This window comes from Musa acuminata, chromosome BXJ3-6 (assembly GCF_036884655.1).
Source record: "Musa acuminata AAA Group cultivar baxijiao chromosome BXJ3-6, Cavendish_Baxijiao_AAA, whole genome shotgun sequence".
Taxonomy (NCBI): Eukaryota; Viridiplantae; Streptophyta; class Magnoliopsida; order Zingiberales; family Musaceae; genus Musa; species Musa acuminata.
The window spans coordinates 30560994-30699524 of NC_088354.1; the positions used below are offsets into that span (position 1 = coordinate 30560994).

The 138531-nt window shown below is 38.2% G+C and overlaps 12 protein-coding genes and 1 pseudogene across 14 annotated transcripts; 10 read left to right on the forward strand and 3 right to left on the reverse strand.

Moving 5' to 3' along the window:
• Positions 1–231: 231 nt before the first annotated feature.
• Positions 232–3180, reverse strand: LOC135585213 (ACT domain-containing protein ACR6-like). 3 transcript variants are annotated; one of them, XM_018827238.2, is made up of 8 exons: positions 2852–3180; positions 2695–2762; positions 2244–2289; positions 1997–2111; positions 1819–1886; positions 1088–1672; positions 890–994; positions 232–819 (listed from the first exon to the last, which is right to left on the reverse strand). In XM_018827238.2, the coding sequence occupies exons 4-8, from the start codon at positions 2001–2003 to the stop codon at positions 475–477; spliced, it is 1110 nt and encodes a 369-aa protein (XP_018682783.1). In that variant the 5' UTR covers positions 2004–2111; positions 2244–2289; positions 2695–2762; positions 2852–3180; the 3' UTR covers positions 232–474. The 3 variants fall into 3 exon arrangements, with proteins under 3 accessions (XP_018682783.1, XP_065010856.1, XP_065010855.1); XM_065154784.1 differs by having other exon boundaries at positions 2695–2770; XM_065154783.1 differs by lacking the exon at positions 2695–2762.
• A 3378-nt stretch (positions 3181–6558) lies between these two features.
• On the forward strand, positions 6559–9201 carry LOC135639675 (nuclear transport factor 2B-like). The gene is made up of 2 exons (XM_065153533.1): positions 6559–6914; positions 8827–9201. The coding sequence occupies exons 1-2, from the start codon at positions 6618–6620 to the stop codon at positions 8899–8901; spliced, it is 372 nt and encodes a 123-aa protein (XP_065009605.1). The 5' UTR covers positions 6559–6617; the 3' UTR covers positions 8902–9201.
• A 2389-nt stretch (positions 9202–11590) lies between these two features.
• Positions 11591–13231, forward strand: LOC103988977 (UDP-glucose 6-dehydrogenase 4-like). The gene has a single exon (XM_009407682.3). The coding sequence runs from the start codon at positions 11591–11593 to the stop codon at positions 13031–13033; it is 1443 nt and encodes a 480-aa protein (XP_009405957.2). The 3' UTR covers positions 13034–13231.
• A 1018-nt stretch (positions 13232–14249) lies between these two features.
• On the forward strand, positions 14250–21197 carry LOC135641616 (uncharacterized). The gene is made up of 4 exons (XM_065157129.1): positions 14250–14415; positions 18701–18861; positions 18944–19219; positions 19317–21197. Exons 2-4 carry the CDS (start codon positions 18708–18710, stop codon positions 20531–20533), a joined length of 1647 nt encoding a protein of 548 aa, XP_065013201.1. The 5' UTR covers positions 14250–14415; positions 18701–18707; the 3' UTR covers positions 20534–21197.
• Positions 21198–21763: 566 nt separating this feature from the next.
• On the forward strand, positions 21764–26902 carry LOC135641615 (probable LRR receptor-like serine/threonine-protein kinase At1g74360). The gene is made up of 2 exons (XM_065157128.1): positions 21764–23110; positions 23347–26902. Exons 1-2 carry the CDS (start codon positions 23044–23046, stop codon positions 26634–26636), a joined length of 3357 nt encoding a protein of 1118 aa, XP_065013200.1. The 5' UTR covers positions 21764–23043; the 3' UTR covers positions 26637–26902.
• Positions 26903–30970: 4068 nt separating this feature from the next.
• LOC103988923 (probable mitochondrial saccharopine dehydrogenase-like oxidoreductase At5g39410) lies at positions 30971–37303 on the forward strand. The gene is made up of 2 exons (XM_009407612.3): positions 30971–31706; positions 36374–37303. The coding sequence occupies exons 1-2, from the start codon at positions 31056–31058 to the stop codon at positions 37064–37066; spliced, it is 1344 nt and encodes a 447-aa protein (XP_009405887.2). The 5' UTR covers positions 30971–31055; the 3' UTR covers positions 37067–37303.
• An 840-nt stretch (positions 37304–38143) lies between these two features.
• On the forward strand, positions 38144–42326 carry LOC135640929 (eukaryotic translation initiation factor 5A-4-like; annotated as a pseudogene).
• Positions 42327–47752: 5426 nt separating this feature from the next.
• LOC103988924 (uncharacterized) lies at positions 47753–48925 on the reverse strand. Its single transcript, XM_009407613.3, has one exon. The coding sequence runs from the start codon at positions 48758–48760 to the stop codon at positions 47819–47821; it is 942 nt and encodes a 313-aa protein (XP_009405888.2). The 5' UTR covers positions 48761–48925; the 3' UTR covers positions 47753–47818.
• Positions 48926–61206: 12281 nt separating this feature from the next.
• Positions 61207–66294, forward strand: LOC103988925 (zinc finger protein 2-like). Its single transcript, XM_009407614.3, has 2 exons — positions 61207–61293; positions 65770–66294. The coding sequence occupies exons 1-2, from the start codon at positions 61207–61209 to the stop codon at positions 66292–66294; spliced, it is 612 nt and encodes a 203-aa protein (XP_009405889.2).
• A 23350-nt stretch (positions 66295–89644) lies between these two features.
• LOC135640397 (uncharacterized) lies at positions 89645–91846 on the forward strand. Its single transcript, XM_065154788.1, has 3 exons — positions 89645–90333; positions 90635–90985; positions 91064–91846. The coding sequence occupies exons 1-3, from the start codon at positions 89851–89853 to the stop codon at positions 91655–91657; spliced, it is 1428 nt and encodes a 475-aa protein (XP_065010860.1). The 5' UTR covers positions 89645–89850; the 3' UTR covers positions 91658–91846.
• Positions 91847–96522: 4676 nt separating this feature from the next.
• On the forward strand, positions 96523–97731 carry LOC103988981 (lysine-rich arabinogalactan protein 18-like). The gene is made up of 2 exons (XM_018828341.2): positions 96523–97147; positions 97467–97731. The coding sequence occupies exons 1-2, from the start codon at positions 96581–96583 to the stop codon at positions 97542–97544; spliced, it is 645 nt and encodes a 214-aa protein (XP_018683886.2). The 5' UTR covers positions 96523–96580; the 3' UTR covers positions 97545–97731.
• Positions 97732–102900: 5169 nt separating this feature from the next.
• Positions 102901–105682, forward strand: LOC103988928 (40S ribosomal protein S29). Its single transcript, NM_001378616.1, is given in 3 exon segments — positions 102901–103016; positions 103620–103719; positions 105376–105682. Coding segments are annotated over 3 exon segments (171 nt in total). The 5' UTR covers positions 102901–102954; the 3' UTR covers positions 105385–105682.
• A 925-nt stretch (positions 105683–106607) lies between these two features.
• On the reverse strand, positions 106608–112829 carry LOC135640594 (uncharacterized). The gene is made up of 7 exons (XM_065155210.1): positions 112603–112829; positions 110867–111010; positions 109239–109337; positions 109000–109076; positions 108632–108740; positions 107057–107385; positions 106608–106921 (listed from the first exon to the last, which is right to left on the reverse strand). Exons 1-7 carry the CDS (start codon positions 112670–112672, stop codon positions 106829–106831), a joined length of 921 nt encoding a protein of 306 aa, XP_065011282.1. The 5' UTR covers positions 112673–112829; the 3' UTR covers positions 106608–106828.
• Between the last annotated feature and the right edge of the window lie 25702 nt (positions 112830–138531).

The following is a 138531-nucleotide window of genomic DNA, read 5'->3' on the forward strand; positions in this document are numbered from 1 at the left end:
ACAGAAATCTCATCTAGTTTGAGGTCCTGCAATTTCTTGAGACTCAGTTTTCCTGTCCACAGTATATCATGATGCATCACAAGATTCACAGACATGACCTGCAGATATGCTTTCTAGTTTCTTCACTTTGTTATTAGGATTGTATTTATTACATATGACTGAGCCCTTTGAATGCTTAGTGACAGTGTAAATTACCTAAATGAAGCCACAGGCACAGTAAGAGCAGCATCGGACATCATAAATTTCTGTACATCTTTATCTGTACATGTTCTTTACAGCCTAAATAGTGTCTATTTACAGAGGCAAATTAAACACATCCTTTCATCAACTTCAGCATACAGTTTGGTTCCTGGATCCATATCCAAGTTTCGAGGGCGAACTGGAACTCTCGACAGGAGGGTGGTGCTGTGCCAAAGTTTCTTGTATCAGCTAACCATTTAGAATTTTGTTTGGTGTCATATCTATCATGAATCATCATGAGTAGGAGGATCCAACCAGCCAAAAGCTCTGAAAGGAAGCCTTGAAGAGATTCCCAAAGAGGAAACCGGCAGCACCGGCAACTTCAGGAGACTTTGAAGCAAGAAGAGGATTCTGCTTCAACCTCACAATCATGTGCCCGAGCTGCCTACTTATTGAATCTATTGTCTTGGCTTCCACAGGATTGCCTGACATCTCTGAAAGAAAGAAAGTGTCAAATGCTTTTCCATCCTCAGTCGAAATTTCTGCCCTTGTAATTGTCAAGCCATTTTCTCGGAATATCCTTGTAATATCCGAAAGCAATCCGATTCTGTCTTCTGTCCTCAGCACCAACTCCAATCCCTGAACTTGACCAAACAATGATACTGGTGAGAAAAATGCCGAGGACGAAGCGATTGGAAGTAGGTGATACCTCTGTAGCTCTTCTCTCGATGGCTGCCTCGAGGCAATCGATCACACGTTGTCGTTCGGCCTCTGAACTTATGGGGTGCCCGTCAACATGTCTGATGTAGTATTCCTGAGATTGGATTGGCACCAAAAAGCTCAGAATGCATCAAATGGCACGGATTGCATCGAGGTGAATGACTCGGAGAGAACTAAGTATCATTACCTGATAAGCTTCTTCCTCTCCTGAGTCAACCGTGCCATGATGCACAACATATTGCATATCTGTGAGCGTGCAAAGAGTATCAAAGAGAAGCTTCGGTCGGTCTTTCGACCTCATGATGACTACAGAATAATCCTTCTCGGAGCAGTCCATCACAGCAACCTGAGGCCATGATTTATCGTCTCCTTGTGTCGCACCAATTCTCTCGTAGTCTCGATTGCTGAACATCATCTGATGCAACCTCCTCTCGGTGTGAGTGTGTCCCATTGAGACCGTCATACTCGCGGTCCTCGAGCCCTTGAGAACATTGCAGAGGAGCTCTTTGATCATGGAGAGTTTCTCGGGGTCCTCAACTGCTCTCCTGGTCGACTCATCGGTGACACGAACCACCGCTGCAACCCTGGCGTTGTGAGTCCATAACTCAGCTCTCACCACATTACACTTGCTGTTTGCAAGCACAGCACATATTTCAGATAGCAAGCCGGGCCTGTCTGTGCCAGTCAGCTCGACGAAGGTGTGCTCATTCGATGGCATCACACCAGCTGAACTCCTGAGTTTGGGGAAGAAGCAAGCATCCGATCCTAAGGACTGCAGAAATACCCAGACAGACAAAAACATCAGATTGCGATGAAGAATTAAAAGTTCTTGAGTTCATAGGTGGGAACAAAAGCTAAGGCAAACCAGAATGATGAACCGGCCAATTAAAAGCTAGAACAAGTAAAGATTATGGTTACCTTTTGTATGTAAGAGACGATCTCTTCGTCCCATATTTTATTCCCATCTCTATCGGTCACATTAAATACTGAAACCATGAAAGAAAGTGAAGAATTCAGCACAGGAATTACCACCGAGGATTGCAGTCTTGCAATCTGTTTCTGTTTATTTCGATTCATAGGCACTGCGAGATCTTACCATCCATAAACCAACTTCCATCCGAAGAAATATAAGCCTTCGTGATTACAAGGTTCAGATCAGTGAGGACTTGAACCACCTCTAGCAGAATCCCATGCTTGTTAACACTATCCACCTAAAAGAAGGGGAGACAGCAGATATCAGAAATGAGCCCAGAGACTACTCGTGCAGTCACAGAAGAAGAACAAATGTTCTTGAAGCATGGCTGAATTCAGCATAAATCTCTCGAGAAAAAGCTCATGCTTACCCGAATAACAGTAGCGTGATCACAGGCATCATTATCTATCACGACCCTGCACCCAAAAAATTAGTTGTAATTTTGAGAGAGAAAGCGATTAATGAATTATTTAGTGTTCGAAAGAAATGAAACTGGTGATGGAAAGGGAGAGATGTAAAGCACCAAACCAAGGATATTTCTAATCACAAGTCAATAAAATTGAGCACAAGATCCAGAGAAAGATACAAAGCAAACAAAGATGTAAAATGATTACTAATTAAAAGTGCTCGTACTCGATTCAATACTAAAAAAGGGAAAAGGAAGCATCTAATCCCATTCAGAACATTCAAAATGAATCCAAGTAAACTGTACATGAATGGACAAATTATAAGAGGAAAAAAGCAACAAGTCAGACAATGGAAGATTTCAGCCGCATATCTTAATCCACAGGTGCCAGCCCATGTAACACGATAGAACCAACCTTTGAATCTCAGATGAGCATCAAACTACAAATGATAAACCCTACTCGGAAGCTCAGAAGACAGCAACCTACACCTCTGACCAACACAGAGAGACCCAGCTCAAGCACCACTAAAAGAGAAGAAGAAGGAGAAATAGTTGGCACAGCACGCTGCTACCTTGGTGGGTTCATCCTCCTGACGAGCTTGGCATACTCATCATCATCCACATCCACCACCTGACAGCTCCCCGTCATCCTTCAACAGCTCTCTGTATCGCAAGCCCAAATAGACCGCGTCCAAAAGTGGGAGAGACTCCCTGCTCCGCTCCTACTTCGATTTTAGATTTATAGATTGGCAGAGGAAGGGAGGGTGGAGGTGGATAAAGTTGAGTGACGTTTCACTTGTTGATTGGATACAGAAACTGTTTGGTGTAACTGAGGAGGGAGTCATTGGGTTCCGGTAATATTTACACCCATTTGGTGTACGTTGGTGCCGCAACCGCAGCCGCCGCCGCAATGGGAAAAGACCACGGCATCAACAATGCTACGTGGGAAAGGGAAAAGATCTCTTCTTTTGTATAAGAGATCATGTGCTGGAACAAAAAGTGTTGGTCGATGAAGGTCCATCAGATGTTGCTTCTTCTCCATCGTAAGTCGTCACCGTTGCTTTCCCCGACTGCGGATGGAACCTTTGTGGCCACTCTAAGGACCACTCGAGCAATACCACCACCACTCTAAGGTTGCCTTCGAGGAGGATAAAGTTAGGAATCAGAAGATATTTCCACCGGCATTTAGGGATCAGAGGTATTATTGCCCCAACCACTAGAATCTTATGATCATAAAACTCTCCACATCACCACTTTTCTTGTGGGGGAAAGGTGACCATCAACCACACCATCAAGAAATTGGAGTTTGCACGTCACACAAACCATTAATCCCATGATGCAATGATTAGGACAAACAAAAACAACTTTTAACAATTTTCGAGTAATGTAATCATAAAAAAGGTATTAACAATTGAAAGAGGGGATGTAAGTGTGACCGTTTATTGAGTGCTTTGGTGTAGTAGTCCGTCACTAATCATATCCAATGCGTACATAAAGAGGATTAATGTCATAAATTAAATTTATTATATGTATGTGATATAATTATCGATAACATGTCACAAAGTTATTTTAAATCATAATTAGCGAAATTTTTGATAAATTAGCTCTTCAAACTTCTTAGCCTATCCTCTTATCCCATATCACCAGCATCATCACCATTATTGTCACTATCGCATCAGTACCACCTCATCCTCGGCACACCGAAATGGATGGACTCACCATGGGCCCCAGTGATATCTGCACGCTTTTTAAGGTGGTTCAAATGAAGATGAGAAGCTTCTCTCTCTCTCCGCCAACCACAAGTGACTCGATACGGACCACAGGTTCTAATTAAAGAGATTTTTATCAGTGTTATTTTATTTTTGATGTATTGGTGGAGATCACAAGAGGAAGGAATAGCAAGTAATGGACAAACATTGTGAATTTAGTGAAACATTCATGTATTGGATAGGAATCCAAGTAGCTTAAACAGCTCAATTCTTGCCTCTTAGAATAATTGGGTAAGGAATAGACAAAAACAAAATGGGGAAGAAGAATGGGGCTTTCAAGAAGAATATTTTAGGGTTAGCTTGGTGATATTATATATATATATATATATATATATATATATATATATATATATATATATATATATATATATATATATATCAAGTAGTGATGGTATTCTTGGATCATTCAAAATATCATTAAATATTCATCAAATGATTCTTATGAATTATTATTCATAGAGATGGTGTTCAATGGATCCAAGGATCTTTAGAATCGATAAGATAAGAAGACAAAGAAATCAAGATCTCTTTAAGAGTTATAATTATATTAATCATAATAAGAGTAATATTAATGTTTGATGGAATAGAAAGACTAATTTGAATAATCATTTATTTGCCTCAATTAAGTCATACTTCAAATTGACAAATAATTACCTTATGAATAATTAATTTATTTATTATATTGGTATATTATTTTTTAGAATGAACTGCTGATGTAGACACAATAACTTGTATTTGGAATTTGAGAGTTGGGTCTCTCAGTTGTATTCCACCACTTCACTACTGCATGATGCACTTACTTGCTTGCCTAACATTGGACCCATATCAAAGTGAAAGAGATTCCCAATTGAAAAGCATGTCAAAGGTAATATGGATTTCTTCTCTCAGCTTAACCATCAAAAGACATGCTGTTTAGATCATGAAAGTTGTATTCCCCTTAATCCCAATTAGTTGACCATTCAAGATATGCTGTTTAATTAGTACTCTGATATTATTGTATTGAATGTATGTGTGTTCTTTTGCTCTTTTGTTGGGAAATCTTAAAATAGAAAAAGGCTTCTTTTTTTTTTTGATTCTAATGAATGCTTGATCCATTAAACAACTTGAATAATATTGAACTTCTTGTATAAAAAATTCTCCATCGATTTTTTAGGTTAGTCGATCAGAGAAAATCCATATTTTGAGAAAGCTAAATCACTATCAGTAGTTCAAGATGATATATTATCAATTGTTTGGAGGTGATACAAAATCCATAATTTTTAGTGCTAAGACCTAACTATTTGTGTCAAGATCATGCTTTTAATTAATATTGATCCCACAATCTTGATCATCAATCAACATAAAAAAGGATGGTTTGACTTGGGAACACCTTTTAATTAGGCAACACTATATAAACCCAAAGTATAAAATGCTCGAGTCATGTGATACAATTGGAGTGGATGTGAATGGAACTATATTACTAGAAGGGATACTATCAATGTGTATTGGGCAACAAAGTGGTCCATGAAAACCCTATGTGAACAACTAAAAAAATTGACTCAATCCACATGTACTAAACCTGACCATGGTGACCTTATGTGGATCATGAACAACCCTACCCTACATGGTGTCAAATACCCATCATCTTTTGAATTAATGGGGACCATGATGATCTTTGTATGTAATTTGATGATGATTTAAGGATAATTTTATCATATGAATTTTTGTGCTTGAGTTCGAATCAATAAACATGTCATATTATCCTTGGGTTTTAATTTCTAATGAGATGTCTTGTTTATTGATAATATATATGCATGTCAATGTGAATGAGAGACGTCTTTATTCTATTAACTCAATTCACACACACATACTAAATGCATACGATGCATATGTCTAGTTATTAATAGTGTCCACAATTGAGATCATATGTCAATATAGCATCAAAAGAAATAATCCCCTCTTATATCATTTAATATTTCATAATTTTGGTTGTAAATCAAAATTAAACTTTTGTGAGTCATTTTCAACCATAACAAATTGAATCTGACATAATCATTTGATGAATATTGTTAGATTCACCCATAAGAAGAATACGAGACAATATAGGCAAAAGTAGGATATAAGATACAGGCATTCTCTACCCTCAACTTGTAGCAAAGTGTTTGACATATGCCATCTCCTCTCCTTGATGATACACTCTCCGTCATCTGCTCATTAGATCTCCCGCACACAATGTTGTCGTGTAATAAATGAACTCGACTGCGTGCAATGAATCGTATCTAACACGACTGAGATGGCCGACGAAAAGAAGGCACCAAAATCTATTTTAAATTCATTCTAATTATTATTATACGTTAAATATTTAATTAATAAAATGTCTTAATCCAACGGATTTGATGGGCTTGGATCGTCGTCAATATTTCATCCATCACCATCATCCCTAATATTGACGGGCCGCGCGGGCCTTGGCGTGATTCATACGCATTCTCTTCCTCCCGCTTCATCTCTATATATGATCACCTCGCGCTCTCTCTCTCTCTGTCTCTCTTGTTCATAGAATCAAGGAAGGGTTTGATCTTTGGCGGCAACGATGGATCAGGACGGGGTAGCGAAGGCGTTTGTGGACCACTACTACCAGACGTTCGACAGCAACCGGGCGGCGCTCGGCAGGCTTTACCAGGACGGCTCCATGCTCACCTTCGAGGGCGCCAAGATCCAGGGGGCGGCCGCCATTGCCGCCAAGCTCACCTCCCTCCCCCTCCAGCAGTGCGCCCACTCCATCTCCACCATCGACTGCCAGCCCTCCGGCCCTACCGGCGGCATTCTCGTCTTCGTCAGCGGCTCCCTCCAGCTCGGCGGCGAGCAGCATTCCCTCAAATTCAGCCAGGTATTCTCTCTCTTCTCTGCCCCTCTTTTCGTTTCTTCTTTTAGTTATCTTGACCTAGATAAATGAATGCATCTAATGTTGGTAAAAAGTGTTCATGAGTAAGAGGTTGATCGATGAAGATGATCTGATCTAGGATTCGTCTTTATCTCTTCAACCTGATCCGCGTAAGGTTGCCAAATCAACTTTTTTTCCCTTCTTCTTCCTTCCTTTTTCCTGTCGTGAGTTTGTGGTCTTCCACAAGTAGAAGTGCATTGACTGATCTTGACAAGTAATGACCAAGTTGGGTCAAAGAAAGGATCTATATGCAAATATCCTTTCTTTGACTTACTAATGCTGATAAAAATCTCATACAGCAACAAATAGTTCGTATTAGGATCAGATATGATTTAGTTGGTTGAATAGTTTGGCAATGAATACTAAGATGTTTGGTTACGAGATCACATTTGCTCATGATCCTATAAACATGTTCTGGATACACCCTGTTTCTTTTATGTACACTTGATTGGAGTGGTTGTACATGAAGATTTTCTCCACTATGAAGTAGCTAACTACGCATGAGATATGGTTGCATAACTATTTATTCAACGAATTGCCTGACGTTAAATTATGTGTTTTTCCAACATTTACAAACTAGGTTCTGCTCTTAACCTATTTGAATTATCTTCCATCGGTCATCGCAAAATCTTGGTTGGATTTTCTTATTGAGGTTACATTTGATTGGCAAGTAGTGAACACTTAAAACACAGAGATTGTGTAATGGAAGCACATGGAACAAAAGTTTGATAATTCTCTCTTAAATAGATAATTTCTTCAACTTTGTAGTTGGACAATCTGGACAACATGGTACTACTTGCAAAGCTAAATTTACTCTTTTTGCAGGTAGTTTTTTACTTTTTAAAAAAGTTTAAGTGTTTAGAGTTACCAGACTGCGAGATTTGATCGTCCGTTTCTCGGAAGCTTTATGTACAAAACGTACGTCCAATGGCTGCTTACACCTTTTATCCACAATCAATGATGATAGATTGACTGTTTAGCACCTGTTTTCCCATTCCTGGCATTATGTCCATAAGGTCTCAGCAGCACATTAAAGTTGATTTTTTTTAATTTTATATGAAGGCAAAATCTGTCTTGTGAGCTTTGCCTTCAACAAACATATTATTAACATTCATTTCTTTTTTGGCCTAACATATTTTCTGTCAGAGTTCCTTTGAAAGTCGTATATCCATAGAAAATGCACACATTTGTGAGACATTATCTGTTTAGAACACACTTCACATTGATTTATAGTAGTTGTTAAATGCTCAAATAATGTTTGCATAATATTCATAATCAGTCCTTAGATGCTTGCATCTGTGTGTTTGGGATCTATGTTTATCGACCTTGATGTTTTGCTGGATTGCCTAAGCCAACACATGTTGGGATGTTGATAAAAAAGATTGGCGATTTCTTTTTTATAATTCAGAGTTAACTGTTGATGGGGATAATTTATAATTTAATGTCTCATGAGGCCAATGGAAAATGTACATAGCAACATCAATTTCTTTAGCTACTTAATGTGAATTTTGTAAATTGCACGTATCTGTTCTCTTCTGTTGGGTGTGCTGCTGTCTTAAACTGTTGTGTGTGTGTTTGCTTGGGTACCTAGTAGGAGCAGACATGGTTACTTTCCGTTGGACTGCATACAGTTATAAAATAATATTTCTGTATTATTATAAGCATTGCTAGATGAAGTATATCTCTTCAACTGATGGATACATCATTGTTATTTTTGTCTTTTTCTCTTCATGTTTTATTATAAATAGAACAAGAATCGTTTATTAAGGTCACAATTATTCTTCTTCTCTTTTTGCCCTTTTTCATGTTTCTTAATCAGTGAGTTGTTACTGATTTTGGCCTTAACTCATTTTTGTAGATGTTCCATCTGATGCCAACACCTCAAGGGAGCTTCTACGTGCTGAATGACATATTCCGTCTAAACTATGCCTGATGAGATATTATCCAAACCATCCAAGGTGTGGTGAAACGGATGATAGGAGAGAAACCTGTTCTATGTAAACCACCATTGTTGTCATAGGAAAGAAGATTGTTATCATCCATATTGTTTGGTTTTGTGGGGTTTCTCATCAAGGGTTGAACCTTTTCTTCTAGATCATTAGAAATGAATTTTTGACTGCTTTCTACATATCCTTCACTCCCTTTGGAGGAGGCAGATTGTGTGGCTTTTGTTGTGGATCAGTTATTGTACTCTTGGATTGTGTGACTAGAAAATGCTTTCAAGTTCATAGTATGGCATTTTTTGTGTTGGTGATGCTATTGTGTTTCTCTCATCTTGCTATCATGATGCCCTTTTTTTGTCACTTGAAATTGGAAACCTTTGTATGGACGAATAAGAAGGATATGATTTATTCTCTATGGTTGTAACCCTAATCCCATAAGAACTCCAGATGTAGACTTCTCAACCCAAGACTGGCACCTGAATTCAAGTTGTGTTAGACTGAATGCGACCAGCTTAAATCTATATCAATATCATTTGTTGTATTTTACGATTTATTATATTATTTCATAATTATGTTATTCATGTCGTATTTTAACTTAAAACTGTATCTCTTAAGGATCATAGATCATAAACTGATATCACGTTGACAGACCTGCAGCATCAACTAACCCTTAAGGTGTTGACCAGTCCAGCATCAACCATGCTTGAGCAACTAAAAATACAAGCACAATCGAGATGGTCTAAAAAGGTCAACCATCTAGTTAATTTGCACATTTGATGGTAGGACTCTGACATTTCACCATCTTTGCATGCACACATAACCTGTGAGTAATATACCATGTCAATGGTATCAACTTTTCTGACGCACTTAAGAAACATGTGGTGCATAATTGATAGAATTAGGGCAAGTGTTCTAATTCCACTCTTAGTCAGTGTGAGGGTTCATTTGTTGCTTATGAAACACACAATTTTCTTTCTATGTGGCTGCATAATTCTATGATATTTCCCTTACTGTACCTTAGTCAAGTATCCCACCAGATCAGCTCGTATATATACTGGTCTACAGCAAGATGTCACAAAATTCTATCCTTCCATTATATATATATATATATATATATATATATATAGACACACACACACACATCCAACTCTACTTGCATCAAAGATTCAAATTTAAACAAGCGAACAAACACAAAACAAATCCTTTATAGAATTACAGAGCAATGAAGAATGCTTACCTCTTCCATCTCGAAAAGAAAGGCATTCTTCTTCCGGCTGAACTGCCCCTCGTCAAGCTGAAATTTTCGATGATATCGGCAAGGATCTTGAGAGCCTTGGGCGCATCCTTATCCAGCACCTTGGCGCGTAGTACGCGGTCTACTCCCTGGAGATGTAAGCGTCGAGGTAGCCACTCATGTTCTCGATCTCCTCCTCCAACTGCCGCATCGTGCGGTCTCACGGTGCCCTTGAAGATCATGTGCTCTAGGAAATGCGTGGTCCCGGCGTCGGTCCTGACGCCGACGGTGGCGGTGCGTGTAGCGAGGGAGGACTCCGTGGCGACACGAAGGCCATTGGGGAGGGTTATGATTATGGGGCGGGGGGCGGGGAGAATGGGCTTGTGGCCCGCGGTGGCGGGGTGTGGGGAGGCGTAGCGGAGGAATCGGGGATTGGGGTCGTCCAGGAGCTTTATCTTGGACCGGACGACCTCCGTGGAGGCGGATCGCGCGAACAAGGGGATGAAGGGAGCGGGCGGCGCCACTGGCCGGCGAGCCCGACGAAGCTTCTGTTCGCCATCACGATCCGGGAGGGCAGAGAAGCGCCCGAACCTTCAATTCGTTTGTTGCCTTCATCCCAAATAACGACCGTTATAATGTATCATATCGGTTCGTTACAATCCAACGGTATCTTATTGGCGCGCTACTTCATAACGCGACTCAAGTCCATCATAATCACAAACACCATGGTTGCATTAGCACGTGCTTGTAGATGGATGATACAACATCTTTTTGCTTGACCGTGTTCTTGCTTTTCCTTAGGTGCCTTCTTCTACAGCTTATTACAAATAAGATCACAAGAAGTAAATCTAAACATGAGATCACAAGAACTGGCGTTTCAAGGATCTGATTCAATTTACTCCGTTGATTACTCCTAGTTATACATTCTGCAGATCTTTGATGTGGTGGATGTGTATAACTTCGGCAATGGAATGGGTCTTCCTCAATTGTAGGTTCCATGGACCGCGTCCTCAGCGTTCAGCATCACTACCTATAACTCCAGCTTAACATTTTACTGGTTGCTACTTAGACATTTCCTCCAATTTAAAAGGTGTTCGATTCTTGCACTCCTCCCTTCACAAAAAAGGTAGTTCTATGATTTTGATGAAAATTTCACCTCTTTTATCCAGCCAACTTTAGATGGAGGGAATCTAAGGAAGACAAAGAGATCTCGTACTAATAAGATGCCCACACAAATATTGATCTTTTCCCTGTTGCTCTTCTCATCTTTTTAGCTGTTGTTTCTGCAAGGATTTGGTTCTTCTCAGATTTGGATTCTTTTATTGTCATGTACTGAATCTATAATTGTTGAGAGGTGTGGTGTGTTTGATCTTATACTGTCTTCTAATGTTTCCTTTGTTTTATGCTCGATCGTATGATGATTTCAGACTGCGCAAAAGCTAAAGATGGTGAAGATCTGTTGCCTCGGAGCGGGTTACGTCGGCGGGCCAACCATGGCCGTCATCGCGCTGAAGTGCCCCTCGGTTGAGGTGGTGGTTGTCGATATCTCGGTAGCTCGTATCGCGGCATGGAACAGCGACCAGCTCCCCATCTACGAACCAGGCCTTGACGACGTGGTGAAGAAATGCAGGGGGCGCAACCTCTTCTTCAGCACAGAGATCGAGAAGCACATCGGCCAGGCCGACATCGTCTTCGTGTCGGTCAACACGCCTACGAAGACCCGCGGCCTCGGCGCCGGCATGGCCGCCGACCTCACCTACTGGGAGAGCGCAGCTCGCATGATAGCTGACGTCGCCAAGTCCGACAAGATCGTAGTCGAGAAGTCCACCGTCCCCGTCAAGACCGCCGAGGCGATAGAGAAGATCTTGATCCACAACAGCAAAGGGATCAACTTCCAGATCCTGTCCAACCCGGAGTTCCTCGCGGAGGGAACGGCTATCCAGGACCTGTTCAACCCCGACCGGGTTCTCATCGGCGGTCGCGAGACGCCGGAGGGGAAGAAGGCGGTGCAAGCGCTGAAGCAGGTGTACGCCAACTGGGTCCCGGAGGACAGGATCATCACGACCAATCTGTGGTCCGCCGAGCTCTCCAAGCTGGCCGCCAACGCGTTCCTGGCGCAGCGGATCTCGTCGGTGAACGCGATATCAGCGCTCTGCGAAGCCACCGGGGCGGACGTGGCCGAGGTGGCATACTCCGTGGGGAAGGACACCAGGATCGGACCTAAGTTCTTGAGCGCCAGCGTCGGCTTCGGTGGCTCCTGCTTCCAGAAGGACATTCTCAGCCTGGTGTACATCTGCGAGTGCAATGGCCTCCCCGAGGTGGCCAGCTACTGGAAGGACGTGATCAAAGTGAACGACTACCAGAAGAGCCGCTTCGTGAACCGGGTCGTCTCCTCCATGTTCAACACCGTGTCGGAGAAGAAGATTGCGGTGCTGGGATTCGCGTTCAAGAAGGACACTGGCGACACGAGGGAGACGCCGGCCATCGACGTCTGCAAGGGGCTGCTGGGCGACAAGGCCAAGATCAGCATCTACGACCCGCAGGTGAGCGAGGAGCAGATCCAGCGCGACCTGGCGCTGAAGAAGTTCGACTGGGACCACCCGGTGCACCTGCAGCCTACGAGCCCGACGGCGGTGAAGCAGGTGACCGTCACCTGGGACTCGTACGAGGCTACCAAGGGGGCGCACGGCGTCTGCATCTTGACCGAGTGGGACGAGTTCAGGAAGCTGGACTACGTGAAGATCTACGAGAACATGCAGAAGCCGGCGTTCATCTTCGACGGGCGCAACGTGATCGACCCGCAGAAACTAAGGAAGATTGGCTTCATCGTCTTCTCTATCGGCAAGCCACTGGATCCATGGCTTAAAGACATGCCTGCTGTGGTCTAAGTGTGACGAGCTTGTGAGAGAGAGAGAGAGAGAGAGAGAGAGAAATGCCTAGGAGAGAGTGAGATACCTTGTTGATTTATTTTGTAGTCTTTTTCTTCAGATTATAATTAGGCAGGGGTAGGTCAATGTGGTTTCACTGCCTCCTCCAGTCCTGCATTGTTGGAGTATTTTGTTTTCATGAAGCAATGTGCTACTGTTGCTGAATTGTTCTCTTTCTCATCTATTTGCTCCATTCATTCATTCATTCTATTCCAGCCACAATAAAGCCTACTATATCCTAAGATTTGATGTAGATCAGTAGCAACAAAATTTTATTTTTCTAAGAGATAGAAAATAATAATTAAAAGATAATATGAAAAAGAAGAGCTAAAGGCTTGTGTCATCTACAACATAATCATATTAGCATAAACATAATCATATCATCAAAAGAATAAAATAATTTTTTGACTTGATTTAAAACTATTTTTTTATAATGATATTTTTTATTGAAAAAACTTTCTTTAAAATTTTTAGTCAAAAATTATATATATTTTAATTTTTCAGTATTTATTTTTATTTTTGTATAAATATTGTCACATGATAAGTTATTACATATATAAAATATCTCTAAATTAATAAAAAAATATTCAATGATAAATAAATTAAATTACTCTTCCTATTATTACGCGTAAAACATCAAAGAAACGCTATACGATTTGGCACCCTTTGTTATATTGTGCGCCATATTATTGCGTTCTCTGCTAAATCTCTAATGCCAGAAATTAGAGATTCCGAGAGCAACAATAATAAATTTAATTACCGTTTGATTGTTCGAACACTTCAAATAGCTTCTTAGATATTAAGTTTCACATGCTATTTGCGGACCCAACCGCTTAGATAACTGTCGTACCTACAACATCGTCCATGTGGCACCATCTGCATCATAGATCAGAGCCGTCCAAGCAGTTATTCTTTATCGTGATACGATGATATCTTTGGCCGTTCGATCAATAAACCATTCATCGGACGGTCCACCGCATCGAGCCAAACCATGGAATCAAAGATCATACCCATACGGCAGTCGCGCCCGCCATTTGATGACCAAATTTCCTCTTTTATCCAAAACATTTACTTTAAATACAAAGGTTATGCGAACATAATTCTGACTTTAAGAAACTAATTAGGGGTATATAAGTACATTTGTATGAGGCATCCGCGGCATCCAATCATCGAAATATAAAATTAAATAAAAATAAAAAAGGGGTCGAACGCGAGCTTTTGCCCCTTTCCTGGTTCTTTGCCCGCCAAATTACCCGATTTCGATCCAGATCCTGCTTCGATTCTTCCTTTGGATCTGTGAATCGAGGCTGCCTCGGTGCACACTCGTCTTCCTCTCTGGATCGGTACAAATTTCGTCCCGTTTTTCTGCTTGTGATCGGTTGTAGGGTTATGGTTTGCGCGTCTTCTGCTAACCTCAAATTGGTTCTGGATCTGTGGGCCTTTTGCTGCGATGGTTGTTCTGATGTGTCTCCCCTCTTCTGATTTATCTCGATTCGTTCTCTTGTGCAGTGTCAAGATCGTTTCTTGGGTTAGGATTTCTATGGGTTCTTGATTCGATCGCTTGCGAACACATATCTCTTATCTTACGTTGTATTAGCTTTGATTTGTGTGCAGTGTTTCCCGTCTTGCAATGTTCCTTATCGCTGAATCCCAGGGTCACGATGCATAGATGTTCCACTATTCCTCTGGATTCTTAGGCAAATTGTTGTTATTCTTTGTGTTTCGTCCTATTTTGTTTGAGCTGGGTTTAGTCAATCTTTGAACTGGGGATCAGGCTACTCTTATGTTCGATGAGTGAATGTTTCCTTGGAAGTATTGTTTGATCGGCTCTCCTGCAAATGTGGAACCTTTGAGATACCAGAATCTATTTTGCTTTGTCCATTGGTCCAGGGCCCACATGTTCTTTTTCCTTGGCATACTCTAATAACAGTAGCTTATAAAGCTAAATTCTCCCTTGGTTGCTTTCATTTACGCTTTAAACTTATTGATTCTTATTCATGCAAGTTGTCTAATATTATTTCACTGTGACTTGCTTTGGTTGATTTTACCTGTCTTTCGTACTTAATATATTACATCGCTTATATGATAGAGCATTTCAACTTGCATCAGTCTGATGCTGGAATTAGTAGTTCTTAGTCTCATTCAGTTTACAATCTTTAATCTGAGAAAGAAGGAAGATTTAGCAGAAAAGAGCATGTTAATTATGCATGGCTGGGGTTTCATAACGTAACCCATGTCAATATCAACACTGAAGTAACAAGAAACTACAAAAGCCTTATAAAATACCAAAGAATAAGATCGAAAAATATTCAAAAGTTGAAATAATCTAGAACATACCATGAGCCAATTCAAATTCTTGATGTAAAAATAGCCTACAGGGCATCAAGATCCTGTGGCAGATGACTCTTTATCCAACAAGCTGGTCTTGTTTTTCTTGACTGTCATTTTTTAGTTTAATGCTTCAATATGCTCAAAACTAGTAACTACCATCACTAACTGAAAAATGCAAGACCAATACATGAATGAGGAGTACTGAGTTTATTTCTGAGCTTAATTAGAGTGCCGCAATTTTGACTCATTTGCTGCTTTGAGGAGCCAAATTATTGGAAATTTTACAGTTTGATTCATAGGAATAAAATTATTAACGGTTCAAGGTGCATTAGGCAACAGGGCTCTTGGACCTAGGTGCAAGGCATGAATTGAGGTACAAAGTTGTTTTGAAGCAAGACTCAGAACATGAGTATTCATGATAAGTGATTCTTAGGATTAAATAATATAGAAGTAGATTTGATCATCATTTAGTAATATCTAATAATTAAAAATTTTTAATGGCACATTAGCTGAAAGACCAGAATGTTACATAAACATAGAGATACTAATGTAGCTGTTGAAAAGAAGAAGAAAGCAGCAGAAGTAGAAAACATAGGAATTGGAGGAAAGCTAAGCATCAATTAAGAATGAAAGAAAGAAAAGAGATGATGTGAAAAACTAATATGCCAAACCACTTGCTTTGTTTATTTTATTTTTCAATTAAAGAAAACCTCCTTTATGACCATTATATTTTGTTAAAGAACTTTATAACCATTATATTTTGGGTGATTTCCCTAGAAAATACCCACATTTTGAGTATTTACCAAACAGTACCTCATCTTTTAGTTTTTCTCAAATAGACCACTCATTCAAAAAAAGCCCAAATTGTTCCTCAAAAGTTTTTCAGCCTATTATAGTGTTTTGACATGTTACAATGTTTTGCCCACCACAATAAAAACACTGTAAAGTCTACTTAAAATACTGTAAATGAGCCAAATGGAATCAAAACACACTAGAAGCCATTTGATATATCATATTATGATTCAAATAGGTATTCCTTATTGTTTAGAAACAACGTCATCCAAATAGAAATCAAAAGTTGGCTTACAGTGTTTTGGCCACCAGAGTAAAAACACTGTAAAACCTATTTAAAAACATTATAAATGATCAAAATAGACTCCTAACCTCGACCAAATCAATTACAAGCCTGAAAATATGATATCGTAATGGTCTATGAGCAATAACAACCAAAGAGATACAGTATGCTGTCACTTACAGTATTTTTCATCAGCATTTTCAGTACCTCAATAAAAACACTGTAAATGCTATTGAAAAATATTGTAAACGAGCTAAATGAAATGCAGTAGCAATTAAAAATTGGTAAAACAATGGGTGGAAAATTTTGAGGGGTATTTTAGGTACTTTCAAATTCAGAGTGCTATTTGAAAAAAAAAACAAAATGGGGTGTCAATTGGGAAATATCCAAAATGTGGGAATTTTCTTGGGAAATCATAGTTATATTTTCTCAGAGAAGTGATCTGTCATAATCTTTATAAAGAAAATTAATTCCATCACTTGCATTTCATGGATACCATAGGGAGTAATAAAATCAAAATAACATTAGGTCTTGCCTTTTAGGCACAGGTGTTCCGAAAAAAAGGTCATAACTATGAGCTTTAGTTACTGTGGGACTCAATATTTATCTCACTGAATTTCATGCAGGGTTGGTGATGGGTTAAGCCCATGCTTGTCCATATGAAAGCCTTTCCTACCCATTTGCTTTAGCAGGCTTGGCCTGATTTGAGACCAAGTCAAAAAGCAGTAGTCCTAGCTGGCATGTGTCATACAATAAAAGGCCCATGCCCAATCTGGCCAAGTGACTCAAAAATTAAAACAAGACATACATTTCATCAGCCCAATGAATAAACACTACTACAGGAACAATGCTATTGCTCTCCTATGTTGTTCCGCCCCATGCAACCACAGATGATGGCAAGTGTGGCATGTGCCACCATGACTCACCATTTTCCATGTTTTCCCTCTCCTTTATGTTCCATCATTGTTTGCTCCAACAAAAATAGTGATAAACAATCTCCCAGCACCATTCAGGGAGGAAGCAGAGCTGATGGCACTCTCCTTCCTTGTGGTGTGGTAGGTTGTGGACAAAAGCACCATGGTGGGATAATCAGCAAGGTTGGCAACTTTGTAATGTGATCAACAGGAAGGCAGTTGAGGAACTCAAAGGAGAAGTTGAGGACACCCTTTTGCACTTGTCAGGACAAGGCCTGTGGACTTGAATTGATAGCTGATGAACTAGGTTGCAAAGGAGGAGGGGGAATGGTTTTGCTGTTGTCTTCAGCATTGAGTTCATTGAAGATGATGTGGACCTTGCCAACACAGCAGTTGTCAAGGGCATGCTTGTAGCAATGGACACGAAGAATAAGGAAGGTGGTGGTGGTGAGTTACAGCAGGGTTGGAGAACCAGAGGACGACACTCGAAGCAGACCGCTAGTGCTTTGGGAGCAAGGCTCATTATAGATGATGGAGGTGATGGCATAAACTTCCATCCTGGACGTTTATGCCAACTCAGTCGGACTGGTATCTATGGGTAGATACCAATTTACATATTGGTAGATAACAGGGTCAGGATAATGAAATTTGCTATTTGTCTGATTTGCATGTTAGGCTAGGGCTCTTAACTTGGTATGTTGCCCAAATTTAACAATTATCATACAGGTTATGAGTTGCAGTATCAATTACTACAAACATGATTTTTTTCAAGTGTCTTTGGTGAACCAGGATATGCTGCCAACTTTAATCTAAGCAATGAATTGATTCATCATCTCCATCATTTTCTGTGCCTACATTATATCTATGGACATGCGGGAAGCATGTGCATCAGTGATTTTTGGTCTCTCTTTCCATCCACCTTCCCTGCCTTCTCTTTCTCATTTTCACTAGCTAGCTCTTGCTTACATGCCTTGTATGCCTGGTGTTTGACTTTTAAAGTTTTGTGGGTTATCTACTTGTCTTGTTATATAAAATAATTACCTTCTGTTTAAAAAAAAAAGAGTGTACTCAGTGCATGAGGCTACTGCCAACACGGGTTTGAGGAGGGTCAATGTATACAGATTTACCTTTAAATATTTAAAGAGGTTGTTTCCGTGATTCGGACCCTGGTCTCTTAAGTCACAAAGGAACAACCTTACCATTGTACCAAGGCCCATCCTTTATCAGTCGTGGAAAAATTATCCTTCTGGATATCTTTCATTTATTATTGTTTCTCCAATATAACTTTTTGTCTTGTTAGAATTGCAGGTCAAACATGTTTTTTAAGCATAATGAACAGAATTTGGTTGATGATAAGGCCAGCCAACTTGCTAATGAGCAACTCCAAGAATTGGATTGTGATGGCCACCTTGCGTCAGCTGATGGGATTTCTTCATCAAGGGCTATCTCTGAGGAATCTCCATCTTCTGGTCATAAAATTTTCACTTTTACTTGCATGTCATAGAGAGTAATTTTCTTGGTATAGCTCTCTCAACTTAATCTGATTTACAGATCGACTGCTGGATATCTTGGACAGCAAAGCGGATATGAAAGATGTGGCTCATCTTGCGTCCAAGACAAGTTTCCCTAGCATTCATGGTAATAGTTGCTTGTTACCAGTGATGAGCATCATCACTGATAGGGTTTTGTCAGAGCAAAGCAAACGGCCTTTCTCTGATGATGAAGTATACCTACTTGCATGCAAGCGCCTAAAGCAAGTGGACAAGAATGTTTATTTGGATTCATATGCAGAAGTCCAGTTTAGAGAATCTCTGACACCATCTTCAGGTAGTTTTAGTACATTTATGACTTCCATCTTTTAATCTAGTAACACTCTTAAGATTTGGGGGAGGGGAAAGGTTTATAACTTATTCCGTAACTGTAGGCTTAGTTGTTCCCAATGACCATCTGAAGAACAGTGATGCATCTCGTCATGTAGATCATTTTAATAAGGGAACTGGTAGAAACCAGTTTATATCCAATCCTGATGATGAAGAGGCAGTTTTGGGATCACCAGTTGGCTTAGATTCCCTTTCTAGTTATTATGAAAATTACCACCACACAATTGGGCTATGTCAAGCAGACGAGTTCTTGTCACCTGCTTTTGATTACTTTCCTCGAAAATCTGTTGCTATTGGAGCAAATCATCAAGCTGATGTTCCAGAGTGGAGTTCACATAGTTGTAAGAAAATTGGTGACTGTGGTCATTGTGCTTCTCCATTGGTCTATTCAACTGTTTGTCATTTAGTAAACGAAGATGACAGTGAAAAATGGATTCATTCTTGTATCATTCCAATGCCAGAGTCCTCTTTGTTGGCATCAGAAATTAGAGATGTGCTTCATAAAACTGACTGTAGCTGTCTGGATGAGGGTTCAGTCAGATGCATAAGCCAGCATGTAAAGGAAGCAAGAGAAAAGCTTAAGAAATTTTTGGGACAGGACATGTTTGAACGATTGGGTTTATGTGACATGGGAGAGGATGTAGCTTGTAAATGGACCATAGAGGAGGAGCATTTGTTTCAAGAAGTTGTCCTATCAAATCCTGAATCACTCGGTAAGAACTTCTGGGATGTGTTGCCTTATTTCTTTCCTGCTCGGAGTAGCAAAGAGCTAGTCAGTTACTATTTCAATGTATTCATGCTTCGGAAGAGGGCCGAACAGAACAGGTTAGATCCATCGAACGTTGATAGTGATGATGATGAATGGCAAGGAAGTGATGATGATGAGTTTGCAGCTGAAGAGGAAAACGAAGAGGATTCTATTGTAGAGTCTGTTGCAGATGCAGATGCTGCTACCTGTAACCGAGCTGATCACGAGGATATCAAGATGAATGAAGATCATGAGGGTGGAGATGAGCTTGATGAACATGCCATTGTTGGGGAGAATGAAGGAGCTTCTTGTGTTGTTTCTGAAGGCTACAATATTGATAAGCCAAACTTTGTGCCTCCAAAAGAACCTATGGACAAGAATTTGCAGAATTCTGTGGTGGAGCAAGATGTTCAAGATGAATCATGTACGTCCTATGAGGATCAGCACGGTGCAGATTCCTGTGGTCTTACGGAGACTGTGGATGTGCAGCATTGTCTGATTGATGGACTATGAGAACTTGCAGGAGTAATAAAAAATGATGACTCTAGTGATATATGTTGAATCAAGGGTTCTTCAATGGCCATTGCCACAAAGTCATGGGGCGCCAATTTTAGTTGAGGTGCAGGAAAAGATGATATTTTGTCATGTAAACCATTGATTAGGATGTTGGCAAGGAGGTTTGGCAGAATGATGAAAATGGTAGTCAGGATCTTAACCAGTCACGATAATTGCAATAAACATTGTTCTCCCTTGCCATTCATATCAAACACATGATTAGGTATTTTAATTTTCTGAAGTTGTTGTCCTCTGTTTAGGCATGCGGGTGGATCTAAAGGCACGCGGAACTTCCTTTGTACATTATGGAAGATCAGCAATCACAACTTCTGTAAAGTAAGTTTTCTCAGATGAGTTTGGTCGAGGTTCCATGGAGTACTAAAAGGTTTCTCTCATGGACTACTACGTCCACTATGAGTTGGACAATCCTTTTTGGTAGGCCCTCCTCCTCTTCTTTTTCTTATGATGATGAAATGTTCCAGAGGGAAACAAGTTGTGTAGAACCTCCCAGAATTAAGCATATGAGGTTTGTCACCGGGAACCCATTTCTTCTTATGTATTAGTCTTAATCTGGCTTCTTGTTTTGTGCATGTTGGTTACCAATAGTACAAGATTTTAGCGACGGTCCAATGTTGGGTTTCCGGTTCAGGGCGCAAATATCATTTGCCATTGAGCAATGGGCAGTTCATTGCTCTCCTGTAAGTAAGTTTTGACTTCAATGACTGGTTTGGACTTCAGATAGATTTCTTGTCAAAATTTGTGTCAGTACAAAGGCAAAGATGGATGGGATTTTGATATGTATGGTCTAACCTTGGTGCCTTGTCAGGCTCAGGGGAAGGCCATGAGTTCAGTTATTGCTACATGGTAGAAGAATTACATGCACCACCTTCTTCTTAGTGGAGCAGCTACCTCCAAAACACGAATGATAATTTAACATGTTCATATGATGCTATCATTCCAAGATGATTCTTGTAGCATCATGGGCTGTTCCTCCATGTTTTACTTCATGATGTCATTAGCATTAAACTCGGTGCAAACTCTAAGCATCCAGAGGGGCATTAAACCATGCTCCAAGAGGAATAAACTCATAGAAAGAGAGAGAAATGTGTAGATGTGATTTGATGCCATGCCCAATCATATCTCTAATATGTTATTGGAATTAGGTCACAAAGTTTCCCAACATTGGCACCTTCACGCCTTATACCTTGTTCCAATTTGCTTGCTTGCTTGCTTGCTGTTGTTCTTCGAAGCCACCAACCAAGTTAGACTCAAGTAAACCTTGCAAGCTTCATAACAGAAAGAAAGAAAGATAGATGATGTTGCCGTGACTTTCAGCAAAGCAAACTGCACTCTTTGGAACGTAGCTGCTGCAGGCAATAATTAAATTCCTCCTCCTTTTTGGATCAATGGAGTTGCTCGATCCACAGAAAACTAAACACACCATCTATCTCTGCAGTACTACCTCATCAGACAGATTCCCATCCATATTCTTTCTTTACTGTTCTATCTTTGAATGATCTGGTGATCAGCAAGCACTTGCGATCTTTTTATTCAGTAGAATGGAGTGGGAAATGAATTCACTTTCCCCAGTCAAAAACCATGCATTTGACTTTTCAGCAGAACCTCACGACACCCAAGTCGTTGCAGTGACTAGGGTCAAAGTATATAAGCCTGGAGGCGCAATGTCATAAAGGAAAACCTTTTTCTTATTCAAGCCATAAGGTGGGGGCTTTGATTCATAACTATGTTCAAACAGCTCCCTCTATTATTTTTTTATCCAGTTTAAAAATAACAATCCGTGAAAATAGATGCTTAGACAGCAGTAACCGTGCTTGCCTTTCCACACCAACATACTTTTCTTCTCTTAGAAAGTTTGGACTTTGCTGTCTCATCAACCAAATCCCAACTTGGCATATAGTCAACAATGGCGGCGGCCCGTCTTGGAGGTGTAATTGTTTTTGGATAGTCAAACTGGAATACTAGTCCGGTGCAAAAGTACAGACCAAATCAATGTAAGCACGCAACATGTGAAGCGACCATTGGCACACCTTGCTGGTTTTGTCAGCTTTTTAAGTTGGACTGAAACTTCACAAAAGAATATATGAATAATACAGCAGCAAGATGGGAAGAAGGAGCACAAGTTAGCTGAAATTTCTGTGAATAAAGGTATAATAAATGTAGCAGTAAGGGAGGAAGATGTTGCCCGTAATAAGCTGGGCTTGAGCTTCTGAAAACGAAGAGAGGAGGAAGGACCAGCATTCCTCCCTGCTTCGGGGTGAGAAGAAGCTTATATTTTATGCACACTTCTTCTTACTCGATTCTGATACCCAAGGTTTAGATTATCACATCATCGAGAAGAGGGAGAATAAGAACCTTGCAAGAACAGCCTCGTGCAGCAACATCTCATTTGTTTATTGTTAGCGTCAATCAAGCCATCCTTCTCTTCTTTTGATGATAGTAGCAGGGACATGTCCGAAGACGAAGTGAGCTTCTCTGGCTGTCTCCTCCTCCTGCTCTCCTTAATTCTCATCACAGGTACACTTCTCTGGCTTCTCTCCTCCTCCTCCCTCCCACTGTTCTCTCTCGTCTTCTTTTTAGATGTTTGATGCAAAAGCTCAAAGACCTTTTCGTGGCTTCTCAGTGTTCCATCCATGACAGAATTGCCTGCTCATAGTCTGATTCCATCCATTTTTCGAAGCTTCTTTCTGCTGTACTGTCTCTTATCTTCCCAAAGAGAAGCATTCATCTCACAGAGTGGTTTTACCGAGCAGGTCGAGCAATCGCCGGTGCGACCGACAGGGAGGTGCTGCTCGCTCTGAAAGACTACCTCGAAGCCAACAACCCCATCTACCGAGGCGCATATGCTCGGTGGAATGCGTCCGACTCTTCCCCTTGTAATTGGCCCGGCATCACCTGCACCGGCGCCGGCCGCGTCAATGGCGTTTATCTTGCAGAGTCCAACATATCTAGTGAAATCTTCTCCAACTTCTCGCTGCTCACGGAGCTCACCCACCTTGACCTCTCTGCCAACGCCATCGGCGGCTTCGTTCCCGCCGACCTCAACAGGTGCAGCGGACTCGAGTACCTAAACCTCTCCAGCAACATCATCGGTGGGGAGCTCAACTTGACCGGCCTCACCAATCTGGTGACGCTCGACCTCACGTGCAACCGCTTCAATGGCAGCATCCGTGCCAACTTCCCCGCTATGTGCGCCAATCTGGTTAGCTTGAACATTTCGACAAATAGCTTCGGGGGCGACATCACCGAGTGCTTCGACCAGTGCCCCAAACTCAAGTACCTCGACCTGAGCTCCAACCACTTCGTCGGAGGCATATGGCCAGGCTTCCCGAGCCTCCGGCAACTCTTGATCTCCGAGAACAGCTTCACCGGAGAGTTTCTGCCGAGCACATTTGCCTCCGGCTGCGACCTCGAAAGCTTGGACCTTGCCAGGAACAGCTTCTCCGGCACGTTCCCCAGCTCGATCGCCAATTGCTCGAAGCTAACATCTCTCAACCTGTGGGGCAACGCGTTCACCGGAGCGGTTCCCTCCGGTATTGGTTCGCTTTCGGAACTCAGCGCGCTCAACCTGGGGAATAACTCGTTCGACCGGAATATACCTGAGGAGCTGCTGAACTGCTCCAAGTTGGTGTTTCTTGACTTCAGCAACAATACCTTCGGCGGCGACATCCAAGAAATCTTCGGCCGGTTCGTGACGCTCAACTATCTAATCCTTCGTGGGAATCAGTACACCGGAGGCATTCTATCATCGGGAATTCTCAAGCTTCGAAGTCTCATGAGATTGGACTTGAGCAGGAACAGGTTTTCCGGCAATCTCCCGGTCGAGATCACGACGATGCCGAAGCTAAAGATGTTGATTCTTGCCTATGATGGGTTCTCCGGCTGCATTCCGCCGGAGTTCGGCAGAATGGCGGGGCTTCAGTTGCTGGATCTTTCGTACAACAAGCTCACTGGCTCGATCCCTCCAGCGATCGGAAACTTGACATCGCTCCTGTGGTTGATGCTCGCCAGCAATGATCTTACCGGCGAGATCCCGCCGGAGATCGGCAACTGCAGCAGCTTGCTGTGGTTGAACCTTGCCAATAACCAGCTTTCCGGCGGGATCCCGCCGGAGATATCGGCGATCGGGAGGAATCCGGCCCCGACGTTCGAGGCCAATCGCCGTGAGATCCGCGGTGTCGCCCCCGGATCCGGCGATTGCCTCACCATGAAGCGATGGATACCCGCGAGCTACCCGCCGTTCAACTTCATCTACACGCAGATGACGAGGCAGAGCTGCCGAACTACTTGGGACCGCCTCCTGAAGGGCTACGGGATCTTCCCGATCTGCTCCAACTCCTCGTCGCAAGTCCGATCCCTAGCGATCTCCGGCTACCTCCAGCTCTCCGGCAACCGGCTCTCGGGCGGGATACCACCGGAGATCGGCCGGATGAGGAACCTCAGCCTGATCCATCTCGACGCCAACCACCTTTCCGGTCGCCTCCCGCCGGAGATCGGCGGGCTCCCGCTTGTCATCCTCAACGTCTCCGACAACCGTCTGTCCGGCAAGATCCCGATGGAGATCGGCGGCCTGCGATGCCTCACGAGCCTCGACCTCTCCAGGAACAACTTTTCCGGCGAGCTTCCACCGAGCCTGAGTGGCCTCTCCGAGCTCAACAAATTCAACGTGTCCTACAACCCCCTCGTCTCCGGCACGGTGCCGGTCACCGGTCAGATCGCCACCTTCGACCGCGACAGCTTCTTGGGAGACCCCCTCATCGGCTTCCCCTCCTTGTCGGGCCGCGGTGCTCCGCCGCCATCCGGGGACGGCGGTGCATCCGGCGGGCACGGGCGGTGGACGACGGTGGCGTTCTGGGTGCTCATCGCGCTCACCTCGATCTTCGTCGCGTGCGGTGCTCTCTCCTTTGCGGTCTTCCGTCTCCGGGGGCCCCACTCCGCGGTGGACCCCGACCCGGAGGAGCTGCTATCGGACGGCGTTAAGCGTCGGAGCGACGCGGCGATGTCGGTCTACTCCTCGTCGTCGGATGGAGTGGGGGTGAGGGTGTTCCGGCTGGACAACGGGGAGGCAGAGTTGGCGTTCACGTACGGCGACATCTTGGCAGCGACGGGAAACTTCGACGAGAGGAGTGTGGTGGGGCGGGGCGGGTGCGGGGTAGTGTACCGGGGGGTGCTGCAGGACGGCCGGTGCGTGGCGGTGAAGAAGATGCAGCGGCGGAGGGGGAAGGGCGAGATGAGGGAGGGGGAGGACGCGGGGGAGCGGGAGTTCCAGGCGGAGATGGAGGTGATGGCAGGCGCGCGGGGCCGGGGCCACCCCAACCTGGTGAGGCTGCATGGTTGGTGCCTGGCGGGGGAGGCGGCGGTGCTGGTCTACGAGTACATGGAGGGGGGCAGCCTGGAGGAGGTTATCGAGGACTGGGGGCGGTTCGGGTGGCAGCGGCGGCTCGGGGCAGCGACGGGGGTGGCGCGGGCGCTGGCGTTCCTCCACCACGAGTGCGTCCCCGCGGTGGTGCACCGGGACGTGAAGGCCAGCAACGTGATGCTGGACGCGTGGGGACGGGCGCGGGTGACGGACTTCGGCCTGGCCCGCTCCGTGGGGGCCGGGGAGAGCCACGTCAGCACAGTTGTGGCCGGTACGGTAGGGTACGTGGCGCCGGAGTACGGGCAGACGTGGAGGGCGACGACGCGAGGCGACGTGTACAGCTACGGGGTGCTGGCCATGGAGATGGCCACGGGGCGCCGGGCGATAGACGGCGGGGAGGAGTGCCTGGTGGAGCGGGTGAGGCGGGCGGCGGAGGCCGAGGGGGGGCTGCGGGCGGGGGAGGAAGAGGGCGCGGCGGAGATGCTGGCCCTGCTGACGGTGGGGCTGAGGTGCACGGCGGATGCGCCGCACGCGAGGCCGGGCATGATGGAGGTGCTGGCCGAGCTGCTGAGCATAGCCGACAGGAACGGCGGCGCAAGCGAGACCAACACTCCTTGTTGGTCTCAGCAGAGCCGCAGCACATCTCCTTCCTCCGTGCAGAGCTACTGGGAAGGATATTTTTGACAATTACCAAGCAGTTGTGGTTATGAAAAAGTCCTTTCTCCTCTTCGGAATGATCGGTGTACAGACAATACACGCACTGCACCACATCAAAATTGAAATGATTAGCGTCCTTATACAACATATGGTTATGAAATCATTCTTCTGTTTGAACGAAGCCAAGAAGAACGGCCTGCTGCTCCACGTCGCCGTTTGCACACGAAGAGTTCCTCAACGTCAAGTGCGGTCACGTGAGCACAGGGCCATCTCGCCGACACGTGACTGGTAATTATGGCCCATGATGAGGTTTATTTGTGGAATAAGGTCATAATCGGTGAATCCGGAATCTTTTTATTATTTATAATTTTTATATTATGTGTATTTTATAATATTTTAAATAATTTTTTATAACAAGTCAACTTTAATATCTTTTCTCTTTTTCTTTTTTTATAATATTTTATCTTGATACCATTTTCTTTCTCCTCTTTAGAAGATGGTATCAAGAAAATAACGAGAGAGATCGATGACAATAACGTAAGTAGGGAGCACGCTACGGTGATTGGCAATTGCCTTGGTAGTTAACAATAATAATATTGAAACTATAAATAATAAAATAATATTTTGTTTTTTTTATGAATTATCAATTAGAAGTGACTGTCAATAATAAAAGAAGAAAAATGTATGAATAGTAAATTTCATCCGGAAATGATGGACGCGTGTCATCTTGGGCTAGGAATCTGTCTTGGACAACGAATTCGACACGAACCTTTGGACTCAATTATGTTTATACTATTTATCAAAAGTAAATTATTATTTTTTAATATAAACAATCGAAATCCTCGCCTCTCCTACTTGTCGTGGGGTATACTATATCGACACCGTATCTTCCCATGAGTTGAAAAGTGACAACGGCAAATCTCAAACCCTAGCCCTATTCTCCCATATAAAAAAATTATTATAAAAATATTTTATATTTGGATTAAAATAAAATATCATAATAATGAAACTTGAAATTGAAACTTGAAGATGATACATGTTTGACAAATGCAAGATACTATAGAAATTTGGTTAGAGGTTTAATTTATCTAACTCATACTCAACTAGATATTTCCTTCTCTGTTGGTATAGTATCTAGGTTTATGTATAGTCTAAGCAAATCTCATCTCGAAGCTGTTAAAAGAATTCTACGTTATATTGTTGAAACTATAGATTATGATATTTGGTATTCTCATAATTTTAAATATAAATTATTTGGTTTCAAGTGATTGGGCTAGAGCTTTAGATGATAGAAAGAGTACTTCAGGTAATATTTTTAGTCTCGGGTCAAGAGCTATATCTTAGAGTTCAAAAAGCAAACAATAACTATGTTATCAACATTAGAAGCAGAATATGTAGTCATAACATCAGCAGCTTGTCAAGCAATATGGCTTAGAAGACTTCTAGAAGATCTTTATCAAGAACAAAAAGAAGCAACGAAAATATTTTGTGACAATAAAACCACAATTGCAATGATGAAGAATCCAACATTTCATAGAAGAACGAAGCATATAGAGATATGCTATCATTTCATTCGGGATCCTGTAGCAAATAGAGCCATAGCAATGAAGTATTGTGAAATAGACGAATAAGTTACAAATATCCTCACCAAGTTACTTCCAATTTGAAAGCATATCGCAAATTAGTGTATATAACTATGAATTAAGGAGGAGTGTTAAGAATTGATTCATAGTAGTTATCTAGGTACTTACCATATTCTAGGTAGTTATAAGCATATTCTAAGTAGTGACCTATGATTTAGAAGTTATAAGGTAGTTCCTACACCTAACTCAATCATGAATGACATGACGGAGTTACCACTAGGTCTTATAAATAGGACCATAGTTCATAGAGCAAGATAAAGTATGTGCACTTGCGAATATCTTATAAGTGTTCTATCTTTCCTCTTGTTTAAATACTACATTAGTTTTCTTGATCAAAAGAATTCTTTTTAATTACATTTGTTTTTATCATTTCCTTACTCTCTATGCTCAACGATGACAACCCGCCAAACAAATATTAGTAGCATGTCAATGGTTCCACAAAGTGTTGCTATTGAAGATAGTAGCATGTCATGGTTCTACTATGTTACAATGTTTGCAAGCAGACGAGGAGCATAGAAGAATAAATTTAAAGATCAAAACTAGATAAATAAGATGGGAAAATAGATCAACAATAGATTGTTCAAGCATCATTTAGTCAAAATCAGATAATACAGTTTTACAAGCAAAGTGTGTTAACAAACAATTCTAGATACAAAAGACATACTTTTATGATATAAGGTATTTTATTTCAAAACATAAATATGATACTAATTGTGAACATAAAAGTTATAATCATACTTTTGTTATGTGAAAAAATTAATGTCATAATTAAAATTAAATAATGATGAATTAAGATTAAGATTAGATACCTTTTGATGTAATTCAGAAAACCTTTACAACTGCATCATTGTTGGATTTAAAAACTACAACAATATCGACATCCTTCTTTCATTCTAAGTGATATAATATGGACTATAATAAAAAAAGAGAAGATATATAATCTCTTAACATATACAGGAAAGTTCTCATAAATTCCTATCCCTATAAGGTATTCAATCAGATTTACCATATATTTTATTAAATTAAATAAAATCATATAATCTAAAAATAAAATGATAGAGGATCTCTGCTCTCGGAGGGATAAGAGCATATAAGCACCGACAAACCATTTCCTCTGGGACGAGCATGAGCCTAAATATGTCTAGATCACAATAGGAGGATGCAACTATCCTTGCTTGGCACGACGCAGTTCTTCACATTTTTCTTCTCTAGCAGAAACGGGTGAATGAATCGATTGCTTTCATCTTTTTCTGGTTTTCACCTTTTTCTTCTCTAGCAGACACAATGCAGTTCTTACCAAAGAATGAATCGATTGCTTGGCAATGCATTTTGATATCCTTGTTTCCGATGTATCATGTCAGTTGGCATATTTATATCACAGGACTCATCAGTATCATCAGCACTAGTGTTGGATTACCTATTGACAATGTTGTCGACAAGATCTAAGCCAAGCAGCACAATCTGTTGATTAAAATTCATGCCTCTGTTGGCCTGAGGTTTCAACCCTGGCTTCTCTCAATTTTTGTTAAAACAGCTTTTTCCTAACACTCTTAAGTTTCTGGATTTTGCAAGCATCTAATTAATCTGTGTAAGATGGTATCGAAGTAGATCATGAGTTTAGATGCAGTGAATATTACCAATATTATATCTTATTTTCACAGGTTATATTGTTTAGTGCAATGGAGATCCCTCTTTTGCATGAAACAAAACCTGTTCTTGATTGAGTCCTAAGTGTATATATAAAATTGGAACTCAATGCATCGATTTCCAGCTCTTTAACAACTCAGCTACCTATTTGCCACACAAGCAACAACACTTACTAAATATTACTTAATTAATATATTAGTAATATCTTTAGTAATTGACTCACACGAATCTGAGTTGAACAAGTGAATCAGCATTATGTATTATGGAATATTCATTTTATTTATAAATAAATAATTAATTAAATAAATTTATTAGTTTTTTGTACGAAAGATTTGTTATTATATATTATTTACTGATAATATTATTTTAGTTGATGAAGACTTAAGTGAAATTAATTATAGACTTGAGATATGAAAACAATCTTTAGAAATTAGAAATTTTAAATTAGATAGAATCAAAACTATTATATTGACTATATTTAAAATTAAAAGAAAAATTTTATTGAATAATTATGAGGCCAATAATACTTTATAAATTTAAGTGATGATTAAAAAATAAATAACATGTATAAAAAATTTATATTGTCCGAATAAAAATATTAAAATAAATATATGAAGTTATACGAAAAAAAATATTTTTATTGCTGAACAATTAGTTATTACTTTAATAGAGGATAAGAGTAAAAACAAAATCTTAGTATAAGTACGTGTTTTGAAAATCTTCAGATGCTTTAATTAGAAAAGAAAAAAATAATTAATATTAGTAATATAAAAAAATAAAAAAAAGAATAAAAAAATTAAAATAGAAATTATAAAATTATAATTTTTATCGATCTTAACGATGATAAAAGATCTATACATTTTAAATAGTTAAAATTTGATATTTATAATAATAATAATAATAATTTTTTAAAAGAATAAATATATATTTTTTAGTTATTGTCGTCGTCGTCGTCGTCGTTGTCGTCATAATTGGCCAATAAATTATAATAGATTTACCGACTTACTTTAACAAAAATAATATGGTGATGATTTGATATAAATATATAATTAGTGATTAGCTATGGCTCTCTGACTTGGTATCAAATCGCTTTCCGCTTCCCGACGACCACCGCCTGTCACTCCCCCCCTCACCCCGCGTCGAATCTACGGCGGCGATGGCGGTTCGCGAGTTCGACCTCATCATCTTCGGCGCTTCCGGATTCACCGGCAAGTACGTCGTCCGCGAGGCCCTCAAGTTCCTCTCCGCCCCCGGCCCACTCAGGTCCCTCGCCCTCGCCGGCCGCTCCCCCTCGAAGCTCGCCGCCGCCCTCCAATGGGCCGCCGCCCCCTCCCCCCCTCCGCCCCTTCCCCTCATCCCCGCCGATGTCTCCGACCCGGACTCCCTCCTCGCCCTCTGCCGCCGCACCAGGCTTGTTCTTGACTGCGTCGGTCCCTTCCGCCTTTACGGAGAACCCGTCGTCGCCGCCTGTGTTGAGGCTGGCACCGACTACCTCGATATCTCCGGCGAGCCCGAGTTCATGGAGAGGATGGAGGCCAAGTACCACGAGCAGGCGGAAAAGGCGGGGTCTTTGGTGGTCTCGGCGTGCGGATTCGACTCGGTGCCGGCTGAGATGGGGCTCATGTTCCATTCTCGGCAGTGGGTGCCGCCTGCGGTGCCGAACCGGGTAGAGGCGTACTTGAGCTTGGAGTCGGAGAGGAGGATCGTGGGAAATTTGGGCACGTACGAGTCTGCGGTTCTCGGCGTGGCCAATGTTCGCCAGTTGCAGGACTTAAGGAAGTCAAGGCCAAAGCGAGCTCGGCCCATGGTGAGTCGCTTTTCTTGTATTTTCTTCTTCTTTTTGCTTGCTTGTAGTTGTGATGTATGATCTTAGAGTTCCTTCCCTCTTATGATGTTCTTTTAGTGGAATCATTGAGAAGACCGCTAAAATGTTTGCTAAATTTGCTGCTAATATCTATTTTGATTATCTGATTATGATCATGTTTTTGTGAACTATACCGAGTCGTAAATCTCAATTTTTATCTGCATACAGTGATTGACCATAGACTCTTGTGAAGACATTTTCTGTAAACATGACATTTTTTCCTTAAAGTCCTTGGAGTGCTCCTTTTCCCATAACCTGGATAGCAAAAAGAGGTAGAGGGGTGGTTCAACAATTTAACAACGAATGCAGACTTTCTTCTGTCAGATCTGTGGCTGTGCTATTGTGTCTGCTCAGTGTTCCAAAGAAATTTATAACTGTCCTTTTATAGTTTCGTGTAACTCTATGCCACTTCTTGTTGCTTAGTTCTGCTTGCAGAGATCACCACTCCATTGTCATCCATTATCTTATATACAATTTACCTTGTCTGGCACTTATTTGCTCTCCCCCTTTTTCTATTATGTTTCATCAAATGGCCTTAAATTAATTCTATATTAAAATTAATTCTATATAGTCTATCATGCATAGCTAGACTCTAGGTGTATTCTATAGATACTAAGTTTGTTATCTTCCTTTTTCCTTGTTTTTCTTTCTACGTTCTCGTGGCATATATCCATCCTCCTGTGGTTTGGTTTGATTTCAGTTCATATTTCTGGTTTTGAATGTGAAACTATATTTTGCTCCATAGATGCTTAACCGTTGTTGTTATGTCGTTACTTTGCATTCCAAAATACACATTTATGTTGAGAGAGCCCTTAACTTGAATATCATGTTATGATATAGAGGGCAATATCAGTGTTTAATTATGCCATTAAAATACTAAGCATATGAATAAATAAACAAAAGTTGTTGATGGATTAGTTCTATGACACAAGGACACTTTTGTAGTGTCAATGACACATAGAATTACTTGAATAGGACACACGGGTTCTCACGATCCAACTAAGTGTCATGTGCTATCATGATCCAACTTTGTGTGATATCTAACCTATTCACTCATCTTGCTCAAATGCAGAAGCTTATGTTAGTACCAATATATTTGTCAACCCCTTAGATTAACTTAAGTATTCCCCCACTTTTGATGTAGGACCAGGTGATACAATCTTTCTCACCTAAGGACTTGACGCCCTCATCAATGATCAATAAAGCCCAGAAATAAACTTAATATGGTCCATGTGAAGTCCAGCCTAGTGATCACTTCACACCATGATGTTTAACCCCTTGCCATGTCCAATATTAGGTTGGCCTTGGTGCTATCTTTGTTACAACTTGGACCCAGAAACTTGACGATCATTGAATGACCATGAGTTAGGTTAGTTCGAGTTTGAATGCAATGGTTAAGTTCTCCAACTAAAAGAATAGGTTAGGTTCTCCAATTAAAAGAAGTTCACGGATCATAGTAAACATCACAATAGAATCTCAAAGATCAATGAATAGGATGTAAGACAAACAAGATTTTATGCATAGATGAATGAAGATGAAACAAGAAGGATTGCTGCTTATATCTCTCTTCACAGTGTTCTTACTGACTTACTGTTTCTCCTTCATCCCTTCCTTCGATCTTGTTTCCCTACCATGATTTCGGAGGAGTGATGAGTTATTTATAGAGGATGCAAGCAATCCTAATTTTAGATCCTCTTGAAATAGAGATCAATTCAAATTACTAAGATATTGTCAATTAAAATCTATGTATGAAAATTCCTTTCCCTTAAAAAAGCTGGTCCCTTAAAAAATTTGGTCCTTCAAATTTTACAAATAATGCTTCCACTATGCACTCTAATATTGCATCTTCTATTTCATCAAAAAGATATTTGAGACTCTGATAGAAGCAAGAAGTCGTACACTACTTCATGTTCAAAATTAATGCTTTGATATCAATTATCATGATCTAACTTAACCAGATAACTAGCACTAACTTAATAAGCCTAGAACCATGTTGCCTAAGACACTTAAGTTCAAGTAAATAGTGGTACAGCCATCAACCCATTAGAGATAAACTCAACTCTTCTCCCAATTCTGATGTGGGACTAAAGTGAGGGTGTTACAATATGAATTGTTATACCTAGATATTAAATGGAGGTATTTTAGTTATTTGAATTGATCTCTAATTCAAGAGGATTTATGGTTAGGGTTGGCTGCTTCTATAAATAACTCATCACTCTCATACAAAATCATGGTGAGGAAGCAAGATTGAAGACCGTGAAAGAGGAGAAGACGACAAGAACATCACCAATAGGGAAACATATGGGGATCCTCCTTGTTTTTTCTTCATTGGTTTAAGCAAGAAAAATTTGTCCTTTTCATTAATCTCTCACATCCTATGCATCGACTTATGGGATTTGATTGATATGTTTTCAATGATTAGTGAGTTTGTATTTGGTTGGAGATTTATACAATGTTTGTAATTTATCTTGTTGATTTTACGTTCAGTTTTAATGATTTGTATATGGTTGGATTTCTTATAAAACTTATGCAATCTTTTTAGAACATTAAATGTTATTTAATTTTATGATTTGTATCTTTTGTTGATGATTTGTATTTTGAATTTCACAATGAAAATTGTTGAGTTTTGTTTACATAATAAGTACATATATTATAGATATGAATTCAGTTTTATGTATTGAATTTAAAGTTTTTGAGCTATATAAGTTTTATGCTTTAATTTTTTTTGACAATAGATTGTTGAATTTATTTGATTTGATAAATTGAAATTTTATGAAATTTATTGTAACTTCGTCCTTTGTGGCTCAAGTCCAAACTAGATTAGATCAAGTATGGATCTGAACCAGTCATGTAAGTAGCATTGGGTCAATATTCAAAGGGTTTGGGTTTGATACAGGATAGACTTTATAGGCTCAATGCATGTCACACCCAGTACGATCATCGATCTGATAGGGATCCAATCAGGCGGACCAAGTTCAGCAGGTACCAGATGATTAATTTATGATCCCCATTTGTCATGCTAGCTGTATAATTAGGTATGCAGGAGGATGATAAACCATACAATACTTTAAAAGCATCATAGACATTGCATTCCAGAAACAAAAAAGGAAATAAAGCACCTTTATTGATAGATTAAATAGTTATATGATAGCTTGGACTTGAGGGAAGTAGGTGTCTTAAAATATTTTTTTCTGTAATATAATATAAAGTTCTAATTATTAATTTGAATATCAAAATTTGGGATAAGCATATGTTATTTTAATATGATATGTTATATGCTTAACATATTAGTCTTGTTATAATTATCTGTTAATGTTATTTATGTTTATTTGCTTGTATCATGAGATGCTCATATAATGTGATTAGTTATTCAAATTTTGCTTCGTAACTGTTTTAGTTAGGAATTAGTGTTCATGAAAATACATAATTGCATAGCAATTGATGTGGGAGTACATCAGTCAATATAATATGCTTGTATGTATTTTCAAGTTGATAGTTCAAGTGACTTAGATGTAAGATTTCATACGGATGACTATAGGTTAGGCTGGTTTGAAGAAATGTGGTTAGACTTGACCTAGCCTACGTCATGGCCATTCGGTAGATCCTCACATTCCTGGCTTCAGGTCATGACATATGTGCTCCGCATTGTAAGCCATGTCAGTGCCACAAGGGAGTTATGTTGGGGTCAGGTCACCAACATGCCAGCACAATAGATACAAGAACTTTGGTGAAACTGTGTTTGGCCATTTATCACTAAGTCATCTCACAGTGACTGCCATGTCATTGCCATGTCAAGATACATGGATTATAATGTGAGATGGGCAACAACAGAAGTTGTGTCTGACAGAGCAAAACGCAGATAGGTCAAGTGATACAGTAAAACCACAAATTAAAGAAATTTCCTGATACATAAACACAAAATAAACAAATAGATGCATGAATGTGTTGGCATCAATATAGCACCGTGTGGCACCTACATGGCTTTGATGTGTGTTGTAAAATGAATTTTGGGATTTACATCAATCCAACATATTGCCAACTGAACTCCATGCATTCATTATGCCATTGGGTGTTCATCAAATGAAATAGTTCAAATATGATATACATATATAAGCATCAGTGATCAGCATGTTTTCTTTTTAAGAGGCCAGAACTAATCACTTTTTATGTTTATTTTTATGCTTTTTTAACGACTAAGCAAATACTAGAGAAAATGCTTGATTGGCAAGATAGATGAGTTATTACTTTTGCTTGGATACCCTAAAACATAATATTCTTTTGTGCATTTTTTAAAATCAAAGGTAGACTTATCAAATGAAGTGTGCATTTTAACTTGGGAATAAGATATGTAGTATGAGAAGGGTTCCCCTATGGTATCTATTTAATCTTTGTGGTTGAGTTGCTATATGACACTCGTTTTCATTTGCCAAGAACATGCGCTTTACTTTGCCCTCTTTACTGCATTTGTATGCAAGTTTCCTAATTAGTCAGTCATATTTCAGTGGATTCGTGACCAATCTTGCTGCCAAAATGCTCTGTGCTATGGTTTATTCAATTCTTAAAAGATCAAACAGAATAAGTTTTTGTTGCTAATGTTCTAAGCAATGCAGATTCCAGGCCCTGCACCTCCCAAAGGGCCATTGGTAGAGCATAATAAGGCACTTGGACTTTGGGCATTAAAACTACCTTCTGCAGATGCTGTTGTTGTCCGGAGAACACTTGCAATGCTGGCAGAGAATCCTCATGGTCTTCCAGGTGCCAATGAAAGTGATGAGCATGCAGAGAAGAGAAAGGCTTACTGGTCTACAGTGAAGCCTGCTCATTTTGGTGTAAAGATTGGCACAAAATCTATACTAGGAATTTTCCGGTTCATGGTAACTGGATTATTCATCGGACTCTTTGGAGCATTTGCAGTTGGGAGGTCACTTCTCTTAAAATTTCCAGAAATATTTTCTCTTGGCTGGTTTAGAAAGACTGGACCAACAGAAGAAGAGGTCAGAAGTGCTTTGTTCAACATGTGGTTTGTCGGGCATGGCTATAATGACATTAGCCTGGCTTCACAGAGTGGTAAGAAACCCGACACTGAGGTAATCACCAGAGTGTCTGGCCCTGAGATCGGATACCTGACCACTCCAATTACCCTCCTCCAGTGCGCTCTTATTGTATTGAGCGAACGTGAGAACTTACCGAAGGGTGGTGTTCTTACTCCAGGAATTGTCTTTGGCCCCACTGATCTGCAGAGACGCCTCCAAGACAATGGGATATCTTTTGATGTCATCTCGACGAGAGCTTCTCTGCATTAGTTTCTTGCTCTTATTTCGCTCCTATGCAAAGATAAGGCTATGTCTGAATAGTGATCTCTTCTGAGCCTGAGAGCTATAGTTGGTCATATGAATGTAATAAAGTCCTTGTTCATTTTGTGCTTTCTAGGTCTGTAATGTGCATCTATGTTGTTCTGTGAACTTGTAGTATTCTAGTAGAAATAACAGACGAGACTATATTATTTTGGATTCGTAATTTGATATTCCCATCTTATTCCACAGTTTGCAAAACTGCTACAGGATTAGTGTGATCTTTAGAAAATTTTCTGGCTAAGTTATCAAGTGTACCAATATAGAGGATAAGTGGGCTAGCTGTTCATAGCTTTCTGCAAACTACCTGTTAAAATCATTCCTTCAGTTCCATGAGGTATTTCCAAATGGAAGCAACAGGATATGGTGGGTGACTTAGATGATATTTTGTTTGTGTGCGTGTGTATATATATATATATATATATATATATATATATATATATATATATATATATATATATATATATAATACGTCTTTCGGAAAAGGTTTACGGATTCAATAATAGATATATGAAAGCTTTAATACCCAATACTTAATGGAAGAAAATTGTAATTGGTCAAAAGCCTGCCGGCTGGTTAGGGAGACACATAGAGCATGTAAGTCCACGATGGGCGCATATATTCGGCACGTTGATTTTGCAGCCTACGCCGCATTCTTCGCACGCGACGAGATGTCACGTCTCCATCCGGCCGCCCAATCTCTCCCTCCATCCGAATCGGACGGTTTGAATAGTCCCGGACCCGGCGCGGGTATTATGGGGCGTTTAATCGAAACTCTAGTCCTCGTCTTAAGCCCGAGACTCTTTAATGGTCTTCCCGCTTTGCCCTCCCCGTCTCCTTCGCCACCGCTTCCTTCCCCATTTCCCTCCCCTCTTTGCCTCCCACGGTCTTGTCAGGTAATTGAATTTAATTCCCCCATTGGTCTCTTTGTTATCTGAGTTGTTTTGTTAGGATTGATCGATCAATGGAGCTTAATTTTACGTTCGATTCGGATGTTTGATCTTGTGGCGGCCAACTACAGACACCGCAATCAGGAAGCATGTCGGATGAGGATTGAGGAACACCATTTTGGGTCGAAGGCCGACGCGGGGGCTTCCAAGACGTATCGGCATCCGCAAGAACGGTTACATTTTCATTAAAGGGCGGCCGTGCAAGGTTGGATTCGACTTGATCTGATCTAGCTTTTTAGTTTGTCTTAGTTTGGTGAAAACGGTGATGGTCTTGACGGGTTTCATTCTGCGTTAATTGGCCGTAAATGAGTTTCTTTTGTATCTCTTGTGATGTTCGATCAATTTTTAGAATTTTTTTGGATTAAATTAATTTATGTTTCTTAGTTGGAATTAGTCCGATTGCTTCAATTCCTGATTTTTTTTTCTTGTTTTTCTATTCTTCACCTTGTTCTTCTTTTAATAGATAGATGATTTGTAGGTTCCATTTCTTTTGGGAGATGTTAATAAGAAAATATTGTATCTTTCTATTTGATCACGAAAAGACTTTTCAGGAGTGTTTTTGCTTTCTAAGTGGGATTAGATCGTTTACTTGGTCTAATGATGATCCATTCTGTACGCGATAGATCTGGTTGTTTAATGCAAATTCGATACGAGGGACTTGTAAGTTTTCACACTCATTTAAATTTGGTCTTGTGTGATGGTCACTGAGTTAGTTATAGACTCTAATATTTTCAACTACGTTGATGTCAGCAATAGAATGCTACATTCTTCCGTATCCTTTCTTATGAATGTTTCTTCAGCACATATAGATATAGTCAATTTTCTTTCTTTTAATTATAAATGGTTAAATATATCTGTACTGGATTCTAGAATAAGTAGGAAAAAATAAGTTATGATCCCTGTCTTTAGACAGGGATATAGTTTGAGTAGATATGAAATAATAAAAAATCAATGTCTTGGATATGTTGTTTGGGGAGAGAGTGGAATAAGTTGCTCATAGAGTCAGAGCTGGTTGGTTAGGACAGTTGTTGGCCCCTTTGACATAAGCCATGCAATAGTTATACTCCTACACTAATTAGCTGAATCAAGGTGTGGCCAGCCGGTTCACCAGTACGTTCATTTATCTGGAAACTCTGAGGTAGGAACATTCTGTTATTGAATTGCTTTCAATATAAGATTAATATCAGTTGCTGTGCTTCATAGATTAGAAAGAGCTTAATGTTGGAAAAGGTTCATGCACACCGACCCAAATAATTGGTACATTATAGTTTGTAGCTGTTGCAGGGGGGAATGAGTTGAGAGAAATGGTGACACTTGTGTCATCCAAGAGCATTGCCCTGTGAGCATTGTTCTGAAAACCAGCTGTGCAATAGCAGTAAATTACAGAAAAAAGTATTCATAAAATAAATAGATAAACATATGCTAGGTCATACTAAGAACTTAAGCAATGGTGGTTTTACTCTGGAAGAAGTTATTTATGTGATATTCTACAAAAAAGACATAAAATAGATTTGAATAAAATAAATTGTCATCAATCATGTTTTATAGCTTTAGGGAGGATATATAAACTACCTGTGCAATCACATTTTTATGCTTGTGTCTCCATATAGGTGTGTATATGCAGTTAGAGGAAAGGGTGGAATTGGGGGCTGAGACAGGATTGTGCTTCAGTGTTGAAAATATGTTCATCTCTCCTTTATTTTGTTCAAAAGAACATAAACAAAGCCCTACCTTTTGTTCATGTCCTCCTTTCTTTTGTGTCTTTGAATTAAGAGCCTCTCAAGACCTCATCGTAATAGGTCCTACTTAAGAACCAAATTTTATAGTGCAGTCATTTCTGGGTAGAATGAAGATTTTCCAACAGTATTATTCTTGCTAGCACAATTTTGCAAATGAGCTCTATAAGAATGATATCTTTGATTAAAAGGATAGGGTGCCATGGGAGGGTTTAATGCGGCACATACTTTTTTTTTATTAAAAAATGTTGATTATATTATTTGAAATATTGTTGTTAGGATAAGTTCTATAATTTTATCTTGACTTGAATCTACTAAGAGTTTTTTTTATCTTGACTTGAATCTCTAATTTATGTTTATATGGTCCTTGTAAGCAACCACATATAAGAAAATACTTACATAGGTGGTTACACCAGATATTTAGCTATGTAACCCTCATGTAATGGTATTAGTTTGTATGCGTATGTGACTGCATATGCCACACTTCTAAAAAATTGCCTATAAGAGTTAAATTGATAGGAAAAGATCTGTTTAGCAAAGCAAAAGTTATTGTTGGTGTTGTTCTTGATTGAAGGTTATGTTGGATTAAGTGATTGTGAGATGTGAAACTCTCGCATTCATCTATTTTTAGTCATGCTCATGACTCGTGTCCTCTTGTTGTGCTATGGTTTAATATTGTAAGCTCAGATGGCTTGTAATTGCTGCACTAGGTTGTAGAGGTTTCCACCTCCAAGACTGGAAAACATGGGCATGATAAATGTCAGTTTGTTGCCATTGATATTTTCAATGCTGAGTAACTTGAAGATATTGTCCCGTCATCTCATTACTGTGATGTAAGTGAATTTTCAGTTTTTGTGACTGGATAATTATTTTCTAAGACTGTCAGGTTGCTTTCTCATGTAATTAATTGCAGGTTCCCCATGTCACTCGTACTGACTATCAACTTATTGACATATCCGAAGATGGATTTGTATGACCTGTTAATATTATTTCTTTGTCATTTTTATTTGGTTTATTAATCTTATATATTTGACTGTGTTAGGTAAATCTGTTGACTGAGAATGGTAACACTAAGGATGACTTAAGACTCCCAACTGATGAAACTCTGCTTGCTCAGGTTGGTGCACCAGAAACATTTTCATCTGTCAGCCTGGAATTATGATGGACCAATCCATTGGCATCTCAAGTTACTTTAGTTTTAATGTTATTTATGTTTATCCTAACTTATTTTCATGTTTGTAGCTGTACCATATATATTCTTCAAGTTTACAATTGTGTTCTAAGTTATAATTGTGCCTTGGGAGCTATTAACTTTGATTGGACCAAATCCTCCGATTCTATAAACATTTCAGAGTGCAGTTTTTCTATGTTGATTTTGTATTTTGGATCAATTTCTTTGCCAATCCTGTTGCTAGCTAAAATTGGTTGACCCTTAATACCACCTTGATTGGAAACAGTGGACTTATAATTTATTTAAAGAAAAGATACTAGCAGGTGCAGATTGAGTTTGAGAACTACTGGGAAAATTTGGTTTACATGAGCTCGCTCAATGATATTTGAGTTGCTTAATCCAAGTTGTGTTACATTTTTTCACAAGTCAAACGAAAAGGTTAAGATCGTTCTCGGCATATTAGATCTATCTATATGGTATGAATGCTATTTGTGTGCAAATGTAGGACAGTCCTTTTGTCTGCTTTTAGAATGTTTGGGTCCTTTTTAACATTTGTCCAAGTGCTTCATCTATTTAAATTGGTATCATCACAATATAAATAGATGCATAGTGTAATGTAAAATAAAGAATGAGGATCTGTTGAGGACATCGTTATCCTTATAATTGGCTTAGGATACGGTTCAATGCAGAAACACGTGAAAGGAACACAACTGTTACTTGTGCATGTTTATGAAGATAGTTCTTTTTTTTTTATCTTTGTGGATATTAAAGTTAGGACTATTCTACTATAGTCTAAAGTTTTGGACATGTGCCAAAAATCTCCTCCTCAGGAGCACAACAGTAGGAATATTACTCTCCTTTTGTAATCTGGATTGATAATGTGCCAAACATTTGTTGATGCTCATATCCTATTTACTTGTTTTTATAACTAATATATTTCCATAATATCGCTCGTGTAGTTTATATGTTTGTGCACCCATCTTTCTCCATTGTTTGCTCATGCTTGTAATCTATATCTTCTAAATCATTCCTTTTAATAATTCAGATTAAAGATGGTTTGCCGAAGGGAAGGATCTGGTGGTGACTGTCGTGTCATCAATGGGTGCAGAGCAGAAATGTGCCCTGAAGGACATTGGCCCCAAGTAGCTTAGTCTGCTTCCACTTGCCACTTGGTTTAGTTAGCAGTGGATTCTGTAAGCATAAGAAAGCCAGACTTGAAGAAGAAATATGTCATGCCTTGCTATTAAAGGACTTCAGTTTGGTTTCCACCCCTATAAACGAGCACGAAGTTGTTGGTGAAGAATTGAGAGAATAAAGAAAACATATTTCAATTAGTATCATACGAAGTCTATTTATACATGATGAAAGATAAGATTTCTTTAACTGAGCAGCTCATCTGCTTTGTAGTCAAGGAAATCTCATCTGCTATATAGTTGAGGAAATCTCTCTGTTATCAGAGGAAATCTCTCTGTTATCATGCTCCCGCAAGATCGAGCTCTTGTCAAGAATATCGATCTTGGACCGATGTAACAAAAATAGTTTGCGGGCTAGAGAATTTGTGAGTGAGTCTGCTAGTTGATTAGTTGTATGGATATGAGAGACACGAAAGTTGATGTCTGACAACTTGATCTCACACGAAGTGAAAGTCAATGACAATGTGTTTCATGCGTGAGTGGAACACTGGATTGACACATAAGTAGGTAGCTCCAACATTGTCACAATATATTGTAGGAGTATGGGTAGAGTTGACTTTGAGTTCCTTGAGGAGATTTGTGATCCAATTGAGTTCAACAGCAGCGGTAGCAATAACACGATATTCAGCTTCAGTTGTAGACCGGGCCACTGTCTTTTGCTTTTTAGAACTCCAACTGATTGGATTAGACCCAAGAAAGACCACATACCCTGACGTGGAGGTTCTATCATCAAAGTTTCCCGCCCAATCAGCATCAGCAAATGCATGAAGATGAAGTTGAGTGGTTTTGCGGAGAAAGAGACCATGATTAAGGGTCCCTTTAAGATACCGTAAAATTCGTTTAACCGTAGACCAATGCATAGCAGAAGGCTGGTGCATGTATTGAGATAATTTATTGACTGCAAATGAGATATCTGGACGGGTGAGAGCCAAGTACTGTAAGGAGCCAAGTACTTGTCAGTATTGAGATGAGTCCGTGGTAGGGCTGTCATCACATAATTTGAGTGATTCACTAATAAAGAGAGGAGTAGCAACTTCTTTCGCATCCTGCATATTTGTTTTTAATAATAAGTCTTGAATATACTTTCTCTGTGAGAGGAGGAGACTTGAGGATTTTATGTTGCTTAAAGTAGCTCAAGGGTCCTAAATCTTTGAGGGAGAATTGATTAGCCAATTGCTTTAAAAATGTCTGAATCTCCAAGGGATCATTACCTGTAAAAATAATATCATCTACATATACTAGAAGATATATTGTATTTCCATGTTGTTGTCGTAGGAATAAAGAGATATCAGACTTGGAGTTGATGAAGCCAATTGATATAAAAAACGATCCAAGTTCAGTATACTAAGCTCGTGGAGCTTGATGGAGTCCATAAATGACTTTTTGTAATTTGCAGATATGTCTCGGATACTGGTGATGAACAAAGCTAGGGGATTGCTGTATAAAAACATCTTCAATTAAAGTCCCCTGTAAAAAGGCATTGTTAACGTCTAGTTGTCATAAGTGCCAGCCTCTAGAGATGGCCAAACTTAGAATAAGCCGAATTTTTGTGGGTTTAACTACAGGACTAAAAGTCTTTGTGAAGTCAACTCCAGGTCGTTGATGAAACCCTTTGGCTACTAATCGTGCTTTATATCGAGCAACGGATCCGTCGGGGTTTCGCTTAATTCGGAAGACCCATTTACACCTGATGATGTTTTGTGTAGGATGAAAAGGTACAAGAGTCCATGTGGAGTTATGGAGAAGAGCATCATATTCTTCACATATGGCTTTACGCTAGTGAAGAGATTTTTGGGCTTGAGTAATTATGGTGGATTCACTGGTCTCGGAAGAGGATTTGGTGATAGCATGCAGGTCGAGAACCTGACGTGGTTTAAAGATACCACTTTTTGAGTGTGTTGTCATTGGATGTCTAGGAACTGGAAGTTGTGTTATTGGTATGGGTGGTGGAGAGGCATCGACAGGGGTCGGGATAGGCTGAGATACATCAGTGGTACTAGGTAAAAAAGGTTGTTGTGATTCTGAGGATATTATGTCAGTAGTAGGGGAGGCTTGTGAAGAAGGAAGATAAGAAGGAATAGAGAGAGTGGGAAGCTATTGAACCGGGAGACTGGATGGTGTGGGAAGAGTTTCGTTTGAGGGGATCGATGGTATACTCCAGTGATGTATATTTGTTGGAATGGCTGGCATGGTAGGATACTCGTGGTTTTGAAATGGAAAGACAAACTCCACAAAAACAACATGACGTGAAATAAAGACTTTTTGAGTTTTTGGTTCGTAGCATCGAAAGGCATTATGTTCAAGAGAATATCCTATGAAGATGTAAGGTTTAAATCTTGGCGCTATCTTATATGGGGCATAGGGACGTAGCCACGGATGACATAAACAACCAAATATTCTGAGTTTTTGAAGGTTTGGGGATTTAAAAAATAGTTTTTCAAATGGAGACTGGTATTGGATAACTGGAGTGGGCAGACGATTAATAAGGTAGACGATAGTTTGAAAGGCTACAGACCAAAAGGTTGCTGGCATGGAGGCTTGATGTAGAAGCGTGAGACCAGTTTCTACAATATGTCGATGTTTATGTTCAGCGGAACCAACTAGTTGAGGAGTGTGTGGGGGTGACTTAAGGTGTTGGATACCATAGGTTGAGAGGTAAGATGTGAGAGCTTGATATTCACCCCCACCATCAGAGTAGATTGTTTTAATTGTAGACTGAAAGAAGTTTTCGACCAACTTTTTAAAGTTTGTAAAAATTGTTGAAACTTCTGACTTATGACGGAGAGGATAAATCCATGTGTACTTAGTAAAATAGTCTACAAAAACGAAATAAAATCTAAACTTGTCAAAGGAAGTGACGGGAGCAAGACCCCAAACATCAGTATAAATAATTTCAAATAGTGTAGAACATGATATGGAAGAAGAACCAAAAGGGAGTCTATGACTTTTATCACAATAAAAGCTATTATTTGTAGGAGTAAAAGAGAACAACGAGAAAGTAATTTATTTTGGATAGAGAGGGAGGGATGACCGAGACGACGATGCCACACATCGATTGGAGCTGCGACGGAGGAGTAAACAATGGGCCGTTTAAGTTATGAAACGGATGACCATTCATGAACATTGTCCTTACTCTGACCTTGGACCAAGGATACTCCTGTGTTCAAATCCTTGACAACAAAAGAGTTAGGAAAGAATTCAATAGAGGTATTATTTTGTTTGCAAAATTAAGAAACATAAATAAGATTGCGTTTAATGTGAGGTGCACACAAAACATTATCGAGTGTAAAAGTTGTGGTAGGTGAATTAAGCATTGTGGAACCAGTATGAGTAATAAGAAGTCCTTTACCATCACCGATGATGATGTCATCATGTCCACTATAGTTGTTGTGGATCGATAAGTTCTGTAGATCAGAGGTAATATGGTGGGATGCGCCAGAGTCCACGATCCAATTATGATCAATAGTGTTTGGAGTAGTTGCGAGATTTGCTTGAGGCCAATGTAATTGTGCAGGAAGTCAGGGTCGAGATCGACCGACCTTTGTAGAGTGACTGACTTTATCATATAATTGACAGATAACTCTTCGTTGATTTGTGTGTTGAGGGTGCCAGGACTGCTGATGATTGAAGTAGCCACCTTGGTTGTCGTGATTGAAATGTTGATGATGTGGAGGAGGGGTTTAGTTAGAGCTCAAAGGTTCAGAAGGCATCTTGGTCGAACTTTTGTTGATAGTCTTATTATACTGATAGCCTCTCCTCGTGGATTTTTGATTGACTTGAGCCGTGATGGATCGTCCTAACAATTTGTTCTCATGCTTGAGATATATCTCAAAATCAGTTAGCTTGTCGTAGAGTTCTTCGAATGACACTGGTGAATCACGTGCCCGTATTACTGCTGCTAGTTCTTTGTACTCATCTCTTAGGCCGTTGAGGATATGGACAGTAACTTCTTCATCACTGAGCGAATGACCTATCAAGGCCAAGTTATCGATAATAATCTTTATGCTGTGCAGATAATCAGTAATAGTACTTCCCTCTTATTTTGTTTTCATAAGTCCGGATATGAGACTAAGCATGCGAGTTTGTGAACGATTTGCCAAGGTGGTTTGCAACTTGCACCAGACTTCGATGTCACACGAATAAATGAGTGGGGCGAGGGATCCAACGACTAAAGCTTGAATTGCTTGAAGAATGAGATAATCCTAACATAATCATAGTTTGTGGTCTGGATTTGATAGTGGACTAGATACTCCTGGGATGTTAATCATCGCTGGTGGACAAGGAAGAGAGCCATCGACATAGCCTAGAAGGTCATAGCCAAATAGAAGATTAGAAAATTGAGCACACCAGGATGCGTAGTTGCTACCTTTGGATAATTTAAAGGGGATGAGGGTTGCTGCATTTATAGAGATAAGATTTGTGTGGGAAAGTACTATGATTCCCTGTTGGAATAGTAAATGGAGCAACAGAGGTAGATGATGAAGACATATGGAAGATATGGACTACTATGTGAGAGCAAGTAGAAGTATGTAGCAATGACAAGGATCAAAAGAAAATTAAAAAGGAAGAAGTGTTGATACTTTTCTGCGTTAAGGAGGGAGGAAGAATCAAAAAATTATGCAGTAAGGAGGAACCAAGAGTGCATGCTCCCTGCGATGCAAAGTCACCAAATACGTTGATTGGGCCTAACAAATGCTTGGCGCTGCACCGTAGGCTTGGAACTTGTGCGGTAGCCGTGGTCAAGACTGGAAGTAGGGAAGTTGTCGTCGAACGACCGATTGTGGGCGACCAGTGGGGGGGCAGATCCGCCTAGGATCTGGAAAGGGGGGATTGTCGCATACGAGGAGAAATTTGGCAGTGGTGTGATGTCAGCAAGAATTTTTCTCGGCGTCAACTCGATAGGGGTGCTGCAATAGCAACGATGACTCCTCACAATTTCTGCTCTGATACCATGAAGAATTGAAAAAATGAAGAAAAATATATTTTAATTAGTATCACATGTGAAGTCTATTTATACATTGTGAAAGAGAAGATTTCTTTAACTGAGCATAGAGATTGCTTCATACAGTCGAGGAAATCTCTCTGTTATAATTTCGATCTGTACACCCATGTTTATGGTGTCATTACATGTCTTTTTCTTCTTTTAATTCTATTGGTTTAGCAAATCAGGTTACAAAGTATAAGTATTATATGTTCCTTTCTAAACGTATAATTTTCACATCCTTGAATTGGGAGAAATTGTGTCTTCAATGACTCTTGTACATAACATGCAGGATATATTATATTCTAACTAGTGAAGTGGTTTCTTGGTGCACTATTATATTATGCATTAATTAGTTATCTTTAGTATTTTAGTTTTTATATTTTTAAAAATTATATTGACATCTTTATACTTATGTAAATGAAACATTGAGATTTTTTATATAGGATTAAAAATTTAAAAAATATTTTTTGTTGAAGCAATAAGATTAAATATTTTATTTTTATAAGTATAGCCATTTTTAAGTTTTGAAAGTATAAAGTTGGAGTAATAGTAGTTAATTATAATACATACTATGCCTTGCGTGGTTTTACTGCGCATGTGTATCTACATTTATATTATGTGGTACTCATTTGATGCAAGTCTTACAAATGACATGATGATCTGCACAAACTCAAACTCGCAAAGCAATCTTTTCCTCTGACGCCACATCTACATCATGGTCATAATTGCTCCAACGTGACCAAACAGTAGACCTGCAGCTTCTGAGGAAGACGCAGGCCATGATTGTATCGAGGACGACGAGGAGGGAGTGCACGTAACCAATAGAGAAAGCCTCCCATATGGCTGAAGGATGGAATCTGGCAGTGAGACGATATGGCCTCACCACCCTGTACTGAAACAGTGCTTCAATGGCTGCCATTCCCAGACTTGCAGGCAATGTCAGGCTTATGGCTGTGGCCGTTCTGCCTCTGAGAAGCACAAGGGTTTTGAGGATCGAGTGATACCCACCACGGCCGTCGACGGCAGAGATGACGACCGACAGGTTGCATGTGGCCACGGCATTAGCGAGGACGAAGGAGTAGAGGATGACGCCGGAGGCGGAGAGGACGAGGACGGAGCCGCTCGACGACAGGTGAAGGGCGTCCAACACGTTGAAGGCGAGGAAGAGGATGGACAACACAGCAGCGTTGGCAGAGAGAACGAGCAAGGAGTTGAAGAGGTGAGTCAGCGCGAGGGACGGGTAGAGACGGAGAAGGGAAGCTGCACCGCGACGACGAATGCCGTAGGTGGTCCGGAGAACGGATGCTTTGGCCAGAAGCGAGAACGTGAGGGCGAAGGGGAGGGTGGAGACGAAGGTGAAGATGGACTGCGAGAGCTTGGAGTTGAGGAGGGAGAAGAACTGGGATGGAGGGAAGCCTGCAGCTTCGAAAAGGAAGGCGAGGCGGGAAGAGATGGATCGGAGGATGGGGGAAGAGAGGCTGGGCAGCGACTGCGCGAGGAGGGTGGCGGCGCTGGCAGGGAAGACAAGGAGCGCGGCCACCGCAGCAAAGGCCTGGTAGCTTCTGGAGAAGGCATGGAGGGATCTCCTTACAATCTTCATGGCCTTGGCCATGGCGAATTCGGTACAGGGATGAGTCTACTTCTTGCACATGGAGGACACCACAGCATGGAGTTTAAGCTGCTCCTTCTTCCAGCTACACTCAGTCTTCTTCCTTCTTGGCACAGATTGGTTGTGATGTGGAACATGCCAGCTACTGAATTAACAACAAGTCTAAAGCTGAAGCAATCCATGTGTGGCTTCTGCTGTTTGGCTTATCCTTAAAGTGATCCTTGCTTTGTTTCCAAGCTTTTAATTGAGCAGTTTTGGTCGCTGGTTAACCTTGATCAAATGGAAATGGTGGGTGTTAATCCACCATAAAGAAGATGATTATGCTAACAGACGACAATATCCACTGAGAGATCTTGCACTGGATTGACACTTGTTGAAACTTTTTGACTAAGTTAGAGTTGTTTTCATGGTTTGGTGGCAAAAGCTTGACAGTCACAGTGGAAATTAGGAGCAAACATGTAATGATATCACTGTTTAGTCCATCAGCCCATCTAGTTGGTGGTGTTGCATTAACTTGATTGCTGCAAACATGGGATTGACATTTCGTTGATTCTAAGGTTTGATTCAATGCTGTTCTTCAGTACAGTAGGGGAGAAAAATATTATGGAAGAAGTCAGCGAGAGAGAGAGAGAGAGAGAGTAGTGAAGTTGATGAGGTTGGTGCCCAATTCCATCAAGCGTGGGGTACGAATGGCTCCTGACACCACGCTACTTTAGTAAATGAGATAGGATCCGTGGATGACACATTAAGGATCCAAGTTGATGTGTTCTTTTATCAAGGTTTCTCAAAAGCCACAACCACCTTGAATCTACTGATTTCAGAATTATGAAGCAAGCAAAGGTAGGATGTGGTCCAGCTCTTTTCATGAGACTTAATAAAGGTTTGCTAAAATCCATCCTGATAAGTATGAGCCCTCTCAATTCTCAATTATTAAGGAATTGCCTGTTTCAGATGGCTCCCGTATGGTTTATTACTATCATAGATGGCAGAAGGATCTTTTAAGAGAGAAGTCTATCTTTGCCTCTTTGTTAGGCTTTGGCTCTCTAAACCCTCCTCTAGTTTAGGGGGTCGAGGTCATGATGGATGTCATTTGATAAGGTCCATACTGATTACTGTCAGTACAAATTCTTATGAGTTGTAAGGAATTATTAACTTTTTTAGGATGGATTTAAAAGGCACCCATGAGAGAGTCACTTTTGACCATTTAACACACCTTTTACTCACCAAAACCCTTAGTTGTAGAGTCACAATTTGTTTTAGGCTTCCAAGTTGGTTGATCCACGAGGAATTAATTGTTCACTCTAAGATAGGCCCTATATGTTTTTGTCTAAGAAACACATCTTTAAAAAAATCATCAATGAATCTTTTTGATGTGTTGTCTCTTCAACTCTTAAATCGATATTAAACTAAATATGATTTTATTCAAACAAACTGTTAATTGTTTTCAGATGCCTTACAAGATATTAAGAAGAATCTTGTTCAAAAGCTGGTGCATAAAACTATGAGCAGCCTAATTCTGGAAAGAAATCCATTGCTCATCTTACCTCGACACAAACAGAACTCATTCAATTGAGTGATGTCGAATGGTGCATGGGAAAGGCAAATGGTGCCCAAATACCAGACAGAGACTACAACATTATCCTGAAAGCTATTTCTCATAGCTATGTTTCCTAACCCTTTTGACTCCCCTCATAGGAGAGAATGATACTCCGATGGAGATTGATCTCTCGCAATGTAATCTTTGAGATGATGATTATATAAACTTGCAACTATGGGGAAAATGCAAAGGTTTATCCAAGAGGAAAACCAGGTTCCGAGACTCCATATCATGGCAAAGTGTCAATCCATATGTACTGCAACTCTGCACACAAAAACGGGTGTGGATTTGCTTCCAAGCCACCACCAGCAACATCAAGCAATGGCCATGATCTTTGCCAAGACTTGTCAATCTCAAAGGCTCCTATTAACACCATATCAGAAGCACTGACCTGTGCCAGATGAAAGAGCTCCTTGTTATGCTGTTTCAACCCTTTAGGCATTGAGATCACAATGTGGTTTCTGTCCCTCATCCTTCATCAGACCAGTGATTGTGATACACTCATCACTACATTGCTTGCAACTTACATCAACAAATCACCAGTCTGATAACTCAAAAGAATTGCTTGCAACTGCTATCACCCAGAGAAAATCCTGTAGCTGAGGTTGACCTCCCATTATCATTTACAGACTATCACCTGGTGGGACACCAACAGGACTTCTGTGATCGTCTTTGCAACTTTGACAACATCCAAAATCAGTAGCATAACATGACCATGTTCATATCTCCTGCATGCATGCATGTGGGAAAATAGTTTTGTGGGGAAGAGGCTCTGTCTCACCACTATAGATCATGATGTCTGACTCATCAATCCAATAGCACAAATCTGCTCCATCACCGGATACTAGAAAGCAACAGAGAAATGCTTGACTTTTTAAAGGAACTGAGTTCCCCATTGTTCTTCCAAACAATTTCTTACTTGCAAAGTGGTTCCAATAGCACTTCTCCTTCGACATTGGTAAGTCATGGTGGATCAGGATTAATGCAGCACCCACCTCTCAACCAGCTTTGCTGCCATTGTTGGTACCTCTTTCGGGACCTTAAGATGCAAAATGGACAAGGACAGCAATGTAATGGCATCTCCACTCCGCTAAATGCTTTCATGAAAGCCTGTTATGACGTCATAGAATGAGATAGACCTTTTGTTAGGCACACATCCAATTACAAACATTAACATAAGAACTTGTCTTGATGTTTCCCAACTACTAGAGAAGTCACGGAAAAGAAACGAAGTTTGCTCACTGCAAATTTTACCTCAGAATACAGACTGTTCCTTCAAAGAGAAATTGGATGAGAAATGCTCTTCAAGAGCGCATTTTATGGCTATGGATCACCCGAGAAGTGGATTGATATTGTGCATGGCGAGTGAGGACACCAGAAACATGTTGGAGCATCAAGATTCTGACAAAGAAAAGTTAGTGTCAAACTGTTTCATGATATACTTACTGTTGTGGGTTATTTTCTCAACTCAATATCCAGGCAACTTCTCATGAAGAAAATAGATTACCAGTCCACTAAAAAAACTTGTTCAGCACAGAATCTTTAACCAAATACCATAATATATATATATATATATATATATATATATATATATATATATATATATATATATATATATATATATATATATATATATGATTTTGATTTATATGTAATCCTATTCCATGTTCAACTCAACATACCATAATATTGCAACTCTATTATATTAGTTAAAATAGCATAATTTGTTAACATTTACTAATGGGAAGCCAAATTCATTTAGACGTAATCCTTCTCGATGTTCAACATTAATCCAATCACACTTGAAGAGCACCACTTTGAATTTGTTATAATAGTTCAACTCTGTTATATTTGTCAAAATACCATAATATGTGAGATCTCTTAATGTAGGATTTTCATCTCTTGCGCTTACATGGCTTGAAATCTTTGCAATATTAATAATCCCACTATTCTGAGTTAATCTTTTTTTTCTTTTATGATCTTTTGTATAGAACCGAATACCATTGATAATGAAGACTTTAATTTATCCCACATTATTAAGGCCTTGAGCATGGCATCTTATTTCATTGGTCATTTGTTCATTGTTTGTATAGTTGGCAACCTAATAAGATAAAAATAATTAATTAAAAGGTGCAAACAAGTAAAATTTTTATTTATCTATTGGATAAAAATTCTTACATGAGACTTAAACCAAGAATAAAATCCTTTATTGATCATTTTATCTAGCTGCTTCCTCGATAATGGAGGGTGCCGATTTTTTTCTTTTGATTTCAGATTCAAATATATAGTGAATGATCAATATTCAAAACAATGAAATATATTAGTAGATTTAAACTTGATAGAAAAATATGTGAGTACATACCTTCCATAAAGAGTAATTAGTTCATGATTAAATAAAATATATTTATGTGCTTGTATTAATATTTTATCATAAGAAATCACGTTTGATATACTCCCAGGTGGTCGATCTAAGTATAGAAAAGAAGTAGATGAGAGGGCTATGGTAATAGTATCATTAATATTTCTATCTTCGCGGTTGAATTGTGTCTCAACGTTTTTAAAGTATCTACAACAAAATATTATGCATTATTCTTCAATCTATGTTGTTCTCATTGTTCTAAATGAATTGAATCCATTAGATGCTAATCCAAGCCATACATTACGTGAATCAGAAGCAAATTGTGGGTATTGAGATTTAAAATTTCTCCAAGCCATGGAATCTACAAGGTGTCTTAGAAGACCAACTTTATTATTACCTTCATTATGCCATCTCATATCAGAAGTTGTCTTGGAAGATGTGAACAACCTTTGAAGTTAAAAACATGATAATTTTGTAGATTTCCCCTTCTGCCTATTGGATTAACGTCCATTTTAGTTAGCATATAAATTTTTTTTAATGCTGACATGTTTATTTGTAATAAATTATTAATATAATGATACATTTAATTTAAATTTAAAATAAAATCTATTTTAGCCTTTATGGTTTTAGTCATGGACCACTTAAGCCCTTATCATTTTGTGTTAGAAAATTTGGAGTGACATTACATATGGAAAAAAATAAAAATCTTATAATTTCCTACATAAAATAAGGTTTTATTGTCTTACAAAAATTGATACACAAAAACCTACGAAATTAAAAACTGCGTATATAAGAAAGATATGTTACATAGGGAGATTGTATATCCCTGAAGACCTACATATCTGTAGGAGAGAATGAATGAGGTCAGCTGTCCTCCTCTCTAGCAGTGATCCACATGACAAGGGCTGCAAAGATGCTCCTCAAATAATTGCACAATTCTCCTCGTTGCGTGCACCACACAATAAAAAAGGGGCTGCCCCTTCTTGCCATCAGCATACCCCAAATAGGGGCTGCAGGTTGAGGAGGAGAGGAAGAGAGGAGAATAGGATGTGGTAGCCAAAAAGAACCTAGCTCATCATGGCTTTCTGATTTTCTCCTATTTATATAGATCCCTTGTGCACTTAGCTCTAATGGATCTTACTATATTAGGTCTCCATCCAACTACCAAAGCCTCTTAGATTAGTGGGTCTCTATCTAATAATCTCTCATTAGCTCTTATTGGATCTCCTTTATAGGATCCAATAATTCATGGGCTTATTGAATATCCAATAAGATAGGAGCTCCAACGGATATATCATATATGAACCTCTTCTCGTCGGACCACCTACCATATGTGTGTGACCCTCTAGGCCCAATATCGAGCTAGTTATGAGTCATACTTATTAGAACTCATTCTGGCTTAGTGAATTATTATCTGTATAATAATTCATTCGACTCATCGATTACGGATGTACTAGGCCACTATACCCCAGTCCCCAAATGATATAGGAGAATTCAATCATTTGAACCTGTCTGTCCTTAGTTACCATCTATAGACCCTCATCTATCTAATACCCAAGAGATCGTATACTGGGCATGATGCTGTCAGGCCTATACGGTTTCTATTCGAGTCACTCTCTAATCGGATTCTCCTAGAGAACTTTTTTTTTCTTAATCCGAATGACTCTGGTCAGAGATTTGTTTGAGCAAGAACACATGAGATATTCCTCTTATAACACTAAGAGTGGATGATTCTCTATCGACACTCAATAACTCTCGTAAGGTTGGCTACCACTCCCGATAATCAACTATACTTGATCTAGAACTTCCAAGCCTATAAGTCTGGTATTAAAGAGTAGAGTACTTATATAGGATATCCTTGGTGTCTCATGTCTAAAGACCAGATACACTACTGAGACAATGAAATTGTTGTCTAAAAATAAGGCATCATCAACCATCCAGCATTCCGTGAGCAGATCAATCAGTGAACCCATTCTTCAATAAGCACCTGCACTATATCCATAGTGTCCCCACACAAGCAGCTATGAGATCAGCCACCTCCATCATATGGATGGGTATACAGTATACCAATCTGTCTGGTTATCTCGATATCCCTCTCGAGTAACCTATAATTGAGATTATTTAAGGTCTATGTTTAAAGACGAATTAATCTCATTATTATTATCTCATCACGATCTGATTCCCATTGTACAAATTCATGGATATCAAAATATATTCATGCAACAAGCAATATAAAGTAACAAAATATTAAATAATATATAATAAGCAAAAAGAGTGTGTGTCATGTCACACGTGTCATCACTTATATGATTGACTTGAAGGGCACCTATGACTAGCAATCTCCTACTTGACCTAAAGCCAATCATCTATGTCTCTAATCCCTATCAAACTCCTATAACGCTCAAAGACAATTTGAGGCAACGACTTTGTTAGTGGATCTATGGTGTTATCTTTGGACAAAACTCTTTCTATTGCTATATCTCCTTGGGCAATGATATCTTTGATTAGGTAGAACATCCTCAGAATATGCTTAGACTTTTGATGAGACTTGGGTTCTTTCGCTTGAGCAATCGCCTTATTGTTGTCGTAATATAAGGAAATCGACTCCTCGCTGCCTGACACAACTCCTAGATTTACGATAAACTTCTTCATCCAAACTCCCTCCTTTACTGCCGCTTTTGCAGCAATGTACTCTGCCTCTATGGTTTGCTTGGAACTCTTCCAGCATGCCACTCCTCCATTCAAAGTGAACACATATCCCGAATTAGACTTTCTGTCATCGATGTCGGACTAGAAACTTGAGTTTGTATAGCCCTCAACCTTAAGGTTACTACCGTCATATACTAGTAACAGATCCTTAATCATTCTCAAGTACTTAAGGATATACTTTCCTACTTTCCAGCGCTCCAAGCCTGGATCCACTTGATACTTGCTCGTGACACTCAGAGCATACGCTATATCAGGTATATAGCATGACATACATGATAAACCCTATTGCTAAGGCATAGGGTATTCTATCCATGTCTGTCCTTTCTTTAGGAGTCTTCTAGAATATATTCCTAGAAAGTGATATCCCATGTCTTATCGTTATGAGATATCTCTTGAAATTTTTCATGTTAAACCTTTTGATAATATTGTCTATGTACCTGAATTGAGACAAACAAGCATCCTCTTGGATTTCTCTATAGATCTGAATCCCTAAGATATAGGATACTTCCCCTAAGTTTTTTATGGAGAAATATCTAGATAACCAAGCTTTTAATGTAGAGTGCATTCCTACATCATTCCTAATGATCAAGATGTCATCCACATATAGCACCAAGAAGGTGATAGCGCACCCACTTACCTTTCTGTACACACAAAGCTCATATTCGTTCTTAACGAAGTTATAAGATCTGATTACTTCATCAAATATTATGTTTCAACTTTGGAAAACTTACTTTAGTTAATATATAGACCTAAGCAATATGCACACCTTATTTGGACTTTCTTTGGATACGAATCACTTAGGCTATATCATATACACCTCATCAAGATTGTTGTTGCAGAACGTGATTTTTATATCCATTTGTCAAATCTCATAATCATAGTGTATTGTAATAGCCAACAAAATTCAGATAGATTTTAGCATGGCTATGGGTGAGAAGATTTCATTATAGTCAATACCTTGACATTGACGATACCCCTTAGCCACTAGCCTTATTTTATAGGTCTCTATCTTTTTATCTACTTTGATCTTCTTCTTGAAGATCCACTTGCAACCAATGGGTACAATACTCTCGAATGCATCAACTATGTTCTAAACTTTATTAAAGTATATGAAATCTATTTCAGAATTCATGGCATCTTGTCACATCCCGGAGTCTATACTCATAATAGTCCTCATATATCTCTCAAGAGGATGGGGTACTCTACCGGACCTACAAAAAATATGAACTTGTATGCTAGGTAACTGAATAGACTCTAGCTATGGAATGGTGCTTGAGCTAGGTTCTCCAACCTTGTTCAACTCTATCACACTCCCACTATCTCCACTAAGAATGTGTTCCTTCTTAAGGAACATTACTCTCTTGACTACAAAGATCTTTTAGTCATCGGGATAATAGAAATAGTACCCACAAGTTTCAATGGGGTATCCCACGAACTTGCATCGCTGGATTCCAACTTATCGAGGTTGTGTCTTTTAACATGGGCAGGGCAGCCCCAAATCTTAACAACCATAAGATCAAGCTTATTTCCTTTTCATATCTCATATGGTGTGGACACTACTGACTTGGAACTCTGCTCAAAATGTAAGCTACGGTCTCTATGGCGCATCCCTAGAATGAGATGGGTAGGTCAGCGAAACTCATCATGGACTGTATTATGTCTAACAGTGTGTGATTCATCCTTTCAGATACACCATTGAGCCGAGCCGAGATGTATAAGGAGGTTTCTATTGGGATATAATCCTATAGTTCTTGAGGAACTAGGTAAACTCTGTACTCAAGTACTCACCTCCTCGATATGATAGAAGAGTCTTGATACTCTTTCCATTCTGGTTCTCCATTTCATTTTTATACTCCCTGAATTTCTCAAAGGCTTCGGACTTGTACTTCCTCAAGTACACGTGTCCATATCTAGAGAAATCGTTAATAAAAGTAATTAAAGTAGGAGTAACCACATATGGTCTTAGTTGATATGGGACCACATATATCAATATATATGAGTTCCAGTAACTTAATGACTCTTTATCCAATTTCACTAAATGAAGAGTTGTTCAGTTTTCCACGAAGGCAAAGCTCGTAAATTGCATATGACTCATAGTCAAATGGATCTAGGCATTCATCTTTTAGCAACTTTTGAATTCTTCTCTCATAGATATGACCTAGCGTATAATGCCACATGTATACACTATTCATCTCATTTCATTTCCTCTTAGACACACTTACATTCATGATATGTGGAGCTGTGTCTAACATAAACTAATAATTATGCAATGTTCCTCTTATGATAATCTTATCATCTATTAATATTAAACAATCATTATTTTTAAAAACTAATTTATATCTACTAATTGTCAAACATGAAATAAAAATAATATTTTTGATAATAGAAGGAATAAAATAGTATGTATCTAATGCAATAATAGCTCCACCAAGCAAATGTAGGGTGACCTCACCAACAGCCACTGTAACAACTTTTGCTCCATTGCCCATCTTGAGGTCTATCTCACATTTCGCCAATCTCCTAAGTCTTGTCAGAACCTGCAATGAATTGTAGATGTGATAAGCATTACTGATATCCAATACCCATGTGTTATCATAATAATATGACAAATGGAGACTGATCATGAATGTACATGAAGCTTCTCCAATAAATTAACAAACATCGCTTCTATGAGTTATCAGACCTTTGTCCTTCGTCGGGTCCTTCTTAGCAACCTTTGCTTTACCTAATCTACCCTTGCCTTTGCCCTTCTTATGAGACTTTTTTATCTTTTTCTTTTTAGTCTCACCAGTATAGAGAACTGACCATGGACCACTTAAGTTTTTATGGTTTACTCATATCTAAAATAACCTATACATTTTAAAAAAATATAGTATATAAGCCCCTCCTATCAAGTCTAGATTAACAAACATTTGAATCTGCTTATATGACATGCTAACTCATAATAAACTATTAATATAATGATACGTATAATTTAAGCTAAAAAAATCTATTTTAGCCCTTGTGATTTTGATTATGGACCATTTAAACCCTTATGGTTTTGCTCGTATCTAAAATAATCCCTACATTTTTAAAAACAAAACATATAAGCCCCTCTTATCAAGTCTAAGTTAATAGGCATTAGAATCTACTATGCTGACTCATAATAAATTATTAATATAATAATATATATAATTTAATTTAAAATATTGAGATCACCATTAATGGTGGGAGGATGCATCATCGTGAAAGCGACCACCAACAATAGTACCGAGCTGTTATGGCCTAGCAAGGCATCATACGCATACAACCTTTTCCATGCTGATGATAAGCTCAGGAGCTTCTGGTCTTACCTTAGATGGATGTGCATTGACTAGTCCAACACTAGACATGCAATGGTCTCCTGGTCCTTCTTCCTTCTCTTGGGCATCTTCATCCTCACCACCTCCCACGTTGTCCTCTCTTGTGCTTCCACCCATCGCTTCTATGACGTGGTGGTCCAGCTCTCCCTCACCTATGCCTCTGACCTCTCCTACCTCTACCTCTCCACCTTCATCCGTCACTTCCTCTTTCTTGACAAGATAGACTTTTTTTTTAAACTTAAATTATACATGTTATTATATTAATGATTTATTGTGAATCAACATGTTACGTAAGTATATTATAATATCTATCAACTCAAACTTGATTGGAGGGACTTATATCCTACGTTTTAAAAAATGTATGGGTTATTTTAGATACAAACAAGATCATAAAGACTTAAGTGCTCCATGACCAAAAGCATAAGAGCTAAAATAGATTTTTTTTAAACTTAAATTATATATGTTATTATATTAATAGTTTATTATGAGTCAGCATACCACGTAAGTAGACTCTAATGTCCATTAATTTAAACTTGACGAGAAAGACCTATATATTATATTTTTAAAAATATAGAGATTATTTTAGACGCAAGTAAACCGTAAGGCTTGAGTGATCTATAACTAAAATCATACGGACTAAAATAAACCTTAACCCTTGATTGAATTGTTACTTATTTGTCTATCATTAAATTTTCGTTTAAATATACCACATTTGTAGCATACTTCATCATTGATTTTGTTTTTCTAATACAATATACAATCAATAGGGCATGCATGAATTTTCTATACCCAAGACCTGATTTTACAATTAGTCTTTTTGTTTCATAAGATGACTTTGGCGATCCAACTCTAGATGATAATACACGATTCAATATTTCAAGTAATGCATTAAATGATTTGTTACGAAAGCACTTCATATGAAAAAGATGTATAATAAAAGAAAGTTTATTAAAATATGAGCAGCTTAGGTACAATTCTTTACTTGCATCTCGTATAAAGATCTTACCATGTCGTTGTGCTTCAGCTCCTATTGAAGATTATTCTTGTTGTTTCTTCATAACAAATCCAGTTAGTGTATCCTTTTAAAAATTCATGACATATTACGTATTTTTTATAGTTTCACGATAAGAATTATAACATTTCAAGCATGGATATAAAATATTTTCATCCCGAGCAACTCCTTGAAATGTAAACTTAATGAAGTTTGCAACACCTTGTAAGTACTTGTTACTAACACTATTATCATTATGAATCCAACTTTTATCCATAATTTGATCAACTAAAATAAATCATATTATGAGTCTAAAGTAAAATAATAATATTATTAAAAAACAGTGAGAGTTGTTAAGCAAAAAATATAATATAATAATTTCAATTATAAGAACATAATAGCATAAGGTTTTGAACTGTCTAAGCCAGAGCAATGAGTCACCACCATTAAAGAAAAGGCTGAAGTAATAATGAGTTGAAATGAAGAGTTAGCTTAGGAGGTACTGATGCCAACACCTTTATGCAACTCACTAACACAAAGTACCATTAGATCCATGAAAAAATCAATGATTAGACTAGCAATATACTATGCATAGTGATATTCTATGCATTGCAAATCAGCTGGCCCCTAACATTTATACTCATCAGCCACACATGTTACAAAACAGTTTCTCTGCACAGTTCTGGTAGAATTGCTTGTACTGGACTTTAGTCAACCGGTCATCAGGTTCCTTTGTTTTTTTTTATGTTTCAAGTGACTGATAGAATTCCTTGGTTTTGATCACAATCGAGGATGAAGAGCCACGGATCTCAAGTACCGAGGGGTGGCAGTAGATTCTTCACGGGCGACGGAAGGGGGCGGATGATCGTCGACGGGATATGATTTTAATGAAAAAAAAAGGGTTATAGATAGCATTTCATCGATATAATTTTAACGAAAAGGGTTAAAAAAAATTATCCATTTTAACCCTTACAATTTTGGCTATGAATCACTTAAGTCCTTATGATTTTCTCGTACCTAAAATAATTCATATATTTTTAAAAATATAACATAAGTCATTCCCGTCAAGTCTGAGTTAATAGATGTTAGAATTTACTTACATGACATATTGACTCATGATAAACCATTAAGTTTAATGGCACATATAATTTAAGTTTAAAAAAAAGGTTAAAGTCCATTTTAGCCCATATGATTTTGATCACGGATCACTTAAACTTTTATGGTTTACTTGTGTATAAAATAACACATACACTTTCAAAAACGTAGTATAGAGGCTCCTCTCGTCAAGTCTGAGTAAACAGACGTTAGAGTTTGCTTACATAGCATGCTAACTCATAATAAACTATTAATATAATGATACATATAATTTAAATTTAAAAAAGGGTTAAAGTTCATCTTGACAAGGAAACAGAAGTGGCGGAGGCCATAGTGGCGTACAAAGACAGAGAGGCAATGGTAGGAGAGGCCGGAGGCGGAGTCGAGGTGGAGTTGGACCACCACGTCATAGGCGTGGTAGGTGGGGGCACAGGAGAGGATGAAGTGAGAGGCGATGAGGATAAAGACGTCCAAGAAGAGGAAGAGGAATTATGAGATCACTACATGTTTAGTGTCGAACTGGTTAACGCATATTCACTTGAGGCAGGACCAGAAGCTTCTAAGCTTATTGTTAGCACGAGAGAGGCTACGTATGTACGATACCTTGCTATGTAGCAATGGCTTGGTATTGTTGTTGGTAGTCACTTCCATGACTCCTCTCGCCATTGATGGTGCTCTCAGTTTATTTTTTAAAACTTAAATTACACGTATCATTATATTAATAGTTTATTATGAGTCAGCATCCCACGTAAGCAGACTTTAACATCTATTAACTCAAATTTAACGGGAGAGGCTTATATTCTATATTTTTGAAAATATATGAGTTATTTTAAATACGAGTGAATCATAAGGACTTAAGTGATCCATGACCAAAACCACATGGGCTAAAATGAACCGTAATCTTTTTTTATACTTAAATTATATGTGTCATTAAACTTAATAATTTATTGTGACTCTAATGTCTGTTAACTCAGACTTGACGAGAGGGGTATATATGCTATGTTTTTTAAAATATAAGATTATTTTAGACATGAGCAAATCATAAGGGCTTAAGTGGTCCATAATCAAAACCACAGGGGCTAAAATAGATCTTAACAAAAAAAAACCTAAAAACCCTAAAAAAAAAAAATTATAATTAAAAAAGAAAAATCATACCTTAGGGGCTAATTATATATTACCGTGATAATTAACTACTATTAGTATCTCATTTTCTATACTTTCAAAAGTTACATTAGGATCTCTATACTTATGAAAATAAAATATTTAACCTCGTTTCTCTTCGCGTTGTCGACTTTGTTGATGAAAATACCATGAGGTTTATCATTGAGTATGTGTTGACTCTACCTCACTTCAGTTTACCATTGAGCACATGCAGTATTTCCATCAGTAGAGTCGACGATGTGAGATGAAATAGGGATAAATATTTTATTTTCATATATATATATATATATATATATATATATATATATATATATATATATATATATATATATATATATATATATATATATATATATATAATCTTAATATAATTTTTGAAAATAGAGGGATTGAAAGTAACTAATTATATGTAATTAGCCCTATCTTACAAGATGGATCAAAGTACTTTCATAAGGATGCTTAGTGTCTTATTGTCTTTTTGCCGCAATGCTTAATCTGCAAAGTTTAGCTTTAAAACAAAAAAAAAGAGGGGTGAGTTGGAAAAAAATCTCTTTCCTTTTATTTTAGATTTCTTTATTATGTTTCCTATTAATCATCTAGTTTTTAAAAAGCAAATAAAATTAATATGATAGATCTAAACTACAGCACTAGTATATTTTTAGCTGCGATTAAAAATGATGCAACTAATATACTATCAATTTATTTATGAAGTAATAATTTATAATTTATAATTTATTTATTTATAATTTTGACAAAACTATTAATTTAATATATAATACCTCAAATTTAAAAACTACATAATAAAAAATGGTGTTATGTTTTGATCCTAATAATAATAAAATTAGTGATAACGATAATGATATTACCAACTAAAATATAAATTATCACAATGATAAGATTCTTATAAAAAATTAAATAAAGATTTATGATATTTTCATGATTAATTTATACATTTAAAATTATTATTAGTGATGATCTTTTAGATAAATTATTTTCTTGTGTGAATTCTCGAAAAAGCCTCTAATACTTAGAAATTGTTTTGCATAGCACCCTTGACTGCTGTTAGAATCGGAGCAGCACTAAGAGGGGAGGGGTGAATTAGTGCAGCGGATTAAAACTTGTAAGTTTGAAAATGATTTTGTAAATACGTAGAGATTTCGATTCGACAAATAATGACTCGGTAAAAGTAGCTCGAGTAAAGTAAGGAGATGAAAACCAAAAGCTTGCTGCTATGTAAATAACGGTTTCAGAAAGGTAAACACTCACACATTCAAGGAACACACCAATTTAAAGTGGTTCGGTCAAATGACCTATATCCACTTGTAAAACCTTCTTCGATGAGGCTCCCAGCTTCCACTAGCAAATCACTTTGAAGGGGAAGGACAAATACCCCTCTTACAATTTTTTACAAGTGGTTCATACTCTTATAGATTTTCAAAGAGAAAGAGGGAGGTGAACGCTTAAGCTATTGAAAACAAGACTTGCTAAAGACTTTGCTAAGGCTTTTTCTCAATCTCTAACTTCTTAAAGGTTGTATTCTCTGCTGAGAATTGAGGGGTATTTATAAACCCCAAGAGGATTCAAATTTGGGCTCTAAATTTTGAATTCCTCTTAGATTCTCGGAGCTAGCGGTGCCACCGCCTATCAATGTCATATTGACCGTTTACTGGCGGTGCCACCGCTTGATCTTTCGGGTGCTGGGCAGTGCCACCGCCTGATCCTTCGGGTTCTGGGCAGTGCCACCGCCTAGAATATTTCAGCTTACTGGTTAGGCTCCAAACTTGGCCCAAACCAATCCAAACTCGGGCCCAATTGGCCCCTAACTAGATTATAGGATTAACCCTTAATCCTAACCCTAATTATATGTAAACTACGAAATTAAGATATAGTCCTAGGCAAGTTTTTAACCAGCAACGTCGAGTTTCCTTCCGGTGAGCTTTTCGACGAACTTCCGATACACCCTCGGATTTCTTCCGGCGGACTCCCAATAGGCTCCCGATCTTGTGGCAAGTTCAGCGAGTCTTTGGCAAGTAGCCGAGCCTTCTCGATGATCTCCGCGAACCTCCGACGATTTCTTCGGCGAACTTTCGAAAACTTCGATAAGTCCCCGATTTCTTCTCGGTTGGTTCCGGCAGCACTTCCGACGAATCTTCGGACTCTCGGCGGACTCTCAAACACCCATCGAACTTGACTCCGGTAGACTTGCTTTATGTCTTCAAGCTATCGTAGTTAATCCTGCATACTTAAAACAAAACTTCGATCTAGACAATTAATTCTAAGCATTAATCAAATTGTCCGGCATGTCATTGGTCCCTCGACGCTTCGTCCGATTCTTCGGCGCATCGTCCTCTCTTGCGGCCTATTGCCCAATCGGTCAGTTGACTCTGCAACTCCGATATCCTTGGTGCAATGTCCGCTCTTCTTGGCCCGATGCCCGAATCCACGGCTCGAAGCCTTCTGTCAATATGTCGACCGATCCACCGGCCCGACGTCTAATCTTCTGACATGTTCCTCCAGCCCAACATGATTTTTCCTGCTTTAATTGTCTCATCTTGATCGAAGTATCCCGCATCACTCAAAAAGCAGATTAAATCATAAACACATATCAAGTGGTTTCATCATCAAAATACGAGATTCAACAATTGCGTGAAAAGATTATTTTGCCTCTGTCTCCATTGAACTAGTCATTTCCTATAGCCCTCGTGCAAGGGTCATCGTCGCCTCCACTAACTCGATTAACTTTGCCTCTACACGTCTCAGACACAACCCTATCGTTAGGAAGGTGGGGCGCGAGAGCCGTACCATGTCCCCCGCTTTGTTGCCTTCATCGATACTAAGCACTAATCATCTTTTAATAATTTAATCAATAATAATCTTTAATAGTAAATATAAATATATGCTGTAAAAATTTTATGGTTAATAATTTTTTTAAATATTTATTAGTGGTATTAAGTTGAAGTGTTTTCCTTGCAACTACCATCGACAGATGATGAAACATTCATAATATAATATTACTGACAGGGAATAATGAATAATGAAACTATAATATTGATGATAGTGAATGAAAAAAATCCTCACCTTGTTGTTATGTCGATAGTAAGATATGAAAATATATAGAGAAAATAAAAGATAAATGTTGCTTTCCACATAATTTTTCCTTCTTCAAGAACTGTAGTCTTTGATTCATTAATTACTGTAGTTTTAAATAACTGAAGTTAAAAGTATAAGTTAAAATGATAGTTACAAGAATCGTTGCTATTAGATATTTAAAATTGCGATTCTTCAAGAACTGTAGTTTTTGATTCATCTAATTTTTACTATAGTTAAAAACATAAGTCAAAACGAAAATTACAAGAACCGTTGTTATTATATATTTATAACTGCAGGCCCTTATCCGCATAAAATCATTTTTTGTTGTAGTGGACATGTTTCTTGAGGGAGTCGAAGAGAACCACATAAAGTGGAGATGAACTGATAAGGGAAAAAGATGCAAGGGAATCTTGAAGTTTGACTTTGGCAACAGTTCAACATGAAACAGTGGTTTCTGCTTTGACAAGCACCACCAACATGTGGGTCATCAGTAGGAGAAATAGATCATGTGCAGCTACAATTGCCACTTCTGTTCCTACTGATAAGTTTTCCATTCCCTCTTACAGTTGTTCCCACTTCTATTCTTACTTACCTTCTTCTTCTTCTTATAGGGAATCAACACGGTTCTAACAAAGGCTATAAAACTTCCCATCCTTTGTTTATTTGCAGATGGAAAATGGAGATGTGGTAGAAAAAGAAGCAAGGGATCAGAAGCCAGGACAGCAAACAACTGGTTCTATTGGCGGTGAGAGCTTTCGCGGAGATCATCAGCCATGGTTGGATCTGACACTCGGTAGGAGAACCGCTCCAACTGATGGAAGCTCTTCTTCTCCACGACCCCAACCTCCAAACCGAAAGATGTTCTCGTGTAACTTCTGCATGAGAAAATTCTTCAGCTCACAGGCTTTGGGGGGCCATCAGAACGCACACAAGAGAGAGAGGGGCGCCACGAGAAGGCCTCACCACCATCTGACAGTTCATTCTCATTCCATGGTTCCCAAGCAGCATTCGGAGAAAGGCATGTCTATGGTGGCGAGATGTTATCAGATCAACCCTGACATCGAGGTGACGAGGATTCCCTTTGCACTTGACGAAGCCAGAGGTTGGAAGTGGCCTGGAAGCTTTCAAGATGTCTCTCGCCCGACAGACCAACCATCAGAACAACAAAACCTTGACTTGAGTCTCAGGCTTTAATTAATAGTTTCCTCCATTACATGGCACTTCAAATTGTCGCTTCCAGTCAACAGTCCATCGTTATGCTCGATCAGCCAAGTCCAAGAAAAGCAAGTGCAGTGCAAAAGAGAATAAATTGTATGCATGTTATTCTTATTGCAATTGCACCGCCAATGGCTTCATCACTATTGATCTCTCGGTTTTTATAGGTAATAACTAAATATTAGATTCTCTTCAACTTCTCATCAGAGCAAACGTTTCAAGAAATATAATAGAAATCGAGTCAAGTAAAACTTATAGAATTCGTAAAACCATCGACCCCGTGCTTAGTTGGAGGAGTTTGATAATCGTAACTAGTCTTTGACTTCAGTAGCCATCGATCCCGAAACAATCAAACTAAGAGAGGAGGGTGAGGGTGAGGGAAGGCTAACAACTCATGAGAGAAGGACATGGATGGAGGTGACTTGTGATAACCCTGACAATCAAGTGATAAAACAAATTTTGTTAAAAAAACTAAAAGAATAAAAATCATATTTTTCTAATAACTTATAAGAATATGAAAGAAGACTATGATATGGTATCTAGGAGCTTCAAATAACATGTGTGGTATCAAAGACTTTATTTTTCAAAATAGATACAAGTTATTTTAGCAATAGTACATTTGATGATCTATCTCAAAGATCAATAAGAGGCAAAGGTAAAAAATTTCTTGGACTTAACAATAGCAAAGAATTATATATTTAAGATATTTATTATGTTCTTATATGAAAAATAATATTTTGAGGTTAGGTTAATTATTTAAAAAAGATTATGATATTGAGATGAAAGATATGACTTTCTCTATGCATGACAAGAATAAAACATTAATCTTATATGTGAAAATGATAGAAGAACAGAATGTTTCCTCTATATTTATGTATTTTTTTATCAATCAGATTATTTTAAAATTGATATTAAGGATAATTCTATATTATGGTATCTTAGATATACTTACTTAAATTTTGATGCTTTAAAAGTTCTAGAGAAGTATAATATGGTGTTATGATTGCTAAGAATTGATTGTTCATCAAAATTATCTAAAGTATATGTCATGAGCATATAAGAAAGAAAGTCTTTGATCTAGTGCACTTAGATGTTTGTGGCCCTATCAGTCCAATGTCATTTAGAGGAAGTTGGTATCTTCTTACTTTCGGTCATAGTAGAAAAACTTAGATTTACATGTTAAAGGGGAAAAAAAAGAAGTTTTAAGTAAATTTAAAGAATTTAAGAATTTGATTGCAAGACAAAGTAGTTGTAAGATTAAATGTTTAAGAATAGATAAGGGTGATGAATATATATTAAATGAATTTAAAAAATTTTATAAAATAATAAAATTTTATATCAATTCATCATATTATACACACCTTAACAAATAGTGTCTCAAAAAGAAAAAAATAGGACTATACTTAATATGGTCTGATGCATGTTAAAGGAAAGAAGAATTCCTAAAGAATTTGGGGGAGATGCTGTTGCTTTTACAATTTATTTACTTAACAAGTTTTTGATAGGACAAATTAGTAATGTTACACTAGAAGAAGGATAGAGCTTATAGGAATCAAAGTCAATCATTTGAGAATTTTTGAAAGTACTGCATTTGCTAAGGTACTAGAAGAAAAGAAAACAAACTTAAGAATAAAAATTAGAAATGCATCTTGTTAGGTTATCTGAGAATTTTAGTGGTTGTAAACTCTATAATTCTATCAAAAATAAAGTTGTAATATCAAGAGATACCAAGTTTAAAAAATAATAGATTTGAAATTGAAAAATAATGAGCAGCATAAAAAACTATAACTTCAAAAGAGGATGATATAATACAAGCAAGCACTAAAGAGTCTCTACTTGAATCATCATTTAGATCAGTTAGGTCACATGATTCAACAAGTCCGATTGATGTGACTCAAAGGATTGATACTAACAATGATGAGCCTTTTTTTATTTTTTTAAAGGATATAATCCATTATCCTTCTAAGAACCTTATAGGAAAAAATAATAATAATAAGCTATGAAAGAAGAAATTTATGCTATTAATAAAAATGATATATAGGAGCTTACTATACTTCGAGAACACTACCAAGCGGTCGGTGTTAAGTGGATCTTCAAAATAAAAATAAATACATAAAGGAAAGTAGAGAAATACGAGATCCAATTAGTTATAAAGAGATATAAACAATAATATAAGATTAACTATGAAGAAGTATTTATATCAATTACTTGATTGGAGACCAATAAGATTACGTATCTCCCTAATAGCTTAAATGAAATGAAAAGTTTTATAAATAAATATCAAATCAGTATTTCTTAATAGATTTATTGAAGAAAAGATATATATTCAATAACCCTTTGGTTTTATTATTCATGAATAAGAAGATAAGATATATAAATTAAAGAGAGCTCTTTATAGGCTTAAACAAGTCTCACGGGCATGAAATTCTCAAATATATGCTTATTTTATTTAAAATATTTTTTAAATCTCCACATGAACATGCTCTCTATTTGAAATTTAATGCTAATGGAGAAATCTTATTTGAGATGATTGAGCCTAATAATTTATTTTCTCCATATTGAAGTTATACAAGATAATAAAAGAATTTTTATCTCACAAGAAAATAAAAAAAAATCCAAAAGAAGTTTTCCATAAAAGATTGTCACCCTACTGATATAATTATGGAGTATAGCACCAAGTTGATTAAGAAGGTGAAGGTATGTCAATTATTCCAACTTATTATTAAAGTTTGGTTAGATGTTTAAGATATTTGACATGTACTTAACCTGATATATATTAGTCATAGGTGTCCTGTAAGCCAATCACGTGAGTGATGACATGTATGACATGATACGCATTCTTTTTGTTTATTATTTATTTGATATTTTGATAAAAATCATCAACTTAGCAACCATACACCTCAATAGCTAAAGAGTTATGATACATATAGAATGCAAAATGACACCCTCTAAGGAATTGAAACAAGACGGATCGTTCAAGATTGAAGTAAGGAAAATTATTCTAATCATTTTATTAATAAAAAAATTGATAAAATAATTAGAATAATACTTTGATTCCCTTCAAACGTCACAAACTAAGAAGTTTGATAAGTTGAAAGGCAAAGCAAAGATTTTTTAGTTTTGAATACCATAAGCAGAAAAGCTTGATAAGTTCCAAAGTTCATGTAAGAACTTAAAAATAAAACACTCACCAGTGTTGAAAGATGATTATACTTCTCAATTACCTCCTTATTAAGGGAGTCAGCCTTGTTTATATAGTACAAAGGCCAAGTACAAAGGAAATAAATCTATTAAATATATTAAATGACATTCATATTCCTAATTCATAAATGTAGATCACGTATGAATATGCCTTGAATTGATTTGAATTATTATTCATGAATAAACCGACAATTCCTAATATAGTCCAATATGGCTAAATGGGCTTATTCTTCAAAATTGGCTAAAAATTCATCCTTCTATCAAAGTTAGACTTTCTCTTCATAATTTGGACTTATTTGAATCATGTTGACTATTTTATGCTCTTCTTATATTCCATAGAACCTTGATCGAGTCTTAACCACCTTACTCCTTCCAAATGCCTTCCAATAAATAAGTTAAGGCTTCTTTCATCTCTTAAGTTTTAGCTCTTGTCATTGGTCCTCCATGAATAGTTAAAGAGTATTTGGCAAAATAATGATCATCCTTGAATCAATGCCAGTAATATTCTTATTTAATCCACTCAAAAATTGAGCCATGGTGGCCTTACGGTCTTCCTCCACATTAGCCCTTATCATGGTTATTTCCATCTTCTTGTGATATTCATTAACACTCAGGGAACCTAGTATCACAAATAGGCATCTATATTATTCTTCCCTTGAAAAGGAAGAATTTTTTATTTTGATATTGCTTATATTTCTGTCCACACCATCAAAATGTCCTCCCCTAATTAGACTCTTAGGATTAACATCTTGACTAATTAGAGTAACTTAGTCATCATCTTTGTCATCGGCACCATCATATTCATCATTGACAAAGGTTGGTTGTCTCTCATGTGTTTCACCTTGCAATCTATTAATTGCATCATCTTGCCTTTCTAAATGATCTCTTACATCTCGCATCACTTTGAACATATATTCAAATTGTTGCCGTATTGCTTTAACCAAAAGATCATTTGATGAAAAACTCGCTTCTTTATCTTTAGACATATTTACAACCTATAAAACAAAGTTAGAATAACCTTACCAATACTCCCTCACGTGTTTCACTCTAGATTTGATTCACTCCACTCATGTTTCACATAATTTTTAACTTTTCTCGATACTGATCTCACCACTCTTGCCTTTTACCTCTTTTGTTTTGTTCTTTGAGTTCTTAGATTAACTAAGGTACTAAAACAAACAATTCAAATTGGGCAAGCTTAAAATAAAATAAAAGGTAGGCAAATTTAAAAGTGTGTGTAATGCACTTCAATCATTAGCAAAGATTAGAATTCAAATATCAATTAAACAAAAAAAAAATTGGAATGAAGAAAGATTTTCAAACTAAAACAAGAATTTAAATGAACAAAGATAGAATTCTATAATTTACAAGACTACCTTGAATCCGTAATTTTTTTTAATTATGATCTCATTCCTTTTTTTTTACCTTTGATTTTCTCTCTTTTTTTACCTTTTACTTTTTTTTTTCTTTTTTATACTATAAAGTATGGATGTACAAATAAGAATAGTAATAATACAAGAAGCACAACAATAAATATGAAGGAAGAACAATAATTATAGATATTATGAAAAAAAAATAAAAAAATCTAAAAGATAGCAAATAAATGGATACGCAAATCTCAAACTTGAGCCAAGATTTGATGCCAAATGATGGAAATAATCAACTTAGCAACCATACACCCCGATAGCTAAAGAGTTATGATATATATGAAATACAAATTGATACCCTCTAACGAATTAAAACAAGATGGATCGTTCAAAATTATAGTAAAGGAAATTATTCTAATCACTTTACTAAAGAAAAATTGATAAAATAATTAGAACAATATTTTGATTCCCTTAAAACATCATAAACTAAGAAGTTTGATAAGTTGAAAGGTAAAGTAAAGATTTTTAAGTTTTGAACACCATAAGTAGAAAAGCTTGATAAGTTCCAAAGTTCATGCAAGAACTTAAAAAGAAAATACTCACCCGTGTTGAAAGATGATTATACTTCTCAATTACCTCCTTATAAAGGGAATCTGCCTTGCTTATATAGTACAAAGGGAATGAATCCATTAAATACATTAAATGACATTCATATTCTTAATTCATGAATATAGATCACTCATGAATCTACCTTGAATTGATTTGAATGATTATTCATGAATAAGCCCATAATTTTTAATATGATCCAATATGGCTAAATGACATTTATTCTTCAAAATTAGCTAAAAATTCATCATTCTCTCAAAGTTGTACTTTCTTTTCATGATTTGGACTTATTTGAATCATGTTGACTATTTTAGGCTCTTCTTGCATCCATAAAACCTTGATCCAGTCTTAACCAGCTTGCTCCTTCCAAATACCTTCTAATAAATAAGTTAAGGTTTCTTTCATCCTTTTAGTTTTAACTCTTGTCATTGATCCTCCATGAATAGTTAAAGGGTCTTTGGCAGAATTATGATCAACTTGATGGTTCATATCATTCCCCATTTCCTCGAAATGATTTATCTTTGAATCAGCACCTTTGTCACTTACATTAAACAAAAATAAAACAGAAACATTGAATGTTGCACTAACATTACCATACTCTCCTGGTAGTTCAAACTTGTATGTATTATCATTGATTTTTTGAAGGACTCAAAATGGACCATCTCTGTTTAGTATTTGTTTAAACTTTCTTTGGCTAGGAAATCTTTCATTCCTCAAGTATAACCAAACCCAATCACTAGTTCAAATACTATTTACTTTTGGCCTTTATTGTGTTGTTTCTCATATTGTAGAGTTTCCTTTTTAATTTCTATCCGGACTCTTTCATGCAATGCTTTGACAAAATCAGCTTTTTGCTTACCATCTAAATTAGCCTTTTCCAAAGGTAAAATTAGCAAATCCATAGGACTTAATAGATTGAACTCATACACAACTTCAAATGGGAAATGGTTTGTTGTAGCATGCACACACTTGTTATAAGAAAACTCGACAAATATTCCTCTCAATTTTTTTAATTCTTTTAAATTATGGCCCTCAAAAGTGTTGATAAAGTTTGATTTACCACCTCTATTTGTCCATCTATTTATGGATTACAAGTGGTTGAATATAACATCCTTGTACTCAACTTGCTCCAAAGTATTTTTCAAAAATGACTAAGGAACTTCACATCTCTATCACTCATAATTATCTTTGGAATATCATGTAATTTCATAATTTCTTTGAAGAACAGCATTGCGACATGTGTTGCATCATCTATTTTGTAGCAATGAATGAAATGTGTCATCTTGCTAAACTTGTCAACAATAATAAAAATAGAATCTCTACCTCATTTTGCGTTAGGTAAACCCAAGACAAAGTCTATCGATATATCAACCCAAGGCTCACTAGTTATAGGAAGAGGAGTATACAACCCATGAGGTATTACTTTAGATTTAGCTTATTTACAAGTAATACATTTATCATATAATTTCTCAACATCTCTTTTCATCTGTAGCCAAAAGAAATTATCATTTAACACATCTAAATTTTTCTAACCCAAAAAATTTCCATTAAACCTCCACTATGTGCCTATTTCATAAGTAATTCTCTAATTAAACATTGAAGAACATAGCTTATTTTCTTAAAAAAGAAAATCATCATGTTTAAAGAACTTGTCAAAACCTCCTTTCTCATATACCCTATGATCATTAGCAAAATCATGGTCATAATTATATAAATCTTTAATATACTCAAAACCCAATAATTTTGCATCAAGTTGAGAAATTAGAGCATACATTCTAGAAAGAGTATCGGCAACCGTATTTTTCTTACCTTGTTTGTACTTGATGTATGAAAAGAATCCAATAAACTCTACTCATTTTGCATACCTACGATTTAGCTTACCTTGTCTTTGAGATATTTCAAGGACTCATGATCGGTGTATATAATGAATTTCTTATACAAAAAATGGTATTGTTATGTCTCTAACACTCATACCAAAACTTAAAACTTCTTATCACATGTCAGGTAGTTAAGACTTATACCACTTAGCTTCTGACTAAAGAATGTAATGAGTTTGCCTTCTTATATTAAGACTCCTCCAATACCTATTCCACTCACATGACACTCAATCTCAAAAGTTTTAGTAAAGTTAGGTAAAGCAAGCAAAGGTGTTGAACTAAGTTTGTCTTTAAGTAAGTTAAAAGAATCATCTTATTTTTCACCCCATCTAAATCCCACATTCTTTTTTATGCATTCAATTAATGGTGCAACAATTATAAAAATATCCTTAATGAATCTTCTATAAAAACTAGCAAGACCATGAAAACTTCTAACATCACTAACACTAGTGGGTTTTGGCCATTCCCTAATTACTTTCACTTTTTTTTATCAATATGTATTTCTTTATCGTTAAAAACATATCCAAGAAAAGTAATTTTATTAGTGCAAAAAATGTAATTCTTTAGATAAGCATATAACTTTTCTTTTACAAGCACATCAAAAATAGCTTTTAAATATGTTATATGCTCATCTAAACTTTTGCTATACATAAGTATATCTTCAAAATAAACTACTATAAACTTTCCAATGTAAGCATGCAAAATATGATTCATCAATCTCATGAAAGTATTATGTGCATTAGTTTGGCCAAAAGGCATCACCAACCATTCATATAAACTATATTTAGTTTTGAAAATGGTTTTGCATTCATCACCCTCACGCATTCTTATTTGATGATATCCAGATTTTAAATTAATTTTTAAAAATATACAAGAACCATGCAATTCATCCAGCATATCATCTAGCCTAGGAATAGGATATATATATTTTACCGTGATTTTGTTGATGGCTTTGCAATTAATAAACATTCTCCAAGATCCATCCTTTTTAGGCACCAACAGAATAGGAACTACACATGGACTCATGCTTTCTCACGCATACCCTTTTTCTATAAGCTCACTTGCTTTTGGATTTTCTTGGTCTATTCGGGGTTGCATCTATATGCTAGCTTATTTGGTATGCTTGCACCTGGACTGAAATCAATTTAATGCTTAATTCCTCTAATTGGTGGCAAACTACTACGAACTTTTTTGGGAAAGAGATCCTCATTTTCTTGCAAAAGATCAACAGTAACACAAGGCAAACTCTCGTCACTTTTGTTAAAAGAAATCAAAATGTCCTCATATATAAGTACAAGTAAGGGTTGCCTCATGGTTAGGGCTTCCTTCACATCACTCATTTTGGCATAAATACTCATTTTTCTTTCACTTAAGATTTTCTTATTTTCTCTCCCCTTGTGTTTCCCAAAACTCTCATTTTTACCACTCAACTCATCATTTTCTTTTTTCTCTCTTTCTTGCTCCCTCCCCTAATTTTTGGCTAATGAAGACTCAAGATCCTCATATTGTTGTTTTATACACATTTGATCTTCAAAAATTATCTTTAGAGGCAAAGGTCTAAGTTGATATTTTCGTCCATCCATGATAAACAAATAATGGTTCTTGAACCCATCATGTATTACCCTTCGATCATATTGCTAAGGTCTCCCCAACAACATATGACTAACATACATAGGTACCACATCACACCAAACTTCATCCTTATATCTACCAATTAAAAAAAAAACTAACACTTGTTGATTTACCTTTACCACACTACTATCATTCAACTATTGTAACTTGTAAGGTTTTGGATGTTTGATAGTAGGTAATTTCAGTTTCTCCACAAGCAAGGTGCTTGCCATATTTGTATAACTTCCACTATCAACAATCACATTACATAACTTATTAGCAATCAAACAATGATTATAAAATAGATTTTTATATTGTTCACCATGTTCATCATTTTTATTTTGTAAACTAACTGTGTATTGAACAACTAGATTTTTACCTTTAGCATACTCTACATCACTAACATTCTCTGGAATGTCATCATTATCCTCTCTCTCACTTTCAGATTTCATAATCTCATCTCTCATGATCATAACTCTCTTATTAGGATATTCACGTGCCACATGTCCAGATCCAAGGCATTTGAAATACTTAATGCCTCTAGTTTAATTAGGTTGATTCTCACCTTTGTCCTTGCTACCTTATTTATTTTTGCCTTTAGTTTCATCAATTTTAGGCTTAAGAATTGGTTTATCATTATTTTTATTCTAATTCAATTTTCTAGAAGAAGAAGAATATTTTAAATCATACCTTGTGCATTTTTTTGAGTTGCCTCTTAATCTTCATGGCTACATTCACCATGTCCTCAGTCTCCATATAATGTTGCAATTCCACAAGATCAACAATGTTCTTATTTAATCCACTCGGAAATCGAGCCATGGTGGCCTCACGATCTTTCTCCACATTAGCCTTTATCATGGCTATCTTCATCTCCTTGTGATATTCATCAACACTCAAGGAACCTTATGTCAAAGTTTGCAGCTGTTGATACAAATCCCTATTGTAATAACTAGGGACAAATCTCCTCCTAATGTTTTGTTTCAACTCCAACCAAGTCTCTATGGGCCTTTCACCATTTCTACGCTTGTTTTTACACAATTGATCCCACCAAACAATAGCATAATCAAAAATTTTAACAACGGCTAATTTTACCTTTTTCTCTTTGGAGTAGTTGTGACATTCATAAATCAACTACACTTTTCGTTCCCATTCCAAATAGGCATCTAGATTATTCTTCCTATGAAAAGGAATAATTTTCATTTTGATGCTGCCTATGTTTCTATCCACATCATCAAAATGTCCTCTTCTAGTTTGTCTCCTAGGATTAACATCTTGATCAATTCGAGTAACTTGGTTATCATATATGTTATCGCCACCATCATATTCATCATTGACAAAGGTTGGTTATCTCCCATGCCGTGCTTCACCTTACAATCTATTAATTGTATCATCATATCTTTCTAGATGATCTCTTGCATCTCCCATCACTTTGAAAATACAATCAAATTGTTGTAGCATTGCTTGAACCAAAAGTTTAATTGATGAAGAACTCGTTTCTTTATCTTTAGACATGTTTACAATAACTTGGAAAATAAAGTTAGAATAGCTTCACCAACACTCCCTCACGTGTTTCACTCTAGATTCGATTCACTCCACTCGTGTGTTTCAGTCTAGATTTGATTCACTCCACTCGTGTTTCACATAATTTTTGGTCGATACTGATCTCACCACTCTTGTCTTTTACCTCTCTTGTTTTGTTCTGTGATCTCTTAGATTAACTATGGTACCTAAACAAACAAATCAGATTATGGTAATTCAAATATAGTGAAATTGGACAGGTTTAAAATCAAACAAATAGTTGACCAATTTAAATATGCACTTCAATCATAAGCAAAGATTAGAATTCAAAATATCAATTTAACAAAAAAAAAAATGGGAATGAAGAAAGATTTTCAAAACAAAACAAGAATTCAAATGAACAAAGATAGAATTATGTAATTTGCAAGAATTCCTTGAATCCGTAAAAAAAAAAATTATTCTGATCTCTTTATCTTTTTTTTTTCGACCTTTGATTTTTCCTCCTTTTTTTAACTTTGATTTTCTCTCTTCTTTTTTACTTTTTGATTTTCTTTTTTTATACTATAAAGTATGGATATATAAAGAAGAATAGTAATAACACAAGAAGCCCAACAATGAATACTAAGGAAGAACAACAATTATAGATATGTTGCAAAAAGTAGAAGAAGAAGAGAAAAGGAAAATATGAAAGATAGCAAATAAATAGACATGCAAACCTCAAACTTAAGCCAAGCTCTGATACCAAATGATAGAAATCATCAATTTAGCAATTATATACCCCGATAGCTAAAGAGCTATGATACATATGAAATGTAAATTGACACTCTCCAACGAATTGAAACAAGATGAATCGTTCAAAATTGAAGTAAGGTAAATTATTCTAATCACTTTATCAATGAAAAATTGATAAAATAATTAGAATAGCACTTTAATTATCTTAAAATTGCATAAACTAAGAAGTTTGATAAGTTAAAAGGAAAAGCAAAGATTTTTAGATATTGAATGCCACAAGCAGAAAAGCTTGATAAGTTTCAAAGTTCATGCAAGAACTTAAAAACAAAACACTCACTAGTGTTGAAACATAATTATACTTCTCAATTGTATCCTTATAAAGGGAGTCAGCCTTGCTTATACAGTACAAAGGCCAAGTACAAAGGGAATGAATCTATTAAATACATTAAATGGTATTCATATTCCTAATTCATGAATGTAGATCACTCATGAATCTACCTTGAATTGATTTGAATGATTATTCATGAGTAAGCCCACAATCTCTAATATGGTCAAATATGGATGAATGACCTTTATTCTTCAAAATGGGTGAAAAATTTATCCTTCTCTTAAAGCTAGACTTTCTCTTCATAATTTGGACTTATTTGAATCATGTTGACCATTTTAGGCTCTTCTTGCATCCATAGAACCTTGATCGAGTTTTGACCAGCTTTCTCTTTCCAAATGCCTTCCAATAAACAAGTTAAGGCTTCTTTCATTCTTTTAGTTTTAGCTCTTGTCATTGGTCCTCCATCAATAATTAAAGAGTCTTTGATAGAATTATGTTCAACTTGATGGTTCATATCATATTTTTCTTACTTTATGTTACATATTGCATAAATTGTGATGTCCATAAATCTTTGGAATGAGAGTCGGATCATGATGAGATCACGTTAATGAGACTGATTCGCCTTTAAACATAGACCATAAATAATCCCGATTATAGGTTATATGAGAGAGACATCGAGATAACCGAACAAACTAGTGTGTTATATACATATCCATATGATAGAGGTGGTTGGTCTAATGGTTGCTCGTGTGGGGATATTAGGGATACAATGTATGTGCTCATTGGAAGATGGTTGATGATATCTCATTATCATATAGTAATTCTGTCATCCTAGTAGTATATCTAATCCTTAGATTTAAGTCACTAAGGATGTCTTGTATGAGTACTCCACTCTTTGATATTGGACTTGTAGGTTTGAAAGTTCCAAATTTAGCACAACCGATCATCGAGAGTGATAGCCAACCTTACGAGAGTAATTGAGTGTCGATAGAGGATCATCTGCTCTCGGTATCATGAGAGAAATATCTTATGCATTCTTGCACTAGCAAATCCCTAACTAGGGTCATTCAATTTGATAAAGGAAGAGTTTTCCGGGAGAATATGATTAGAGCAAGACTCGAGTAGAAACTATATGGACCTGATAACACCATATCCGGTATATAGTCTCTGGGATATTATATGGATAAGAGATTATAGATATATGATAACTGAGGATATATAGGTCCAATGAATTGGATTACCTTGTATCGTCTCGGGACTACGACGTAGTGGCTTAGTACATTCGTATTCGATAAGTTGAGTGAATTACTATCTTTATAATAGAGATAATAATTCACTGAGCCAAAAGGAGTTATGATAAGCACGAATTATGGCCAGTTCGATATTGGGCCTAGAGGGTCACATATATATGGTAGGTGTTGCGACGAGTAGAGGTTCAAATATGATATATCCGTTGGAGCTCCTATCTTATTGGATATCTAGTAAGCCCCTAAATTATTAGACCTTATGGATAAGATCCAGTAAGAGCCAATGAGAGATTATTAGGTAGAGATCCATTAACTTAAGATGTTTAGGTAGTGGGATGGAGATCCGATACCTAATAGGATAGGATCCATTCGGGTTAAATTGATAGGAACCTCTATAAATATGAGGGAATCAAAGAGACATAGGCTAGACCCTTTTAGCTACCACCACCTAGACTCCTCTCTCCCTCTCTACCTTAGCCAATAGCCCGAGTTTAGGGCATGTGGATAGCATGAAGGGTCGACCCCTTTTTTATCGCGTGGTGCGTGTGGAAAGAAGAATTGTGCAGCGATTTGAGGAGCATCTTCACAATGCGTGCCATGTGGATCACCGTTAGAGAGGAGGATAACTGACCTCCTTCATCCTCTCCTATAGATCTGTAGGTTTTCAAGGATATACGATCTTTCTATGTAATATACCTTTTACATATATATAGTTTTCAGTTTTATGGGTTTTTGTGCACCAATCTTCGCATGACGATTAAAAACTTTTTTTGTGAAAAATTCTGAGATTTTATTTTTCTATTCTTCTGTTACATATGTGATATTGCCCCATATTTCCTAACAATATATTATTTGGAGTTGGTTTAATAAGTAAATATATGGAAGCTCCTAAAATATCTCATTTAATAGTCGTTAAAAAATTTTATGATATATTAAAGATATAATTAAGTATGGAATGCTCTATTCATCATCTAAAATGTTGAAGTTCACTGGATATAGTGATAGTGATTTAGAAGCTACGATGATCGGAAGAGTACAACCGAATTTGTATTTTATTTTAGTGAATCTATATTCACATGGCCTTTAAAATATATATCGTTGCTCTATCAAGTTGTAAAGTATAATATATAGCAGCATCTTCTTATGTTTGTCATGCAATATAACTAAGAAAACTACTCTAAAAACTTCATATATTGTAGAAAAAGTCAACCAAGATTTATATTAATAACAAATCAACTATTACTTTAGCTAAGAATCCAGCTTACTAGGAAGGATCAAAGTATATCAACACAAGATTTTATTTTATAATAGTTCATGTCAAAAATAAAAAAGTGAAGCTACTTCATATCAAAATAAGTGAACATGTTGTCGATATACTCACAAAACTATTCAAATTTAAAATATTTCAACAACTTCAAAACAAATTTATCATATTAGATGGAACAAGTTTAAGAACGGAGAATATTGAAATTAAACTTATCAAGGTATTATGAAAAAAATCATTATATCAATCAAGAGGTAAAACACATTAAAGATCTATAGAAAAATAAATCACTATTTGTTCTTTAAAAGTCTCTTGAAAAAAAGAATCATATTAAATATAATAAATATAATATATCTATGGAGAATATATAAACCCTATATCTTGAGCCATAAAACATGTAAAATATTTGATTGAAATATAAACTATTTTATTTTATTTTTTTATGATAATTTTATCTCTACTTTCTATCTAATTAATTCAATATAAGGAAGACAGGAGGAGCGTAGGACGGTTACGGTGGCAGACAAGAGCTTCATCTCTAGAAGACAAGATGAAAGAAAAGGTAACGAAGTACAGTGTATGAGATGCTCGGTGAGGAGAGTAGTAGCTGCTTCTTATAGATAGGATCATGGAGTAGGGTGGGAGCAGTTGACCTTATGGATTGGCCATGAATGCACGCATGCATGGGAAATCCAGACTCCGCAAGATGCCAGCTCTGAAGTGCCGAGCCTCACGCCCTCTCTCTCTCTCTCTCTCTCTCTCTTATCTCTTATGACAGAAACATACATTAAGATCAAATAGAAAGAATTAAGTTAAAAGAACTCTCCAGAGTAGGAAAACAAATTAGGTGCAACGCAACACATACATACTTAGGAAGAGAAGATCCAGGATATATGCACGCAATCAATGGGGAGAGAGTTCACTCTTTCACTGTGGGGAGGGGTGCGACGACTGACCATGGTCTGCAGTACCGAACTGTACCACCCGGTACAGGCGGTACGTACCGGTCCGACAGATTGTCGGTACGCGGACCATCTGTTACCGGTCCGAGTGCACTGTAGCAGTGCAGTGTAGTACTGTAGCAGTGCACTATAGCACTGTAGCAGAACTACAATACTAGGCACACCTGAGTATATCGCTCGGTACACCTGGATGTACCGCTCGATATACCGTACCGTATCGATACCGAGCCCAGGTCGAAACACCGGTACGGTATAGTATTACGAACCTTGGGACTGACCACTACTCTAATGGCAGAATCACGTACATGGTTTGGTCCTGAGGACGACGATGCCAACCATGATCTCGCTGTCATGTTTCACAAGGTTGGAGGAAAACAATCGAACAGGTACGAAGAATATTACCACCATGCATCAATTCCTCCATTTGAAATTTGTTATGAATCCCTCAATTTCAATCATAATGTTAAATAGAAGTTAAAATTAGTACCACATGTTCACAATTTACAAAAAGCTACTAACATATATTAGGTTTGAGATATGGTTTAACACCTATAAGTTTATATTAAATTGATGTCCTATTTCATGTATGTTAATCCTAACCAATTTAACTTATAATTAAAGAAAGATTTAAGTCACTTGTATAAAGTTTGAGGAAGTAATCTGAGTCACACACTCTTATTAATATGGGGAAGATAATGAAATCATACATGAAAGACATATATTGTAAACTGAAGGTTGAGGATTAAAATCAGGTCCTATATGATCATATAAGGATTGAAAGAACTCAAATAATACATTTAACTAATCATTTTTTACTCAAATTCTAATCCAACGAGCAATTAGGAGTGGGAAATGTTTGCCCACTCAATCATGAACATATTTGAAAGTTGAAGAACAGGAAAAGGAGTTCCTTCCTGCCCAGTTGTTAGCATAATTGAAAGTTGCTGAATGATGTTGGAAGGTGTGGTGCTAGATTTACTGTATCCACTGCAGGACTCGGGATATGAGAGAGGTGCTGTTTTGTTGACACAGAAGAAATATTCTTGTTTCATGTACTGGGCCACTGAATTGGGAGAGCAACAGGCATGGAGTTGCATGTGGCTTTTGGTCTTCCATGGAGTCAACAAGCTTCCACCACTGCAGCTAAGGAGAGCTTTGCAGGCATTAAGGTGGGGATGCTTCTGACCTAGGCACACATACTCCCTAAGAAACAACTGTGCAAGAAAACATATGCATTCAAGACGAATTTAAAGATGATAGCCTACAACCAAGACTCTAATTCTATTATTTAAAGACTTGTCATCCCTTTGCCTTGAGACGAACCCTTCTCCACTCCCTACCTGCCTGCCTCCTGTAGACATCTTATGAGATAAGTTTGAGTCAGATTGATTAGGGTTAAAGATATATGAGAAGAATCGTTGATCTCTTTATTATTTAAAGTAACAAAGACTATTGATGTAATGACATATGAGGAGATTCGTTGAATAATTTAAGATTAGTCTTTATCCTTATCTAAATCTTCATCTCACATATGAATATTTTTTATGTTTTTTAATGAATAATTAATTTTCATGTGTTTGTTTACCTTTGGAACTTCCTATGTTTGTTATGAATAAAAAGTAAGAAGAAAAACTCATTTTTGTAAATTGGCTGCATTTTATTATGTATTTTAATTTTTGATGATTAATTTGATAATCATTTACCTAATAATAAATGAATTTTGAAAGAAGATAAAGATTAAAAAAAAAAAGTTCCCTAACCGCTTGAGGGACAAAAACAATCCTTCTTTCTAATTTTCTTTTCTTTGGAAAACTAAAGTTAGATCATGAAAAATATTTTTTTTGAATTATAGAGATAAAAATGATCATATTAGGTCGAAACCTACCAGTTTGACAGCGTTGGACCACTGAAGGGATCGATTCAGCTATACATAATCAACCTCACAGTTATCTTGTATTTCTCGTGTTTAATGCATGACTTCACGATCCTATTTATAATCGGACAATATGCATAACTGTTCTCGATATTCATCATGATTTTGAATTTGACGATTGTGTATTATATTATAAAATGATCCTATGTATTAAGCTCTTCGAATCCATTCTAATTTAAGCATCGAAGGGATCTTATCAGGTATACCCTGACATAACTTTTGATTAGACTTTATCCTTATCCGACACTATCTTCACCATGGACAAACTTGATGCAGCAACACCAACAAAAAGCTTCCCCCTTTGCATGCAATACGGACGGGTAACCTCTCTCTGTCCAACCGTCAAGCCCAACTCAACTCATAGGCTTCTTGGGTTCAGCCTAATTATAAATTGGCTTTTCACCTTTGGCATCTCTCGCTTGAGATCAAGGATCGAGTTAACACAGTCTACTATATTAAGAGTCCCAATCGAATTCATTATTCACTAGTCTACATAGCTACTATAGGTAAAGATTTTGAAGTCTTTTCTGCACCCGTTTATTCTTATGCGGGCATCTCAAACGAAGTGTTGGATCAAAGTCCAGCAGCGACATGTCCGCGTCACAAGCCCCATTCTGTTCTTCGTCGTCTTCTACTTTACTACCACTCTCTCTTGCTTTGATGCACAAAAGATGAAGAAGATGATGATGAAGAAGAAGAAGAAGAAAACGAAGGGCCAGGGTGTGCAGAAAGCAGCATGGATGCGAGACTTTAAGGGGGCATACGCATGTGCTCTCGAAAGGAGCATGGCGAGCAATAACCCATCCGTGTGGGCTGCTGATGGTGGCTTCTGGGATTAGCATCATAGAGCAGTCATCGACCTTAAAAAAGTTTGCCGACAAAGTGGCGTTGAATCGCTGAGACTTCAATGGATGTTGCTCCGAACTCTATTTGCCCACCGTGTGTGCGTGTGCGTGTGGGGATGATCACTATATCAGTCTTCATCTTTTGCTATCACCGCTTGGCATCACTCTACATGTAACACGTGAGAATCCATCGAACGTTGCAATTGGTATTATTATCATACCGATCACGTGAGTTACTCATCATCCTATATAGAAGAAGGTTGATGGGGGGACATTCGAGTAATACGTGATGTACCATCGGGTTGCTCATGTGTCAAACTCCCTTGTTATTATTATGACAATTAATGATGTGCTCAAAGACTCTTTGTCCAGTTTTCACTTGGGCTTGTATAATACTCAGATTTCATATCGAGTCGTTTACTAACAACTTCAGATTTGAGATTTATGATCACCTAATAACATATTTAAAATAGAATAGCAACCAAACAAATGATAGACATCATTATTAGGGTAGATTTCAACCTTCAAAGAAAAATCGACTTTGATCCAACCCAGAACTCATGACATAAATTGACCCAACTCATGAAATAATTATAGATAGACTTGATCATATCAGAATATTTTGATTTGCTAGGAGTGGATCATGTGTGGATTTTGGAGATAGGCTTTGCATCATCATGATAACGCTTGAGATTGTCTTGCTCATAATTACGTTTGGTATAAAATAATGATGACCATGGCGATGACGATGACGATGTGGAAGGAGAAAAGGACTTGACAATTTGAAGAAAAGTAGTAAAAGCTCGAATGATCATTGACAACTTTTTTTTTTTTGGACGCATTCGCCATGAACATGATGTGTTAACATAAAGTGCTCACGTCTTTTAAAACTTGATTCCATATCGACTGATTTATAATCCAATATAGCATAGTACGACTTAGATGAAATGGTTTTCCGATGAGATATTGTTTTGTATGTTTATTCACACAGATGAGGTATATACTTTGTACACCATTAGATTTTGGGAATGTTTGTTGCCTTTTTGAAACTTTAACACAATATTCCGTCCGGATTGTGATGGTTGTTATCTACGTAATTTCATTCCATTTCATTTGCCTATTGTTGTTATTAATGATGTTTTTGTCACCATTATTTTTGTTTTTAATTTTAGGGCATTTAAAAAAACAACCAATGATGGGATGAGGCCCATTATTTGTTTTTTTAACCTATTTTGTTTAAAATTTTAAAAATATTATTCTGACCTTTTGTATTGATCCTATTGGTTTGATTCAAATTCGATCGACCCAAGGGCTGGTTTGGTCCAAGTCTGAGTCTCGATTTAGATTGAATTAATTCGGGTCAAATCCTTCGAAGCGGGTCGGATTGGATTATGGGTTAGGTTGAGTTTGAATCGAAAAGCAAGGGTTACATCGAACAAGTATAATCCTATTGTAGGCAGTGGTAACGAGTGCTCCTCTCTCTTTAGTAATGAATGACGATGGCATCCTCTCTCGCCTATGATAACATCCTCCCTTCTCTAACAACAATGACCAATGTATCCTATGATCATCTCTACATTAGTATCTTCTAGTCCTCTCTAATAGCCAACAATAGTGCCATCCTCTATGACTTTATTGATGATATCATCAAGTAATAATGACTTATCTACTCTATAATGGCTACAACATCATCATCTTCAGTGATCTCATCTCCTCTTCGATACCTCCGGTGACCTCATCTCCTCTTTGACTATGAACGATGTGATCTCTTTATCGATGGAGATATCATAACACTAGTCACAAAAGTAAGATATTAAAAAGAATCTAATTCTTTATATTGCTACCAATGTCTTCTTCAAAACTTTATAACTGAGTTGAATAACAAAAAATTATGAGATAAGACTAATAAATCTTAAAAAAAATCATCTATTTCACCATCTATTGACTCTAAAATTAGAAACTATATATATATATATATATATATATATATATATATATACATGAAATATATTATAATGACTTTTGAGAAGTTTGAATAAATTTAAGATAATTAAATATATTTATATTTGAGTTACGCTGAAGTTATATTTGTGTTATACTCGAGTTAATGTAGGAATTTTCTATTTCACCAATTAATGACCCAAAAACATAAAAAATAATAATATAAAACATGTTAGAAATATGTTATTATTCTTTTGGAGAAGTTTGGATAGGTTTGTCGATATTTATACTTTAGTTACATTAAAGTTACACTTATGTTATACTCACGTTCACTCAGATCATAGATTTAATATAAAAATATATTATTTTGATAATTAATAATGTTAAAATAAAATATAATTATTTAAATTATAGTAAATATGTTATAATTATATTATAATAATTTTTGAAAAGTTTGGATAGCTTTGGATACAATTTTCCTATTTATACTTTTGTTACATTGGGGCTACACATGAGTTACACTCATTTTAATTTATTTAGTTAGACATATTACTTAATTAGAATATAAGGGTGTTCAACTATGTTTTGTGATATGTATATGTTTAAATTTATTTATCTTTTTCACCCGATAAACTTTGGATATATTATCCTCTATTTATAACCTTTAATTTTGTAAATATATATAGAACATAGTAATCATTATTAAGTTATATATAATTAATTAAATTTTATTTTTAAATTTAAAATTGAAAAAGCTTCATATACTCATTCTTCCTTCGTCTCCTACTACATCAACCCTCTCCCAGGTCACCCCTTCCTTCATGATCCCCTCCACAATATATAGTGATCATTGTTATATGGATCATTTTAAGTATTTTATCTATGAACCTAGTGGTAGAAGTCGATGACACATTATATCTATTTCCTATAGGTGGTGTTATCTTCATGTTCCCAGGATGACACTTTTTTATTATTTTATAGATATTCCTAATATTCCTATGTATTAACTTGCTCTATACAATATCCTATAATATTGGGTGGAAGGATTCACATTTACTTTTGATGGTGTCCCAGTTGAGTTTAGCTCGAGTGATATTGTTTTGATTTTAGGGGTTCCCAACCATAGAGAAATTATAGATGTTGAAGCAATGACTTCAAGTTATATGTTCAAGAAATACCTTAGAGATCAATTTCCTAGTAGATAAAATATAAAAAATCTAATTTGTAGACTAATGTTTAGTGATAATGATGTTGACATTGTCGATTTTTGTAAGTTGTATATTTTATATATTTTTGTTTGTATTTTATTTTATCAAATAAATCATACTTTACCCCCTGCAATACCATCTTATGTTCATGATTTAGATTCATTGATAAATTACAATTAGATGATGATTATCTATTCTTACATTGCCATCAAGATTTTCAATACTGGTGCTCATATAAAAAAGTTAAAGTTTAAGGGTAGCACTAAGTTGATTAGATATATAAGAGGCTATGCACTACTCTTGATGGTAAACCAAATCTTATTTTTCTATATATATATATATGAAAAGTCTAATATAAATTAATTTTGATTCTTAATTTATTAATTTATTACCGGGTATGACTTTGTGAGTGTATGAATATGTTTATGTCATCCTGTTATCCTGATCATGACTATGAAAATACGATCGAGTAAGCATCAATGTTATCGATAACTATTGTGTACACATGTTCTATAGGTATATCAAGTGCTTATCTCAATAGCTACTGAGTCTCATCTAGTTGAGAATACCAAGATATAATAATTTAATATTTTTCATCTATGTATTTAAAATATATTATTTATTTGATATATTAAACTATTTGTAGAACACATACATTGGAGAGAATTAAGAATGTGCCGAGTATAAAAAGAAAGACGATAAAATTAAAAGATACTCGAAGATCATAAACTTGGTCATCCTATAGCCCTAGACATAGAGGATCATTCCTTTGGTCCTTTGATGATCCAATGACTTTTGTAGTACATTCTACGATATCTAATGATCGATCAAGGGCTATTCCTTCGATAGTCCATAGGTTATATATGTTGAAAATATATCAAGCCTTAAAATATAGCCCATATTTTTTTAAGAAGAGAAAGTTACCTAAAAGATTTTGGGGTATTAGAATTAAGCAATAAAAAGTTTGATGATGACCTATGTTGTTGTACAAATTGTTGACAATGTTATATCATCTTACTAATTTGATTAATGTTGTTATGTTATGAATTGCTTCCATGTGTTTAGTTTGTGATTATTAAAAACATGTTTTTATTGTAATTCCTTATAAGTGATTATGATGGTTCTCACTTGTATGTGAATTTAGAATATTTTATTTACAAAATAGGGTGCTTTGGGTTAAATCTATGATCAAGTGTAACTTGAGTATAACGTGAGCGTAACTAAATAATTTTTCTCAAACCTATTCATACTACCCCAATAACTATCCTAATATGATTATAATAAGTTTAGTATTATTTTTAAATTTAGAGTGACTAATTTTTAATTTAGTATAACTCGGGCATTACCCGAATGTAACTCAATAATTTTCATTAAACCAATCAAAACTCCTCTGTAAATATCCTAATATGATTCTAGTATATTTACTACTACTTTTTCTAATTTATTTTGATTTTAGAGTGATTAATTGTCCAAATAAAGTATTTGTGCCTTAAATCTGTAATGAAGTATGGAAGCGTAACTCAGCAAAATTTCATCAACCCTTTTGAAACTTCTCTATAAATATCTTAATATGATTCTAGTATACATAATATCACTTTTTCTATTTTTTTAATTTTTAGTTGATTTTTATCCAAATATGAGATTTGTGTTATGATTATGTCATCGAGTGTAACTAAAGAAAGTTTTACCAAACCTATCTAAACTTTTCTATAAGTATTCTAATATGATTCTAATATTTTTGGTATATTTTTATTTTTTATTTTTAGATAATTTTAGGAACTAAATTGTTCAAAAATGCTATTGTAGTTTTGAACGATAATATTGCTTGGTCTAGGACAATACCATTATCCAGTGAACCACCGGATACAAGTGACACCACTATCATTAGACAATGTTTACTATGAATGAGTGTAACTTGAGTAGAACACTATCAAACGAGATGGTGATGACAACATCCTACCTCGTTGGCAACATCAATAGCGTCATTTTGCTCGGATGATGTTGACCATAACCACCAATGTTCAGCAAGAAGGTAACACCAACCTTTTACCCTAGCAACAATGATTGCGACCATCAATGCTCATCAAGGTGACGACAACAATCTTCTCCCCCATTGATGAAGACCATCGCAAGACCACCTAAGGCCTAGCAAGAAGATGATGGCTACGACTTCTTCGACTGCTAGATAAATAAGATTTGACCACAACCGGTGGTAAGAAAGTTGACAATGATAAATAAGGTTTGATAATATAATTTGAGAAAAATACAAACGAGCAATCTAAGACTAAATAAATGAATCAAATAATTAATTTATTTTAAACTGATATGGTCCGATTCATATCAAACAAACGTACTCAAACCAAAGAGCCCAAGGTCAAATATGGTCAACAAATATTATTTATCATGATTTGATTTTAAAATGACATTTTGATTTAATTGTGAAAAAAAAGATATCCCTCGTAAAGAACAAACATATGAGCGTCAATAGGTAAACTCTATTATTGAATTTTTTATAAGATATCCTTATTTTAGATAATGATTATTATTGTTTTATAAGATATCCTTATTTTTTTATATAATTATTATCGTTATTAGTAATTATATTATTATCGTAACATTTCTTAGGTGTTGGCATACTATTATATATATATATCGTTACCATCTCCTCCATGTCAGGGGACCGCACGGGAATAGCATTTGGAGTCTCTGTTCACTGCCCTCTCTCAGGTCTTTTCCTTGTCCGTTTATATATACTCCTCTGCCACCCCCTCTACGAACAAGATTTCGCGTTCCGGTCCCTAAAATTTCTCAAGCAGACGACGGCAACTTGGCCGCCACTGCGCCTATAAGTTCCGTACGAGTCCGTTTCGGAGATTGAGGTTCGCAGGGCAGTCCATGGAGAAGAAGCAAGGGTTCTTACCGGCGCTGAGGGAGGAGGAGGTGGCGACGGGGCCCTTGCCAACGAGGTCGAGGGAGAAGGGCTCCGTGAGGAGCCAGGCGCCGCTCCCGCAGCGGCGGAGGAAGGGGCGCCGCCGCCACCCGTCGCTGTCACAGGCGCCCGAGGCGGTCGCTCCGGTCGCGTGGTCAAAGGGCTCCCGGGAGACCCTCGCGCCGCTCGTGGAGGGCCCCGATGGTAGCGGCGGCGGCGCTCGAGACGCCCACGGGGACCCGAGGAAGGAAGGGTGGGGGCGTTGGATCCGGGGCCAACTCTCACGGGCCCCCTCCGCCGCCACCTCCTCCGTTGCGGCGGGCGCGCCCTCTTCAGCCCTCCGCTCCGACCTCCGCCTCTTGCTCGGAGTCTTGGGAGCGCCGCTCGCCCCCGTTCATGTCAGCTCTTTCGACCCTCTGCCTCACCTCAGCGTCAAGGACACTCCCATTGTGAGCTTCTCCGTCTCTTCTTCGTCCTCCAACAATTATCTTTCTCTCTTTGTGCTGCGTTCTTCCGTTCCTCGAGCAAAACCTGCATCTTTTTGGTGCCAAAATGACGTTTTGATGCGTTCCCTCTTTTTCCGGCCTCAAATGCACCTTTTTTGGAGTAAAAGCTCCAAATTTATTGCTGAAATTGCATTGAATCCGTGGCTTCTGTAGCTCCAAGATGGTGTTTTGACGCATTCTGCTCCACATCAATGCGGCTTTTCTTCTTGAATCCAATTAATCTTCGCCTATTCTTCTTTCTCAGGAAACCTCGTCGGCTCAGTACATAATGCAACAGTACACGGCGGCGTCAGGCGGCCTGAGGCTCCATAGATCCATCCGCAACGCCTACGCCACCGGGAAGGTGCGAATGGTAGCGTCGGAGTTCGAGGCCACAGCCAAAGTCGTCAGGACCGGCTGCGTCTCGTCGAGCACCACGGAGTCCGGTGGCTTCGTGCTCTGGCAGATGGCCCCGGACATGTGGTACGTCGAGCTCGCTGTCGGCGGCAGCAAGGTCCACGCCGGTTCCAATGGCAAGGTCGTGTGGCGCCACACCCCCTGGCTCGGCTCCCATGCCGCCAAAGGCCCCGCCCGTCCCCTCCGCCGAGCTCTCCAGGTCACCGAATCCGCACTGTCTGAATTGCTTTAGAAAGACTCTGCACCTGGATTGATCTTGAGATGATTCTTTGAGTAGGGTCTCGATCCATTGACCACCGCAAGCATGTTCGCCGACGCGCGTTGCATTGGGGAGAAGACGGTCAACGGGGAGGACTGCTTCGTTCTCAAGCTCAGCGCCGATCCACCAACCCTGAGAGCACGGAGCGAAGGCCCTGCTGAGATCATACGGCATGTCTTGTTCGGCTACTTCAGCCAGCGAACCGGGCTTCTTGTCCACATGGAAGATTCCCACCTGACCAGAATCCAAGCCAATGCCGGAGGCGACGCAGTCTACTGGGAGACAACTATGAACTCCTCCCTCGACGACTACCGCCTGGTGGACGGCATAATGATCGCCCACTCGGGTCGTTCCACAGCTACCCTGTTCAGGTTCGGAGAGAAGGCGATGAACCACACCAAGAGGAGGATGGAGGAGGCGTGGACGATAGATGAAGTGGCCTTCAATGTACCTGGCCTCTCCATGGACTGCTTCATTCCCCCAGCTGACATGAGACGTGGTTCAACCAGCGAAGCATGTGAGCTTCCTCGAGGAGTAAGAGGGAAGTTCAGCTCTAGATACCCACAAGATATGCCTGAGAAGATCGTTTGCAGGTTCGAAGTCTTGGGTTAGGATCATCAATCATGAACAGGGAGCAGATAAATTTGCTGTTGTTTCTTATGGTAAAACTAAAATAAAGTGCAACTTGATGCAAATTTAGGTAGCTCTGAGAAGCTAGTATATAGATTGAGTGTTCTAATTCAAGATCCTTTTGTTTCAAGTTCTTGATTCTCACAAGCCTGGTTGAATCTGATGTGTTCACCACCTTTGCTGATATATATTATCCATCTCCTTCTCAAATTAATCATCTTCTTTGTTCACTTTAATATTTTCCTGCATTTTTGTAGTGACTGCTGCATGCATCACACTCTGTTGTCTAAACTACCTCTGACTCGGTCCTGCTGAACTTCCAGCTGCAGTAGACACCAGTTGTGTTGGCCTTAAATGCTCTTCACAGGTGCATGTTCTTCGCCACTTGCATCCATGTGCTTCAGCCCCCCACAATTTGGAAGTCAGAAAGGGACACACAAAGAGATCCAAATCAGTTGCTTCCTGCTTCATCATGTAAGGTAACTGGTCAAGTCCTCTTTGTTTGGCTGTAACTAATAAACAACATGACCATAGTAAGAGAAAGAAACTTGTGAGTTCTTGAGATCCATATTGTCTGTGTGCTGCAAAAGAAGAACCCTTCATGAAGAACAAAAAGCAGCTGTCTCAACTATATTCATATCCAAACAACTAACTAACAAGTATACGAAGCATTTGATTGTCGATTAAATCAATTAAAGAATGTAATTGCAACAATCACTGTGCTTGCGAAGGTAAGACTATGTAAAATAATCCTCCCCAGATGTTACATTTAGCAAAATCTTCATGCATCGGACGGCGTCGTTCTTAACTGATCAAGGCATACTCTTAATTCCTTGCACTTGTCGCAGGGTTTTTGCCCCTCAAATCATACACAAAAGGGTTGCTGGAAGTGTATAAACAGAAGAAGATAAGGTAGACAAGATGATCTTTCTCCTATTTGAACAAACAAGTTAATCCAGTAATCATTGCAATACTCAAGCTACTTGTGCAGATTACTACAATTAAAGTGAAGAAAAAGAAAGGCTAGAAGTTTGTTAGCTTGACAGTTAGAAAACGAAGGAATTCTCTTCATCAAACATCAATCAAATTGGAGACACTAATGATGATATGTTGACACTTTTACCTCTCAGACCTAAAATCAAATGCTGATGGGAATGTTTGTCTAGATTCAGGGACATACAGAAACCAATAAATGACATGGCAACTAGTGGTACTGTGCATCCAACTCCTTTCATGGACCATGCTGCTCCCCCTTTGTTTCTCGGGGGGATCTATCTTGCTTGGTCTCACTAGGAGAAAGAATAAAATGACTAGAGAGGACTTTCTCACATACTTTTGTTTCTTAAATATCTTTGTTGATGAGATCTGTCAGGAAAAATTGGAAGCTCAAGTCCTTCAGCCAACATTTATTCCTTTTCTATTTTTAGAAATAAATTGATTATTTCTTTAATTTCTGGAAGTAAAATATTTTTCTTCCATTTTTGTAAAAAAAAATCCTATTTATTTTGTCTCTCATTACTGTTGAATATTCCCTGCAATAAATGTAAATGTATTAAAAACAGAAATGGTACTGATTGTGAAATGTCCATATCACCTTTTACACAAGGCTACTAATCATAATACAAATTACTCTTCTATATTCCTTTTTTTTATTTTACTCTTCAATATTCCTGATAAAGCCACATTGTGAAGTGTTGGAAAGCCAAAGCCTATCAAACAGTTTCAAATGATTCCTCATCTAAAGATGCCCTTCGAGGTTCATCATTGAACGACAAAATCATGTAAAGCCCATCTTCGAGCAAACAATTCCTCATAGCTCACAGAGTTTATACTAGCAAAGACTAGTGATGGATTTTATCATATGCCATCGTGGAATTTGTTAAGGGCTTCGCTCCCCAGCTAGGGGGTCTGATAAGGCCAAAATATGGTCTAATATTGATTGGAGAATTAGAGAGTCAAGGATGCCTCTTCTAGAGATACCTTGAAGGAACAAAATCTTGCAATTCAAATCTTACACCAATGAAGACGAGTGATGGACCTCATTAGATCTATAGAGCCCAAAGAACCTAAGACTCCCCAACTTGGAAGCTTTGATGAAATGTTTAGTCCCAGATTAGTTGTAGAACAAATGCCTAATAAAGTACAGGGTAGATTGTAGGCAGTATAGACATAAAAGTATTTCTATCAATCCCATTTTACTTTATCGGAAGTGTTTTTGTTTTCTATTTCTGCTTTATAAAATTGAAAACATCTTTAGCTATGTGATGTTGCGAGGAGGGGAAAATAGTAAAAAACAATCTCAGTTTCATATGCCACAAGCTAATTGCTAGCTGATGATCTTATGGTATGAAATGTCAATTATCTTAGCGTCCTGAAACCCTTTAGGTGGCACCAGGCCATATAGGATCTTAGTTATATGTCTAGGTGAACATTGGGCTTGCACCTACTTTTAGAACTCTTTTGTATGCGACCATTCAACCCATTTGCAAGTCTTTTGCCCTAATAAAAACTAGTTGTTTGTGTTACTTATGATTTTAGTTATTTTTTCCTTTTCATGCTTGACGATATTATGTTATTCATATGTTCGTCTTTTTAACCTTTTCTTTTGTATACAGGTCTGAACTGTACAAGGTTAAGACATAGACTAACCCTTACGAGCAAATATCATTTATATATCACATAATTTAGACAAAATCAACTAAGTTTATGACATGCTAAAGTATGTTGAACCATTCAAAACAAGATCAAGTTATCAATGAATTAAAAAAACATTTGTCCTCCTAGGATCTTCAAATGCATTCATAAATGCAGCAATTATAAAAAGATGAAATCCATTGAGAAAGATAATAGAGCCATAAAATACACATAGTGTCTTAGAATTCAAGTCCACATGGGTGAACACAACAAACTGATTTATTCACACGAAGCAAGCAAGAAAATAAGATAAATGAAGTCATCGTCGACCTGGCTTTCCTTCTTGTGGCGAAGCTCAGAATTGCACAGGTTAGCTTTTCTTCAAGTCTGAATAACTTGTGCACTAACAACTACATCTTAGTTGAAATCAAATACGGAAATGGAACATAGCAAGTTGTTGCAAGAAGTACATAAAATAAGATCAAATTTTTACTATTCTTAAAAATATCTAGAGGTGCATTTATAAGAGAATAAAACACGAATTAATCCTGGAACTAGATGAAATGTCAGAGTGCACAAATATGATCTAAAATTCATATTTAATATTTTAATAAAAAAAAAGGAAGTCACTAAAAGCATGGAAGAAATGGGGAATTACATGGATTTGCGTTGCAAAAGATACTAAAAACACTTTAGATAGTGTGGAAATGGCCATTAAATCAAAAAAATAAGGTGCAAATTAGAGGAAAGCTATTTGGGCACGGGACGACAGACTTCACAAAGTGTTCGCAATTGGGATTTGAAATATTAGTAGAATTCCTCCGTTTTCTGTATTCATATATTAATCACTAAAGTGTATTTGACGACTGTAGAAGAAATAGTCAAGAATTCTCCTTTAATGAAAATGAGCGGCATCACAACTAGTAGACGTGAATGAGAAATTTACCACATAAATATGAGGAAGCAGGGAGAGATATTGGAATGGAGCTCCGGTCATACGACATTAGCTTGGGGATACCCCCTCGGCTTTCCCTTCGTGGACACTCACGGCCTCGCGCGGACCGCAACTTGGCCGGGCGATCTCTTCGAGAACAAGAAGGCGGAGGGGACGAAGCTCCTGTGGGGCAGTAGTGCGGGCGCCTGGCCTCCGGCCTCGAAGGCGGAGAAGCAGCTCATTGACGCCGCCATGGTCAGCGCTTCGGTGTTGAGCGATGGGCGGCAGCCGACGAAAGGGTTTTGAATTTGCAAAAGGCGCCAGCTGAGGGTATTCGAGATCGAACGGCCGGCCTTGAAGGGTCATTTGTGGGTTTCCGTACATCCGTTTGACCAAAGTGTGGAGACTTGGACGGTACAGATTGCTTTAAGGTCCAACCGCCGAGCGAGGGGAAGGACCGTAGAGGCTATGGGCCTCACACAAGTATTTGATACTCCTACGGAGTCTAAGGCCCATTGTAAAGCCCAATATTGAATCCAGTAAGGGTTAATCATTGGTTGGTATCCTTTGCTCCACCGACACAAACACATCAAACGTCCAAACGTGATCCACTCGTCAGCAATTGGTGAGTTCAGTAACAGTCAAACATGAAAGGCCCCATAGTCTTCTAACACCTCAATGCGACCCTATATGGTAGCTAAACATCGGATACCATAACCTATCCCTCCATATCAGAGTTGCGCTATCATTGGACAATGTCCTCTGACTGCAGGCTGCAACGAGCAAAATGATGACGGCCTAATTACTCCATCTCCCCAGACCATTCCTGCAAGTCCAACGTCCTGTCCTGCCGGCAACGGTCAGTGAGAGAGCCCGTCTCATCCACCACCACCGACACCTGCTCAACAAAACGTTTTGGGCGACAGTGGAGCAACGTGCGGTCGTCCGATCGCAACAGCCAAATGGAGTAGACTTACAGCAGAAGCGCGCAACGGCAGTGGAGGGGAGGGAAGGAGACAACCGGGCGCGTCCCACAACGGCACCAGACACCAGCAGAGCAGAGGGGCGGGGCCCGCGCCAGCCTGGCTTAGCTGAACCCCTCCTCACCGCTATTCGCTCCCTCCAACTAGAACCCACCCGATTCCCCCGCGGCGCACAGTGATTGCCGCCCCTGCGGGACCCGCGGTAGCTCGTCCGCGCCATACTCGCCTTCCCCCCATGTGCTGTTGCTCCCCCCGTGACACCCTCTCTCCTCCCGAACCCCTTTTTTTTAAACCATCACTCCCCTTCAGCCGCTCACTCGCTCACCCACTGTCTGCTACACTCTTCTCTTCGCGATGGATCGCCTCAGAGCCATTCTCTGCATCTCCCTCCTCTGCTTCGCGGCCTCCAACTCTGCGGCCCAGTCCCCCGCCGCCGCCCCGACCACCTCCGCAGCCGCTCCCGCCAAGCCAACCACCCCCGCTCCCGCCGCCGCTCCCACCAAAAGCAGCAGCACCCCGGCCCCGGCCGCCGCTCCCACATCCAAGGCTCCCGCCAAGGCCCCCGCGACACGCCCACCTACTACCCCTGCGCCCGTCGCCGCCCCCGCCAAAGCGCCCACGGCGGCCGCGCCAACCTCGGCTCCTCCAGCGCCCGTGCCGGTGACATCCCCGCCCGCGCCGCCTCCGACGACGTTGCTTCCGCCGGCGGCTTCCCCCATCCCATCGACCCCAGTCCCCGTCGCGGCGCCGCCGAAGCCCGCCGAGACGCCCGCCCCGACTCCGAGCAAGAAGAAGAAGAAGAAGAAGGCGAAGAAGGGCGCCGCGGCCCCCGCTCCGAGCCCCCCGGCTCCGGCCGCCGGGTCTCCCGCGGGTTCGTCCGAGGCCACCTCCCCGGGTCCCAGCGTCGCCGCCGACGAAACGGTACTCTCTCTCACACATATACAAACCTAGATCCGATGGATCATGCTCACGATAGCGCATTATCGTCCTTAGCTCACTATCGTGCGCCGACAGAGCCGTTAGGCTTTAAATGCTGCTCAGTGCCCTTTAGCTAAAGTGATGTTTGTTTGCTAATCTACGCATATCAAGTCATATATATATATCTCCGGTGCATGTTAGGCCGTTACACACATCAAATAGCTTGACCCTTATCAATGAGAGATCTCTAATTGTTTTAGTTGAAGAGATCATCACGACGGAGAAAACCTGATACTGACTCGTTGTATGTGTAATGTTGCAGAGTGGTGCACAGATAGTGAGAGGCTTTATCTCAGGAGGGCTGGCCCTGCTCCTGGGGCTTGCCGTCATCCTTGCCTAGATCGCGACATGTTACATAACAGTAGTTTCTTGTCTCTTGTTTCCCTTCTTTGCTGTCGTATTGTTGTCGGTTCTGAGCGGGAGGGACCGCCGCCTGTTGTACTTATGCATTCACTCGGATTCTTTTTTTTTTACTGTCTCCAGAGGTTTTGTGTTGAAGACTATTATTTACCACATTGAATGATGCAGATCTACTCTTGCCAGCTGCAGTCCACGCAATAAGTAACAAGCTTGCTTTTCCCACCAACTTTAATCGCTGTCATCAACAAACATTGCAATTTACATAATTACTTACTAGCAAGGATTATAATTTTATTCAAGCTCTGTAGACCAATAATCCCATATATCCTGTAGATCAAAAGAATATGTCTCAGTAATTATATATATATATATATATACATATATATATATATATATACATATATATATATATATATATACATATATATATATATATATATATATATATATATTGCATATGATTCTTATTGATTTAGAGAAAATCTATAATAAGATTCCTAAAATTTATTTGTTGGGGTTCTTTTAACATATCAAATATGGATCAAACAATTGTTTCATAGAATCAAAACCTTAATTGATTCAAAAACATACTTTATAGATCCAAAATAATGGATTAAGAATATTTACATAAAACTTATTTAATCCACTATAATATGTATGAAATCCTATAACAATTAATAAACATATTAACACGGAAGCGTACCTGATGAATCCATTAGAGTATTTTCTAAATTGATTAGTGATTTGGTCTTCCAATTGCAGAGTATCTTTTGAACTTTAGATTTCTCTTTGACGGGTGAAGAGAAACTTCATTCGATACTATAACCAGGAACCATAACCTTATTTATAGTCATAACTGATGAATCTACAATTATGATTGTATTCATAATTGATGAATCTACAATTATGTCTCAAGAGTTTTATATTCCTAACTTATCTCGTCATTAAGTTAGGAATATGACTGATGGTATCCACACAATTAATTTTCATAACAATTATGTCCCTTAGCCAAATAACTTTACTTTAATTAGATCACTTTAATTTTGGCTAATCAAAATAATGGCTTAACACATTTAATTATACATGTGTGACTCTTAAAATTCTAACATTATTATGATGAATTTTTAATAAAAAAATATATTCATTAATTATTTTTGATATTATTAAAAATATATATGATAATATAGCTATTAGTATTAGAATTATTTGGAGTATGTTTAGTAAATTTCCTATTAGCATAGGATTATTTATATCAAGGATTCGTATTAAATTCTTATCTTTTTACATTGATAATGGATGAACTTACTAGTCACTTATATGATATGGTGTATGTTATTTATTGATGATATTATCTTAGTTGATAAGAGCTTAAGTAGAATTAATTATAGACTTAAGATATTAAAGTAATATTTAGAAATTAAAAATTTTAGATTAAGTATGACTAAAATTAAATATATAAGATATAATTATAGTAATTTTAGGAATAAATAGAAGAATATAGTTAGGTTGGATAGATAATAAGCCTATTTAAATAAAATCTTTAGACATCTTAAATTAATTATTCAACAAGATGAAGATATTATTTATATAATAAAAATATATTAGTTAAAATGGCGATAAATATTAGGAGTCTTGTGTGATTATCGAATACCTTTGAGATTAAAAGAAAAATCTTTAATCTCAAAGGTGTGTGTGTGTGTGTAAATTTATATTGTTAAGATAAAAATATTGAGATAGATATATGAAGTTACTAAGAAATGTTAAAAAATTATTTTTATTCATGACTAATTAGGTATCGCTTAGATAGAAGATAGGATAAAAGAAAATCGTTTACGATAATATAAGCATGTGTTTATAAGACCTCGAGATTAGATGATTAATGTTAGTAGTCAAAATAGAAGAAAATCTAAAAATAACTTTAATAAAAATCATAAATAAAAACTTAAAGTATTCTTAACTTAACTAAATATATAACTTCTTACATATTTTAATAATCAACTTAACTTAGGAAGAATTCAGAAACCTAAGAACTTGCTTGCCATATAATAATCAATTATTAAATGACCTTAAGTTATCCTCACAAATTTATCTTGCATGCCTCTCGTATAAACCTAAAAAAATTACATATTTTCTCTTACCATCTTTAAAAATCCTAAAGAGTATCATTTTTAAATACACTATAGAGAAACGTAAGAGCACCAAAAGTATTTCTCCTATTTTGTTCTCTCTCACTAAAACTAAAACTATAGAAGAACCGAACCCTAATTACTAGAGTTTTTTTCTTCATCAAGTCTTCTTCTCATATTAGGACTTCTAATCCGATTGAGATATTAGTTCTAGGAATAACAAAATATTTGTTAAACCCAATATTTCCTCAAGCACCTTAACTATCTCCTAAAAAATTAACTTGATTTGGCCTCAACTACCTCTACTTGAGAATCTAAGGAATACACAATTAATAAGATGAGTCTCACCTTACATTAACAACTATATGAAATAAACAAGCATCTTGACAACACGAGATGAAACTTGAAAAAGAATTCAGCCAAGTAGATCTCTAGTATCAATCTCCTTTCATCTAACTGATAAAATTGTTCTCTCCAATTTTTATCTATCAAATCTTGACACTTATGGAAGCACTGACCCGAAGAATATGCTGCCACTTTCAAGACACAAATGATCCTCCTATACATTACTTCTAACACTCTTATGTGTCGAGCTTTCCTAACTACCCTATGTGAAAATATCATTAATAAAATCCTTCGAAAAGTTGGTAATCCATACCATTCAATGAAATTGAAGTGGTCAATCCACACCATTCAATGTTAGTAATTCATGCCTCCCTTTATAGCCTCATCAATGTTTTCTTATTCAATAAGAAAAAAATACTCAATGATATTCTAGACCTACTCCAAAGGATAAATCAATATTTAATGATTAAAACACTCGTGCCAAGAAAAAAGGACAATGCTAGAAAGTAATATAGAGATGAACAACCTACTTAATATTAACAATATCTCAAAAGGTTGTATCATGTTAGGGACAATGCATACCAAAGGCTAGATGACATTCCAAAGTTCAAAGCAATCATACTCTTGCTCACTAGCATAGAAAATGGTCTAACTTCTCCATGTCTCCTAAAGTCAATTCATGTTGTCAAGATAGTTATATTGTAAAAATGATTGTACCTTGTATTCTCAAGTTAATTGCATTATTAGAATGACAATATCCTTCAAGATAGTAGTCAGATTGTGTTTATAAAATATCTATCTTTCAAGATATTCAATTCTTATATCAGTTGCGTCCTCAAAATCATCATATCATTTAAGATAGTCATATCCTTAAAATAAGTATGTTCTCCAAAATTAACATATCGTTAAGCCACCGACATCCTCAAAACGATTGTCTTTCAAGTTAATCAAAGTCAATTATGTCTTCATGAATGTCATCACATCTTTAATTCGATTGATCTATTTAACTCTGTGCACTCCACTCCATTCTTCTCATTGAGAGTACATAACAAATCTAACAAAAATGATCGATCACATAAGATTGGATAAAAAATCTTAACCTCACCAATTCAGATAGAAATGTATCTCCTCAAAAAATAAGTATAAGGATCTCTTCGAAAATCCCATTATGTATAAGATCATATCCTCAAGGAGAGATATCTCTTTATGATCATATCATTCTTTCACTTATTAATATTAATAACATGCATTTCTAAAAGGTATCTCTTTCATCGGGCAAAAAAATGCTCGATCGACACTTATCAACTAAAAAGTACTCTCCCCACTCTCATCGCGAAAATAAATGTTTGATTAGTTCCTATCAATAAAAAATGCCCAACCTACTCTTTAGTAAAAATTGTTCAAACCACTTTATCGAACAAAGAATATTCGGCCTATTGAACAAAAGAAAAAATGTTGACCCAAGCAAATTATGTACAACCTACTCTCATCGAAAAAAATATATAACCCATTTTTTGTATATAATAAAAAAAATCTAAAGCATCCAATACAGTTAATTCATCTCTTTTGTACGTCATAAGCCACCTAGGATAAAAAAATAAAAAAATCTAAAGTATCCAACACTACTATTAGGATTTTTAAAAAAATCATCACTTAATCATTTTTTATGTAAACAATTAGCCCACATATTAGATGAGTACAAGTCTTTTTTTTTTAATGTAAACAATAATTGTTGAGGTCCTAAAATAAACCTTATATTATCAGATAAACAAATCGATACATGAAGCATAATAGGGAAAGATATGACTATCATCTTCAACTAATTAGCCCAAATATAACCAAATGTCGATTGGAGGGCTATCTTAGATCTAGAAAATGATGAAACACCAACTAGACATGTCATATTAACATAGTATTAAAAGACTCATTGAGTTACTTAAATATCTTATAATCGATAATGGTTATAATACCAACACTATACAAAGTAGTCATCTCAAACTTACTAAACTTATCTAATCACATGAACTTCTTATCGATTTTTTTATCTTAAAAAAATCAAAATTTACTTAATTCGTAGAGGGGTCTAACCACATGAGTTATGATATTCAATCATTATTTATATATAGGATACAAAATATAAGTGTTTATTGTCATTGGAATACTATGAGATATGATACGAATATTTTTGGTCCTCAAACTAAAATAAGACACGATCCCAAATAATTAAGATTTATGATTTTATCATTATTATTACTATTATAGACTAAAATGAGATGCGAAATATATGACAAATATGAGCGAGCTATAAGATATGGAATACAAAATTTTTATCATCAAAAGAAATTCTCTCTGATTTCCTCATCACATTTTTTCTCTTTTGAGACACGATAACACATAAAATAAATAATTTAAAATAATTTTATTATCATGTCGAGTCGAAGATCAATATTAATAATATTGACCTTAGCAGATCATAATCTCATGACACTGATCAAGATCATTACTAGGTTCCAGTTGACACCAATAGAACTTAGGTAAGCATAAATGGTGAGAGAAGAAACATGTTTCCTCTTTGAAATATGACTCTTAGCACAATGCCAACATCTTAAAAATCGAATTTTTCTTACCCTACCAAATAATGAACCATTACTGTCTAGTCCGTGAGGAGAAACGAAGCAAGAGGAGATGAAGTGGAAGGTTCCGCGATACTGTGTTATTTCCATACGAGTCTGAAAACTCAACCGTCCGATCATGACTGCACATATTGATGGATGGATCAACGGACGGTGGATCACTCATTAGGTAAGTCAATTAGGGTTCCCGATGCGATCCTATAAAACGCAGCTCCCTCCTCATAAGTCCATCGACGACGGATCAAGGCTCGGCGCGACCCAGCGTGAGAACGGCGAGCGGAGAGAGATGGGGCATTCGAACGTGTGGAACTCGCATCCGAAGAACTACGGCCCCGGATCCCGAGTTTGGTGAGCGATTTTGGTTCTCCTTTTAGATCCCGTGCCTTTCAATTTAAGATTTGTTCTCCCTGTTAAGTAATTTTGAGATTGCTGAGAAAACCTGGATGCGATCTCCGTTTCTTCTTGCCCGCCGCCCAGATGATGTGGTTGGTTTAAACATTGGAGTCAAAGATGAGAATATCTAACGTTGTCCTTAGTTTTGATCCTACTCTGTTATCAGGAACTTGTTCATTGATATATCTTGCTTCGTGTGTGTAACTTTCAAATTGACTTTTATTCATCGATTGATGCACCTTCAAATTTTGTTTGCTTTTCAGCTGTATTATGTTTCGGTTTCCGAAAACTCTATATTACAAGAACATGTAAAGAGAAAAAAGAAAGGAATTTTGACAATTATAACCGCATAGTTTGGAGCGGAAGTCGGATGATTCAGCAAAAGCTGGTCTTTCTGGCAATTATGTACGACAGTATCGGGTGTTGTACTTTGCCTTTTAAGCGATTGGTGATAGATAGTCAATATGTTTTGAGATTCGCGTCACTAATGCATCATAGTGTAATTTTTGTGTTATTCTTAATCATTTGTAACCTAATTATTATTATCTTTCTCTGCAGCCGTGTTTGTGGGAATCCTCATGGATTGATCAGGAAGTATGGGCTTATGTGTTGCAGACAGTGCTTCCGCAGCAATGCCAAAGCAATTGGCTTCATTAAGGTAGATTTGTATTCTCTTAAATGCAGCTGAGACCACATCATTGCTTGTCGCGCTTCTGAATTATTCTTTGTGCTTTCTGGATGTTATCATTTAGTGGTTAAAGGATTTCTTTTTTTGAGTGTTTGATATATTGTTGGATGAAGGGATTTGTCTTTGTTGGTGGAATTAAGTTTACATGTGTAAGATTTGTTTTTTCCAGTGTTGACCATTTGAAATAAGTTTCTTATTGTAGTGCATAATTATGTTTTATCTACTCTTGCAATCATCCTCAAGATACTTTGTTGAAGGATTTGAAGACGATGATAAGTTTAAGAATTAGCTATCTTTCGGTTGTATAGGTAGGCGATGCAGGGATAGGTCTTTTTGGATATTGTCACATTGAAAAATCTGTAAAATATAATTACTATGTTACAATGTTAAACATTCTGCTAGGTCTTTTGTTTGTCTTCATATCTAATTTCACCATGGATCTATTTGACTATTCGGGTTTCAGAGATAATCATTCGAAGCATCAGGTAGGTTTCAGTGCTGTTATTTTCTGACCCAAAGTCCATTTTTAGCTCCTTGTTATTTTTCTATGAGCTCTTATTTTCAAATCTATCTTCTATTCTTGTTTTTACCATTGAATACCACCTAAGCCCATCTTTGTATCTGTCTTTTTTTATTTTTTATTATTGAGTATTCCTAAGTTGATTTGTGGTTCTCTTGCTGTTTTCCAGGAGCTTTTTCTTCGAATCTATCTTCTATTCTTGTTTATCAAGTGTTGACCTTTCTTTAATTTTTGATATTGATATATGTTTTCGATGCTCAGATTTGTATTTGTTCCATGCCTTTTATGCTTGAATTTGCGTCTACTGATCGATGTCCATGTGGAGATGTTTCTAAAAGAACTTGAATATCTTCCAAAGTGTTTCCTACCGTGGATTTGCCTTTGACTTTGTGAGGAACCTGCAAATAATACAACGCTAAAGAAAGTATCACAATTGAAAAATCGTGTTATGTTCATTTTAGGTTTTAGTCTCTTTAGCGATTGATATTTGCCTTGTTATGTGCAAGTGTTTTGTAGCTTGATAATGGAGAAAATATCAAATAATTCTGCAGTCCTGTTATATGTGGTTGTTAAATGACCTATCGAGTTTGAATTTTTCGTGTTGACATCATTTACCTCCAACTTTATTGATTGTTGAAGCAATAAGTATTCTTGAAAGGTGTTCTTGTAGGGCACATGAATTGATTTATGCTTGTAGATGGTGATCAATGTTAAATGCTCTCTTAAATGTGAGAAGTAGATGCATTCCTTTCATTCCAGGTTTGAGAACCATGCAGATAACATAGTTAACCGGAAAAGAAATTTTGTTCATGTCAATGATGCATTTGTTTTATGTTCCTTTATTGATATGGTTAAATTAGGTGTGATTTCATGTCATTGTGAAAACATAAAATTTCAGTCCTGTTATAGTTTGATTTCACTAACTGAAAATTTGAAATTTGAAATTACATTATTTAAATATGTGCTGCTTAGAGAACCGGGCAATCGGTATATGTTGCTTTCTGATTTTTCTTATGTTCATTACACTACATTTTCTGTTTGGTTGTTTTTGGTGTGTCATGATGCAATCTTTGATGCATGTCTTCTTTTGTTTTTGGTTTGTGCAGTACCGCTGAAGAGGTTTGCTATTGGTAGGGATGGAGGCTGTGAAATTGAAAGGAGTTCTTTTATTTCACATGTTCTTTTTCCATATGAACTCTGGTAATATGTGTGATCTGCTGGATTTTGTTCACCTATTGAACCCTTAAAGACAGTTGGAACAATGTAGTAAGCTAAATTCCAATGGTTTTATCACGGTTATCGATGCCATCTTTGCTAGGTTTTGACTTGGTTAAGACTTTTATTGGAATATATTTTAACCATATGAACAAGTTGCACTGTAATGTTATAGATCGTTAATGGTTGCTTCTGGACTTCAGGTTATTAGTAGGGCACATTGATGTCGATGGCTCTTTATATATTTTTTAAATTTTATCCAGTGAATATGAATTTGTAGACTTAGTTTGGTAAATTGCAAATATCTTTCAATTTGTAGACAGAGTTGATGATTGGTGAGTTAATAGGTAATATTTTATCATATCATCACAAGATCATTATAATACATATATATACATGTATATATATACATGTATATATACATATATATATATACACATATATATATATATACATATATATATAAGTTGGAAAAATTGATGATTCTAATCATGGGTTTCATAAATTAAATTATTTTTATTATTTAAAAATATTTTTTATTTTTAAATAAAAATAATTGTTTGAATCGAAATCATCGAAACCGGAGACTTCAGTACAGATTCCAAAATCAGCTCTTGTCGATTATATTCAAATTCTTGATTTTAGGAAATTGAAACCACTAATTCTGAAACTATTAAAGGATGCCAGGAGTATGGCGATGACGTGTTCTCGCGATCGATCACCTCTTCTTGACCGTCTAATTGCTTTGCAAGCAGATTGGACGCTTTATAAAAATGTGCTCTTTTACATATATATATATATATGTATATATACATGTATATACATGTATACATACATATACATGTATATACATATATACATACATATACATGTATATACATATATACATACATATACATGTATATACATATATACATACATATACATGTATATACATATATACATACATATACATGTATATACATATATATATATATATATATATATATATAGATATATAATCATCATCATCATCTTTTCATAAACTATCTCGTGTCTTGATGGTGGTGGTTGCGTAAAATAAATAGGAATACCAAGAAAAAAAAGTAAAAAAGAAAAAAAAAACTTGATAGTCTAGCAGAAATGATCGAGGGAATAAGAATCTGATTTGGAACCCCACAACATGCATACGTTATAGCAAAATGATAATTAAAATCAAAATTTTGGCAAAAAAAATATATGGCCTGTTCATAATAGGGCAGAGCAAACAATTCTTAAAATTAGCTTCACTAGATGAACTTGTAAGAATCAAGTCAGACCTGTCTTTGAAGATGCCATAAAACCAAACTCTGCTGATGAAATCAATCAATAGTATATTGAAAGTGTGCGATGATGAGGCAAAGCGGAGTTTCGAACTCCATAGGACCAAAGCCAAAGATCCATTTCTATACTGAGCACCTGTGCAGTGAAATATAACTCACCAATTAGCTGTTGAAAATAAACAGGACCACCATTTACAAATAATAGATCTATGGATAATAAACAGGACCATTTTCATCCCGAATTGTCAATTTATGTCGGCAATTTAGATACCTGTTTTTTGAACTTTGATTTGATGAGCTCTCTCATTTTCTCCACAGCATAAATAGAGCAAGCACGTATCTCAACTTCTTCCTCACTACCAGCGCAAACTTCAATTTTTGAGTCGATAGAGTCGGACAAAGCTGAACTGTACTTCAGTATGCCAAGCTGCCTCAGGACAGCAGGGATGATATAGTCGGCAAATATTGTGATGGAACTAATGTCATTGAACTTTCCGTATCCTTCACCCTTGAAGGCACCCCATAAATCAGCAACAAAGATCTGTGCCCTCTTGTATAAGAAAACCTGGTGACCTTTGTAGAGAGAATGATCTCGAAAACCTAGTTTCCATCATACAAAGTCAATAAGATAAAACTCTAAAAGGACAAGAGAAACATAAAAAAGCAGTAAAAGCAAATGTTTTAGTATATGGTCTTGGTGGAATGGCTTTCGAGCAAAATTCTTGCCAATGAAGTTAATAAGATAAAACTCTAAACAGACAAGAGAAACATAAAAAAACAGTAAAAGCAAATGTTTTAGTAGATGGTCTTGGTGGAATGGCTTTCGGGCAAAATTATTGCCAATGACTCTTGAGGCTTTAGGTGTTAGCATCAAATAAGCATAGATATGACACACAAGACTACTGCCAATTGAATTAACAAGCATATGAAAAATATATAAATTTTTTTTTTAAGACATATAAAGTACAAATTATAGTTCTGAAAGTTCCAAACATAGAAAGACAGGAGGAAAATACAACCAGATTTGTTTAAGACATGTTCGATAGTTACATTTCACTTCCCAACAAGTTCCACCTGTGCTATACATGATCTTATGTAAATTCCATTGTCCTTTTAGCTATCGATTTCCTGTCTTGGAGTCTCTCAAGATTTTTACGTCAGTAATTTATAATCCTATGGACACTTGGATGATTTGAAGGATGCTGAACTTTTCGGTTCATAGATTAGTTTATTACAGTGACATTCAAACAAAAGAAAAAACTGTTGAAATAAATAGCCTAAACTGGCAATGTTTGTTTTTCATGATCATGAGCTTGGAACATTGCATTCAAATGCCTAGTGTGGAAAAGCAAAAGAGTCGCTCATCAAAAATACTATCCCTCAAAAAATCAATTCATATTAGTAGGCAAAGATGCATCTAGCTATAGATGATGTTCTCCTTTACAAGATAAATGGCCTAAACAGTTCGTATATTCAATGTTACAAGATTAGTGCACAGCATATATTTCTTTCTGACGCTTAAATAAATGATATAACACTAATAAAAAAAATATTAAAAAAGAATAATTCATGCTGATAGAAAAAGAAGCAACTACTTATGCATTAAACATGTGCATGACAAATTACAGAAAAATGAAATTAGTATGATTCATCAGCTTACAATTGTACAATTTATATATATATATATATATCTTGACTACTGCAGGAACTTGTGCTATCGTAGCAAAACATAAAGATTCTAGTTGATGATTATGTGTTTTATTACATCAACTACCAGCAAAGTTGTGTGTAATAATTGAAATTACCAGCTTAACAGACGAAAGATGAAAGAACAGCAGCAGCTTACCAGGAAAGTTGCTTGTAATAATTGAAATTAAAGATGCAGCAGAATTTTTGGATGCCTTAACAAGATTAGCTGCCTCTCCTCCAAAGTTTCTCTCAAGTTCCAGACCTACCTGAAAGAATTAAAGAAAAGAAGGCAGAAATGATTGTTAGCTAAACAATCTTCAAGATAATTTTGTGTTCTACTAGAAATGGAAAGTAATGTGACCAGAAAATTAGAGACCAAAAGAAACACAGGAAACCTATAACAAGGACCTTTTAAGCATGAGGATGAACAATGAAAAACAAAAACAGTTTTACAACACCGGTGTCACAACAATTCCAAAAAATCTGCAACATGCTTAATTTAAATTAGTCGGCAAAGAATATTACCTCGTGCAGCAAGCGAACTCGCTCCTCTTCTAGTGGAAGTGGGCGTGACCAATTCAATAGTTCACGCAGTTGGGGACCTAGTATATAAAAAACAAGTTCCATTAACTGTTTACTGCACTAGAACATCATATTTTCTAACATAAAGAAAACACTACAAGAATAAGAAGTTAGATTTAAAGAATGAAAACTCTGAGCTACTATGTTTTAGAAATATAAGCAGCAAGAACACAAAGTAATACCAGTGTACATTTGTAAACGATTTGCATCAAGGGCATATTTATCTTTCTGCAGTGAAGCCTTTAAGCCTGATGCTAAGTGATCATAGATTAATTCTTCATCTGCTTAGACAAAATAATGGGAGCTTAACATCAATAAAAGCTTGTTGGACAAAATGCATAACATAAAAGGCATGTATCACGGAATGCTCATAAAATCAAACAAAGACATCATGGAAGCATCCCACTTGCAAGGAGAATCTCATCGAAGACAAATCAGTATCATACTACACTAAACTATTTCATGCCCTTGAACATAGTTGAAGCCAAGAAAAAACAAATCAGTTCATTCAAAAATATTCAGTTATTAGATACCTTTAAGTCACATTTTCCATGCCCAGTGATACTTAAAAAATTGCTTTTCTTTATTCATGGTTGTGCGATTACTTTACCCTAATAAAATTACATAAGAAATTGCCTCTGGTTGACCTTGTTCACACATCTTGCAAATGGTATTCAAAATTTATGAAAGAAATATAGTTAAATTCTTTTTCTCTTGAAGATGTATATCATTACATGTAACAACTAAATTCCACATTCGTTGTAAAAACTAACCAACATAATCAACATATTCAAGGAAGAAGAATAGAAGTACATAGAAGAACACAGAAAACAGTAAATGATACCAAAGACATGTAAGAGCATTTTTTATCATGGTTCCATCATGTATAACATGAATAGAGCACACCTAGATGTACTCAAGAACATGTTTTAATATCAACTTAATACTATTGTTGCTGAAAACTTGAAGTACACAACTTAGAAAAATGGAGCTAAAGGAAGTTTTGACCGTAGATGATCAAGTTAATCAATTTTCCTATTAGATTCCTTTAGAAAGATTACTAGAAGAAAAGAAAACAAAGGGTCAAAGCACATAGATTTAGCTTAGATAGTGACATTTGTGACAATTACAAATAAATGCTTCTTGTTATTAAGTCCCACATGTAGTTCAATGAGCTCATGGCAACACTGAGAACTTCAATGATAGGAAAAGAACTGATTGAAACTGGAACTAGGAGGATGGTGCCTTTTAAACATTTGAAGAGGCAAATCATGGAAGGCCAAAACTAGAGCTCACTGATTCATTACTAGATAAAATTCTGTTCTTCACAGCAAAGCTTTAGAAGATATCATATCATGGCTTTTCTTAAGTTGCTTGCAGAAAAATTTCATCGAGATGGGGAATCATGCATCAGAGATCAATAGTACTTTGGCTAATAAAGAAATTCATCCTGCAATTTAACAAAAACAACAAGCATTAACCAACAGTGAAATGACAAAAGAAACTATAGAATCATCTCAGAGCATAAGGTATTCAAATACAGAATTATATTCATCATTGGACATGAACATTGAAACACTGCAGGAAGTTATAAGCTAAAAAGTTGAAATCATTTATTTATCAGAGCAATATGATCAAAGCACTGACAACATATGACCAACCAAAACTTGAATAAAACTTGCATATTACAGCAGCTAACTTGTTGAGGCATAAAAATAACATTACAATAGCCACAAGCAGAAACTGAGAGGAAGAAAGAAAAGAATATTATAATAGTCGGTGTACTATGTTTAAGTTAAGGATGGCATACCTGGCCAAAAGCAGAAGTTGAGTGCATCAAGAACAAATAAGTATTGAACAGTTAGTGGCCCACCATCGAAGTAGTGAATCCCTTCAAAATCCCATTTCACTTTCGGAACTGAACCTTGAATACTATCCACAGCTTTCTCAAGCTCTAAAAGAAAAAGGAGTAAGAATAATAAGGAAGAAAACTTAAACTGAAGTTCAACAAACTAATGATGACATGAAAGGTCATCCCAGTAAGAAATATGGTGTGCATGCTACTCCCTGGTCAGCATGATATGCACCAGAAGAATCTTTGGCATGTTGGTATAATCATGGTGTATATATATGGTGCCTACAGGGTGCAAATGTGGATATCACATCTTGTAATTTTTCTTTTCTTCTTTCCAAGAAAAATCAAAATGTGATTTATTTTGACATGTGTAACCTATATAGGTTATTATTTGTCCTTCCGAGCCAATAGGCAAGACATGGATACCTCATTAGAATGAGTAATACACAAATGCACCTGTGCACTTGATGTGTATGTGCCAAATATTGTTAAAATCGGTAAAGTACAAGAACAAAGTTAGATTTAGATATTCGATCTTGTACCTCGGTAAGTGACTGGAATCAGATGACAATCAACATGAACAAACTAGAATAGCCCTACAACAATGATTAATACAAAAGTAAAGGGAAGTAATATGGTAGCAACTGTTGAATCAGAACAACTCTTTGAGCTCAATCACCTTGAACCCCGACAGTAGGAGATGTTTCAACATAACCCAAGGTTATATTAAAATTTGTAGCAACTTTATCAAGGCCTAAACATTCTAATCCTGCCAGAGCCCCAACCACGATGCATGAAAATTCAAACACTTAGAAATCAACAATTCCAATCAAACAGTGTATGTTATTTGTAGGAAATTTATTAAGGCAAAATTCCCATCGAGTATTCATTGATGTTGCTACCGCTGTTAACTTTGATGCCACAGCAATCAAGTGAACAGGGTCTTGTTAGACGTTCATCTACTAAATCGGATATACAAAACCAAGGAGTTGGAAATAGTTGATTTTTTTATATATTTTATTGCGTCAATGCAACATTCATATACATGGGTGCAGTCAAAGGACAATGTGGTAAAGCGTTATTTGGCTTTGGCCTTCAGATATGACAATGGTATCCTCCAAACCTTTCGACAAAGAAGAAAGGATAACTACACTGGACAGTTCAAACTTATCACATGGCTTGCTTACACCATAACAAAACCATCTCCATTCATGTTTAATGATGGACGTTTATGCATTTTGCTATGTCAATGATAAGAAAGAATGGAAGGAAAGGGGAAAAAGGAATCCTGATTACTATAATTTAAGTGTAGAAAGAAAGCCCGAGAGAGCTCAATTTGACTCCAAAAAATAATGCTACTAAAAACAAAATCCAGAGATGGAGACAGAAATCAATCACCAACACATGATTCCAAGCAACAAAACAGAATGGAAACCAGAGCAAACATCCATGACAGCAGCACGCGGATGCATTTGGGATCACTCACCCCACCATTGTTTAAAATAAAGGGCAAAAAAATCTTATCTATTCCAATTTGGATGACTGCCTGCGATAAACGCACAAAACGAGCGGAAGCAGAAACCGTACAGGACGCACGCAAAAAGACGGATTCAGTCGATCAAAATCCACCCCTACGGAACCCCAACCCTAGAATCAAGGAGAACAGAAGGGCAGGGAAGGAGAGCGCCCACCGAAAGAGTCGACCATCACATGCGTGGCGCGGTTGGCGACCCAGGCCGTGGTGGCTCTCACCTCCTCCATTTGATGCTCTTCTCTCTCTCTCTCTCTCTCTCTCTCTCTCTCTCTCTCTCTCGCTTTTGATCTGTCGCTCGCTTGCACGCTTTCGTTGTATGCGATGGTTTCGAATGGTGGGAGCGTCGAATCCGCCGAGATATATGGCGGCGGCGCCCGAGAGACGAAACCGGTTCTTCCTTTTTCCCTCGTAAGTATGTAGGGAAATGACCCAACTGCCCTTGATCTTTCTGTGGACTGAATGTGTTGTGAGCCGTCCATTCTGGCCCGATCCCCACCGTCTTGGGAAGTCTCGTGTTATGTCTTGCTTTTGTGGTGCGATTCTTTGACACGTCATCGTCGTACAATAAATGGCGAGGAAATATTTTCTGCCACAGTTGGAGGCGGCGCTTCAAAACATTTTGTAGGACGTCAACTTGTTTTGATATGAATTGGTAGAGACATCCGACTACTAACTTAGATGTTCCCAATTATCGATTTCGGTTCTATCAAATTTAAAATCAAAATTATATTCATTCGAAATTGTAAACTCTAAACTTGTAATTTCTGTTCTATCAAATCTGAATAGAATCGATTTTAATTATATAAAATTTAGAATCAAAATCGAAAAGATTCTATTCTGAGTTAGTTCGTCTCATCGGTTTCGATTGATTAAAAGAAAATTATTCTATCATATTCAAACATAAATAATTAGATCATCGATTCATCAATTTCATTCATTTAGATCATCGATTCATCAATTCATAAATAAAGAAAATCATTGGGAGTGGAATGAATGAGGATCATAGTGGTGTTGTCGTATTGTTGGTGTAAAATATTTCTAGTATCATTCATTGTATAAGCACCAAAGAAACTTAAAAACTTGTTTGTGTTATTTCTGTGGTTTATTTAATGAAAGGATGACTTAAGATGACTTTACTGCGTGCGACTATGAAATGTGCTAAGTGAAGAAGATTCCTCCAAGGTGAAAAGAATAGACAGTTTAAATGAAGAAATTATTAATCTTAGACCAAAAAACGTATTCTTTATAGTTCTTTGTTTTAAAAGATTTACCATATTCGATTTGATAGATTAAACATTTTCAATTGAGATTTGATATAGATGTGATGATTATATTGATTATAAAAATCAAATGATGTAGGATCTTAGGATTGTCGTATAGTGTTAACTGATTTTTTTATTATCCGAATCGAAAGTCGAAGTCAATCGGGGTCTTCTTATACGTTTGTGTTAGTCTAATCTCAATCCATAATCAATTCATCCGACTCTTTAAACCCTGTAAAATTATATTTTTCATAAATATTCCTGTGATGTTTAAGTTAGTATGAGATTAAGAAAATGAGCTTTAAAATGGTGTTTTAGGTTTAGAAAACTTTTATTATATTGAGTTCTTAGAACCATTATTCCTATATGAACAGTGCTAATAATAGGAAATAGTTATGTATTTCTCTCTGTTTTAGTTATGATCTTATCATGTTAAGCCTAACTATTACGGTCTTAGTTAGAATTGCCTAAGGCGTGAGGCACCTTTGCGGCAAATATGTGAACTTAGCTTACGTTGCCCAAGTCGTGCTTCGCCCCTATGATTTGCATCCACAAAGATCAGCCCACTTGCAACCTCTCGCAAGTTCCGAAGAACTTGTAAAAGAGAAAGTTGATTAGTTTGAAGAACGAGCGATGAATAAGTCCCAACGTCTCGCGAAAAGGGGAAGCTTTACAAGCAATTCAGCGAGCACCTTGTGTGCACAAGAGAAAATAGGGAGAGGAGGAAAACAAGGACTTTAGAGGGTTGAACGAACAATTGCAAGTCCACAAACAGCTGCTTATCGGGTGCCGGACACGACAACAAATTCCCGTCAAGGTAACGTGCGAACTTACGAAAGGTTGTTCAAAGCCCGATACTATACTGAAGCCCCATCCAGCCTTGTGCCACTAGGGGGGTTCCCGGGTGCTAAGATGGCTGACGTTTCACGTGCAATAGCGGGCTGCAGAAATCAGCCCGTGACATGTGAAAACGGAGCTGTTTTGGGGCTGTTTTGCTCGGTTCGGTGAGTGGTCACACTGTAGCGCTGCATCTTGTTCGAACTTATATTTTTACAAGCAAAAGGACTTAAAACCAAGCCAAAACATGATGCCAAGTAACTGTGCATGTAGATTAGAGCGACGAACAGTTCATTGAACAGAGTTGTTGTGGGTGCGTGACGATCTGACACAGACTTAGCAGGTTTTGCCTAAGTCGTGCGGCACCCTCGCGCGTCCGTCCGCAAAGGTCAGCCTCCCATTGTCCCTTAGGACCAACAAAAGAGAGAACGGGTTAGAGAGAACGCCTCAATCGGGATCCACAAGCAAACATCTCCGAAAAACACTTCATAGACAATGCAAATTACAAACAAACTTTACAAGCTCTGAACAGTGGCACAACAAAGGGTAAAATGGTCCATTACAGATCAAAAATCTCTCGCACGTGTCCACATGACACAACCTTTATTTACAAGCCTAAAGAGGCCACCAACCCAACTAAAATAGGACTATTAAGCCTTCGGCCGCCCCTCTACATGTTGTACAAGGCATGAACATGCCAAAAGACACGGACATACATAAGCATTACATCAAACACCTTGTTTAGAAGTTTGTCCGTGACATTCTCCCCCACTTATTCCTTCGACGTCCTCGTCGAAGCCTTTGTGAACACTGCAACTCTTCGCCTTTGCTGAGTCTTCAATCTTTTGCTCCAGCTACAATGCGCCTCCTGGCTCCCAGCTGCTCTCCGCTGCGGTTTTTGAGTAGTCGAACCTTTGATCCGCCATGCTGCTTCAACTCGCCAATGACTCTGACTCTGGTGTGGGGTTGGCTGAGTTGTGTTGATCATCGTTGATTCCTACAGATCCACCAAATGAAGGAAAAGACCATCCTTACTTCGCCAGTCTCTCAAAAATTTCACATGCTGCTTGAACTGGGTGGATGCTTGTTGGAGCTTTAACGAGCATCGTCTCGCAAACTTATGAAGTTTTGGGTCCTTCCTCCACAAAATCTGCTCATTGACTCTCCTTTCGGTTAGTTGTCACATCCAAGTAGGTTCGCATCACTTCCGCTTCCGATTGGCATTTCGTTGGGAAATGAAGCGGACAATCTACTCTCAGTAGCACTGATCACCGTTGGTGAGGATTTGACAACTATTGTCTTCCATTATCTTCGAAGGGTCTTTGAACTTGTGTAGAGCTCCTCTACTGGATAGATAAGAGAACTGGGGTACTCGGTTTCGCCCATTCTCTTGAGAGTTGAGAAGGCAAAGGTTACTTGACTTCGCCCGCCTCCTCGAGGTTGTACTTCATGCATCGAGCTGGTTACTGGCCTTCGCCTGCTCTTTGCTCACACTTCTGAAGCACTTGAAGTGTTTGCACTCCTTGCGTTGAGTTAGTTACTATGATTCACCTTCTCAATGCCATTGAACTTCTGGAATGCAGGAAGTTTTCACCCCAACTTGGAGTAATTCTCTGATAGATGAGGTCGCCTTTGGGATTGTACCGTCTTCTCCATCAACCCTGCCGCCTACTCCATTGAGTAGCAAAGGTACAGCACCGCATACTGCCTGCTTCGTTCCTTGGTCGTGCACTCTTGCATGACCCGAAGTCCTTCACTTACGGCTATCTTGATGAGAAACCTGTTGACACTGGTCTTACGAAGTTTCTTGGCCTCTGCCCTTCAGCCTTGTCTTGGTACTTGGAGATTGCCTCTGCATGCTCCACCTCCTCAGCCCCTTTCACGACCAAACGCTCTCCCTCCGTGAGAGCAAGGGATCAATGACTTTCACGGAAGTCCCGCCTCTGCGGTACCATGGCGCTGCCATGCCCATGGCCCTACTATCCGTCTCCTCGCATCTGCATCCCTTTTCTTCACGATCAGTAGATATGTCTCCGTGGCACTCCTCTGAGTCCACCTCCATTCTGACTGATGCTTGATTTTGGGTAGCTAAGTCCCTTTGGACTCGTCGTCGCTTCCTCACCCCTTTCGACCCCCTGCTTCAACACCTCTGTGTTCTCCAAGCAGTCCATTTGGTCGATGGAAAGACAGACTGCAACTCCCATGCATGGTCTCTGCCATCACGTTGTAGGGTTTGCACCGATTCTGTTCTCCTTAGCTTCCTTGGTAGCAACATTCGCTTACTCGACCTTGTCCTCTAACTTGCCGGGCTCCCTTAAGCGAATATGAGCTCTGGAGCAGTCCAACTCTCCAGCTGCTTCGATCACACCTCTGCATGATCAAGTTCCTCCCATGGAACTCACTAGTACTTGCATTCGAACTTTTCCCTTGGTGGAACCCAGCCCCCATATGCTGATGACCAAGGTTTTCATCCGATGCAAAATTCGATGCACGCACGGAAGACCCGCCTCTGCGGTACCATGGCCTTCACTCCTTGAATCCATAGCCCTTCTTGCCATCGTGTTGTTCCACCACGATCCGCTGCACTATGTCGTGTGAATCGCATTGCCATGAACTGTTCCACCACGATCCGCTGCACCATGTCGCCTCCTGGTGACATCTCCATTGCATTCTGATCCTTGTAGAATAAACTCGAATTGGGAACCCTCCATATGTGTGGCCTCTGCCAATATATCGCAGGGACTCCTCCACCTTCGATTTTGTTCGCTCCTTTGGCAATCGACCTTCATCCACCCACTCTTGGGTCACACCTAAATGAAGCACCACTCTATGACAGTCAGTCGCCTAGTAGCTCCCGAAGTCCACCAACTTCACTGTAATTTGTGCACTATTGTCAGGATCCTAGGCCTCTGCCCCTACCAGCACAATCTCCACTGCGCACTGCTTCCTTCATAGCAACTCGAATGGCAACACTGTGGCATATTCTTCAAGAGTACCCGCCTCTGCGTCCTCTTGCCCCGTGCTAAGGCCCTTCTGAACCCAACTTCGCCTCCGCAAATTGAGTCACCTTAGTTCCTCCATCAAATGCTTCTCCGAGTTAAGGTGCATGTGCCGCGAAGCTCCCTTCGTCTTTGGCACCATGCAAGATGAGTCCGCTCCGTCAGAAAGAAGGACCCATGGAACAACATGATCCTACTCTTACCTCTGCAAGAGTTCATGTCCTTGACCTCTGTCTAAGAAAAGCACTGTGCCTCTGCTCCATGTTCCAACTTCTATGCTGGCTCCCTTCATGCGGCTTGAGTACTTCGCCAAGTTACACCCAAGTTGCTCCGCTCCTCGTTTTTGCATTGAGTCGATGGTGGCCCTCGCGCCCACCATTCCACGGGTCAGCCCTCCCTTGAGTCCGATCTCCACATCGACTCCAAGTATGCCTTCATTTAAGTTGCTTTGGGTCGCTCCCCCACTTGATCTCGCAATACATCCACCAATGCATTCTCTCAAGCGAGATCATGCGATGACTCCTCGCCGCTTGCTCAGTCCATCGAGCTTCGTGGAGTTGTTGTTTGTTGAGGTACTCCTCCTCAACATGTGAGGTCCGTCTCACATGATTCTCCCTCTGGAGAGCCGGGACTTATCCCTCTTGGATAACTATCCCGTTGGAGCAACATCTCTCTTCGTTTCGGAGACCACCATCCCCTTGGACTACTCCGATCTACTGAACAAATTGTGCATTGTTCTGCCTCCTGCAAACGCACTTGCTAGATTGCGACTCCCCGTCAATACAGTCCCCGCTGCACCCGTCAAGGCCTAGCAACATACTGAACTCGTTGCACACTTCAGCCTCCAACGGACGTATACTTCACATGCCGAAGAGAAAGTTTTAATGCTCCATCGCGCCGAGTCTCGGTCGCCTTGGGATGGCCACGAACATTCCATCGTCCGCATACAAGCCCATGCATGAGTACCAAATTCTTCGAGTTAGCAATTCCCCTCACCTCTATGAGCTTTGCATAACTCTTTTGGCCGTTGAGCAACTCATTCCACCTTGGATGGTCTCATTCTTGCCAAGCGCCTCGCTTGCCTAGAGCACCATCAAGTATAGTTGTCAACGTTGAGCCGTAGCTCAAACTCAGCCATCCCAACCTTTGTGCACTCCACATTCTTCCAAGCTTGCCTGTTCTCGTGGTGCCTCTTGCGCGAAGGGTTGGCCATTCCTCTGAATGCCAATCTCAGATGCCCGCTCCTCTGAGCGACTCCTTTTCCCTACATCTCCATGCCTGTTTCCCCCCAAACGGTCGCGCGTGTGCTGACTGCCCTCAACGCAGCCCCGCTAGGTCCCCCAAGTTTGCATGCTAAGTGTTTCTATGAGTGCTTGTCCCGCTCTGATACCATATGTCACGAACTTAGCTGGTTTTGCCTAAGTCGTGCGGCACCCTCGCGCGGCCGTCCGTAAAGGTCAGCCTCCCCGAAGCCTCCCATTGTCCCTTAGGACCAACAAAAGAGAGAACGGGTTAGAGAGAACGCCTCAATCGGGATCCACAAGCAAACATCTCCGAAAAACACTTCATAGACAATGCAAATTACAAACAAACTTTACAAGCTTTGAACAGTGGCACAACAAAGGGTAAAATGATCCATTACATACCGAAAATCTCTCGCACGTGTCCACATGACACAACCTTTATTTACAAGCCTAAAGAGGCCACCAACCCAACTAAAATGGGACTATTAAGCCTTCGGCCGCCCCTCTACATGCTGTACAAGGCATGAACATGCCAAAAGACACGGACATACATAAGCATTACATCAAACACCTTGTTTAGAAGTTTGTCCGTGACAGATCGTTCGTGACATTCTTCTCCACTTAAACTGTCGACGCCCTCGTCGACACTTATTGATAGTTGTTGATGATTGCTTCTTCATATCGTAGGGTGTCTTTAGGCTCCCAACTGGCTTCAGTTTGGGAAAGCTTTTGCCACTTCACCAAATACTCAGTTTGCTTAGCTCCAGTGGGTAGCTTTATCTTGCGGTCCGCTAAAATGGTTTCAACTCGCTTCTTATAGGAGGTTGTGATGGGGGGTAGCCGAGTTGGAACATTTCGGGAAGCATCTTGCAGATCCGAGTGGTAGGCTTTCGAGTTGCTGGCATAAAAAACATTGTGAATTTTGAACCACGCTGATAGCTGCAACTTGTAGGAGACGTTGCCCACCTTGCTGATAATTGGGAAGGGCCCTTCATACTTGCGCACCAATCCTTTATATACTTTATTCCTAAAGAATTGGAGTGATGCTAGTTGGAGCTTGACCAACACCAAATCGTCGATCTTCAACTCTTACGGTCGCCTTCCCAAGTCTGCCCATTTCTTCATTCTTGTTGCCGCCTTCTCCAAGTAAGCCCGTGCAATATATGCATTTCGGTGCCACTCCCTTACAAAGTGGTATGCTGACGGACTACTCTCAATATATCCAATTACCATGGTGTGAGGTGTTGACGATTGTTGCCCTGTAATGATCTCGAAGGGGCTCTTGTTGGACGCAGAGCTCCGCTGCAAGTTGTAGGAGAATTGGGCAATGTTCAACAACTTCACCCAATCTCGTTGGTTGGCACTCACGTAGTGCCGAAGATATTGCACTAGGAGCGAGTTTATCCTTTCAGTCTGGCCATCTGTTTGGGGGTGGAGGCTTGTGGAGAAGTATAATTTCGACCCCAACAATTTGAATAGCTCGGTCCAGAATCGTCCCAAGAATCGAGCGTCTCGATCACTGATGATATTGTGCGGGACTCCCCAATACTTCACCATATCCTTCATCATTAACTTAGCCACCTCTTCTGCTGTACAGTATAGGGGAGCAGCAATGAAAGTTGCATATGTTAGGATCAAGAGCACTAAGAGGGGGGGGGGGGGGGGGTGAATTAGTGCAGCGGAAAACCTTCTACGAAAAATAAAAACTGCGTTCGTTCATTAAAAGTGATTTTGGTAAGAAAGCCGATTCGTAAATCACTTTAACTTTTGTTTAAGCGAGATGCAGCAAAGATATAAATGCAGTTTGCAGTTATGATTCTAATTAGATAGTAGGCGCAAACTGAAATATGATATTTGTATGAAAAAACTAATTTACGTCTAAATGTTGATTCGTAAATCACTTGATTAAGCGAGATACAGTTTAAGCAAGGATATAAAGGCAGTTTTCAGTTATGATAGAAATCAAAACGTAAACGCAAACAGAAATATGATGATTGTACGATGAAACTGTTTTACGTCTAAACGCCGATTCGGAAAGTGCAAAGCTTGAAACCCGATCATATATGTGCAGAAAGCAGTAAGCTTTAGAGGAGGTTTGTAGTAAAGATAATATGCTCAAAGTAAATGCAAACCGAGATTTAGAGTGGTTCGGTCAATCTTGACCTACTCCACTTTTGGCTTCCTCCACCGACGAGGTCACCGACGTCAACTAGAGGCCTTCCTTCAATAGGCGAAGGCCAACCACCCTTTTACAGTTTCACTCCTTTTGACGGGCTTAGGAGACAACCCTTACAGAATTTTCTTTCCTCTCTTTTAAGCTCAGAACTTGGAAGAAAAGAGGGAGAAGAACATTTGGCCTTTACAACAATTTTGAACTCTAAAAATCACAGAACAAGATCAGGATTTCGGTGTATATTCAGTGCCCTTTTAGTGCTGAATGGGTGGGGTATTTATAGGCCCCAATCCAGTTTGAATTTGGAGCTCAAAGCTGTCAATTCCCGGAATTCCGGGATCTGGCGGTTGCACCTCCTGCCAGAGCTCGAAGACCGAGCTCAAGCGGTACCACCTCCTGACTGAGGCGGTTGCACCGCTCAGCCAGAGCTCGGAGACCGAGCCCAAGCGGTGCCACCTCCTGTTAGGGGAGGTTGCACCGCCCAGTCTCGCTCGGAGATTGAGCCCAAGCGGTGCCACCTCCTGGCTGGGGCAGTTGCACCGCCCAGTCTCGCTCGGAGACTTAGCCCAGGCGGTGCCACCTCCTGGCTTGGGCGGTTCAACCGCCTGGCAGAAATCAGGGTCCGAATGGGTTGATCCATTCGACCTAATTTGGGTTTTTCAGGGGCCCAATTACCCCAAGATTAAGTTAATGGGATCACCTCCCATTTCCAACTTAATTATTGTGCTAACTACGATATTTCCTAAGACATTTACTGCAACTTGCTCCGGTGCGTCAATCGCTTCTTCCGGCGAACTTCCGTCGATCATCCGATGAACCCTCGGTGATGCTCCTGCGGACTTCCGGAAAACTCCTGAACTTGCGACGATCCACTTGGCGAGTTCCGACGAGCTTCTTTGGCAAGCTTATGGACTTCTCGGATTTGTTCCCGCAGAACCTCCGACAACTATCCGAACTTCCGTCGAACTCTCGAACTCCTAACGTGATCATTGTCTTGACTCCGGCGCAACTCCTGTTGAATATCTTATTTTCATCGTAGTTAATCCTGCACACTTAAAACAAAACTTCGATTGAGACAATTAATCCTAAGCAATTAACCAAGTTGTCCGGCATGTCATTGGTCCCTCGACGCTTTGTCTGATTCTTTGGCGCATCGTCCTCTCCTACAGCCTATTGCCCAATCGGCTAGTTGACTCCGCAACTCCGATATCCTTGGCACAATACCCGCTCTTCTTGGCCCGAAACCTTCTGTCGATACGTCAACCGATCCACCGGCCCGACATCAAATCTTCTGACATGTTCCTCCGGCACAACATGATTTTCCTGCTTTAATTGTCTCATCCTGATCGAAGCATCCTTCGTCACTCAAAACGCAGATTAAATCATAAACATATATCAAGTAGTTTCATCATCAAAATATGAGATTGAACAATCTCTCCCTTTTTGATGATGACAACCACTTGATGGAGTTAAACTTAACTCCCGGAGTTTAAACAAACTCCCCCTATCAATATGCCATATTGATAGAACCTTGAATTCAAACTGAATTCAAGTCATTGCAATATTCATCATGAATACTTGCAACACGTCATGAACTTATGCATAAACTTATGCATAACATGTCATGTCATCAACATACTTCTCCCCCTTTGTCATCAACAAAAAGGAGAAGTACCACAATCAAGTGTTTGTGATATTGGTTCAACTCATTGCATGAAAAACATAACATCAAGTTTTATCATCATGCAAGTTTGCTATTATCAAATATCAACATGTAAAATTGCAATGTAAGCTTTTGATATCATAACGCAAACATTTCAAGTGTTTATCAATTGTAGCATTTCATCACATGGTAAGATATCAACGCGTAAAATTACGATACAAGTTCTTGATATCTTAACGCATGATGCAAACATGGCATAATGCAAATTTGACAATCATAGCATCAATTCATATATCTCTTGATGATGCAAGCATTGCAAATATGGCAATCAGTGTTCATAGCATCTATGCATATATTTCTCCCCCTTTGTCATCAACAAAAAGGAGAACGATATAAGCAAATTTTAAGCATAAGTGCTTGTAATTATTCATGTTATAACTAGGTTCATGTCATTTTCCAACGGTGAGTGATAGGATATCAATTATACAAACATCTCAAGGAAAACATGACATGGAGATAGCTTTGAAAACTTCTTCCTTTTTTTTTTATCTGTTATTATCTTTTTGCATGAAGGAGGAAGACTATTTGTGATACATGCTATTTATGAGTTTACTTCGAGTGAAGTTAAAATCGATGAGAGATTAAATCATGCTTCATTTGTACAAGGATCAAGATATGTATGTGAAACAAATCCTTGCAAGTAAAAACACTTTCATCCATATTCATTAAATCCATTTCTCAAAAAAAAAAAATTTCACATGATATCTATATGAGAGATGTATTTGCTAATTGATTACATATGTCAAAAATCAATGATATGTACTAAACTTGATATGACATATGCTTGTTAAGTTCGGAAGAGAGTAATGTATCGAGAAAATCTGATTGTTAAGATCAAGAGAATCCGAAAATGAAATTTGACTCTTTCTTGCATTCGGGTAAGGTTTTGCTATAGATATTCAATTACAATCATGAAGGTAAAGCATGCTTATTATCATGGAAGTTTTGTATTCAAGCACATAATTTCCAACATGTAATTGTATAAAATCATTATGGCAATCAAGTGATTTGATCATTCAATCAAGAAAGTTCAAAAAATAATTTTAACACGTTCAATCATTCGGACGTATTTTTGCCATAGTTTTTCAAATAGAATCATGAAGATAAGGCATGCTCATCATCATGGTAGTACGATGACAAGTTTATAATTTTAAGACACACAAGCTAGTAATTTTGAGATGTTCAAGAAAGCAACTCTTGCTTCTTGAAATATAAGTTTTGCTAGATGTGCAAGTTAACTTTTTGCTTATGCAAGATATCATTCCTTGGTGATGTTCAATATAGCAAGTTCTACATCATGCAAGCTAGTGAATCTTATAACATTTTAGAACATGCATAATCACCAAAGCATCATAAATTTTAATGATGTGCAAAATTATAAATTTTGCATGTTTGCATTTGTGCATCTTGAGATTTGCAAGATAGCACTTCTTGGTGATGTTCAAGATAACAATTCCTTTTCTTTTGAGAAGTGTAATTATTTTCTTTCTCCTTTTTTTTTTTTTTGAATTATATGAGCTAGCAAATTAGCTTTCAAGTATGTTTTGCTCCCCCTTTGTCATTGTCAAAAAGAAGGGAAGACCCTTTACGTTAATTTCTAAATTATGACAAAGGTAAATAGTATTGATGAAAATTCAAGTTTTGAATGTCAAAAAAATTATTTTATCATGAATATTTCATCATTGCATGCATCATTATCATCATATATATTTTTAAAACATATAAACTCATTATTATATGATTCCAAATCATCATTCCTATTATTTCAATCATTGTTTCAATCATCTTTATAGCTTATCATGCACAATATGTCAAACCATCTAACATGATACAAATATTTATTTTCAAAGTATTTATCACTATTTTCATGTATGATAATAAAATGTTCATGATACCGAACATTAAATCAATATTTTTTAAGTATTTATCACTTCATTTTGATCATGATACCAAACATTCATCATTTAGAGCATTCATGACATTAAATCAACATTTATAATACTTCATTTTAGCAACAACTCATAGCATTTTAAATCATGATTCACATCATATGCAATACATCACATCATAATTAAAAAGCTCAAGTATTACGTGCATCATTGCAAATCATAAATGTTTCATATCATGATGGTATCAATTTTGTTAAATTATATCCTACCATGCATGATCATAACTTTTCATTTGTATACATCAAAATAAATTAATGAATATTTCATGTATTCATATCATCACATAAGGAATATCAAGAAGAAAATAATTGGGTGATGAGATAAACCTTTCATGAATACAAAGAATTGCATAAAAATCATATCATGAATACAAGGAATGCAGGTCACAATCATTCAAGAGAAAAATCATCATTCATTTTTAATTTCATTCAATTTGACAAATCATGATCATGATTTTGATAAAACTCATTTCAAATTTAAATCATCAAAATCATTTTTATGGCTCACAAAATTTATAACATAAATAGATTCATGATTTCATTGATAATATATTTTTCCCCCTTTTTTTAAGTGTTTCATCTTAAGTGATCGATTTCATGTTAGCATGCCTTTCATTTATGTCAAATGAAAATATGCATCAATTTTTAAAGCCATTGTTATTATCATGAAAATCGATAATCCACAATTATCAAGAATCATCATACATAATTTCAAAAATATATACTCATTAATCATAACTTCAAATTAAACATGATTTAATATACTCAAAATCGAGAAATAACAATGGACATCAATATGATTTCATATTTTCAATCAAAATCATTTTGTTTGTTTATCATAAAATATGCAATATTATCATTTTCGAAATTACTAGCATGATCATAATTTTTTTTTTCTTAAACATTAATTCTAAACTAAAAAAGAAAATACATCATGAAAGCATCAAGTAATTTCAAAATAAATTAGGGGGATTTCGATTACCTCATCATTGAAAGCGGTTAAGGCGTAGTTTGCCACCTCGTCTTTCTTGATTTTCTCCTCGTCTTCGGAGGAGCTCGATTCATCCCACTTTGTGTTCTTCTTCTTTGGCCTCTTCCTTCATTCAAGTTTATTGTTTATTTTAGATTTTTGTTTAATAAACTTATTAAGACTTAGTGTTCGAAGTTCAAGTTCATCATTGTTCTCATCACTTGAGTCATCGCTCAAGTGGTATTCATTTGTTCGGAGTTCCAAATCCTTCCTGTTCTTTGGAAGGTGATTTTGTTCATCATGTTCATCATGTGTATTGTGCACCATTTCATATGTCATCAACGAACCAATTAGTTCTTCAAGTGGTAAGTTGTTTAGGTTTTTAGCTTCTTGTATTGCAGTTACTTTTGAATCCCACTTCTTAGAAAGAGAACGTAAAATCTTGTTTACGAGTTCAAAATCTGAAAAATATTTTCCAAGAGCTCTTAAACCATTGACGACATCCGTGAAACGGGTGTACATGTTGCCTATAGTCTCGCTTGGTTGCATTCGAAAAAGCTCAAAATCATGCAATAAAATGTTAACTTTCGAGTCTTTGACTCTACTAGTTCCCTCGTGCGTGATTTCAAGTGCTCGCCAAATGTCAAAAGCCGTTTCGCACATAGAAATCCGATTGAACTCATTTTTGTCCAAAGCGCAAAATAAGGCATTCACAGCCTTTGCGTTTAAAGAAAAATACTTCTTCTCCAAATCCGACCATTCGTTCATCGGTTTAGAGGGAAGTTGAAAACCGTTTTCAATAATATTCCATAAATCCAAATTCATAGAAATCAAGAAAACTCTCATTCGAGTTTTCCAATAAGTGTAGTCCAATCCGTTAAACAACGGTGGACGAACAACGGAAAAGCCCTCTTGAAAGCCATGAAGAGCCATTTCTCTCGGGTGTAAATCCGAAATGAGAAATACCGGGCTCTGATACCAATTGTTAGGATCAAGAGCACTAAGAGGGGGGGGTGAATTAGTGCAACGGAAAACCTTCTACGAAAAATAAAAACTGCGTTCGTTCGTTAAAAGTGATTTTGGTAAGAAAGCCGATTCGTAAATCACTTTAACTTTTGTTTAAGCGAGATGCAACAAAGATATAAATGCAGTTTGCAGTTATGATTCTAATCAGATAGTAGGCGCAAACTGAAATATGATATTTGTACGAAAAAACTGATTTACGTCTAAATGCTGATTCGTAAATCACTTGATTAAGCGAGATACAGTTTAAGCAAGGATATAAAGGTAGTTTGCAGTTATGATAGAAATCAAAACGTAAACGCAAACAGAAATATGATGATTGTACGATGAAACTGTTTTACGTCTAAACGTCGATTCGGAAAGTGCAAAGCTTGAAACCCGATCGTATATGTGCAGAAAGCAGTAAGCTTTAGAGGAGGTTTGCAGTAAAGATAATATGCTCAAAGTAAATGCAAACCGAGATTTAGAGTGATTCGGTCAATCTTGACCTACTCCACTTTTGGCTTCCTCCACCGACGAGGTCACCGACGTCAACTAGAGGCCTTCCTTCAATAGGTGAAGGCCAACCACCCTTTTACAGTTTCACTCCTTTTGACGGGCTTAGGAGACAACCCTTACAGAATTTTCTCTCCTCTCTTTAAAGCTCAGAACTTGGAAGAAAAGAGGGAGAAGAACTTTTGGCCTTTACAACAATTTTGAACTCTAAAAATCACAGAACAAGATCAGGATTTCGGTGTATATTCAGTGCCCTTTCAGTGCTGAATGGGTGGGGTATTTATAGGCTCAAACCCAATTTGAATTTGGAGCTCAAAACTATCAATTCCCAAAATTCCGGGATCTGGCGGTTGCACCTCCTGACTGGAGCGGTTGCACCGCCTAGCAGAGCTCGAAAACTGAGCCTCTAGGCGGTGCCACCTCCTGTCAGGGGCGGTTGCACCTCCTGCCAGAGCTCGAAGACCGAGCTCAGGAAGTGCCACCTCCTGACTGAGGCAGTTGCACTGCTCAGCCAGAGCTCGGAGACCGAGCCCAGGCTGACACGGACTTAGCTGGTTTTGCCTAAGCCGTGCGGCACCCTTGCATGTCCGTCTGCAAAGGTCAGCCTCCCCGAAGCCTCCCATTGTCCCTTAGGACCAACAAAAGAGAGAACGGGTTAAAGAGAACGCCTCAATCGGGATCCACAAGCAAACATGTCCGAAAAACACTTCATAGACAATGCAAATTACAAACAGACTTTACAAGCTCTGAACAGTGGCACAACAAAGGGTAAAATGGTCCATTACAGACCGAAAAGCTCTCTCACGTGTCCACATGACACAACCTTTATTTACAAGCCTAAAGAGGCCACCAACCCAACTAAAATGGGACTTATAAGCCTTCAGCTGCCCCTCTACACGCTGTATAAGGCATGAACATGCCAACAGACACAGACAGATATAAGCATTACATCAAACACCTTGTTTCGAAGTTTGTCCGTGACAAGGCGGTGCCACCTCCTGTCAGGGGAGGTTGCACCGCCCAGTCTCGCTCGAAGACTGAGCCCAGGCGGTGCCACCTCCTGGCTGGGGCGGTTGCACCGCCCAGTCTCGCTCGGAGACTTAGCCCAGGCGATGCCACCTCCTGGCTTGGGCGGTTCAACCGCATGGCAGAAATCAGGGTCCGAATGGGTTGATCCATTCGGCCCAATTTGGGTTTTTCAAGGGCCCAATTGCCCCAAGATTAAGTTAATGGGATCACCTCCCATTTCCAACTTAATCATTATGCTAACTACGATATTTCCTAAGACATTTACTGCAACTTTCTCCGGTGCGTCAATCGCTTCTTCCGGCAAGCTTCCGGCGAACTTCCGTCGATCATCCGATAAACCCTCGGTGATGCTCCTGCAGACTTCCGGAAAACTCCTGGACTTACGACGATCCACTTGGCGAGTTCTGACGAGCTTCTTTGGCAAGCTCATGGACTTCTCGGATTTGTTCCCGTAGAACCTCCGACGACTGTTCGAACTTCCGTCGAACTCTCGAACTCCCAACGTGATCATTGTCTTGACTCCGACGCAACTCCTGTTGCATATCTTATTTTCATCGTAGTTAATCCTACACACTTAAAACAAAACTTCGATTGAGACAATTAATCCTAAGCAATTAACCAAGTTGTCCGGCATGTCATTGGTCCCTCGACGCTTCGTTCGATTCTTCGGCGCATCGTCCTCTCCTATAGCCTATTGCCCAATCGGCCAATTGACTCCGCAACTCCGATATCCTTGGCACAATACCCGCTCTTCTTGGCCCGATGCCCGAGTTCACGGCCCGAAGCCTTCTGTCGATACGTTGACCGATCCACCGGCCCGACGTCCAATCTTCTGACATGTTCCTCTGGCACAACATGATTTTCCTGCTTTAATTGTCTCATCCTGATCGAAGCATCCTGCGTCACTCAAATGCAGATTAAATCATAAACATATATCAAGTAGTTTCATCATTAAAATACGAGATTCAACAGCATACTTAAAAAATCGATCGACCACCATGAGTATAGATCCGAGTCTGCCTACTACGGACAAGCTTGATATGAAGTTCAAGGAAATGCTCTCCCATGGCCTTTCTGGTATGGGCAACGGCTCCAAAATTCCTACCGATTTCCGTTGCTCCACCTTGTCTTGTTGGCAAGTGAGGCACGTTGGAACATATTCCTCTACATCAGTCCCCATCTTTGGCCAATAGAAGGCTCTCTCCATGAGAGCCAAGGTCCTATGAATGCCTGGGTGTCCAGCCCAAAGGGAATCATGACACTCTCTTAAGAGTTCACGTCTCATATTGTCCACTCAAGGAACATAGACTCTATTCCCTTTGGTGTAAATGAGTCCCTCCTTGACCCAAAACCATTGTGCCTTGCCTTTTTTAATGAGCTGCATCAGGGCTTCTGCTTGGGGATCAATGTACAGTCCATCCTTGATCTTGGAAAGGAAGTTGGAGTACAACTGACTTGCTTGGCCTTTGCCCTCCAATTATATGGCATTCACATGCTCCACTTTCCGACTCAATGCATCGGCCACGACATTCGCCTTTCCAGGCTTATACTCCATTGCCATATCAAACTCAGCCAGGAAGTCCTACCATCGTGCCTGCTTTAGGGAGAGTTTCTTCTATGTTTGGAAATAGCTCAAAGCGATGTTGTCTGACCTTAGTACAAATCGTAATTCAAGAAGGTAGTGTCGCCAAACTTGTAGATAGTGGATCACTGCTGTCATCTCCTTCTCATGCACCGGATATCGCAGATCGGTCTCGTTGAGTTTGCGGCTCTCCTTGGCCACCGAATGACCCTCCTGCATGAGTACTCCCCCAATAGTGAAGTCTGAAGTATTTGTATGGACTTCGAAGGGCTCCCCATAGTCTGACAATTTGAGCACTGGTTCTTCCAACACAGCAGCTTTCAGATCTTGGAATACAATTTCACATTTATCAAACCACCTCTAAGGCTGCTCCTTCTTCAACAACTCCATCAATGGAGTTGCACGCTTTGAATACCCCGCTATGAAGTATCGATAGTAGTTGACAAAGCCAAGGAAGGATCTCAACTCTGGCACCTTCTTTGGAGTTCGTCATTCCGTAACCGCTTGCACCTTTGATTTGTCCATCCGAATGGAGCCATCACCGATTCGATGCCCCAAGAATAAGATCTCCGTTTGGACAAAATATCATTTCTCCCTCTTTACGAACAAAGTGTTGTCCCTAAGAACCTTGAAGATTGTCCGAAGGTGCTTGACATGCTCCTCGAGCGTTTGACTATAGACGACGATATCGTCTAAGTAGACGACCACGAACTTATCCAAATACTCTTTGAATAGCTGGTTCATGAGGGTGCAGAACATGGTCGGAGCGTTGGTTAAGCCAAAAGGTATCACCAAGAACTCAAACGCTCCATACCTGGTCACACAAGTAGTCTTCGCTTCGTCGCCTTCAGCAATGCACACTTGCCAATACCCCGACCGAAGGTCGAGTTTTGAGAAATACGTGGCTTTGCCCAACTGGTCGAACAAGTTCGCGATGAGCAAGATGGGATACTTGTTCTTCACCATCACTTTATTGATGGCTCGGTAATCGACGCATAGTCGGAGGCTCGCATCTTGTTTCTTCTAGAAGAGAAAGGGAGCTCTGAATGGTACTTTAGAGTTGCGGATGAGACCACCGCTTAGTAGTTCACCCAACTGCTTTCTGAGTTTTGCCAACTCTGGCGGGGGCATACGATAGGGTGGTCTCACTGGAGGCTTCACTCTTGGCTCCAGCTCGATGTGATGATCCATGCCTCTGCATGGCGGTAGAGTCTTCGACAACTCGGGTGACATAACATCCGTGAACTCCTTCAAGATGTTCACCACTATAGCAGGTTCGTGAGTGGCCTTCTCGTCGAGTGGCTCTAGCTTCATAGCAGCCACGAATGTTAGTTCGCCTTTTCGTACCCCTTTCTTCAGTTGTAATGCCGATATGTGTTGGGGTTCCCTGGTTCCTCTCCGAGAGACGGGAACCACACAAGGGTCATCTCCTCCCATCACACATAGGGAGTTAGGGAATGACATTGGCACCAACTTCGCTGCGTGCATAAATTCCATTCTAAGAATCACTTGGAAGTTATCTAGTGGCACCGCCATCATGTTTGTGCTCCCGCTCCATGTTCCGATCTTGATGGGAACTCCCTTTGTCAACCCAGAGATTCGCCTGGCCTCCGAGTTCACCGTCTTCATTCGACTCGAGCTCTTCTCTAAAATTAGTCCAAGTCGCTTTGCTTCTCGATCGGCAATAAAATTGTGGGTAGCACCCATGTCCACCATTGCACGGGTCGTTTGGCCATTGAGCTTAATATCTACGTACATCAGCTATCCACTTCATGGTTTTTGTAGTCTTGTCTTCGTGTTCTCTCCCACTTGACCCCGCATGGCATTCAATAAGCGCATCGCTCCCATCCGGGGTCCTTGCGACTCCTCATCGTCGTTGCTGGATTCAGAACTACTCGAACTACGAGCAACAGCCTTGCCCTTGTCTGATTTCGGTGGATGGATGGAAGTTGTTAAAGCATTGAGTGCCTATTTTTGTGGGCACTACCTCACCATGTGCGGCCCTCTATACAAGAAGCATCCTCTAGGTTTCGAGGCCTTGCCTTTCAGGCTTGGCCCTTTGTGGGAACTCCTCTTCTTTTGTTCGCCCCCAAGCTCCTTCCTTAGAGAATATTTTAGAGGGCGATTGCTTGAATGTTATTTCCTTCTTCCTGGATCTTCAAAGGAAACAAAGTCGGTGAGCCTTTCTGCAGCCGCAATTGCCCCAATCACATTGGTGACATTCCTTTGATGTAGTTCTTGTTGAGCCCATGGCTTCAAACCATCAAGAAAGCTGAACAGCTTATCCTTCTCGGGCATGTCTTGGATGTCTAGCATTAGCGTAGAAAATTACTTCACATAGTATCGGATGGAAGTATTTTGGCGGAGTTGTCTTGGCTTCCTTCTTGCGATGAACTCTGTGTTCTCCGATAGGAACTGAGTTCTCAACTCCTGCTTCAGGTCCTCCCATATGTCAACTCGACATCGACCTTGTTGGATCTCCTCCCAACGGGTTCGCTACCAAAGTTTTGCATCTCCGTTCAGATACATTGTTGCTATAGAAACTTTGGTTTCTTCAGAATCAGGCCTTGTAGCTCGAAAGTATTATTCCATGTCGAACAGGAAATTCTCGAGCTCTTTGGCATCTTTGGCCCCTCCATAACCATGAGGCTTGGGTGCCCTCAAGTTTTGTGGCTACGTAATGCAGGTGTTGCTTCCTTCCGCATTTAGTGCTCTTGTGAGCATAGTCACCCTCGAAGTAAGTTCCACCATAACTTCCTGTAGGTGTTGCACGAAGTCTTTGGTGTCATCTGACAGTCGGTTGACTAGGGCCTCGACTTTGTCGATCTTGGACTCCGCTTCTTCTTGTGAGTTCTTTACCCCAACAAACCTTCGTTGGCCATGGTAGAGTTCTTCCAAGCTCGCTTCAAAAACATCCAAGTGGGTTTCCATCGTTGTGAGTCTCTCCTTGTAACTTTTTTTACCGGTCGGCGCTCTAGATTGCGCCTCCTCTGCTCGTGGAGAGTAGCCAACTTCTTGATCATCATGTTCGTTGCTGCGCTCCTCATGAGTGGCTCTAATAGCATGAGAGCGAGTGTGCACTTGTAGCCCACCTGCGGCTGCTTGGGGCAAGGGTCCGGCTTGCCCCGTCTTGCTTGATTCGCCATGATGCTTTGCTATGGCGAAGTTACGAAGTTCCTTCGCTGCTCGTTCGAAGTGCTTGCCCGCTCTGATACCACAATGTCATGGCCTTAGCTGGAATTGCCTAAGGCGTGAGGCACCCTTGCGGCCAAGACGCGAACTTAGCTTGCGTTGCCTAAGTCGCAAGGCACCCTTGCAGCAAAGATGTGAACTTAGCTTGCGTTGCCTAAGTCGCGCTTCGCACTTGCGATTTGCGTCCGTAAAGATCAGCCCACTTACAACCTCTCGCAGGTCCCGAAGGACCTGTAAAAGAAAAAGTTGATTAGTTTGAAGAACGAGCGACAGACAAGTCCCGACGTATCGCGAAAAGGGGAAACTTTACAAGCAATTCAGCGAGCACCTTGTGTGCACAAGAGAAAAGAGGGAATAGAGGAAAATAAGGACTTTAGAAGGTTAAACGAATAGCTGCAAGTCCACAAATAGCTGCTCACCAGGTGTCGGGTGCGACAATAAGTTCTCGTCAAGGTAACATGCGAACTTGCGAAAGGTTGTTCAACGCCCGACACTATACTGAAGCCCCATCCAACCTTGTGCCACTCGAGGGGTTCTAGGGTGCTGAGATGGCTGACGTTTTGTGTGCAGCAGTGGGCTATAAAAATCAGCCCGTGGTACGTGAAAACAGAGCTGTTTTGGGGGGTTGTTTTGCTCGGTTCGGTGAACGGTCGCACTGTAGCGCTGCATCTTGTTCGAACTTACATTTTTACAAGCAAAAGGACTTAAAACTAAGCCAAAACATGCTGCCAAGCAACTGTACATGTAGATTAGAGCGACGAACGGTTCGTTGAATGGAGTTATTGCGGGTGCGCGATGACCGTTCATGACATAACGGTACTGTTAGGATCGAGAGCACTAAGAGGGGGGGGGGGTGAATTAGTGCAGCGGAAATCTTTTAGCGATTTAAAAACAAAAGCTGCGTTCGTTCGATAAAAATCAGTTTTGAAGCAAAAGCCGACTCAAAGATAACTTATGACTAAGTGCAGTTTACGTCTAAACACAATTTGCGTTTAAATGCAGTTTGCGTCTAAACGCAGTTTTACGTCTAAACGCAGATTTATGTCTAAACGCAGATTTACGTCTAAACGCACGCAGATTTACGTCCAAACTCAGTTTACGTCTAAAACGCAGTTTTACGTTTAAACGTAGTTTACGTCTAAACGCAGTTTTACGTCTAAACGCAGATTTACGTCCAAACGCAGATTTACGTCCAAACGCAGATTTACGTCTAAACGCAGATTTACGTCTAAACTCAGTTTACGTTTAAAACGTCTAAATACAGTTTGAGCAGTTTTACGTCTAAACGCAATTTTACGTCTAGACGCAGTTTCAAAAGGATCTGAACTTTAGAAACTCGTTCGTAAAAGCGCAGAAGACAGTTTTGCAGAATCAAGGCGTAAACGTAAACTGCAATGTAAATATCGTACGAAAACACTGGTTTACGTCTAAAAGCAGATTCGGACAGATCAGCACTTAGAAACTTGTTCGTGAAGGCGTAGAAGACAGTTTTGCAGAATCAAAACGTAAACGTAAACTGTAATGTACGAAAACACCGATTTACATCTGAATGCAGATTCTGAAAGAACAGCACTTAGAACTTGTTCGTAAAAGCGCAGAAAGCAGTAGTTATGAAGGAGGTTTGCAGTAATGATAAAGTGCTCAAAATAAACGCAAACCAGAGATTTAGAGTGGTTCGGTCAGTCTTGACCTACTCCACTTTTGGCTTCCTCCACCGACGAGGTCACCGACGTCAACTAGAGGCCTTCCTTCAATAGGCGAAGGCCAACTGCCCTTTTACAGTTTCTCTCCTTTTGACAGGCTTAGGAGACAACCTTTACAGACCTTTCTCTCCTCACTTTACAACTCAAAAACTTGAAGAACAGAAGGAGGAGACTTAAAGGCTTAACAACACTTTTGAGCTCTTAGAATCACAGAAAAGATCAAGATTTCGGTGTAGGTCTATGTCTTTTCAGTGCTGAATGGGTGGGGTATTTATAGGCCCCAACCCAATTCAAATTTGGAGCTCAAAACGATCAAATCTCGGAATTCCGGGATCAGGCGGTTGCACCTCTTGACTGGAGAGGTTGCACCGCCTGGCAGAGCTCGAAGACTGAGCCCAGGCGGTGCCACCTCTTGACTGAGGCGGTTGCACCTCTCTGCCAGAGCTCGAAGACCGAGCTCAGGCGGTGCCACCTCTCTGTCAGGGAGGTTGCACCGCCCAGTCTTGCTCGAAGACTGAGCTTAGGCGGTGCCACCTCCTGGCTGGGGAGGTTGCACCGCCCAGTCTCGCTGGGAGGCTTAGCCTAGGCGGTGCCACCTCCTGGCTGGGGCGGTGCCACCTCTTTCACTATTTCAGCTCACTTGGTTTGGCTCCAAACTTGGCCCAAACCAGTCCGAACTTGGGCCTAATTGGCCCCTACTTGGGTTATAGGATTAACACCTAATCCTAACCCTAATTAATGTGCTAACTATGATTTTAAAGACATTTTCTAAGCTATTACAAAGTTCACAAGTCAAGACTTCTTCTGGCGAGCTTCCGGCAAACTTCCGGCGGTCTTCCGATGAACTCTCGGAAACCATTCTGCGGACTCCCGGCAAGCTCCTAGACTTCACGATTTGTTCTTAGCGAGTTCTAACGAGCTTCTTCGGCAAGCTCCGATCTTTCTCGGCGAGCTCCGCGAACTCCCAACGAACCTTCCGGCGAGCTTCCGAAAAACCCTTCGGCAAGCTCCCAACTCATTCTCGGCTAGTTCCGGTAGCATTCCCGACGAACCTTCGGACTTTCGTCGAACTCTTGAACTCGCAACAAATCCTTCGCGCTTGACTCCGACACTTTGTTTCGCTTTATGTCTTCATCGTTATCATAGTTAATCCTGCACAATTGAAACAAAACTTCGATCAAGACAATTAATCCTAAGCAATTAACCAAGTTGTCCGGCATGTCATTGGTCCCTCGACGCTTCGTCTGATTCTTCGGCGCATCGTCCTCTCCTGCGGCCTATTGCCCAATCGGCCAGTTGACTCCGCAACTCCGATATCCTTGGCACAATAACCGCTCTTCTTGGCCCGATGCCCGAGTCCACTGCCCGAAGCCTTCTGTCGATACGTCAACCGATCTACCGGCCCGACGTCCAATCTTCTGACATGTTCCTCCGGCACAACATGATTTTCCTGCTTTAATTGTCTCATCCTGATCAAAGCATCCTGCGTCACTCAAAACGCATATTAAATCATAAACATATATCAAGTAGTTTCATCATCAAAATACGAGATTCAACAGGTACATGATAATTCGATAGAGTAATGTCAAGATATCCTTAAGCACAATCGTTAAGGACTAACATATTGAGCCACATTAATAACTTAAGTTACTTTGTTATATTGGCATTCAATATCATGTTTAGTCTTAACCAACTTAAAATAGGCTCATTAAATTTTATTCGTGTTATTTTTTATGGTCAACTCAACGTGACTTTCTTTTTCATATAGAACAAAAGAAGACATGAGGAGGGTTTAAGCATTCAAAATGAATTTTGAGAAGTCAAAATCATAGCATAACTCGAGAAACCTTCTTTTTGAGCATTCATTTTGTAATATCATTGGGTTTAGGCACTTTATTGAGGGAATATTATCTTTATATGTCATATCGATGTGGTATACTCAGTTGTCTTGTTGTTAGTTTCCGAATAGATTGGGGTTCGTTTGTGAATTTTCAATTGACTGCTTAAAAATTTCAAATCATTTACCCTCCTTCCTCCTTGTACTGAGGATAAAGGTTTGTTGATGCCAAAGTATAACCTATCTCATGTACACTCATTGATTATTATTTTCATGAAAAATAAATAGAGACTACTTTAAATGTTTTTATCTAAGTTGGATGCATTCGACATAGGATGCTTTGTTCGATTTAGTGAATTAGGCTTTCATGCTTATGTACTAGGTGGAGGCATCACACAAAGGGAGATGTTTTGCTTGACTAGGATGTTTCTATTTATATTCTATACGGATGCATCATGCATAAGAAGATATAGGGTATATTAGACACATTGATACTTATATCGTAGATGGATGCATTATACATAAGAATATATTTTGCTTAGTTAGGGTGGTGCATCAAACACTCCATATGTTTTTGTTCGAAAAAGCACATCAGTCATAGGGAGATGTTTTGTCATGTTAGGACTGTTAGGACATGTATTGAGCATTTCAAATATGTTTTTGTCTAGACAAAGTGCATCGTGTGCTTTGATGCTTATGTTGAGAATGGACCTATCATGTGCAAGATGTTTTGTTTGATCAAGAATCATCATGTATTTTAATATTTACATCTAAGATTAATGCATCAGAGATACTTTATCAATAGTTTGAATATCTATATCCAAAAGTAGATGCATTGGGTACATAAAGATGGTTTTAAGTCTTGGACAGAAAAACGTGTTGTGTATGGAGAGTGCTTTGATCGATTAGGGAGCATAAGTTGTAGTTAGCCTCTTCACTCGCTAGGGTGGTTCGATTAATTTGACTAAGTAGGTTAATGTAGGTTAGTTATTTTTGCCCGACAATTATAAGATATTTTTCCTAATGAGAATGGATCGAAAATATTTATTAGGCAAGATAGTCAACAAGAGTGAGTAATTTTATTTGTTTGCCCAAACAAAATGGGTCGGTAAACACATCAAATAAACTAAGTTAGATAATTGTTAAACATACCCAACAAAAACTAAGTTGGATAATAATTATTGTTGTTCAAGAGTTGATTAGACATTTTTTTTTTGCAAACAAATATGGATCGAGTATTTTCTGTTCGAGAATGTTTTGAATATCTGATAAGAGTAGTGGCTCAGACATGTTTTACTCGATAACATTAGATAAATATTTATTATTATTATTATTCGAAAGTGGATCAAAATATATTTATATTTTTAATATGTATTTGGAGAAAGAGACTACTTAGTTAATGTGTAGTTCTTGAATGATTTGAATGTTTGCTATATTATATTTTAAATGTTGTTTAGTAAAATTATATTTCAATAGTCCATTAAATATTATTATGTGATAAATTTATCTTTCTAATTTTTTAAATATTTATTTAATGGTGAATATATATTTTTTATTTAAATTAATAAGTAAATTAATAAAATAAATAAATGCATGTATATATGTAATCTTAAAAAAGTATATGATCATATATATATATATATATATATATATATATATATATATATATATATATATATATAATCATATAAATAAATATAAAATAACCCTTGAAAATAAATAAATAAAACTATGGAAGTATGTATAACAAATAAGAAAGAAATATAACAACATGTGAGAAAATCTACTGTTGGAAATGAACTAGACACAAGCTACAATCCTGAAGAACTAGAAAGTGGGTGTTGCGAGAATTTGTTTGTTGAATGCTGCTATGCCAGTTTTAATTTATACAAGGCATAAATCATGTTGATAATTTTATGATTTTAGATAATATCATAAATTATTTGAGAATTTAAAAAGTTTTTATTAATATCTCGTAAATATTAATTTGTAATATAATATTTAAATCAAATATAATTTTAAAAAATAATAATCAAACATTAATTCATATTTAAAAGACCCAAGAAAGT

Coding starts and splice junctions, on each gene's coding strand:
- LOC135585213 (XM_065154783.1), bottom strand. CDS start 2,928: ATGACGGGGAGCTGTCAGGTGGTGGATGTGGATGATGATGAGTATGCC. Junction 2,290..2,851: donor AGGAGGATGAACCCACCAAG/GTAGCAGCGTGC, acceptor TTTTGGGTGCAG/GGTCGTGATAGATAATGATG. Junction 820..889: donor TCGAGAGAAGAGCTACAGAG/GTATCACCTACT, acceptor GGTCAAGTTCAG/GGATTGGAGTTGGTGCTGAG.
- LOC135639675 (XM_065153533.1), top strand. CDS start 6,618: ATGGATCAGGACGGGGTAGCGAAGGCGTTTGTGGACCACTACTACCAG. Junction 6,915..8,826: donor ATTCCCTCAAATTCAGCCAG/GTATTCTCTCTC, acceptor TCATTTTTGTAG/ATGTTCCATCTGATGCCAAC.
- LOC103988977 (XM_009407682.3), top strand. CDS start 11,591: ATGGTGAAGATCTGTTGCCTCGGAGCGGGTTACGTCGGCGGGCCAACC.
- LOC135641616 (XM_065157129.1), top strand. CDS start 18,708: ATGTTTTTTAAGCATAATGAACAGAATTTGGTTGATGATAAGGCCAGC. Junction 18,862..18,943: donor TGAGGAATCTCCATCTTCTG/GTCATAAAATTT, acceptor TCTGATTTACAG/ATCGACTGCTGGATATCTTG. Junction 19,220..19,316: donor ATCTCTGACACCATCTTCAG/GTAGTTTTAGTA, acceptor CCGTAACTGTAG/GCTTAGTTGTTCCCAATGAC.
- LOC135641615 (XM_065157128.1), top strand. CDS start 23,044: ATGTCCGAAGACGAAGTGAGCTTCTCTGGCTGTCTCCTCCTCCTGCTC. Junction 23,111..23,346: donor CTCCTTAATTCTCATCACAG/GTACACTTCTCT, acceptor TTTACCGAGCAG/GTCGAGCAATCGCCGGTGCG.
- LOC103988923 (XM_009407612.3), top strand. CDS start 31,056: ATGGCGGTTCGCGAGTTCGACCTCATCATCTTCGGCGCTTCCGGATTC. Junction 31,707..36,373: donor CAAAGCGAGCTCGGCCCATG/GTGAGTCGCTTT, acceptor TAAGCAATGCAG/ATTCCAGGCCCTGCACCTCC.
- LOC103988924 (XM_009407613.3), bottom strand. CDS start 48,760: ATGGCCAAGGCCATGAAGATTGTAAGGAGATCCCTCCATGCCTTCTCC.
- LOC103988925 (XM_009407614.3), top strand. CDS start 61,207: ATGGTAGGAGAGGCCGGAGGCGGAGTCGAGGTGGAGTTGGACCACCAC. Junction 61,294..65,769: donor GGGGCACAGGAGAGGATGAA/GTGAGAGGCGAT, acceptor GTTTATTTGCAG/ATGGAAAATGGAGATGTGGT.
- LOC135640397 (XM_065154788.1), top strand. CDS start 89,851: ATGGAGAAGAAGCAAGGGTTCTTACCGGCGCTGAGGGAGGAGGAGGTG. Junction 90,334..90,634: donor GCGTCAAGGACACTCCCATT/GTGAGCTTCTCC, acceptor CTTCTTTCTCAG/GAAACCTCGTCGGCTCAGTA. Junction 90,986..91,063: donor CCCTCCGCCGAGCTCTCCAG/GTCACCGAATCC, acceptor TTCTTTGAGTAG/GGTCTCGATCCATTGACCAC.
- LOC103988981 (XM_018828341.2), top strand. CDS start 96,581: ATGGATCGCCTCAGAGCCATTCTCTGCATCTCCCTCCTCTGCTTCGCG. Junction 97,148..97,466: donor GCGTCGCCGCCGACGAAACG/GTACTCTCTCTC, acceptor GTAATGTTGCAG/AGTGGTGCACAGATAGTGAG.
- LOC135640594 (XM_065155210.1), bottom strand. CDS start 112,672: ATGGAGGAGGTGAGAGCCACCACGGCCTGGGTCGCCAACCGCGCCACG. Junction 108,741..108,999: donor GAGTTCGCTTGCTGCACGAG/GTAATATTCTTT, acceptor TAATTCTTTCAG/GTAGGTCTGGAACTTGAGAG. Junction 106,922..107,056: donor AATCAAAGTTCAAAAAACAG/GTATCTAAATTG, acceptor TTCACTGCACAG/GTGCTCAGTATAGAAATGGA.